General features: G+C 48.5%; 2 protein-coding genes across 2 annotated transcripts; both read left to right on the plus strand.

Moving 5' to 3' along the window:
• The first annotated feature begins 12,596 nt into the window (after nucleotides 1-12,596).
• Nucleotides 12,597-93,111, plus strand: LOC126528134 (FYVE, RhoGEF and PH domain-containing protein 2-like). The gene is made up of 20 exons (XM_050175993.3): nucleotides 12,597-12,845; nucleotides 56,025-56,219; nucleotides 58,413-58,507; nucleotides 60,842-61,329; nucleotides 61,890-62,102; nucleotides 64,548-64,695; nucleotides 65,711-65,946; nucleotides 68,047-68,203; nucleotides 70,774-70,861; nucleotides 71,157-71,207; nucleotides 71,513-71,571; nucleotides 74,670-74,816; nucleotides 75,734-75,918; nucleotides 77,904-77,934; nucleotides 78,711-78,782; nucleotides 79,385-79,522; nucleotides 82,626-82,832; nucleotides 84,298-84,420; nucleotides 85,183-85,343; nucleotides 87,366-93,111. Exons 2-20 carry the CDS (start codon nucleotides 56,051-56,053, stop codon nucleotides 87,412-87,414), a joined length of 2,817 nt encoding a protein of 938 aa, XP_050031950.1. The 5' UTR covers nucleotides 12,597-12,845; nucleotides 56,025-56,050; the 3' UTR covers nucleotides 87,415-93,111.
• Nucleotides 93,112-103,649: 10,538 nt separating this feature from the next.
• On the plus strand, nucleotides 103,650-111,320 carry LOC126528138 (uncharacterized). The gene is made up of 2 exons (XM_050175998.2): nucleotides 103,650-104,288; nucleotides 109,765-111,320. Exons 1-2 carry the CDS (start codon nucleotides 103,989-103,991, stop codon nucleotides 111,052-111,054), a joined length of 1,590 nt encoding a protein of 529 aa, XP_050031955.1. The 5' UTR covers nucleotides 103,650-103,988; the 3' UTR covers nucleotides 111,055-111,320.
• The last annotated feature ends 16,369 nt before the right edge of the window (nucleotides 111,321-127,689 follow it).

The raw sequence follows: 127,689 nt of genomic DNA on the forward strand, positions 1-127,689 counted from the left end.
GGAAACGACTTCAGACAAACACCCACCACAACCCCGTAGCCTATCACCACTACTACACGGACCAATACCCTAATACATGTAACCATTGTAAGAAAAAAGTGGATCTGTTCCATATTATGTGGTCGTGCCCTGCAGAAAATCATACAAATCACTATATTAGTAATACTGAGCAGTGGGAGGCCGTGTTGCTCAGGGCCGACCCTGACCTGCACGCCAAGGTCATCAAGAGAGCTGAAGGAGCCTATCCGGGCCCATGGGCTCGTGGCTGCCTAACCACAAGGTCACCCCTCAATACATTGTTTTCCAATGAAGTCCTTACTCACTCGCTCTCTAGAGACTGCTAACCCACGTTCGAATGGAGGTGGGGCAGTGAGATTGACATTGGCCCCGCCTGCAACACAAGGGAACGCACATTAGGGGGGTTTGGAGTGGCGGCGAAGTATATATATATATACGGAATTAAAGAGTGGCAAGAAGTCACGGAGCCGGGTGAAAACGACCAAGAGTTAGGTTAGAAATATATTAGGTTAGAAATATATTTGCATTGAAACGGCATTGAAGACGTCGCAAACTATGTGAATGGTGAGAGCACTCGCCGCGAAAAAATTCCCAAGACTGTATTCAGTTGTCCAAAGTGCCACTCGTGTGGCAACCACAACAATTGAATAGAAAAACGTTTATTGTATAAGGAAAGGCTCGTGGAAGCAGGGGGGTGGGGCCCTTAGTCCAGCGTTCCACTGGCCTGAGTAGCCCGCCGTGCTTAGTAGAGGAAGTGCCTCTTGGTCCTCCTTTTCCTCGCTGGCGCGCCAGGTCTCCCAATGCTCCGTCGTGAATTTCCGCGCCGGAACATGAGGCTTATTAATTTTCTTAGTGGCCTGAGCTCGCGTTCCTACATAATGTGGGCGAGAGTTGGCTGGCCTCCGCACCACGGACAAGTGTCCACGTATGCTGTGGGGTAGGTGGCATGTTTTAACCGTAGGTGCGGGTACGTATTTGTCCGCAGGCGGCGCCGCTAATACGTTTCCCTTATACCTAACCGAAGGTGGGGCGGGGAGTAGCGCCACAAGAGGAATCAATGCAGATGAGCTTCGGTACAGCCGGTTCTATTGCACAAAAAACCACCGCTTTTAATACCGTAACCTTCCCTAGGCCAGTCGACCAGGGAATCTGAGGACTGTTTAGCAGCAAACCACAATCGTCGAATCCGTTGAGATACCACCCCCGCGCTATCGCAGCGCTCCGCAGTAACCCCGCCTCCGAAGCCCGATGCTATGGAATACGCTGCAGGATAGCAACCTGCGAATCCAAGGTCGCCGTCGCTCTTCGTTATCATTTGACGTTGCTCCCCCCCCCCCCCCCCCATCATTAGCTCAGGCTGTGAGGTAGGAGGGGGGGGGGGGGTTGAGGACTTTTGTGGACCCGTCAGCAGTCGGTGTCCACGCTGCGTTGACGTCTGGCTAGGCACTGATGGATGAGGGGGGGGGGGGGGGGGGGGTTGCCTCGTTTTTATTAACGCCTTTGTGGTGTTGAGACGTAACAGGATGATGATGATGATGATGATGATGATGATGATGATGATCGATATTTTCTTGTGGTCAAACAAAGAGTTCGTTGCAAAGTCATTCGGCTCCTTTGGCGACTTGTTTCACGCTCGAGCTGGCGCGTTCCTTATTTGGTTTAAGATTTATTCGCGCATGCTAAAGCACCATGCCAGAGCCTCCCCGTTTATTCTTGTACGGCTCTCGAAGCGCAGCGAAACACGAAAAAAATAAATAAGAGAAAATACATATTTGGGGGGGGGGGGGGGGAATTGTGCCGTTTACTTCTCACTTTAGAATATTTGAAGTGCCTCGACTGTTTCTATCTTTCTTTTTGTTATCCTCTTGCCTATACAGCACAGCATCTCAACATTCCCGTGGGGCTTCTCTGACGCACGCGCATCGTCGCGGTCGCACCGGAATTAGCCACTCGGGGCCTTGCCGCGCGTATACGCACATTCCGCGGTTCCGCGCGCGCGCGAGAAGGTTTGCCAAGTTTTGGCCCCCCCCAAACGGGAAACCCCGCGGGTGGTGGCAACGACGCTGGGGAGGACCACGAGCCGCGACCACAATAGCGCTGCCTCAACACCAAACGAGGCAGCGCGAACGATGTTCACGGTCCTTCTGCTAGCAAGCTATATCGTCGCGTTGAATAGCGACGGTGAATAATAAGAGCTAGCCAAAAGTGCCGTACTTAAGAATGTAACTCTTTGTCGGACTAGCTTGCTCCCCAGCAAAGCAAACGACGTGCAAATCGCAACGGCAGCGGCGAAATCGTCGAAATCTTAATTGTGGGTCAAGCCCGTCGGATATATATACACCACTCGTCGTAACTGCAGGTGCTCGCACACTGGAATACGGTTGGACAATATCTTTTCGCTACACAATCGGCGACTAACATTCGAGAAAGTTTCCATAGATATGGGCGCGTCTTGCGTCGAGTGATAACTTTGTAGCAGTGGCTAACCGGTGGGAAACAGTGCACGGGAATGAAGAATGACAATGTATACGCGCACCAGTCTAGAGGTCACCGTGCACTCGAGAACCGCTACGACGCGTCCACTGTTTTTGATTTTGGACGGGAACCGTCTTGCCAGCGAATCGTCACTGTTATCGATTGATCGATTCGTCGCTAGGCGCAACGCCCGCCTGCTGCATACATTCCGAATATTCCTCAATTGTGGTCGCAGATTGTGCAGGGAAAAAAAAAGTGTGTTGCTCTCTCAGAATGCGCGCGTCACGCGAATGCTGTTATGCAGCCACGCTCTGTATGAGCTGCAACACGGTGCGCACGACGGAAGGAGTCCCTAAAACTGACGGTGGCGTCTCGACGGGCAAAGAAAAAAAAAATAAAGGAAAAGAAAGAAGAAGAGGAGAAATAAACATCGTTCCAATTACTGGTATTTATTAAACCTTCCTTTTGTGTGTGTCTGTGCGCGTGCGTGCATACGCCGCCACCCTGCAGTCTTGGAGCCCCATTCTATAGCTGTGGGCTCCGCGTTGCAGTTCGTGTCGAATGGGACTTTGGATTCCCGAATGTAAGCCAGCACTAGTACATATTCTGGAATGTACTGGGACACACGTATGAATGGCGGAAGGACTTGGCTCGTGAGACCAAAATGCGATGACTAACGACTCTATGCTTGCCGCTATCGTTGCGCTTTGAGCTTTACTTGCTTCTTTGGACACGCCTTCGGACCAATATTTCATTACTCGCATTACTCGGATTCATTACTCGCAGTTTCAGCACTGTCTTACTCTTCACCGTCTCTACAACGCGGCACCACGAAGCGAGAAATGTTATCCTTGTTAGCAACGTACTCGCCAAACGGGCTTCGTTTCGAAGCTGTGCCTCGACCTGGTGTTGCTGACTGTTTCTGGACCAGAGCTCATGGCCCGAAAGGCTCAGCTTTAAGAGGAAGCTTTAGCTCGGGCCCAACTCCGACGCGGCCTATTCAAATACATGTAAAAACGCAAAAACGGACGGACGGAAAAAACTTTAATGGAAAAAGGACCTGCGAGGTTGCCAGCCCGGGCTCAGGCCACCCGGGCATTGTGTGCGGTGAGGCATAGCCTTTCCACCGCTGCCCGGGCCCGCTGGATAGCCCATAATTGGTCGTTTAGTTCTGAGCTAGTCAGAGCGCTTAGCCATCGCTCCTCGAGAAGGTCCGGTTCTATGTTGTCCTCTACGTATACTGAACTGATCTGTGTGCACTTCCACAAGATGTGTGCCATGTCTGCGTGTTCGTGTTTGCAGAGCTTGCAGCTAGCGTCTGGATATTGTGTTGAATTTATTCTGTTTAAGTGTACTGGGTTTCGGAACGTTCTGGTTTGCAATCTTCTCCAATCTGTTTCTTGAGACCTGTCGAGTTGTTTGTGGGGTTGTGGGTATGCTTCTCTTTGTTTCGTGTAGTGTGTAAGTATGTCGTGGTACGTGACCAGTCTGTCCCTGTCGTCTTTTATCGCTTCTTCGTCGTCGTCGCCTCCTCCGTCTTCTCCATCGCCTCCGCCGCAGTCCTTCCCCCTTCCCCGGGGGTTGCGGGGTGTTGGGCCTTCACTGGCCGTGCCGCGGTGGGTTAGTTTTCGCGCGACTCGGTGGGCCTTCTCGTTGAGGTTGGGAGGGGCACTCATGGTAACTTCTCCCATATGTGCCGGGATCCATTTGAGGTATTTGGGTGTAATTGTGCCGTTCCTAAAGTCTTCTGCTCTGTGGTTCAGGATTTTGGCCGCCTCGGTGGAGACCCAGCCCTTTGTGAAATTCCTAATAGCCGTCTTGGAGTCGCTGATTATTGTTCTGTATTGTTGCCGACCGCTGATTATAGCCAATGCGATTGCCGTTTCTTCCGCTGCCTCCGACGATCTAGTCCTTACGGAGCCCGCAGTCACGGTCTTCCCTTTCGTGCATACGACCGCCATTGCGAAGAGGGAGTTACCTTTGTCAGCGCCGACACCACCATTGTCGTCCCTGTTTCGGGGGTACCGCGCGGCGTCTACGAAGAGCACCCCCTCCCGCGCGCCGTGGTTTTTGAGAATCGTTTTCGTGCGGCATTTCCTTCTCTCGACATTGTGCACGGGGTGCATGTTCTTCGGGATATTTTCCGTGTTAATTGCGGCTCGGACGTCTGGGTGAATCTGCATCTTGGGGCCGTTCATTCCGTGGTAGTTTATGCCGATCTTTTCCATGATTTCTCTGCCCGCCTTGGTTCCGGAGAGTCTTTCGAGTTGCGCTATTCTCTGTGCTTCTGCGATCTCCTCCAGCGTGTTATGCACGCCGAGTTGTAGTAACCTTTCGTTTCTTGTGTATTGGGGGAGACCCAGAGCTGTTCTGTACGCTTTTCTAATGAGCGCGTCGATCCTGTCTTTCTCGGCCTTGTTCCAGTGGACGAATGCCGCCACGTACGCGACGTGGCTGATCGCGAAGGCCTGAACGAGCCGTACGACGTTTCTTTCTTTAATGCCCCTCCTGTTGTTGGAGACTCTCTGTATTAGCCGAATGGCCGCCGTGACTTTCTTTTCCAGGCGTGTTATAGTTTCCGTGTTTGTTCCCCTGGCTTCGATCCAGAGACCCAGGACTCTAATCTTTTGGACCATGGGTATCTCCGTGCCTTTCCTCGTGGTTAATCTGATTCCCCTTTTGTGTAGTTCCGCTACGTCTCTGGGCGGTTTGCCGAACCTCCTGGGGCGGTAGAGCAGCAATTCCGATTTTTCCGGCGAGCATTCAAGTCCGGTGCCCTCTAGATGATTTTCGATTGCCTCCACCGCCCCTTGAAGCCTGTTCTCCATATCGCCCTCGCTTGCGTCTTTCGTGGTCCAAATCGTAATGTCGTCTGCATAAACGGTGTGATTAATGCCTTCTATTCGGTCCAGTTTTTCCGATAGTCCGATCATGACGAGGTTGAAGAGCATCGGTGACACGACGGACCCTTGCGGCGTGCCAGCGCTGCCCATGTCCACCTGGATACTCTCCTCCTCGTCCAGTCTGATTCTGGCTGTTCTTCCCGTAAGGAAATTTCGGATAAAATTATACGTTCGTTCGCCCAGGCCGAGTTGCACGATTCTGTCGAGTATGGCCGTGTGCTTGACCCTGTCGAAGGCCTTCTTTAGATCAAGTCCAAGTATTGCCCTCAAGCCCCGCCCCGTGGTATCTATGACTTGCTCCTTTAGTTGTATCATGGCGTCTTGTGTAGAGAGCCCTCTTCTGAAGCCAATCGTGTTGCTGTGGTACAGGTCGTTTGACTCCAGGTAGCCGTTAACTCTACTCAGGCAAGCGTGCTCCATCACTTTACCAACGCAGGAAGTGAGAGAGATCGGCCGCATGTTCTGTATTTCTAAGGGTTTACCCGGCTTCGGGATGAGGATCACGTCGGACCTCTTCCATTCGTCGGGTATCCTGCCGTTCCGCCAGCACTCGTTGATGTAGTCTGTCAAGCGGCTCGTTGCCTGGTCGTCCAGATTCCGGAGCATCTTGTTGGTCACTTTGTCGGGGCCCGGAGCCGACTTGGTCTTGATGGTCTGCAGGACCGCCTTGATTTCTTGCTGGGAGAAATCTCTGTCGAGGTCTTCGTTGGGAGAGCCCGAGTAGTTCCGGTGTTCAACGGCTGGAGGTCTCTCAAGGTAGAGCTTGACGATTTCATCACCCATTTCACGGATGTTTCCTTTGTACTTGTGTCTGAGCTTGGTCATTTCCGCTTTCGCCGCTGTCTTCGTTCCCGATGGGTCGAGCAGGTGCTTGAGGATCTTCCACGTCTTGCCCGTGTTGATGTTGCCGTCCATGGCGTCGCATACCTCGTCCCAATCCTGATTGCATAACTGGGCACAGTGTGCTTCGATGGTCTTGTTTAGTTCCGCGATTTTGCGCCTTAGATTTCTATTGTGTTTTTGCCCTTGCAGCCGTTTCTGGATGGATTTTTTGGCTTGTACGAGGTGCGCGAGCCTGCTGTCCATCCGCGGAGAGTGACCACCACCGCTGTCGTCGTCTTCATGTTCGCGTCGAGCCTCCCAGTCGTCCCACTCCATCTCGGTCGTGGCCTTTTCTACGTCTCGTAGCAGCTCTCCGTTCCATTCCTCTATGTTTCTTATGGGTCCCTGTTCTTTTTCGTCTCTGATTTTGCGGAATTTGTCCCAGTCTACTAGCCGGAACTTATGTTTTATTCCCTTCGTGACGCGGGCCTCTCCTAGGGCTATGCTGAGTATCCTGTGATCGCTCCCCAGGTCCTCGAAGGTGTTCTCCCAGGTGATTCTCCCGGCTCTCCTGCATAGCGTTAGGTCTGGTGTGGTGTCCCTATGGGGGCCCGCACCCACTCTGGTGTGTGAAGCCGGCTCGTTGAGAAGGGTTAGGCCGGCCTTTTCTATGAGGTCGGCCAGATTTTTTCCCTTCTTGGACGAGTGTCCATATCCCCATTGCGTGTGTGGAGCGTTGAAGTCTCCACCGATGACGAGCCTGTTGTCGCCGGCGATGGTCAACGTTTCGTTTATTAAATCTTCGAAATTGTGTGTTAGGCCCTTTTTGGACGGGCTGCTGTAGACGTTCAGGACGAAAGTGCTGCTCTCCTTCTTGCTGCGTGGCACGACTTCTATGAGGATGTGGCTAATGTCCGTAATGTTTCTCATAATTCTCGGGATCGCGACCAGTCCTTTTTTGACTAATGTGGTCACGACTATGTCCCTCCCCGTCCCTTTTGTGCGTTGTTTGTGGGTGGCGTACCCGGCAATTTTGGCGTGGTCGAATGTTTCCTGGAGAATGATTACGTCGGGCTTTTGTCTTTTTGCGGTCAATTTAATGTGTTGTGTCATTGTTGCTTTTTTGTTTGAGAAGCTGCGGCAGTTCCACTGCCAGATGACGAGTCTTCCCTTTTTGGTGCCCGCCATCTTTACGAGAGCTTCTTCTCCAGCTCTGCGAGCCGCCTGTCGTACTTTAGGGCCTGCGCCTTCCTCTCTGCCTCGCTGTCACTAATGCGCGCCGCCAGCATCTCGAACATTTTCTCCATTTTGTCAGAGAGTTTGTTGAGCATGTCCTCAAGCACGTCAGTTTTTTTTGTGCTAGGTCGGGGTCTCTTGACCTCCTGTACCGAAGCGACCTGTTCGTTGGTCTTGGTCTCCGGGATTTTACGCTTGGCGCCCAGTGGGTGTGCTACATCTGCTAAGATATCCACTTCCTCCTCCATGGCTTCAGTGGATGGGGTGGAGACGGAGGCGAAGGCGGCTGACGGGGGCGACGATTGTGTCTGCATTTTGGTAAGTATTTCATTAAGTGTTTTCTGTAGTTCGTCAATTCTTTTGGCTGATTCGCTGTTTTGTTTTTTTGCCTTTTCTAGCTCCTGTCTGAGTAGCTGGTTTTCCGTTCGATATTCCTTCACGCGTTCCTCTATGTGATCGTACCTGCCCCTATCGTTACTGGTATTGCCGGACCTTCCCGATTCGCGATTGGCCACTACGTCTGACCAGCTCACCTTCGCTGGTGTCGTCTGTTCTTGATTCTTCCCCTTCGTGTCGGGCTTCGTCCCCCTTGAGGTGGATATGGACCCACTCCCGGTCCTGTCCCTGTTCCTGGACCTGGACCTCGAGGTCGGTCGTCCCCGCGCTCCCGGCCTAGACCTGGATCTGGATCTGTCCCTGGACCTCGAGATCGGTCGTCCCCGCGCACCCGGCCTGGACATGGATCTGGATCTGGACCTGGACTTGGATCTGGGTGCGGGAGATGGTTGTCTGTGGTTGCTTTCCCCGCCGTCAGGGTCTTGTGAGCCGGCTACTCGCAAGAGTTCTTCCTCGTTTCTTCTCGCTGTCCATCTTCTTAGTTTTACCATGTACGGCGTCTTGTATTTAGCCCTGCAAGTCCGGTCCGCCGTGGGGTGAGCTTCTCCGCAGAGCTTGCATTTAGGTGTGCATTCGTGGTCTTTGTCCGGGTTTTTGCTACCGCACGCCGGGCACAGCTTGTCGTCCGGTCTGGGGCACACATCGGGTCTGTGCCCGAGCCTGCCGCACTCTTTGCAGAAGTCTATTTGTTTCCGATAGAGGGATACTCTCATCATGATGCTGTTGAAGTGCGCCCACGCGGGGACCCTGTTGCCCTCGTACAGTAGTATCACGGTGGTCGTGCTGCCCAGTCTCTTGGCGTACGCCAGGGAAGGGTTCCTCACGTTCACCAGTGCGTGCAAGAGCTGGTCTTGTGTGTAATTGAGGGGAATATTGCGGATTATCCCCTTGGCCATCTCTTCTGGTGCCGAGACGTACGCGTTGGTCGCGTGTTGCCTCCCGTTGATTGTTAGTTCCTTGATTTTGGCGACTTTAGTCGCCGTCGTCTCGTCAGGTGTGCTTACCACCAAGATGTTTTGCGTGTGGTTGGGGCAGATCGTGATGATTTCGTTGCTGCTCACTCCTGCTTCATTGCGTATCGCCTCGTCTAGGCTGGCGCTGCACGTGTTTCTGATGTTCAGCCCGTCTCTCGGTCTTACGATTATCTTGATGTCGTCTCTAGGTAGCCTGGGCATCTTGCTTGCTCGTAGAATCTTGTTCACTATGCTCTTCCCGCCTTTGCGCGTCGGGCTTCTCCAGCGGGTGCCTTGCTTGTCTGCCTCTTGGGTAGTATTCGCCCGGCCCTTTCTTTTGTGCGTAACTCTGATCCATCCATCCGCGTCGCCGTCCTCGGCTCGGCTCGCGGGATCATTTCTTTCTTCTCTCGACTTGGTATTCAGGGTTTCCCCCACTTCTGCCTCGTCTACCTCCATTTCGGAAGTGCTTCCGAACCTCTGGCTTACACTGCGACACCGTTTTCCGCCCTAGCGGGGGCCGGTAGGCTTCCGCTATAGGCCTAGTCGGCGTTAAGCTTAGCTGTGCTTCTCACTTCGAAAAATCTTCGAAAATGGTCGCTCACCCCGGGTCTCGGTGTCCCTGGGTTCGGGTCGATTTGCTCTATCCGATGGTGGTCGGTTTTCAGGTATTTGACTCGATAATTCAGCGGAAAACATTCATTAAGGCAGAGCCGTCGCGAAGTGCGTCCGCTGCGCTAGCACTTCTTCTTCTTCTCCCGCAAAAACGTTTTTCTGAGATAACCCCTGGACCGACTTTAATAAAATTTGTTGCATTTGAGAGAGAAAGTTAAATTCTAGTGACTGTTGGAAGCGGAATTTTGATTTAGGGCTTGAATTTGGTATGAGGATTTTCAAAAATTCAGACGTTTGAAAAAAATAGAAGCACGAACTTTACAAACTAATAGCTCTGCATCAAGAACAGATATCGCGATTCTGTAAACGGCATCCATTAGACCATTCAAAGCGGACAAATTTGATATGTCAGTTTACATCTTACGTGAATTTGTTACGTTGTTTACGAGGGTTCTGCAAAAGTTCTAATTGCACATTACCCCATTTTTTGAGGTTCATGTGTAGCGTATCAATTTTGCCCGCTTTAGATGTGCTATCAGGTACAATTCACAGAATTGCGATATCATTTTTTGTTGCTGAGTTACGGAGTTGTAAACTTGATAGTTTCGTTTTCTGGAAATTTGCAATTTTCGCCAAATTTTTATAAGAAATCGACGACCTAAATCGAAAATTCGAAACAAACAGTCACTAGATTTTAAGTTTTTCTTTTAAATGCAGCAAACCCCGTCATATTTGGTGCAGTGGTTGCCGAGAAAAACGAATTCTCCTTTTACATGTATTTAGATAGGAGCACCCGAGCTAAAGCTTCCTCTTAAGTGACAATGGTGAAGGTGACTTGCTCAGAACACTGTTCGTAGACTTATTTCTTATCATTTTTTAAAGCTATAGCGTTCAACTACCGTCCGAGGTGCCGAGTCAGGAATGAGAATGTGAAGAAGCGAAGCGATACCCTGATTTTGGAAGCCGCGGCATCACATCTCTAAAAAAGATCAGCTTTGATCACTTTGCTTACTATTCCGTTCTTCGGTGCGCTTTTCGAAGTGACGATGAAGAGACACCCATTTCTACACGTTCGTACAAATTAAGAATTTAGGCTTTGAGCTTTGCGGAAGTTCTTTCAGAAATTTTACCACAGCAAACTTTCAGGCTTAACTAAGTCACCGAAAAGTAACTGAGAAGAAAGCTAGTCTAACATTTAAAAAAAAGGCGGAGATGTTATGCTTATTACTAGAAATCGGTGGATCTCACCATATGTGGGAATCGGTGATAAGCCAAGCTATCTTAGATTTTTCACTGCTAATTAAACAGCATTTACAGCTATGAAATAGGGAAACAACAAGGTGCTATTTACACACACACACATTATATATATAGAACACAGTAGCAATACTGTGAATGACGAAGCTGGCTTTTATTGGGCGAATTTGTGCCCACAAGAAAGCAAGTTACACTCAAATCACAACGATAGCGGCGAACACGGTCGGCGATCGTCGAAAATCTGATCTGCCGGTCAAGCGCGTCGGCTTTTATACACGAGCCATCGAATGTTCCAGAGAAATCGCTGGCACCCGCGTGTCTTCCAGAAAGTACTACCCAATTCGCGTCGCACATACGATCAGATTACGCAGGTTTCAGTGAGAAGAGACAACGGATGGAACCATCGATAACATTCCACAAAGTTCCAATCTCGCAGGCGCGTCTTGCGCTGAGCGATGACCTTAAATTGTTAGTGGGTGAAATGCAGCCCCCGAGAAAAAGTATCTATGGTATAGATAAGTACACGTGTCAGTGCCCCCCTTTTTAAAAGCACCGTCCCGATGCTACAGACAAGAGCGAAATACGACCGTACGCGCATCGTTGTCGAAGCAGCTAGCGTGGCATGTGAACGGTATCCATACATAAGTAAGCCATGCCTGGCCTTATCGCAAAAGGAGTTGGCATTTATAGACAACGTCGGCGCGTACCGTGGGCGATGGTGGTACTATCTCTTAGTCAGATTTCCGCATCTTTTTGTTCTGGTTTTCCATAGAAACTTCTGTATCAAAAGATAAGTTTCAGTCGGCAGCAAGAGTTCGTGCTCGTCTTTTCTGTGTCCCCTATGTCCTGCTTCGCGCTACACCACTTAGCATTTAGCGATCGATCATTCGAAGGAACCAACTAGCCCCTCCAAACATTGTAATCAAATTTGAATATTCTTTTGACCGAGGAAAAATGTTCGGAAGCAACCTTTGCCTTCATAGTAGGCAGCCTTGACTTTATTGTTATTCAAGAAATTCACCTTCTCTTTAAGAGAAAACAGATCTAAAAAAAAGGGGGGGATGCATCTGACATGTTTACGACGCTATGACAGTTTTTTCTGTTTGTTTCATACACTACCGCGTTTTGTGTTTCCCTGAATTTCTTTTTTTTTTCGCTTCTTTCGACATCGAAGATGAGGGTCTTGCAGCACGAGGGTGTCGAGGCGAGCGTCAATGAGTTGGGCGTAACATCCGGCAGCTGCGTTCACATAGGGGAACACCGGTGGTACGACGGGGTTCCCTCAGCCCTCAACCCTTTCACTCGTTATTACGCCTTCCCTTCCGAATCGCCGACGTTTATTTGTTTAAAGGATGCACACCGTTACGCTTTCCTATTTGACTCCCAGAGCATCAGAGATTACGGGAGGGACGTACGGGGCGTAGCGGAATCGGGCGGGGGAAGTGGGGAGGGTTGTACGTTTTGTGCGTACGTATATGTGCTGGCGAAGCGGCTCCCGGGAGTTGCGTTCAGTCGGAGAAGGGGGAGGGGTTCTGGCTTGGTGGAGGTGGTGGTGGCGGTGGGGTTCGTTTGAGGGGTGCGCGTGTGGAGTAACGCTCTTTGCATAACGACTACACCCTCGCCGGCACCACGCGGTGCGCGCGCGCCGGGGAGACGCCGTTTTCTAATCTCGCGCGCGTGCTGCCCGAGATCCCTGGAATCCGTCGGCCCGCATGACGTGGCGGGAGCCCAGCAGCGCGCAGCACATCGCCGGCGGTTGGCAGCGCTGGCGTCGCCGTCGCGGCGTCAGCACCGTCCTGCTCGACCGCGCCGCGTCGAGCACGCCGCCGCTTCCGAGCGATCGATGTCGGTTTCCCCTCCCCCCGCTCGCTCGCCCCGCTCGCCCCAAGCCACTGGCTGTGCGCACCGCGAGCAACAACATTCAGCGATCGCGGCTGGTAGCGGCCCCCGGCTGTGCCGGGCGAACAGACGACACCGCCGCGTCGACGCAGTGGTGGGCCAGTTGCTGCTGTGCGCGCTATGTAGCGAAACCGTTGTTGGGTTGTGAATCTCGCGTGGCGCGTTACCAGGGGTTGCGGAGTGATCGCTACGTGTTTGTGCCCGTGAAACAAAAAGGGAGCACCAGCTGTGTCGACGCGAAGTGGAACACCGCGAGGAACAGCGCCATGAGGTGAGCCGGAGTCGAAGAGCACTGACCCCTCGAGAAATACAGTTCCGTGTTGCGATTGAATGGGCGCTTTCCTGTGATTTCGCTAGCTTCTCTGTGAAGTGCTAATCCGTATCGCTACCGCAAATGCGAAAGGGTCACTCACTGCTTGGGAACCGAACTAGGATGGCAGATAACGCGAGGGAATTTCTAACCAGGAATGTAGTTGCGTTGAGATTGAATGGGAGCGCTCGCATTCGTTCGCCAGGTTGCGTGTGGAGCGCTACTGCGAACGAGTATCGCTGCCTTGAGTGTGATGGGCCATTTCCTGATTGGGAATCGGACTAGACAGAAGAAATCGTGAGACAAGTTGAAGCCAACGATCGCTGGCAGTTTGACTGCGCGGAGCCGAGCTCCCTGCTTGATTGCAAGGGTGTTGGCTTACGTATTGCAACATGCGTGAATGTTGTTGATGCCACTTTGCGGTGAGAATCCCCCTGCGATTCCAGGGTAGACGGAACGCTCGACCTGCACCATAGGGCGCAATATACAGCCGTGGACTCTTGTTCAAGAGAGACATTGTTCTGTTTGAATTAGATTCAATCAAACTACAGAGCTCCGAGCGTATATCCTCGCTTTCGCGTTGCTTATGGTTTCGGTCCCGTACTTCTTACGTTTGATCTTCCTTTTGTAAGCGCAGATGCGAGCCAATCACGGTGTCGCACATGTTATTAGCGAAAGCAGCCGACCAATAGCGTGGTGGTGGATAGTAGCTACACTGGCGATTAAGCCTATCAATTGCTCCGCGTGCGAATATCAAGCGATATCGCTGGCATGTCACCACATGTCCAGCGAATCAATGTCAACTGACGCGGAAAAAACAAAAAAAGCAAAGCAGTACTTACGAACGAAATGCTTTGTGAAATCGGTCCCTGAAGCTCCCGCTGTTAACACTTAAGTATACAGTTTGATTTACCAGTCTCGTTCTGTGCCGAGCTAATGAAACTCAACGCCACAGCTGGAGCCAAGCTAAGTGAATCGCGCAAACAAACAGGGCTTGAACTCACATCAATAAAAAAGAAATGTTCTTCACGCAAAAAAAAATATAGAAAGGAAGAGAATAGTCGAAATAGGGAAAGAAAATTGCGTTTCCTGTCGCCCCAGGCACGCGGCCCGAAATTGACATCAGCGGTTCTGCGTTTCGGGTTCATGGCCGAGGCAGCGAAGCGCTCGGTCCCAAGTTCACTGAGCGCCGGATCTAGGAGGAAACGAATTTGTGAACTTTTGTTTTCTTTTTTCCATTTCTTTTCCTCGGCGCTGGAGCAGTTCGTTCACACTTTGTCCTCGTGGTTGGCTGCATGTGCGTGGGTGGCATTGCGCCGCGCTGCTTATTTGTCGACGTGCAGGTTAATTAACACGGAGGCGACAATTAAGTTTTCTCCTAACTCTATAGCGCCCCCAAACACCCCTGCACGCAAGATTGAAATTCGTGGCGTCTCAGTGAGGGCTTAATAATTGTTTTATTCATTCAGCATTACCACAGGAGGAGGTCTCGTAGTTACAATACTGTCAGCCCTATCAGTATTTACCAACATAGCAATTAACACAGTCTTAGCACCATAGCGATGACAACGAACCAAGCAAGGTCAACATACAGCAAGTGATTATATAGGAAACAATAAATGTCTATAATGTATGTAGTACGCGAGTAATACAAGCAAATATATGCCGTTGAACTTCGTTATACATAAGACGGATCAGATATTAAAATACCTTCGTAATATTTGGTATTCGCGGTAAGCATATATTCGTTCGCTATACATTGATATCGGCGACAAACGTTTTATTTTTACTTCGTTATACCTGATAACCCGTTATATCCGTCTTCGTTATATCGAGGTTATATAGTTATATTAAATACACCCCGATTATTAATAAGAAAAATCTGGAATAATTTTGGAAATAATGAGGTTTTTTTTTTCGTTTCTCGGGGACGCGGTATGCTCGCCACAGGCATAAGATGTAGTGCGGTGGTGACATATTAACCTTTTGTTATATACAGCTCGCTATTTAAATTCTTTAGTGTTGACTTTCCGGAACGAACGTCTCGGTCGCAGATTTGTAGCCGGTCATTGGTCAGGGCTTGCCGATTTAGAAAATTCGCAAGGATGCATGATTCTCAGAAGTTTTGAGAGATACGTCGCTAATAACGGTCACGAACGGTGTTGGTGACCGTTATTGATTCATTGGTGTCCAGTCTGTAATTCTGCACCTCAGTACGCAAGGAACGTTCTATGGGAAAATAATAAGTGCACCACCGATGAAATTCGTCCTTGATATTGTGGAGGGATATTTCGGAACTGTGTCCCTTGCGGCGGTTAATCACTATTAGGGTGACATGGCGTGAGCATTGAATGCAGCTTCGATTCCACATTCGAAAGATGGCCGCCTATGTACAGAGTAACCTAAAATCAGCTTGAGAAATTCAGGCAAATGAAAGCGTCATTCAATCATTCTCACAATCTGACGTCCTACGGCGCGTAAAAATGTGTCCTTTCGAACGAATCACTCGTTCGGTTCTACTATCAATTTCGTAAGAACTGGTTAGTTATACTCTATAATACCCCATAAGCGTATTCGCGCTCTTACTCGTACATAGAAAATGCGCATGTGCACAGATTCGCAGATGCATGTTTCTACGTCGAACATAAGCATACACGCGAGACGCAAGTTCGCATATACTTGCACAAATGCACGCTTTCAAGCCTGATTTTCGGCAACGTGACGCTCAAGAATTTCTATACGGGGGGCGCGGTATCAAAAATCGACGGAGCCGTTTGGCAGGTCGACCACAGATATACATTCCCAGTAATAAGCTGCTTAAGGGCTGCACAGTCGTTTGTCCCTGTTCACTGCGTATAGTCTTACTTGCGAGAAAGACGTCCGTGCCTCCCCCGTCGGCGCAGTACTAATCAAACCATGTCTCACCAACTGGTTCCATATGGAAGCCTGGTTGAACGCATCACGAACACCTATAGATTTCTGCCTGCCACGCTAAATATGCTGCAGTTGAAAGCGGTGACATCTTTAAGTAACACAAGCGAGGCGCGAAGAATTCGCACTACAGACAGAAACAACTACTCTCAGAACAACGTCTGGTTGAGACTAGCAGACGCCATAGCCTCGACCAGACGTCGCTCCGACGCAGCCAGACGTTGCTTAACCAGATGTTGCTTAACCGGACGCTAACGGCTGCGCTGCGTAGCGCGGGAGGCAGTGGCGGTGTTGCTCCAAGGCTTAACTGCCCGAAATGTCATCTGTGGCGCATATTGTATACTTATTGGTTTGTAATCTTTATCGTTCTTTGTTGGCTCTATGTTATTTTTTACCCTTTCTATAGTGATCTTATGTATAGCGTGTTTTGATGTCTGCGTAGTATTTGTTTCACGGAGTGCTGCTGTCGTCCCGAAATTTCTCCACGGGCCATTAACCACTCCAGTATATTAAAGACAGCCGTCTTTCTTTCTTTTTTTCTTCACAGTCTTATAATCTCTATCTCTACATAATGAAAACAAACTTTGCTTTGGATTCATAACGAATGCAGACTTCTGAGTGGCCTGCGAGGCAAGGCTGCAGTGCTCTGAATCTTAAATAAATTTATATAAGCGCACTGCGCGTTTAGGGTCGTACATTCTTAAAGACACCGCTTTATTAGCTGCAATCCGACCTACAGCTTAAATTTCCCTGGGGATTCAGGTGGAGAGGCTGCAAGCATCCGATTCCTTGTACATTTCATTAGCATACGAGATTCCTCACGCGCAACTCTTCATTATTATTCAACCCGACACAACTTCGACAGTTCTCTTAATTGTGGGGAAGGATGTGAGTGGCGGACATAATACTTTAGACGCGGGCGCATTTTTGAGATAGCAAACTTAAGGATTTCTTCGAAAAACCTAAACTCTGCAGCGTCAGGAAACTGGCTCATGCGCTCACCCCCAAGAGTATACAACAACCTTGATGCCGCCACCATCGCAGCAGAGGGCGACGAGGGCACTGTTGCAGTTTTTAAGGGCTACAGAACTGGACAAGCGGCTGTAGTCTGAACAGATGTTCATAGTGCTGCAAGTGCTACTGTGCTGTGCGGTGACAGTGTGCGGCGACAGCGACCAACTACGGTTGTATGTCTGTGCTCCTTTCTTTCTTCATCTCTATTTTGTTATCACTTTACCTCCACCTCCCCTCTCTCCCCAGCGTGGGGTAGCAAACCGGGTCTTCCCCTCTGGTTAACCTCCCTGCCTTTCCCCTTTCCTATGTCTCTCTTGATGCCGCCCCCGCGCGAACACCACACACTGCACACAACTGGAACGCGCGCGACGAGGAGCCTATATATTAAGAGCGTTTTAATATTTTGGCCGATTAGTACATCTCGTATAGAGAACAGCGCGACACAGGAGGGAATGAAGTAACCGCCCAACGGGGAGCGCTGTGTCCCGAGTTATTCTTTTTTTTCTTTTTTCAGTGTCAACTTGTCGCACTGTTTAACGAAGTCGTTTCGCGAGAGGAATCCCCGCTTTCTTCTGGGCACCAGTGGCCCCTAAAAACTTTTTTTTTCTTTGCCGTAGCGTGTTTTACGTGCGCAAACACGCACACGCGCCTTTACTTTCGCTCGACGTCGGATGCACGGCATCCGCCCGTCGCGGCGAGATGCGTGTACGTGCGTGGCAAGTGGGCGGGTTGCGGTTTTTCCGTTGACGTATGCGTAAGTACCCGTCGTTGTGCAGGCGCCCACTGCGCAGTTATTTGCTCCTGCCTGCGCAAAGCGCAAAAGCGCCAAGTGTGCGCGCTTTAACGCTCGGTCGAGCACCGCACCTTTCCGGCGTGGCCTTTGCACCCCGTATCGTCAGCTACCTGAGCTACTGCTGTCAACTCTGCAAATTCTGCAGCGCGCATCTCTCTCTCTCTCTCTTCTTTTTCTTTCTTTTCTTTTTTTTTTTTGTCGCTGCGCGCGAGAATTTGCAGCCCGGCATCTGCGGTTGGGTTGCCTTGCTCGCTTGTTTGACTGACTTATTAGACAGATTTAGTTGCGCGCTCGCTGACGCGCGCTAACTAGCGTTACCGCTAAGCGGTTTCGTGTAAATCACTATATCATATATGCCGGTCTGAGCGGAGCGGACCGGACCGTATATAAACGCTCGGCTAAACACGCTCTATTAATTGACTGACTGAAGGACAGATTGACCGACTGATCGGGCTTTAGCATACCTGCCGAAGTTGAAGCTACAGCCCTCCGCGGCCACTCTGCGGCTATGGCTTTATGCAGCTGACCACGTGATCGCGGGATCGATTACCTCTGTAGGGGCGTGCGAATGTTGGAAACTTTCTAATATAGAATCGAATATTGTCCTATTTCATTCGGTTCTCGAATTAAATAGACACTACTCTAATATAAGAATATTTTTCGAATACCGTACGTCATCGAGTGTACACATTCAAGCGTGAAATTGATGAAAAAAAAAATGCGCTCACTTTCAACCCATCCTCAGTGGACGTACCATACTAAAGCACTCGGCGTCGCTCACAGAACCAGGCTTTCTAGACTAAACACGATCACTCGCAATAATATGTCCTGTAGACACGACATCCGGCAGTGGGTATTGTTTGGTACTGTACATATAAATGCAGCACCTGCATTTTCTCGCTGGAATAAACCAGAATACCTTTAATTGTAACGTGCTTTATATATGCAATAGAGGCAGCATCTGCCGGGGTGATTCGAACTAGATAAAGAGTGCTTTCTTTCTTCTTCTTTTATATTTTTAGCAGAGTGAAACTGCTATTGCCGCAGACGACACATGGCTGGTTTCGGTCGCGGAGGTATATATATCTATATACGGAGATTATACTGGCCCACAGCTTTAGCTTCGTAAAGTTTACTTGAAAATGCATGACCGCGTACGCTCCGAAGTTGGCGAACAATATGCGTAGTTGTTCCTAATGGTCCCTTTGTGCTTTTAATAAAGCACGCTTTATAATGTACCGTGTAATGATATAAACTTTATATTGTTGTGAATATCGGGATGTGAAAGACGGTTGGATATTAATGGTGAGGAGGCAATATAGGAAAAAATATTCATTATTTGATTCGTAATCGATTCGATCTCAACAAGAGTGCTTGTCGCCTGGGCCGTAATTATCGGCCCAGGCGACATCATCCTGTTGGGGGTGGAATGCAATATCGCTTGCGCATCGTGCTTTGAGTTTGTGTTAAAACACCCCATGTTAAAAATTAACCAGGTGCTTGCAACTATAAAGCGTCTCTCATAGCTTGTTCGTTGCGTTGAGACGTCAAACACGAACGAATAAATAAATAAATAAATAAATAAATAAATAAATAAATAAATAAATAAATAAATAAATAAATAAATAAATAAATAAATAAAGCAAGCAAGTAAGCCCAGAGGGACGTCCTTATATATGACTCCCTACGGATAAATGTTCACTGTCACAGGTTCTCTGACCTGACAACGCGAGAGCTTACTAAAAAGGTGTTGCGCGAATTGGAATTTATTACAATGTTACCTCTATTCTATCGCACAGCACACGCGCGCGCGCACAAGCTCGCAAGGAGACGGAAGCGATATTTGCAGAGACCGCTGCATCGCGCGCGGCGCTTTGATTAATTAGGCATTGCGCGTGCGACGCGTGGCGTTCGCATCTCCGTCCTTCGTCTGGCTTTTTTGTCTCCTGTCGCCTTCGCACACAATTGCCTCCCCTTAAGTGCCGCAATTAGTCGCGCACTTCGTGCATGCAGGACGGCGCACGCGCGCTGTACAATCCTCGACCCATACACAAGCAAGATGCCGTCTCGCTGCTCTTCCGAACGCAACCGCAAGTTGCAGCGGCGAAATGTCGGGTTACGAGCTGGCGACGTGCCAGCCCCAGAGGGCGCGCGCTCCGTATGGCTGCAGAAGCAGTTATCGGCGCCAGCCTCACTCCCTAAACCCCACCGGCGGGGAACGCTTCTTTGCAGCCCCTGGTCGTCTTTCGGAGTTCGGTCTCTTTGCGTGCGCGCGTCTCGTAGACGGAGACGATTGAAAAGCATCCAACGCATAAAATGAAAGACAGAAAGAAAGAAAGAAAGTGAGAGAACCATAAAGTTCCGGAATGCGGCGTGTCTCGTGCCCATCGAAGCGAACTGTCAGCGCGTCCGTCAGGATTGAAGCCCCGTGCACTCCCCTCTCACCGATTCAAGTGCAGTGCAGCCGAGGCTGTAGGGATCGAGTGTCAGCCAATCGGAAGGCTGTTTGTTCCAGGGAAGTGAAGAGGAATACTCGCCCATTGCGCGCTACTGATCGTTTTGCAACGCTTCCTTGGCGCCAAGCGTGGGGCGACTAGAGGCGGACAATGGAGGAGCGCTTCCTCTCGTACTCGTTCCTGATTGGTCCGACGCGATCCATAGCTTTACACTGCACTGCACGGCGTTGGTGAGATGGCGTGCAGAGAAGAACGGTAGTCTTCCGGTGCGGGCCGTGGTTTCGAAGCAGACGGCGCGCGGAGACGTTCTTTCCCCGAGGCCGTCTGCCCCCGAGGCGAGTGACCGCCCGATCGAATCATTCAGTCGTCGACTCGGCGCGTGCACAATTTCAGGGCGTCGTCATCGTCGTCGTCGTCAGTGGGACGCGGCGGTGCTGGTGGCCCGCCTATGAACCGCGCCGGGACAGGACGGGGCCGCCCCGGGCGACTAACAGCGAGCGCGACTCATGTCAGCGGGGTGAGCCAATTAAACAGCTCATGTCCGTAAAGGATGCCATAGGAAGGATGACTCTTTTGCACAGCTTCTTCTTTTCTTTTTGTGATCTGCTTTTATAAAGGCAGAGAACCGGACTTAGTAGCTTTAATTCGACCTCTAGATGATTACGAGTAAGAAAGAAAGGGGCAGTTTCGCCCGAATAGCGAAGCATCAAAGTGCCTCAAGCTGCTCGGATGGTTTTCTAAGAATACGCGGGGGCAACATGTTAGCCTGACGCATCGGGCGAGGCAACTACTGCTCTGCCGCAGAAACAGCGCCCTAGTGGCTATTAAGCATCTCACAACGCGCTTGTTAAGGAGTGCCGCCATCGGCGTTGCAGGCGTCGGACCTCAATGGCGCACAAGATGAGTCAAAGAAAACCGTCAGCGTTTTTTAGCTCGAAGTGTGCTGTCCGTCTGACCACTGTGTGCACCATGGTGTCCCGTGCGCACAGCTGCGCAGCAGGAACGCAAATGGGTTTGTGTGCACAACGTTCATGCAATCAGCGGAAGGCAGGACGCTGTCGTCCCAGGGTGCTATTGCGGACGTTGTCGAGTTCCGTCATGTTGTCGAGTTGCCGGCATACTGACAGCCTCTCTGATTGGCTCTTAAATGCAGTGGCCACAGAATTTGAAAACGTGGCTGAATTTGAGAATGTCCAGAATAGCAACCCTGGTTCCACCGCAGATTGAGCATAGCGCGAGGGTCGGTGGCGTCAGCTTTTCCTTCGCATGTGGCGCTACAATGAGCCAACGAAGTTGCTAAAATTGTCGCTAGAACTGTCGAGTGAACTTCGAATAACGTAGACGATTCTGAACAATACATTATGCAGTAACATGCCGTAAAGCATGTACTCAAACGTGTGACGTTCCTATAGCTTATACGCACCGGTTGGAAAAAAGTCAATTTAGCGGCGGAGTGTAGAGGGCTTTGACATCATAAATACTTTTTTACGAAACAAGGATGATGACAGCTGAAATCCTGCGTTTACCTTCGTGGTGTAAAGCTGCGAATCAAACACTGGTCAAGAGGACACGGCTAACCTGTTTTCACAGCGAAGCTGTATGTGGCTAGCCGATTCGTCCGTCCGTCTGTCGGTCGCCTGTACGCCGAAAACTCCTCCGGCGCAGCCCCACGCGCATGCGCGAAAGAGAGAGAGAGAGATAGAGAGGTGCGCGATTGGCCCACTAGATAGCACAAGGGCTGTTTACTCTGATCAATGACGTCACGCTACCTGGCCCAAAATTTTCATTGACAAGGTTGGCGTGATGAAAGCGGTGACGTCAAAAATCACTGTTGCCTACTCGGGAGCATCCCCATTAAATTCTATGGTTGTCGGGCCAGCTAACATGACGCCATGTAGATCGGATTGAAAATGCCTTGTGCTATCTAGGTGGCGTTGGATTAGCTGCGCCAGTAGTGACGTCATTGCTCGCCATCGCAGCCGAGCGCGCGCGTAGCTGTTTCCCTCCGGCTCCGAAATGGGAAGGCCAGGCGTCATACGAGCTCCTGAGGAGCAGGCAGCTTTCGATCAGCAACTCAGTGAGCAGAACCGGGAACGAGATCGTCTACGCCGTGCCGATTCTGCAGCCCGGACACAAGAACAGGCACGTACAGCCGAGCGCAAGCAGCAACTGCGTACCGAGGATCCGGCAGCCTACCAAGCCGTCGTTTAATGAACCGTCGGGATTAACCCCTGTGACAAACCCCGGGGCCGCACGTTTCAGCTTCGCCGGTTAACCATCTGTGCGGAGTGTTTGGGCGGTGATTTTTTTCCTGGCCCAAATGCGCAATAGGTGAGCGTTAGGTCCACGTTATGCCTGCAAGTTTTCTCGTTTCGGTGGTCGCTAAAGAAGGACTAAGTTCTCCGACATGCGCTTGGTCATCGTTTTGACACGGCGAAGATGATTACGTGTCCTTAGTGCACGTAGAATGGAGCGTTCCCGCTGCTCTACCCACGTGAAGGTTCGATGCGGAATTGATTTATTCGAAATCCGTGAGAAACGGAATCGGTGCGTAGAGATTCGCCAGAACAAGCTCTGCGCCGCTCGGATATGTGTTTTAGCATCTGATCTGTGTTATTCAATGGCGATTTCTAAATCCCACCATAAAATTTATTTCAGTAAGCTTTGGTATGTTAATTTACGTCTATGCTTGCGGACGTACACTAGTCGAACGTATTCAGTAAACATCTGCAGAGTTAAGACCCATTCGAATAGATTTTGTAAATAACAGGAAATCATGCATTTTGTGAGTCCAATGAAAACCCTGTTTCCTTTCGCGCAATCAAGCGCAGCGTATGACCTCTGTCAGTGGAGACCACCGTTGCTTCATCCGGGGTGACAAAGCCCACGCCGCACACTTGCAGCCTTTTAGTAATAAAACGCATTCTAGTAAGCCATTTTGGAAACAATTTTTACGTCTTTGAAGTCGCTAAAATGTTGCCAATTGTACTATAACGTGGTTACGAAAAAGTCGACGTTCGGCAAATAGACAAATCTGGCGCTATACAGGCAAACAAGTAGCTAAATCTGGCAAACAAAAAGAAAGCGGGAATGGCAACATTCGTGAGCGCGCGTCACGTGGAATAGAATATGTGATCCAGCAATTTTCTTTTAATATTCTGCAGTTGCAGGTACTCTTCTTGAACTATGCCTTGAGTCTCGCGTACTGGTGAACGAACTAGTATTTGTTCCTGCTGCTTCTCTCTCTTGTAAATATATGTGATAACTGAAACAAACAAACACTTCGACAACTCCCATATCGGCATCTGCTTGCGAAGCGTGATCTGTTCGTCGATGCACAACCGTGCAACGCACGAAGTGTCGAGCAAATGTATATTTCATAGGACGATCTAGAAAAAAGATGTCCGCATCTCACAATCACGCTGAAATGCTATTGCAAAGGGGAGCGCAGAAGCATTGCGGAAAAAAGGAGACCTAGACAGGAAAGGACGCTTTTTCCCGCAACGCTTCTGTGCTGTCCTTTGCAATAATCACGTCGAACCAACTAGCCTATCTAACCAACTAGCCAACTAAAGCAACTAGCCAACTAACCAACTATTCTAACACTGAAATATGTATCGGCACGCGGCATACCGACGTGCGCGCTTTTCGTTGCTGATGATGTATGCTGAGCACGATGGTGATGATGATGATGATGGTGGTTTATCCGCATCCCTTTTGAAAAGAGGCCATGGCCAAATGTCACCTAGCCTGCTTGAACTAAGCAGGTATGCCACACGCGCTTATTGTTCGAGTATTTTGTCAACATCTCAGCCTTTTCTCTCTTCCTTGAAACTTCTGTATCTACCGTTAGCCATGTCTGTAACGGTTCCGGTCCCATCAATCTGTTCTCTGCCTTTTTTTTCCGCCAAAAGACTTTTAACTTCTCTTGCTTATAGTGGCCGCTGACCGGTTATTGCTTCCATCCGCTTCAAATCCGAGCACTTCTGGTTGGTGGACGTTATCTACGGGTCTCACTTGGTGGATGCCTTCGCATTTTCTTAGGATCTGCTGAGTGGTCTCCGCATTTTTGCTGCAGCACACACATGCCTCATCCAGTTGCGAATATTTTCTCCGGTATGTTTTTGCCCATAGGCAACCAGCTATGGCCTCAAAGAGCAAGGCACGCTTCTTTATGCTATCGTGCAGATTTTAGTTTCTAATTTCTTTCTTGCCTTTCTGGTAAATCTTCATTGAAATTTTTTTCCCTTTCCATCCTTTCAACCAACTTAACGTCTCTTCTTGTTTTACTTTCTTTGTGACTCCTAGTTGCTTATTTACACTTTCAATTACTCTGTACTTGGTTGACAACTGTCTTGACCTCTTCCTTCACGGTGTGTCAGCCCATTTCTTTCCATTCATTTGTCTGAGGTCTTCCTTCAAAACTAGTCTTGCTCTGCGCTTCTATGACTTCAAAGGAAGCCCAAGCGACGTCATCTTGCACAGGCTCATTTTTCGTTTTACGGTGGGCCTTCAAAGCCAGTCGGCCCACCACCCTCAGTTTAATCTCCAACCCCGACAGGTTCTATGATTCATAGCACAGAATTACATTACGTTAGTGCTGGCACCATTACCCTTTCGAAATTCGTCGCACTACCTCATATTTACGGCAGCCTCAAAGTGTTCTATGTTTAATTATTACTGCACTTCCATTTCCCTCCCATTTCTAGATTATCTTGATGGATAATTCAGCAGATTTATGTATGTATTCGCTCGAGTGTGTTCACCCAGGTGCTTATATCGCTTGACTATGGACATGACTTGCTGTTGTATTGGTATTCCGTCATTAATCGTCACTTTAGTAAAGACCATAGTTCCCGAATTCTTTGTACGAAACTTAAGGTTAAATTTTGTCGCTGCATTGCCACACATATTTTTTGTGAATATATCGCATTGTACACTAGTCGTGCTACATTATCCACATACACCAGCCCAGCGACCTTCTGTTGCAGTCGTTGTTCATCACTGATGTAAGAAAAAGAAATAGGGCAACATAACGCTACAAACAACTACTTCCCAAAGCACGCTTAACTGTATTCTTGGATAGCCACATAGGTTAGGTCTCCATCATTTTTTTATAACATTAGGTCGTCGTATAGTATTTATAGCTCGTCGTATAATAGAAGTACAGTGTGTAGAAATCCGTAACTCTGTATCAAAAACAGATATCGCACTGTTGTAAAGTGCATCTATTAGAGCATCTAAAGCGGACAAATTCGATATATGAATTTACAGCTTACGAGAATTTGTTAGAATGATTACGAGGGTATTGTAAAACTCCTACTCACATATTAGTGTTATATTTAAGGGATGGGTATATTACATCATATTTGTCTGCATTAGACGTATTATTAAGTAAGGTTTACATAATTATGATATCGCTTTTTTCATGGCTGTGTTACAGAGTTGTAAACTAGATAGCTTTTGAAAAAAAATTAGCGATCTCCAATAATTTGTATTACACAATCAACGACGTAAATATGGAATCCACTTTCAGCTGCCACTACATACAGACTTCTTTCTTTTAAATGCAGGAAACATAATCAAATTTCGGCGTAGTGGTTGTCGAGAAAAAGTGATATCTCCGTCCCCGTGTATTTTACATAGGAGCCCGCCGCACTAATGCTTCCTCTTCGCAGCTTCGCTGTAAAAGAGGGTGCAGAGCATGGTAATGCAGTGTAACTCCCGTCAGCTATCGGTGACATTGAAGTGCTAGTTGTACTCCAGCGTAGCGCGGAGCCACGCCACGCACGGGGAAGTTCCGCTACGTTGTCGAAAAGTGGATGCTCATGTAGTCTAGCGTCTGGAATACGTCCTATCTCACACCGAAGCGAAGCCGCAAGACCGGAATTCACCGCTCGCCAGCTTGGCTGGCCTATACAGTTCACGTACACTCTTAAGCAAAATTACACCCTTTTGCCAGACAATGATAATCGTCATCTGTCTTGTCCGCATTTCCTTTCTCTAACGCGGCGAGCCCGGTACTGCCCAGCAACGAACGGCATGTGCGTTATCGGCATGACATAGCATTCCCGACGGGAAAGTAGCGGCCGCGGTGTTTTCGAGAAAGGAAACGCAAGCAAGGCAGATGACGATTATTGTTGTGTGGCAGAGATACACCCCGAAGGGTGTAACTTTGCCTAAGAGTGTACACGGAAGAGAGCGCGCTGAGCACCGTGTACTTATACTCCGTTCCATACATAGCGGTCAACGCTGTGGAGGCTAGAGAGACTTCTTGCAATGGCTTCGTTCGAACTTGAGTATAGTTGGGTGTTTTTTGACCGCAACAGTGGCTGACTGTTGTTTATATATGGGCTCAGGGTTGAATGAAACAAGTCTTAACCCTTAGAAACAAACACACTGCGTTATATACGGCCGCCAGTGCGTTCTTTGAGATCAGCTTTCATTTTTATTGTCCTTTTCATTCTTTTTATTTGCAACCCGTCGCCGGGAGCATCATGTCCATGCTCGCGCGAGCGAACGCTGTTTGCTCGCAGCGAAGCATGGACGAAGCATTGACAGAACGCGAGGAGTGATAACTTTTCTTGACCGAACTTTTTTTGTAGCTTCCACAGCGTTGACTGCTAGGTGTATATGGAACGGAGAATAGTACACTCTACCCTCTCAAACAAAATTACACCCTTTGGGTCGTATCTTGCCACACAACAATAATCGCCACCTGTCTTGTCCGCATTTCGTTTCCTTAACGCTATGAGCCCGGTACTTCCAAGTCACGAACGGCATGCGCGTTATTAGCTTGATACAGCAGCTCGACAGGAAAGTAGCGAGCGCCGAGTTTTCAAATCGGAAATCAGCTTCCAACAGTCACTAGAATTTAACGTTGTCTCTCAACTGCAACAAATTTCATTAAAATTGGTCGAGTGGCTATCTCAGAAAAGCATTTTTGCGTTTTGAATGTATTTGAATAGGACGCGTTGGAGTTCGGCCCGAGCTAAAGCTTCCTTTTAATTTGTTCTTCATTAGTGGCAAACATTAAAGGCATATAAAGCGACGTTGCATTGAAAACTGTTACCTTAAAGGACGGGAAAGAATCTCGGAGAAGTTCACCTTATTTATATAGATGTTATTGTTGCCTGTAATTCTAATTAAATATCTAGAGAAAAACCTTCACACCAACCAGAGCTAGCACTGAGGCTTGTCGAGATAGCGTATGTTATCAGAGCCAGTTCGCGTAGCTTCATGGACACCGATGCTCTGGAGACAAACGTTGCTGGACTAGGTTCAGTTTTCAAACTCCGGTGACTGCTTGTACCCTCCACCGATTCTCGCATCTCGTGGCGCTGCTGTCGCACTTTGCTTAGGGCTTTAACTTGGCTCGGTCAGCACGGCGCGGAGGGGGCGACGAAGCACTGTCCGTTGTTTATCTGTTTTGGCGCGTTGTATACATGCGTGTTTTGCTGCAGTCTCGGTGCATTTTTGCGACACCCTTGTTCGTTTTAAATGCCGTGTGCGTTTTGAAGAGCTTACGGGCCGTAGCATCCAATTTTATTTGGTGACGCGAATGCATATTTATGCTCGTCCCTGCAGCGAGAACCTACTTTGAATGTGCAAGTCTGCTCGCAAGCGAGCAAAGCTCACGTAGGTTTCAACATTGCACTTGTCTGATGAAAGAAATAGCGCTAGCTTCATTTGTTTTTCATACCGAAATGAAGTGCTGAGAGTGTGTATATACCATACCGTGTGTCCCAGGTAACTTCAGCCAGAGGTTTAAAATATGCGAATGCCGCGTAGCTGGACACAACCAAGGTAATGTTGTTTGCCGTCGCTTGGAGATATTCAAATTATTTTTAATCCACCTAGTTAGGTAAATAATTAAGTTATTGATTAATTATATAGGTAATTTTCATTGAAATTTTTTCATCCATTACTTAATCGAGGAATTCGTTAATTCACTAATTATTTAATTCGTCTAGTTAGGTAATTCATTGCCACCACCAAAGGTCGGGGCTTCAACTCTCACCAACGACCGTGGGTTCGAGTGCCTTAATTAACCATATATTAATTAACTTCGCCTTAATTACCACGACAGTAAGTGGGTTCGACTCCTGCCAATGCTCGTGGGTTCGAGTGTCGTAATGAACTCTATCGTAATTAAACCTGTGTCTTAATTTCTCTCCCTTGATTAACTTCGCCTTAATGAATATCAAAGGTCATGTGTTGGGCTCCCACTAAAGGTCGTGGGTTCGAGTACCTTAACTATATCTTAGAAACTGGGCCTTAATTAACGTCGCCCTGATTGACACCAACGGTCGCGGGTTCGGAAGGTTCCCCCAATGGTCGTGGGTTCGAGTGCCCTAACTGTATTTTAATTAACGGTGCCCAATTAACTTCGCCTAATTGACTCTGCCTTAATCCACGCTGCCTTAATTGGCGTCGTGAACTGCCTCGATTGGTTCGCTTGGGCTCCCGTGATTTTTTGGACCATCGTTTGGTCGCGCTAACATCGCCTCATGAGTGTTACCATGAGTTCGCATTAATAATTAGTTAGTACTAAGCTGCAACAGCTGATTACAACTACTAATCAACTACTTAGAGCTACTCATCAGCAACAGCTGATTAATAGATCGCAGTGGACGGCCGGGGCTGCTGCGGCCCTGGACTAAGGACTCCACAGTGAACTCTGGTGCAGCGCAGCAGCATTTTCACAGCTACGTAAAGTTTTTTAACCAATCTCCTAAACGCGCGAATATACAAACATTTAAAAACGCATCGGTGAAAACACTTGCTGAGTACGTAAGTTGCGAAGTCGGAGGACCCGAGCCCCTTCACCAACGCAGAGCTGCGCCTGCGTAGAGCTACCTGCGGTGTTCCCGCTGTTAGATACGGGACCGTTTCCTGAGCCTACTTCGAGTTCCCAAGACCACATCAAATCGCACCACAGCTAATTAAGGAGCGCAGAAGCACGGATACCACATTCCTGAGGCACGGCACGTGCAAACAAGTTGGCGGATCCCACTTCGTGTGCAGCCGGTGGAGCTATTCACTGCTTGGCTCTTCCCGAAAGTGAAGCGAGAGCCTGGCACTGTGGCGGGTAAAGTGGGTCCCGAAGCAAGACGGCTGTAATGCGCCGTGAAAACCTGGCGGCGTCGCCCCCATCCATTTTTTGTGACGGCGCAATGCAAGTCAGCAAGGCAAGACCGCAGGGAGAAGGAAGCCCTCGGACAAACACCAAGCAGCGACTCTCTTCGCCGGGTGTGACTCCATCGCACGGGCGCCTACCATTGGCCGAAAATGACGTCACGTGAGCGGGCTCTCCCATTGGCCGAACGTGACGTGTCTTCGAGGCACCGAAGGGCTTAAAAGACGCAGACCGAGAGCAGCAAGAGAGCTTTCCTAGAGCATTCCCTTGATTCATCTCTTTCGAGCTTCTTGCCACGGGCCGCAGCGTCCGAGTTGCTGCCGGCCCGTGATGACTCTACGACTGTTAATTGACTCTCACTGTAGATAATGTATATAAACCTCCCAAGTTTTTCATCCCGACGTCCTCCTCAACTCCTACACCGCCTTCTGGCGGCAAATCAAGACACGGGAGCACCCGCGATGTACGGCGCCTACGGAGAGTTCAACAACTGAACCTAGTCTAGTAACGTTGCTTGAGACATAATGGCATGTGGTTATATGTTAGCGACTGTGGACTCGGGACACTTCCTTCAAAACGTGCCATGTACAGTCGCGGACAGAATAAAATGGACCACGGGATCTCCGAAAACGTTCAATTCCCGAGCAACCTGTAGCATGCAGTAACCAGTAAAACTGCCCTCGACAACGTTGTTAGCATATTCTAGTCGAGGTCCAAAATGCAAATACCAGATTGCGTTGTGAGGTTGCGGAGATATTCAGCTTTTTCTTAGATTTCATGGTCCATAATATTCTGTCCGCGACTGTACGTATTCAATGCTTCATACTTTGTCTACGTTATCGTCCTGGTGGAATTGTGCCGCGATTGTGACTCAGTATTCGTGTCGTTTCTTGTTGAAATAAACTTTTTCAAAATGCAAATGGTATATGTAATGTCCATGTTGGCATCTTCAAAGGAACAATACATGATGGTGATGATAGCTTCCATGTTAAGCCTTCCCGGTCCTCACTCCACCACCACAGCTGGATAAAAAAGAGTCACGAGGCCTGCGCGGCACACCCAGCATAGTCACAGCGTAAGCTGAAAGTGCGGCTCCGTAGAAGCTCCATTTTCGCCACCACGCACTGCAGTCTTCGCGGCGGAGCGGAGTCTCTTTGCCTCGTTTTCACGAGAACAATCAGAACTGTCTGACCTGCGTCGACGGCGAGCTGCGTCTTGTGCTGCTCTCTGCACAGTGGTCTGCTGGGCCCGACGTTGCCTGGTTGCAGCCGCGCGAGCAGCTAGCTCTACGATTCGCTTCTTCAGCAGAGGTCCGTACCTTGCGAGGAGGCGCCATAACGTGTACCGAAGAGCAAACACAGGTACCCAGACAACGTGGCGCACGTGTAACATCCCTTGACCCGTGGCATTGCCACACTGATGATGATGATGATGATGATGATGATGATGATGATGAAGGTTTATTGGCATCCCATTTGAAACGGGGTGGTGACAAACAGTCACCTAGCCTGCTTGAGTTAACCAGGTCCAGCTACACCCGCCGTGGTTGCTCAGTGGCTATGGTGTTGGGCTGCTGAGCAGGTGGAGGTCGCGGGGTCGAGCCCCGGTTACGGCGGCCGGATTTCGATGAGGGAGAAATGCGAAAACACCCGTGCACTTAGATTTAGGTGCACGGTAAAGAACCCCAGGTGGTCGAAATCTCCGGAGTCCCCCACTACGGCGTGCCTCATAATCAGAGAGCCGTTTTGGCAGGTAAAACTCCACAATTTAATTTTTTTAGGTCCAGTTACATGTAGCTTGGAAGTGCTACATGCAATTGCTACACGACGTGTCACCTGGTGCAACAATATGCAACTGCAATAGAAAGTGTGCACGTAACGACGCTACGCGGCGCGCCTCTCTCATCGCGTGACAAGTGGCACGCTACGATGCTAGTGAAGATGATGATGATGAAGATTTATTGGCCTCCAATTTGAAACAAAGCGGTGACAAACAGCCACCTAGCCTGCTTGATTTAATCAGGTGTGCCATGCACGTTTTCATTACAACATTATTTATACATATCCACAATCGTCTTTTTCTTCCTCAAGAGAGAGAGATAGAGACAGAGATGAAGAGGAAAGACAGGGAGGTTAACGAGATATTAGTCTCCGGTTTGCTGCCCTACACTGGGGTTGGGAAGTAGGGTTTAGAAATAGGACTCAGAGGAAAGGGTTAAAGAAAAGAAAAATAATGCAGAAACAGAGACACAAACACAAAGGGCGCATCAGTTACAAACGTACACAAAGGCCGGTAGATCGAAAGAAACGCAGTAGCGCTTGCATGACCTTGTTCTGTGACGTTAGGTCCTGCCGATGGTGCAGAATTTATTCTTCCGATTGTGCTTGGTCGTCCAGCTGGTTGAGTTCGTGTCGAAGGTATTCCCTCTGTGGACTGTAGTGGGAGCAGCCCCACAAAATATGGCCAATCGATTCTTCATGGCCGCAGAGGTCACAGGTTGCGGTGTCGGCCATCCCTATGCGGAACGCGTAGGATTTGGTAAAAGCAACGCCCAACCACAGTCGATACAAAAGCGTGGCGTCCCCACGGCGAAGTTTTGATGGCACTCGAAGGCTTAACGTGGGATCAAGGGAGTATAGTATGGGAATTCCTGAAATGTGGCTCATTGCATTGCGACGCGGTGCACTGGCAAGCAAGCAGGCATAGCTTCCGTCAGTTCTAGAAAGTGGTATTGGTACGTGATGGGTCCTCAGTATGGGCTGAACGGGCAGCTTGATCGGCCCGTTCATTGCCGATAATCCCGCAGTGACTTGGAAGCCATTGGGAAGTTATTTCATGGCCTGCATCACACATATGGTGCGTCGTCTCTGTAATCTGAAATACTAGCTGTTCGTGCGGTCGGCGTCGTAGAGGTGACAGTAGAGACTGCAGTGCCGCCTTTGAATTGCAAAAGATTCGTCCACTTGTGTGGCGGTTCATCAACGATGCAATGAAGGGCGGTCAATAGCGCTGCGAGCTCCGCTGCGGTCTATGTTGTCGCGCGAGTCGTCTTAAATTTGACGGTTGTAACATTCGCTGGTATCACGATTGCCGCAGCGGAGCTGTTTGGCAGGACAGATCCATCAGTGTAGATGCGCGTAGAGTCACGGTAGTTCTCGCACAAAAGTAGTAACGTGAGCTGTGATGATAGATCAGTGTTTTTTTCGTGATGCCGGGTATTGTGAGGTTGATTTTGGGCTGAGCGAGGCACCATGGAGGAATAGAAGGCCTCACAGCTGGAGTGAAACGAGCTGACAATGATTCATCATGTGCGGTTATCGCTTGGCTGAAAGAGGTGTAGACTGCTGGGCCAGTTGGTGCTTCATGTAGTGTCGTTGAACGGAAATACGGGTGGGAAGAAACGGAATGGACAGGAGAGACGCTCACTTACAACTGAACTTTAATGAAAGGTTTTCGAGGAAGCGGAGGGCAGCATATGCGCAGTTAAAAGGCTTATGCAAAGCTCAAGCATGATCACACGCAAAAAATACTAACGCCCAAGGAGATATCTAATTTCTTTACACCTCAAGGCAACTGACGGGACACTGGCACACGTGGCAGGTTGTGCGTGTATCTGGCCAGCCTCAATCATTTCTCTCGCCAGTCTGTCATTAGACTTGTTTAAAATGGAGGCATTTCTCAAGAGCGGAGTGCGACCGAGATCTTTGATGTGCGTCTTTAAAGGCTGTTGCGGGTGGTGTGCACCTACCTGCACACATCAAAGATTGCGGCGAAATGCGAAAGTACCCGTGTACTTGGATTTAGGTGCACGTTAAAGAACCCCAGGTGGTCGAAATTTCCGGAGTCGCCCACTACGGCGTGCCTCATAATCAGAAAGTGGTTTTGGCACGTAAAACCCCATAATTGAATTTAATTTTTAAGGATTGCGAATTCGCCGTCTACAATTCGTACATTGCAACAGGTGCCGTAAAGTTTTTAGTTTAAAAGGTAATTGCGCAATTCCGTCGATTTGTCAAATATTAATTTTGATTTCTCGTGCTGATAATGTCCGCCTCATAGGATAATCCAGCTCAAGAAGTAGAATTTTGCTAGAGGTCACGAGTGATTCCTAAAAATTTTGGTAACGATAAAAAATAAAGAGAAGAAAGCACCCCGTATACGTAGAGCATGATATACGAGTATACTAAACGGGGAGATACATTCTAGGTTTTACAGAATTTTTAAAAATTGCCTGTGGCGGACAGCGTAGTTCTAGTCCTTGAGCTGTATTACTTAAAGAGGCGGCGATTGCTAGCACGAGAAATCGAAACACATATTCATGTAATTAACAAAGACGTACTAATTAGCTTCTTAATTACCTTGCCAGAAATATTGTAGTTTACGAATTGTAGCCGCTGAGCTTGCAATACATATCTCCTTGAAATCCGTATTGAAAGCAGCGGCGCAACAATAACGGCAAAGCGAGACAAAGAAGTGCACAGGACAGGCGCTGGTGTAATCCTGAAATGCACTGGTGTAATCCTGCAATGAATTTCAGGATTACACCAGTGTTGAGATATTTCCCAATGCGTGCAACGAAATACATGGGCTTTCCGGTTACCTTTTCGATTCAATGCATAAAATAGCGTTCTGTTAAAGAAAAGTAAGTGGAACAACAACACATTTTTTACGGCGAGTTTGATGGCGTATATCTCCAAACTGGTGTCATTTTGAAAATTCATTTAAAGTCTATACGCTTTGCATGCTCGCTGGTTACAATTTATAAATTGCAATATGTGCCGTAAAGTAAATAATTAGGAAGTTAATTTGCTGAATATGTGCTTCAACTTCTCGTGCAAGCAAAGCCCACATCTCTCAACAATCCATCTCAAGCGTTTGAATTACGTTATCAGCGACAGACGATTTTTAAGTATTCCGTAAGACTTAAAAATTATCAGCTGGTATGATTACGCACGGTATGGCTTATATATATAAGGCTGCGTGTGGTATTTATACAGGGTGTTTCAGCTAACTTGCCGATGCCGATGACGCGGCCAAATGCATGTTGCTCACTTTTGTATGCAGTCTGTCACCCTATATTTTGTATGTTGCCTAATCAGATAACAAGTCAAGATTAATTATCCAACTTCTCAAGCAACGAAGTTAGGCAAAGTATTCCAATTAGAAAGTTGTAGAGCGCTTCGCAAAAGGTCCGGTTAGACAGTTTGTAACTTTCTATCTATTAAGCATTAGTGTTTTTTGAGCTTACTGTGGATGTCCGGGAAATAAAAAAAAAATGCAGACGTGGCATACCCGTTTGTGCGCCGTGACTGCAGCGCTCCCAAACTGTCCGCGCACAAACGATCATAGCATAGCAGGGCGTGCTGCCGCTTAAAAGGCCACATGGCAGTGACGTAGGCGTTGGCTGTGCGATTTATTCCAGCGATGTGCTTCCCTCGCGGCGGTTTATGATTGCGATAAGCAGACGCAGCGGCGGCACACCCGGCTAGATCCTATGTTCGTTTGTGCGCGGAACGCTTGGCAGCAGTGCAGTCACGACGCCCAAGTGGGCATGTCAAGTGGTGTTTCTTTTTTTTGTATTTCGCGGGCATCCTCAGTAAGCTGAAAAGCAAATACTTAATAGATTGAAAGACAGAAACTATTTATTCGCACGTTTTGCTAAACGCTCTACAACTTTCTAACTGGAATTCTTTCGCCTAATTTCGTCGCTCGAGAAGTTGGTTAATTAATCTTGACTAATTATGTAATTCAACAAAATACAAAAAATGGCGCAACACACTACAGACAAAAGTGAGCAACATGCATTTGAACGCGTCGTCTTAGAGTGCGTTGGCATGTTTTTAAACTCTGGCTAAAGTTAGCTGAAACACCTTGTATATATAGACACGGCTACTGACACGAAAGAACAGAGCCCACGTGTGCCACAGGGAGAGGCAAGGTCGATTAACGAGCGCTGCCGGCCTCGATGCAGCCGTGTCGTTTAGACAGGGGTACGTGTTCGGGCTGTTGGCTGCGTTACCGGAAGCGCGGAGAAAGATTGACAAACTTCCGTTCGCGATCGAGGCTAAATAACGACCTACGAGCGGGAGCGTTCTCGTTTCTTTTTCTTTTTTTCTTTGTGTCTTCCTCGTCGATTCGTCGCAATGTCGACGCCGCTGTTCACTGTAGTTGTTAATACGTCTCGGGCCTTTAAAATCTTCTCCGTTTGTCCTCCGGTTCCGGCTTTTACACGGTTGCGAGATACCTTTTCCAGCAAGGTATGAATTCTTAGTATGCACTAAAATTTTGACGTCTGCATAGCTGAACCGAAAGAGAAACCGGATAAGGTGAATAATTAATTTGCGTGACTAAAGCATGGGGTTTTGCGTGGGGTCTCGAAAGTTAAGGGGCAGTTTCTCTGGATTCTCCTGGCAGCTTTACAAGAGCCGAGTAAAACGCCTGTAACGTATAGGAAAGCGTTAATATGCGCAGCGCTAGACTACAAAACTGGAGAATAAACTGCCCTGCGCAGTCTCTTTCTCCAGGCTGCTGTGGGAGGATGAGGCAAGATGCGTTCGTCGCGTGGCGACGCATGGACATGCAAAAAAGCCAAATCAGAAAACAGTAAAACCGAAGAGTCAACTGTTGTGCGCAAGTGGGTGACCTAACAGGGAGCTTGGGGCTCCTGTCTGAATACGCAGGAAAGGAGAAATGGGTTTTCTCGGCAAGCCTTGATCCACATTTGTTGAGGTTTGTAGCATTTAAAACATAGAAGAAATAAAATATCGTGAATTTTAGTAGCGAACGTTTCATTTAGTAGGCCAGTTTTCTAATAAAATATTCTCGAAACTTGCACATTTTCAGAAAGCGAAACTATCAAGTTTCCAACTCTAACTCAGCAATGAAGAAATATATCATAATTCATATGTAAGGTAGCACCCAGGTGTAAGAATTTGGCGAATCCATTGTAAACTAGGTACCTAATTTACGTAAGATATAAACTGATACATCAACTTTGTGAGCTTTGGATGCTCTAACGGATGCATATTACGGAACATGCGATATCTATTGGTGGTGCAGAGCTACTAGTTCGTAAACTTCGCGCTTCTATTCATTTTTCAAGCTTACCAATTTTCGAAATTTTGTTTTAGAACATCGAGGCCCTATCGAAATTCGGCTTCCAACAGTCACTAGTATTTTATTTCTCTATCAATTTCAAAAAATTTCATTAAGAGCGCTCCAAGGGTTATCTCGGAAAAGGATTTCTTATTCCTTTGTCATTATCTTGGGTTGCCACGCAGCATAACATCAGTATGTAAATAAATATAACCATGCAGGCCAATTTCATAGAAATGCTGCAACAGTGACATATAAAACGTGTAGTCCATATTACATCGTTCATTGTCTTCAGCTTGATCGCTGTTAAATGTCACACCTTCAAGTACACTTTCGCGACTCGTCTTTTTCTCAGGGCGCGTCCAAAGTAGTTGGCAGGCGTACGCTGCTGACGCAGGAGCGTTGCACCTCGCACGTTGGACAGTGTCTTCTGCGTTTTACATGTATTTGAATAGGCTGCATCGGACTTGGGACCTTGCTAAAGCTTCCTCTTAACGATGCGATTAAAGTGTCAGTCTCTGTCCGTTCCTTATGTTATGTTAATATTTTTATGTTAGTATTACGTTTCTTGATGCCGTCTGTAGAAGGAGTATAGCCATGGCCACTGCATCGTGACTAAATTCGCCCCCCCCCCCTTTTTTTTAATCATTTCTATGCTTAGTCAACGAGAAACCGTCCCACCGTCGGTCCCGTAAGACGACCGCTTTCGAGATAGTGCCCGCAACAGCGAGTGAATTAACCTTCGTGCTGCCTCTCGCTTCAACGCCAACGAAGCGGCGGTGAACACAGCTCACACGAAGCTATCAGCGCCCGGCGCACTCAGCCACTTTCGCACATCACCTTCAAGGTACGGGCACACGTCCCTTTAAGTAAGCGGCGAGAACACAGCGCGCGAAGCTATCAGTAGTCGGCACTCTTTGTCGGCATCGCAAATGGCATCGTATGGCATCGCCCGCGCGGCGGTGCCATACGAAGCCGCCGCCTGAGTACATTCAGTCACCGTTCATAATGGTTCAACGCGGGTGGACAAGGCGCTAAAGAGCGATCGATAACGGCTTATAATGGTCGGAACGTCATCAGCGCACCTGGTGCCGCCACCTGCAGTACTTTGCTTGCGTCATACATGCTCTTTGCGCCGCCGTCGGCACCAGTTCGTGTGGTCATTGCACTGTCGTTAGTACTGGCCTGATCAAGTTTCACAACGTCGATAATGACACCGAGCTGCGTGGAAACGTACAATTAGTACGACGCTTACGCCTACTTAGACAACTCCCGGAGGAGTTTCCGCGTGAATTTTTAAAATTATGTGACAAAATATGGGGACTAAGTGGGATACCTTCTTTTTTCATTATAGGCGCACTTTATTAAATTTGTTTATTGAGTGATTTCGAATAAATAACATTATTGATTTTAGTGCTTTCTAATCAATTTAATATTAGCACTAACTCATACTTTTGCCCCTGTTTATCACGGCCAACACGGCACGGTCATAATTTTCAGAGAGCACCATATTTTTCTGGCACTACACTTTTCTGGCATCCTTTTTTTGACCGCGCAATCCCACAGTGGAACACCTTGCCTGAATATCCACCGATGATTTATGATGTGAAAGCGTTTGAAAGTGCGTTATTGAACCCTTTTTCTTTGATCTTGTTGTATTTAACTTTTTGCCATAATTGTAATTTGTTTAGGGTTATCACTACTTTTTGTTTCCTTAGACAGGACTTTCTGTCTTTGGGAGGAACCCTTGTAACGTGGGCTCGATTTCGGCTTTCATCGAATAAATTTAAGGAACCATGTTTGTAGCTGTAGAGTCGCGCGTTCCCAGTGACGATTACCTGGTTACCCAAGTTGGCATCGACGAGGCTCATTGAAGACCAGCACAGACCTCGAGTGGCACGTACGCAGTGCTCCAAGCCGGCCTTAGAGTTTCTTCCCCCCCGAATACCCGTACCTACCCGGTCCCGCATCTACAGGCACATAGGGTAGGCGTGAAAGAGGTTACTTGAAGAGCGGCAAGTATGTACACGCGGCCACATGCTCACTGACCCAAGTTGGCTCCGATGGTTGGTTTAGAACCCTGTTCCCCCAGCACAGCAGCCTGATCCGCTTGGCCATTCGATTGTGGACTACCCGGTGCACCCTGGTAGGGCGGGAAAACGGTTAGACATAAACATAGACAGATGTAATAATAGAAACGTAGATACAAACAATGACAACCCCCGAAAGTGCGTGAAGCATTCTAAGAACACTAACGCATTAATAAATAAAGTTAAGGAATTTGAAAGCATATTTAACGCCAGCGAGCAAGGACAGAAGGGAGACGACACCACAGTCACTTCTGTCCTTGTTCGCTGGCGCGAAATATGCTTTACAAGTCAGTTTACCAACACGTCCAACAAATGGCAATGTTGACAGTTCAGGAAAGCCATCTATTAGGCCAGGAGTTTCAACTAGAGTTATGCACAGAGGGTGTCTCGGGGTGTACTAGTGGTACCCAACTGCATATACAGCGCAGTCCGCAACGTTAGGCTTGGAACACGGGCTTTAATGCAAATAGATGGCCGCACAGTCACAATCTCTGTTCTTCAAGAGCAAACGAAAAATGTCTGAAGGGATGGTCAGGGCAGGGCCATACTTTGACTAAAATATACGGCTTCCTGGGTGCCTCGCTGCATCGCGAAACAGTGTCTTGCAGCCGCTTTCACCACCAGGGGCCCCTTCCTGCAGACTGACATCGCTCCCTGGCTGCAATACAGAACACAGGCGGTTTAAACGACGTCGCGATCGATAGTTTAAGAGTCGAAATAAGCGGGGAAAACTGTTGCGGGAGGACATTGGTTCGCACTTTGGTGCAGCGTAATCGAAAAAGCGGGAACTTGTCGAGGTGGCTGCTAGCTTTTGCGATACATAAATCTTTCGATGCCATGTTTCAACGTCAAGATTCGGCTCTCCGTGTTCATGTTTTCTTTCTTTCTTTCTTTCTTTCTTTCTTTCTTTCTTTCTTTCTTTCTTTCTTTCTTTCTTTCTTTCTTTCGTTCGTTCTTTCTTTCGTTCTTCCTTTCGTTCGTTCTTTCTTTCGTTCTTAATCAACTCGGCGCATTCCAAGAGGAGTGGTTTATAGTAAAAGTTTTTAAAATCTATAACTACACATCACCTGAGTTTAGTTATGTTCTGGAGCGGACAGACGCGTCAGACAGTTCGCGCTTGTTAAGAGTGCACTAGAGCAAAATGTTAGGCTAAACTATGTTGGTAGATTGGTTTTCACGAAGAGCTAATCGGGGACTCTTGCCTTGAGTATAGAAATCGATATGCGAGAAAAATGACGTGAAACAAGTGTATAAGAAATAAAATAGCTTTGGGTTTACACTGTGGACGAGTGCGACGCAAATGTAGGCTTTTAAAAAGTCTAAACTGTTTGCTAGAAAATAAGTATTCTTGGACAAAAGTTAGTTTCGGGTTTCGTTCGCTATCTCGAAGTCATTTTCTGGTTCGTTCGATTTGAGTCTAAGTGCACATCAACTCAATGTGCATATATCAGTGGACACGGCGGATGAAGACGCCGTCGACGGCACGATAATGGCAAGACTGCTGACACGTCGAGATCTCACCGCGTTAGAAACCTGGGTGGGACGTCGGGTGCTTCTGTGGACTCTGGCTACTTTGCTTCTGAGAGGAAATTGAGTTTATTGAATGATGTATATGTATCAACTGCTTAGTGCAGGAATTCCTGTTTCAGATGGAAAGTGAGTGAAATAGTACTGAAAGGAATATGCAAAACAAACACGCACATACGTGCACACACACACACGCACGCACAAGAAAGTAACGCACGATAACAATAAACACCACGAACAAATCAAATCCAGGTATCGATGAAATGCTATATTTCGAGCCGGAAACAAGCCCATAACTTCTATCGCACTAAGAAAAAGAAACTGACTCACTTATCATGCAGTGATCATACATTTGTATTTTTAAGGCATATTGTTTGTAGCCATTCGCAAAAGTTTCGGGAACGCGGGTTTCAAGGCAAATGCGAGCCTGTGTGCCTAGGATCCGCAGGCGTTCAAGTTTTTTGCTTATGCCATGTCCCGTAAGCTTTCGTAGCCGACTGTACATACTCAGAAAGCTGTGCATATGCAGGTAAACTCCACTCCTCACTTGTCATGTTTATTGCGTGCAGTCCTTCATGAAGCCGTTTGTGGAATTTTCGGCCCTTGCTTCTTTGCCTGGGTCCTCTCGACGTTTGATGTCGGCATAAATGTTCGGATTGATTTGAAGAAGAAGTTAATCAATCAGTAGCATGCTGCATCAGTGCGTTTTATTCGCCCGGTGTCACTGTCTTCAACGGCTTTCTCAGACGTCTCGATGGCCAGCTAACTTCGGAAAATGATCATCGGATCACGAAGCCAAACAATTTTTATTGAAGATGACACTATGGTATATGTAAACTTTGTAATATTTCATGCAGTCTTCCTAAAGAAATTTGAAATTTGAATCTTTAATATGAGAGGGAAGTAGGAGAGAGAGTTAACCAGGGAGGGAGAAAGCGGAGGCAAGGTGCGGCTGGTTGGTCACCGTTTTTTTACTAACTGTATGCAGGGATATGTTGGAGACGGCTCCGCTAGTCCTTTTAATTCATAAATGAGCTAAAAGCGTGGCATACAAACAATGTAGAAAAAGGCTATAGTGACAAAAGTTCAGAAGTTCCCACACAGATAATAAAAACGTGTTTCTGTGAAGTTCACAAAGTTTAAGTGTTCATAATGAAGTGCAAATGACGTCCGTCGCTGTGAAAAAAAAAACAGCACACACGAACACGAACACACAATAAGCTGGAGAACACAATAACAGAAGCATTACGGAAACACGAATATGTGAATATGCTGAAAAAAAGAATTACTTCTACAGATACCACGTCGCGATCACAGTTACAATAAGAGGATTTAGTAACTTTAAGTTATTCTTTACGCGATTGCGGCACTATGTTGCAGGCTTCCTGACGACCATTGCAGAAGTGGGTTACCTTTATTCTGAATAACGGAGCAAAGCTCTCAAGGCTAATCGGCGAAACAAAATGGGAAGGTTATCGAGCGTGTACGGTTACACGTGACTGACTGGGCGTGTCAACATCTCTCTGCCAGGGGCCTGTGTCTTAACTCTGTACCTGGGTTGCCTGCACACGTACCATTTGTCAGGAGAGAAATAGGCAGCGTCCCCAAAATAACAGCCGTGACGTCAGCGATCGATTCGGCCCACGGCAGTACGACACAGAACATTATTTCCTTCGATATTTAGTTGTATTACTCTGAGGGAAGGGCGGTCGTTTGATGCGAGCTAAAGCCTCGAAAAAAGGAAAAAAAACTGACACCTGGGACGGGAAGGTGTGTTCAGTGCCCCGCCGAAATTCGCACCACACAGAGCTCGAAGCTTCTACAAACTTCCGCCGCCGGAATCCGGGCCGCCAGTCTTTCCGGAAGTCAGCCTCGTGTTGTTTATGTGCGTCATATCTGTTCGTCTTGCACGCACCGCTGTGTGGGCTGCGTGATCAAGCGTGTCTTGAAGACGGCTCCACCGGATGGGACCTAAAGAATACGTGCTGTTTAGAATGGTGTATTCTACGGGTTTCTCGAACGAAGAGCCGTTTCAAATAAAGTTTCATTCATTCATTCATTCATTCATTCATTCATTCATTCATTCATTCATTCGAAGTGCACTTTGACGTCGCTACGAAGGTTGTGTAAGGGGAGTGAGTGAGTAAAGACTTTATTTGAAAACAAGGTATTCACGGATGACCTTGTTGTGTAAGAACAATATTTAGACAGTACCCTAAGCGTTACTGCTAGCATACGCGGACAGCGTTGACGATTACGAAGCCAAACTGACGACTGCTGTGCACCCGCTTTTTGTATTAGCACAGCGTTAAATAAAATTGTAAATTGTCTTCCATGCCTTTTGTAGCACTGCCAGCGGCGTTCTGTAAGGACCAGTCGGATGTGCCACAAGTTGCAAACAGCGTTCACTTCCCGATTGCGTTCCAGAGAAAAACGTCTCAAGCTCGAGCGCGTCCCTCAGCGCACACAGCAGGCACTTATTTTTTTCTCTCTCTCTCTCCTCAGTGTCAGCGAAAGGACCGCGAACTCCGAAGCCCCTCGCTCGGTTCGCCTTCGCAGTCGCACGCATGCCCCGAAGGCCCTGCCGAGAGCCAGCGGTCGAAGTTCCAAGTTTCGTGATCGCCTTCTTCCTCTCATGCGCGCCGTCTAAAAGGTCGCAAGGTCTTCCGCTGTGACCTTAACGGAGAATTATTACGTGCCGACCGAGTACTCGCGGTACGGTGGCGGGAGGGTACCGTCAGTTTAACTCGAGTCCCCTCTTTCGGCCGTCCAACCCTCCCCACTCCGAGGGGGTGGTGTTCCGGGGGGGGGGGGGGGGGGGCGAACCGGTGTTCGGACTCCGGAGACCTTTCCCCCTCGCCTTCGCAGTCCGCTACGCGGGTGTCGCGGACGTGTTCTCGAAGGGGGTGGGGGGGAGGGGGGGAGGAGGCCTTCGCGTCGCCACGCGCCGTGCTCTAAATATACGGCGCGCTTTCTGAGCCAGCGCTGGTCCATTTCGGGCAGCTCGGGCTCCTACGCGACCGCGGTCCGCCGCCGCTGGAGGCGACGCTCGCGCGCGGCGACCGACCGATGACTTGTCGCCCGCCGCACGGGGCGCGGCGTCGGGCTCCGTTCGGCGGCGTCGATGGACGAGCACGACGAGTCGCGCCCTCTCGGCCCGCGGGAGAGTTTGCGAGAGCCGGCGGCTCCCCGCTGCAGGCGCTGTGCCTCGACGTCTTGTGCGCGCCGCCGCTCCGTTCCGAAGGAGTAAACGTGGATTAATAAGCGTCTCCCTGCGTAGCGTCTGACCTGCTGTAGCGGTGAGTGGCCTTATGAGAGAACTTCCTGCCTGCGTAGCGATCGAATTGACGGGGCTTTCACGTTGGGCTCGGCCTGCTAGCGGTGTTACGCTGAGGACCACGAGGTTGGAGGCAATTTGTTTGTTTCCGGGTCTGCGCCCAGGCTTTATTTTGACGGCGTCGAAATGCAAAAAGACAAAGGTTCTTGTATGTGGTCGACGATGAGCCTCGGCATTAGCATGCAGATGCGACGAAAATTCACCGGTAGACCCGAACCGGAATTTCAGTTTGCGCAAGTTGGTTGAATCTCATAATTAAGCGACCCGAAAGCTTCTGTAACGTAAGCGCGTTCTTTTGTACATCAACGTTTGCGGTGGCTGGTCAGCGTTCGCGCATGCAAATGTCTCGTTTCGCCGTACGCTCTTTCCTCCTCGGCTTCGTGCTTTTGCGCTGCTCTCTTTTTTTTTTTTTGATCATGCCTAACCATAACATTCCTGACCTTCCAGCAGAGAAAAAAGTGTTTGTTGTTATTATTTCGAATGAAATGTAGGGTCTGGAACTCGGGCTACAACCCTGCAACAGAGGTTCGGTCTGATCTCAGACGGTGTAAATATTCAGCGCGGGGTATGAGTTCCTCGAGTTGGTCGAGGAGCTTTCAAGTCACGAAAACAACGAAGTGCCAGACAAGCAAGTGCTGAAATGAGGGCTCTCCATTTCGACGTGGGGCCACGTCAGATAATTATTTACACCTCGCTGATATCTTCGCTAACCACGAAAACACAGTGACGAGGGCCGGTATATACTGACATCCACGACGGAGGTCGACTTCGGCCCTAGAATGACTTAGCGGGTATTGCGATTTCGCGCATCTTTTGTGATGCTTCCTGTCCTTCGATCGTGGGTGTACTCGCGCTCGTTCTGCTCGTAACGTGTTTAGAAAGCAGCCGGTTGACCCATCTCGCTTAGCTTAAAACAACACTGACACGTATAATGGAACTTGTGGGAACTCTACTTAATGTTTCTCCCACGCCACAGGATGGCAGTTAGCGAGTGTGAAAGCGAGGAAACGCTTATCAGCTATCTTTAATCTAGGCTACGGAGATAGTCTCGAAGCGCCTGACGCTGCGTCATCGACGTTATCGTGACGACACAATGGAGAGAAAATGTTGCTGACGTATAGCATAACGACAGGGCTAGTCTAGCTAGGTGTGATGACGTTGCTCGCAGTGGAAGAAACAAGAATGCCCAGCGCGTTTGTTTTGACTGCGCTCACGTGTGGGAGGCGCAGCGATCGCTAGAACGGAGAGGAGCAGCGTATTTTGACATCATGACGCAACCACCATCTGGATACTGTTACCGAAGTTCGCTCGTACAAACCAGTAATATGGGAAATTATTTATGGCGCTGTGACATTTGCCAGTATCTTATCCAGCGTCTACAAGGATTGGACCTTCGATTAGCGCAAAATAATTAGAAATCAGAGTTGTCATGTCGGTATGTACTATGAGCGCATTGCTGTATCCACCTAGTCGCTTTAAAAAAAAAAGAGGAAAGAAAATAAGTCTGATGTTGTGGATCTTTGGGCTCGCTGACGTCACAGCACGCTGAATAAAAGATGGTAATGTAATATTCATTCTGGCATTCTAGATTTGTTTGGTATGGTCAAATGGTCAAAAGGTGGCTCAGCCCGTAGAGAACTTATTTGCATCCGCAGCTCGCTCCAGAAATGGGATGTGAAACTCCGAAGCTATCATCACGAAACTGCTGAGTGCCAGCTTGCGCTGTAGTAATCCATGACGGCCTTTTGTTCTACAGGTATTACCTAAGCAGATTCAATGCAAGTTCATCGGCCTCTGAAAACGTTTAGGAAAATATAACGCGCAAAGTTTGCATTGAATTCGTATGATCTGGTCTGTGTGTGATGACTTGAAGCGTGTATATATATATATATATGTTCTCACTTCTTCCTGGCTATCTGTCGGCAATAGTAAAAAACTATGATATTTCCCTTCTATGAGCAGAGCCCTTCATAAGTACCACTGGAAAGTTGTGAGCTTCGTATGTTGGAATGCGCAGCAGTTAATGCCTTAAGTGTGGCGCAAGCGCGATGTAGTATGCTTAATGTTGGTGTAACCATGACCCATCTGTAATGTCTGTCTGTCTGTCTGTCTGTCTGTCTGTCTGTCTGTCTGTCTGTCTGTCTGTCTGTCCGTCCGTCCGTCCGTCCGTCCGTCCGTCCGTCCGTCCGTCCGTCCGTCCGTCCGTCCGTCTGTCTGTCTGTCTGTCTGTCTGTCTGTCTGTCGGTCTGTCTGTCTGTCTGTCTGTCTGTCTGTCTGTCTGTCTGTCTGTCTGTCGGTCTGTCTGTCTGTCTGTCTGTCTGTCTGTCTGTCTGTCTGTCTGTCTGTCTGTCTGCAGATATCTATAGATTAACGGGTCACACTCCACTGCGAACCTGAAGACAACACGAAAGCCTTGACTCGGTCGTGATTTCTGGCACGCGCATTATTGCGCACGTGACCTAACTGGAGCTCGCCGGGAGAGCAAGGCGTGGGCAGGTCCTGGCAGGTCGCCCGCTTCGAACCTCGCCACGTTGTTGTAGGCGGGTTGTCTGCGTCCAGTAATGCTTTGCGGGTTTGTAGTCCATTTGAAGTAACCGGCTGCATAGCTTCTGCGTCGTGAGGTGTTGCAAACAAGGAACCACGTGGTTTCTTTCTTCACCGAGAATTCTGTTCCGAAAGACAACACAGCTGAATGACAAGATTAATCTATGATGAGCCGATGCACACACGTTTTATGCAAACCGCATAAAACTACCACGCCTAGGATAAACTCTTGGATTACGATGCTGGTAACAAAGAGGTTAAGGACATTAGAGGCAGGACTAGGCAGACTGGAAAAGTGCGCCCTTTTATGCGGACACAATATACTTGGCTGTCCCAGACAGGGGCAACATTTCCTAAGGGCTAACATATTTTAGGATAGGTCCTTGTGATACTCGGGGAATTATGCCGTCTTGTATGACGGGGATGTGAATTGCATGTTTAATTAACTACGTGTTTGGATCTTGCACGTGACTCTGTTAGGCGTCCCATTTTGCTCGCGCCCCGACGAGCTACATGAAAAGAAGAGCTTAATTTGCATACCGGAGGCCATGACAAATCAAACTCTAAGCCCGAACGCGTACTTTAGAGCTGTCCATTTTGAAATTTTCCCAGGCAATGACGCTCGTGGTAGAAGGGTACACTGTGACGTAACACGACAGGAAACGTCTGATTTGCGTTCGCTTAGTGATTCATGGAAACATGTAATTTAGAGCATCACTTTCTGCGACTTGCAACGTAGTCCTTATTAAGAAGAGTTTGTTTCGTGGCACTTATATAAATTAATATGCACTAACGGGGGACATACATTTGCTGCTTATTTTCACATTGGCGCACCTTGTACTATTATCATACTTATCATATACGCTTCCCTGTTCCAGAAAATTATTTATCGAAATTTATTCGTTCTTGCAGTAAACCATGATTCTGAAAATAACCTTTTGACAGGACCGTAACGCGTCTTGTGATCGTTACCTGCAGCACCGCACAAGAGTGTGTGCGTGTTTGTGCTTGCGTGTGTTCCTAATTTTATGCCCGTATTTGTGTGTGTTTATGTGCACTTGCGTGCGCATCTGTATGTGTGTGTTCAGCAGCATATGACATGCAATATATTACGAAATATACTCACTTCCAGAGTTGCAGTTGCCGATAAGGAATTGCGCAATGCGCACGTAAGAGCAGCGACACCGAGGTAAAGTCCGGCCACAGCGTTGGTTCTACTATAGCCCCTTCAGGCGCCAATTCATTATGTTCCAATAAATATTTACTTTCCCAATATTTCTTGCGTCTTTAAGATCTGTAAGAGTGTACTGTCGCGGAAGAAATGAGAAATTTCGATTTCTTCGGTGAGCCTTGTTATATTTACAGAATGCGAACTCCGTGCGTGCGCTGTCTACGGGAACGTCACGTATGGGGAGCGCAAATATTTTCCCGTCTCCCATACTTGGAAGGCACCCATCCAGCCACTAGAAATGTAAGCCTGACGAACAACGTGGTCGAGAACAATCAAAGTGAAGCAGGTGCATGGCGACTTCTACTCACACCGAGAGCGAACACCCACATGTCTGTACCTTACGACTCGTTTCACGAGAACGCTTTATACCTCTGATACAGGGGCGAACTAGTCCTTCAAAGTCAACTACTTTCTTTTACACTGAAGGAGCCATTGTTAGAAGGTGTTTCGCCGCTGGTACACAGTGCAGTGCGGTCTCCTTGATATGTTTTCAAAAAAAAAAAAAAAAAAAAAGAACTCAACGCAATGCAGTAAGGTGATCGGCGCTGCTCTACTAAACTGAAACTGATGAAACGTAAACAAAAGGAAGTTAAAAAAAAAAGTCAACTGCGTTCAAATTGGTCACTCCTAACCTTAAGATCACTATTGAAAACGCTAAAATTATTGATGAGCCAGATTGCGTTTCCTGAAGTTTTGTGTCTTTGAAAGGCTGCGTATGCAAGAGGCTGCGTGCCCTCTAGTGCCATAAAGAAGTTCGGATAACAGAGAACGTTCGCCAAAAAGCTCAGTGGCGATTTAGCGGTGAGTGGGAGAGAAATCCGCTAGCATTACGTCGCGCCTCCTTCAGCTCCCGGCATGTACCATGCTTCCTGAACGTGCACGATATGCCGCATCGTAATTAACGTATTTTCGGCAATTCGTTTACTTGCAACCGGCGGAATGTGCAGACCAGGTTGGCCGAGGCAACGGTCAGGGCTCGAGCTTCGCACATACACACACGCACAAACTTGGCCCACACACATACGGCACATACGCAGACACAAGCTCTTCTAAGCTCAGAACGACAGAAAGCTGAGCTAGTTGGTAAGGATTCATTATGCCAAATAGAAGTGAGGCGTGCAGGCAGGACACAAGAGTAGAGAAGTGGACAACACGAACACGGCGTTCGTGTTGTCCACTTCTCCACTCTTGTGTCCTTCGAAGCTCTCCCATTCCCTCGCCCATACACTTCTTTTTTCCACTTTGACATTCCTAATGTTAACACTGCCTTGTCGTGGTATGACAACACTGCCTTGTCGTGTGTCATACCACGCCTTTCCGGTAGATGTCCCTTGGTACAAATTAAGTTAAGTTATGGGGTTTTACGTGCCAAAACCACTTTCTGATTATGAGGCACGCCGGGGTGGAGGACTCCGGAAATTTCGACCACCCGGGGTTCCTTAACGCGCGCCTAAATCTAAGTACACGGGTGTTTTCGCATTTCGCTTGGTACAAATGCCTTTGGAAGGGACATTACATATGTCATTCCAATATACAGCAAAGGTGCCGTCAGAGGATGGCGATGGGGGCTTGCTGGTTGATCACCATGGAATGGCGTGTAGCGTAGCGCCTGGTGTCTTTGCTCCATTTTTTTTTTTGCTTGGGTCCTTGTTTTTTTGTTGCTTTTTTTTTACTGCGCTTCCCTAGGCGATATTTTCATGGTGAAATCAGAGGTGCCTCAAGATGTATGCGGCGCGTTTAGATATCGCTTGTTTTGACGCTCCATCTCGCTCTAGCATGGCGTTCACACTTGTGCACACAGTGTCTCAAATAAGGGTATCAGCCAGTCGAGAGAAGGCGATATTGTGAGTAGGAGTTCCGGCCCTGTAACGCACGGGGAAATACAAGAAATGCAGTTCAAACAACGCTGGTTTTCATGACGCAGTGCTAGCGTGCTCGTTGTGTTGATCCCTCGAATAAACGCTGGCTGCAAGAGTAGGCAAACTGCGTGTTCTTTCCCTATTTTTTTTTTCCTTGCCGGGTTCGGCGATTCTGCGTTTCTTGGCGTAGGAAACGGCCGGCTGGCCCGAGTGCTAGCGTTTGCCTACTATACCGGGTGTTACAGCGAACACTTTCAAACCTTTTTAAAAACCTTTCCTGTGGCAGATAGCATAATTGTAGTCCGTGAGCTGGTCTACTCGAAGAGGAGGACATTACTTGCACACAAATAAATTCAAATGCACAATCGATCAGTTAACGGATATTCACTAATTAAGTCTCTAACTAATCGCCTTACGGCACATATTTCAACTTACAAATTCCAGCCGGGGAAATCGCAAGGGGGATCCAATTGGAACCAATTCTAAAAATGACACGAGTTTCGAGATATCGATTCTCGAACTTTGTGGAGAAATGCATTGGCGTTCCAGTTAGTTTTGTGCTTCAGTCTATAAAACATTTTGGTAAGAAAGTAAGTGGAACGATAGTGCATTTTTACCGCAAATTTTACGGCGAATATCTCGTAAATTATGTCATCCACACAGTTCTTTTCAAGTGGATATGCTTTGCAGTATCACACGCTAGAATGTGTTAATTGCGATATGTACCCCAAGTTATTTAGTTAACAGTACTTATCGAGTAAGGCTTTGATAATTAGTAGATTATGCATTGCAATTTTTTTTTTGTCCAAGTAATGTCCGCCTCTTCGAGTAGACTAGTTCGTGTACTAGAATTGTGGTACCTGCTACAGGCAATTAAAAAAAATTAGTTTGAAAGTGTTCGCTGAAAGTGTTCGCTGAAAGTTTGCTTTCACTACTTCCGGGTAACAGAGGAAAACCGGGGCACAAGCCTGCCCATTGGCAGTTCCTGCGCTCCGAGCCTCGTCCGCGGATGCGGACGGCATGAACGAGGAGGAGAGACACGAGGAACCCTGCGAGACTTATCACGAAATAGCCCACAGGCATCGCTTGAGGCGTCGCGCGCTCCCACCACCGGCCAAGCAACTCGATAAAACGCAAGCGGTCGCGTTTAGGCGACTCCAGACAAACACATACCCACACCCAAAGTACACTAAGAAAATCACAGGGGGCAAGAAAAGCGACCAATGTAGGCTCTGTTCACAAACAGGAACACTCCCACACATAATGTGGGAATGCACCTCGCTCCCGTTCTCTCATCCCCCCGTCAGCAGCGAAACTGACTGGACAGCCTGGCTCAGGTCCGGGGACGTCGACCGACAGCTTGAACTGGTGGCCTGGGCGGAGAAGGCCAAGCAGGCCCAGGGCCTTACTTGAGCCCGATACCTCAGCCACCTCCCCCTTTCCCCTTCCCCCTTTCAGTAAAGTTTAGCACCACCACCTGCTTTTCGCGCGCGGAAAACCCTTGTGCGAGATAGATGCAAATATGTACTCGCGCAGCGTGTGCTGTGCTTAGACCCTGTGTTTCGTTCTGTCAAACTGCGCATGCATTTGGACTGAAGATACATGGTTGAAAAGTGGAGGGTTCAAGCTTTGCAGACCTTGCAGACAACATTACATTGGGTTTGGTCCAGCTGTGCGACATTTGCATATTTTAAAATCTTGTTGCAGGATAGTTGGGGCACCCTGTATAAATACTACATAGGGTGAAACAGAAGTAGGCTATAGCAGTGACATCTTGACAGGCACACCACGCCTACATGCTTGAAAATGGGAGAGAGAAAGAAAACAAACCAAATATAAAAGAAAGGAAATGAAGAAAAGCCACAACGAATTAAAGAAAAGAATAAAAAGAAGACGAGCGTACCCCCTGCATCGCACACAGAATATGAGCACACTAGACGAGAGTCAGGTCACGTGGTTGGGAGGAATTAATAAATAAATTACAAAGTTTTACGTGCCAGAACCACGATAGGATTATGGAGCACGCCGTAGTGGGGGATTCTGGTTAATTTTGACCGCCTGGTGTTGCACCCGACGCATGTTCGCGTGCGTTTTTTTTTTGCATTTTTTTCCCTCATCGAAATTCGTCCGCCGCGGCTGGGATTAGATCCCACGTCATGATAGCGCTTCGTAATTTATTTTGCAGCCAAACGCACTCAGGTTCTCTGGAGATGTTCGGCGCGCAGCTGCCGCGCATGCGCCTTCGATAGCGGGACAGCACGACAACGGCACCGATGGCTTGAATACGCCTTGGGGGGTCGGTATATTTGCTGTCGCACTAATAATTGCCAAGAGGCGGTTGGTTCTGCGGAGAACGTAAGAGAGGGCCACGATGGCCTGCCGTTTTGGGCACGCAATCTGTATTCTGGATGGAGCGACACGTAGGCACGCAGTTCTATTATGCTATCTTGAAAAGCCTCCGTGAGCGCCCTGGTTAGTCAGACGGTTTTCTCTGCATATCTAATCAGCATTACGGAAAACAAAAATACCCAGATAAAATATTTAAGGTTCTTCGCCCTTCCTCCACATTCTTTAAGCCGTCGTCTCCCAACGCTACTATGCGCCTGTAATGTTTGCCACAGATGAAGAACAAGTAAAAGGTTGTGTTTGGGACTCATTTTTTTTTTTGTTGAAAGGAGTGGAACGCAATAGCATTCAAGGGTACCTGACTACTACTACTCGCGCTTCTATTCACTTGCGGCTTATGTAACCGAAATGTTTACCGGGAAACGCTGGCGGCGAACGGTATGCACGAAAGCGAGGTTTCTGTGAGAGACAGTTACGGCACTGCACTTATCTCTTCCATTTCTCTTTAAAAATCGCTTCACACACAGGTTTTTGGTACAAACGCGGCCTCTTGCGCGGGCCGATCCCGGAGGTATAAGTGCACAGCCGCATAAAAAAAAAAAAGAAAAAAAAGAAAAGGAACTCATTTTAAGGTTGTTGTTATTGTTTCGCCCTTTTAGTATTTAAGTTTGAGAATATTTAACATAACAGATATGCGTTGTCGGTGTTTTGTTTCATGATATCTGATGTGGGCTGTCATTATCGAAATTCTGAGCAATAGCTTGGTCAAGAATGTAACGCAAGGTATGAGCAACTTTAGTAATGGAATGATGTGGCAGTATAACCCGCACATACCTCATGTGATATATAGCAAGGCGTGGCATACACGTATACCTAAATATACACAAATATTTTCGCTCACGGACAACTCCACCGACACCGAATTTTCTGCGACGTGGGGCACTTCACATTCTCGCGTTAAAAGAACTCCGGTGTAAATAATTGCCGATGATTATCAAAGTTAGCGATAGGTTACCGGAGTTCCACTGCATTACCAGCAGCGCCAGTTTCTTTTACAGCGAAGCTGTTAAGGCGGTGCAAGGTGGTGCACCAATCCACGGCTCAGCGATAGTTCCCACTGAGTAGCAGAAACAGACCTCGATGGCTATAGGTTTTGCAGGCAGCGTGCTCCGGAAGTGAATGCGGAACCGGAAAGACGTCACGCTTACCATATTTTAGGCACCGCCTATTACACAACCACAGACCACATGTTGAAACACGATTTTACTTTTTTCACAGCGAAGCTCTTTGTGGCTAAGCTTCCGTGCATTTTTCATGTGCACGTGTAAAAACCGTGGGCCGATCCCGAAGATAGTGCAGAAAGGGTCCAAGCGCAACCGTACGTACTCCTGTGCACATTGGGTGGTGGGCCCCGGGGCTCGTAACGCATCCTTGAACTACCCTTGTCACACCTGGGACCCCAAGAGGTCCCAGGCAGAAGGGTAAGAACAGGACAATATTTATTATGCTATTTACAAACACCATGCTCACTGGGTTGGAATACCATGGAGTGAGAAATATAAAAGTGTATACAATAAAATCCGAACAGAATGTCTACAGGAATGTGTTAGTAGCGTTAGTAATCAAAAGCTTAAAACTGTAAAGGTGGTCTACGATCGGATCTCAGGCCAAAAAGCCGACCCGCGTCGGCCATGTCTACATTCGCACCGCCCTCTCTTTGTCGGCGTTCCAAGCGCTTGTGTATATCCTTTCCTTTCCTTCCGCTCTCCCGTGGTGGCAGTCCCGCCGAAACGTCACACGTGTCTAGTTTCCTCCGACTCCTCGGGCCGGCGGTCCCGTCGTCCACGCGAATGACAATAAATGAGTGCGCGTACCTTTCGTCACGATGACCACCGATGGAGACAATGAATGAGTTCGCACGTTTGTTCAAAGCTCCGTGCCACCTCTTTGCCGTGTGCTACACCGCTTCGCTGGTGCTCCACCTTCACAGAGTGGAGTGGCTCATGAATTCATTCGCCATTGGTGAAACGCTCATTCACGTTCACAAGCCCCCCCCCCCCCCCCCCCCCCCCCCCTTCCAACGAACGTCTTACAGGCACGCCATTTTGTCTGTTGACTTGGATTGGCGTTGCTTCAAGCAACACACGCCAACATATGTGCTCCCCTCTCTCGTGCCTCAACGCTCAGGCGCGTCAAATCAAATCTCATAGCCCTCGTTAAGGCCTTCTACACCGTGCTTGTCTTTCGCTTGTCCCGATACCGTTCCCGCGGCAGGCGCACGAAACGCTGGCGTCTCTGATTCGAGCACTGGATGGCCCGATCCTTCCGTGTTTATACATGCGCGCTGCAAATGGGCCATGTTTATAAACGCGCGCTACAGTCGGGCTGGCTCAGCCCGACCAGCTAGAGTTTACATGGACTCAGCAGGCCGATTCCGGTCCGACAAGGCTCCTTGACGCTCTTCCTTGCAGGATCATGGAAACGTACAGTGCATCTGTGAAGTACGAGGCAAACCTGCATGGAGGCACTGTTAGCGGGTGATCAATAACTATACCTCGTTATCTTCTTGTCCATGCTGTGTAACAGCTGACGTCGAAACTTAGCGGCCAGCGATCGCTTTCTTGGTGTAACAGACACAAATCTTCAAAGCGTTGCTTTCGCGGATATGACGCGCCGGAAGCAATTACAGAGCCGAACGCACGTTTCATAGCCGCCGATGTTTTCGACATCTATTGCGTCCTTGAGCCTTGTTAGCCCAAGAGCTCATTACCGTGAATTTTCCGTCATCTTGCCTTCTGGTATACTTACTTTCTAAATTTACTCTTTTTCCATGGGTAACACACAATTGAATGATATACTACAGTAAACCTATTTGTTACCACATTCACTAGCCCTATGGCTGCAGCTCTCTGCGGTAACCTAGTTCGGTTCAGAAACCAAATGCAGTCGGAAAATTTATTGCGGCAGCAGTGACACTGTATTTGGACACTCCAGGGGCACTTCTGCCATCATCGTCGCCGTCGCGGTGATGTTCCGTTTAAAGTTCGAGGGCGATAACGTCGTCGCCGCGCGCCGTATGGTGTATGTGCAAGTGAAAGCGTCCGAGGGTGAGGCGACGATGGCGGCTCAATATCCAGCAGGCAAGGAAGGTAAGCGGGGAGGAAGCGCCCCTTCTTCCGTCGCGCGCAAGGCACCTTGGGGAGGGGAGGGAGGGTGAGGGCGTTCTACTCGGGCGGCTGCTGTGTGTGGCGCGGCCGCGCGGGCCTTATCTTGAAAGCGATCTGCAGTGAGTACAGAGTCTAGGTTCGCCGCGGGCTCAAAGCTTCGTGTGCGCTGCGTTTTCGCCGCCTGCTTCGCGTTGAAACGAGAGGCAGCACGAAAGCTAATTCGCTTGCTGCTGCTGCCGTGCTTCCTCCCTGCAGCGTTTTGACACCGAGCTTCCGCGGTCGTCGAGTGAGATGTGTTCCTATTCGCTTCTGCGCGCTTGACACCATGCTTGTTAATTTAGTTACTAAGCGAATGTTTACAAGTTCGCACGGCCTATAAGACTACTATCCTTACTTTGTATAGATGTCTACTAATTTGCTATCGCAATCGATGCTTCGTCTTTCGGGCTAAACTGCGACTTTTTTTTTAGAGCGCAGCTCTTTGGCGTCCGTTCCTGGGTTTCGCGTCGTCGTCGGCGTTGTCGTCGGCCTCGTAACCAGCTCCGCCCCCCTTTCATCCCCCCAGCGCTAGCAGCGACCGACTGATACCGCTGGATGCCGCTGACGCCGCTAGAGAGTCAAGATAACGTGACTGCATAGAACACCGTCGCCGCCATGCAGAAAGAGGAGGAAAGGGTCCCCCCCCCCCCTGTTCTTGTGTGGCGGATAGGGTGCTCTTCAGTTGCCGACGCGCCGGTTATTTCACGTAGGCCCCGGCACGTCGACGAATACGTGACCACCTTCCCACGGCTAGACCTGGTTCTTAGCGCTGCGGAAGCGAGGGTATCATATTGTTTGTGTCGGCATCGGCGGCGTTGTCCCTGAAACCAACTCCGCAGCTGGGGTTGACTCACTATCGGCGTCAGCGGCATCAGTCAGTCGCTGCTATCTCTTCCCTCCTCCCTTTATCGTGTTGTCCGCTTGCTGCGCGCGCTTCTGCCCCCATCGTTTGCCGCTGGGTGTACACGCCGCCCCCCTCCCCCCTCTTCCTGCGAGTCTCCGGTTGTCAAAGCGCCGGCTCGAACTTAATTCCTTTCTTCGCTCCTCCTCCAATGCAACCCCTGTGCGGTGGCGATCAGAGAGCCAGATCGGTGGGACGTCGTGCACTTCCTGCAACTCGCATTAACCGTCCATCGATCCACACCGATGTTAGTAGTGGGGGACTTTAATGTTGACATAAAGACAAACAGCAATTTCCTAACACTTATGCGGGAGAACATCCCGTTCCTCTCGCTCGTAACGCGTCCCACGGCTGTGACAACCTCGCGAGGCACTTGTATAGATCTCGTCTTTGAGAATCAAGCATTGGTGTACCAAGTCGAACATATATCAGTCTATTTCTCCGACCACAAAGCTTCCTTCATGACTGTCAAGAACTGTTAGTGGAGTCTTTGTTAAAGGAATACGTGTGAAAAATAAACAAAAAAATTCTGTGATAGCGCATACATGTGTTGCTCGATTTCTTTGCCTCAATCTATCGAAAAGGTGAAACAGCTTATTTGCTGCGCTCAAATTTCGCATTAGGAAGTAACGTAATCGTCGGTAATTTTTTTTCATTTCTCGCTCTTGCAGGAAGATCGTGTGTTTCGGTGTTCGCCATGCGGGGTGGGGAGGGGAGCTGCGGTTCTCCGGACGGATCGGCCTCGCGCCGGCTGTCCCGATGGACGCTGCTGCTGCGCCAGCGGTCGTCGCAGTCCGGTAGCTCCGAGTCTGAGACGCCGCCCCGTCGCTGCTCCATAGTGTCCGGAGCCAGCGGACACACATCGGGTGAGTACTGAACGTGCGATTTCCCCCCCACAATTACGGCAAAATATCAGAGTAAGACAGAGAGCTTGCTCTCTCGTTATTGCCTGTCGTTGGGGCAGTATCTTAACCAATATGAACCAACTCACCCGACGCCAACTTTTATTGAAAGGCCCCTCACCAGGTCACATAGCGAATTCTGGCCATACACTGGTAGTTATTACGCGTTTCTAGGGATCGTTTTACCGCAATAATTTTTCAAATTGGTTTAATAACAGCCGAAATAGAAGTATTGCAGTGCGGTGAACCCACGATTTCGGGAGCCGAGCGCGACCGCCAACCTAGCGCCCTCCCCACTTGCCCTCGTCTAGCCTCCGCGAATACACTCGGAGGCATAGACGCGGGCTTTCTCGTGCACTCGCGAAAGCCCGCGAATTCACGCAAAGTGCCTCGCACTTTGCGTGCCGAAACACTGTCATGTAGCACGTATTCTGCAACAGAACGCTTTATCGGGAGTTTTTCACGTCGCTCTACAATTTTCTCATTGACACTTTTCGTTTAATTATAATATTTGAGAAGTTGATTAATTAATTAAGACTAGTTATCTAATTAGGCGTAATGAAAAAATAATCTGACTATCTCCAAGCAACGGCAAACAACATTGCCCTTGTTCTGTCCAACTATGTGGCATTTCTCGCTAAAGTAAGCTGAGACACCCTGTATATAGAGAAAGGTATGGCATATTCAGATGTAAGATTGAGGTTTGCCTCTCTACGTCGTACCTATATATATATATATATATATATATATATATATATATATATATATATATATATATATATATATATATATATATATATATATATATATAGACGACGAACAGGCTTGTAAAGGTGCCGCGCCTGGTTTTAGATTTTCAGTCGGATGAAGTGACACTATTACGAAAGAAAAAAAGAACATAATGAAAACAGTTTGGACACGTAGATGACTGTTTCAATATTATTTCAGGAAGTCGTCGACGGAAAAAAAGAAAAGGTTGCTTAATACCAAAGAAAATCAAAGTCAAGTATTCTTTTTTTTCTGAACCTTTCTCCCCCGAAAGCGCCACCGCCGACGTCATCGCGATGCGACATAATTTCCCTGTATTTTCGCGCATTATGGCTATTGTTGGTGATGAAGAAGGTCAGAAAAGTGGAGGGGTATAGCGTTCTCACTCACTTCCTCACGCAATTTATTAGATTACCCTTAATGAGCCGTAACGTGCAACCACTGCCAAATTACGCCAAAATCTGTCGAGTCACGGATAACTTTTGCGCAAGATTCAAACGCCAGACTTCTTGAGCTTTGGGCTAGGTAGCGCGTATTTATTGTTAATAGAGAGAGAAAAACACAGTGGGTGTTAGCCCGTGTAGACCGGCTGGCTACTCTGTGCCCGGCAAGGGGGTAAAGAGAATTCGAGCAATTTTTGTGAAAATGTAGCGCTAAAGCAACGTGACGCAGCAGAAAAGATGCAGATACACAAGCGCTTTCGTCTGCGTGTCTTTAAAGCAGTGTCCCGCGTTTTAGCGCTGCATTTTGCAAGGATTTAAGGAGCCGTCGAGGCGCGCGTTTCGTGTGTTTGCGTACTTTTTTTTTTTTAAGCCAAAGCTTTACTGGCCGCGAACTTGCGATTTCGCCGTGGCCGTGCTTCGAGGAGGCACATGACGTCACACCGCGTTCCTCGTCGTTGCGTTCGCCTCCGCTCGCTTCGCCAGCTGCGTCGCATGCCTGATAACATGACGGAGGATTGAAAAGGAGAGCTCGCGTGCGCCGCAACCACAGTTGAGGTGGCAGTATGGACGGCGACAATTCTGATAAGCAGGAGGAGGCCTGGAATCGACATCGGAACGAGTTGAAGAGGAAACGAATCGCCCAGGAAACAGACGAACAGCGCACCGAACGACTGGCTAAACGCCCCAACATAGCTAGACAACCAGACTAACCTGAACTTGCAATCAAGATTGACCAAGGCTAACCATGCCTTAGCTTTCGCTACGTATATCCTAGCATAGCCGAGCTAAGCCACTGCCAATTTTCGCATATCGTGGTTTAAGTGCCTGCGGCAATGCTGATATTTATCTTTAGTGTTCCTATGTAGATGCTCTAACAGTTCTCTATATCACCAGCAGCAATTATCTCATCAAACGTGAATTACTAATCATTTCTCTCTCACTTCAGGCGTCTGCGGGAGCGAGGCAGTCCAGCTGGTGGCGTACACGAGGCGAAGCAGCCTGGTCTTGCTCTCCGCCATGGCGGACGGTGCCGGCGTTCAGGTGGGATGCCGTGTTCACGCGCTTACAACCAGCTGCTGCGCGCGATATGCGTGGCAAGTGATAATGTTGAAGAGTCAGTTAGGTTAGATGAAAAGGACGGTCAGCTAGAATACCCTGTAAACACGCAATTTAAAGGTAGCCGGCGCTATTGGCCTGAAATAACGGCAACACCTGTCCTAGCTTTGGACGTTTCGGACACTTTTCGTCAGGACTGAACTAAGCATTCATCGGAGTAAAATTTACGCGGAACCGTAGGTATCGGAGCCAGACGCCGTGTTGATAGCGTGTGTAAGACATTGCTTTCTGCCGAAGTTCAGTACCTATTGTCCCTCTAAAGTTTGAATAAAATTGATGCTACATTCTAACCTGGCTAAATGCTGCCAAAACATTCGAGCTCGCACAGCTTTTGTGATTACTTGAGGTAAATACCGCTGGTTGTCTTACAGTTACGAAGGTTTGCTCTTTTATATATATTGCCCTGTTGAGAGGGTACCTTGAAACTAATGGATAATTGAACTTTTATTACTGAAATGAAAGTAAAAGAAACGATGAGTCACCTTGCAATCGCTGCTGCAACTTCTTTAAACAGAGCAGCAGTAAAAAAGAAACAGTAATATAATATAAGGAGAAAAGGCTCAAGTTCAGAAAATAACTCGGGAGGTAAGCTCGGATGCCTAAACGAGGTCCCGATGCATAGTCCGAGTCCGATACAGATGTAACAATCGCCCACAAGTGTTTAAACGACGCGGATCTGACAGAAAACCTACGTTTGTGCCCTGTTATGGCACGACGCTTCTAATTTGGGTAACAGAAGCTGCAACACACTGAAACTTTGAATTCGAAACTATGCACCCAGGCTTCGCGGGAGTACAGCATCTTCTGAGATCCTGTGTCATATAAAAGTTTTGTTGAATTAATGAACGAACGATGAATAACAACAGCATTATGAGGCAAGCCGTAGTGGGGGACTCCGGGTTCGTTTCGCCCACTAGGGGTCCTTTTAACGTGCACCCAAAATAACTTCACGAGCGTTTTTTGTTTGCCTTTCACCTCCATCGAAATGCCACCGCGCGACCGCTATCGAACCCGCTACCTCGTGCTCTGCTGGACAGCACCATAGCCACAAAGCTACCGCGGTGAGCATGAACCTTTGTTGCCGACTGTACATGTCGAAGGCGAGAAAAAAACAAAGGGAGTTACCTCGAATGACCACTTTCGGGAAAGCACACGATCACATTCGTGAGATTTCGCAAGATTTGACACTCGACAGCGCTCCTCCCTCAGTGCCAAGCATGCCTTGACACTGTGACTCCGACAATTTCGGCGTCGATTCACGCTAGATCTCGCGAAAGTCATCGCTCGAGAATACCGCCCCACGCATCTGCTATACACGGAGCCCCCAAGAATCTGAAGAGTCATACTATACAACGTTGTCATGTGGCCAGGCTCTTAGGGGGTCACGTGTACCAACGTCCAGGCTGCAAATAGTTACAGCATCTTAGCGCAAAATGTGGGACAGACACAAACAAAATACAGTCAAAGGCGAGGGCTTGTGCTGTCGCGTCACTGCGCAAAAAAAGAAACAAAAAAGAAACAAAAAGAAGAAAAGAATAACAATACACCTAAAATTCGCGCGTGCCCAAGAGCGGCATTCATAAAATAAAAAACGGGAGCGTGCAGGCTAGTGGACGATTCTCGATGACAATCATTATTATTATTATTATTATTAATTATTATTATTATTATTATTATTGTTATTATTATTGTTGTTGTTGTTGTTGTACAATGTCAAAATGTACACATGTACAGAGAGGGAAATGAAGGAGAAAGCAAGCTTGCAACTGCTACTGAAAGCGTAATACGCCAGCCTACATACACTGCAAATTTCCTTCTTCCCTCTCCTCTTCCAATCCCCTTTCCCCCTTCCGCAGTGCAGGGTAGCCTACTGAGCTCAGCCTGGTTAACCTCCCCACCTTTCCCTTATGGCTTATCTCGCACTCTCTCCACACACACACACACACACACACACACACACACACACACACACACACACACACACACACACACACACACACACACACACACACACACACACACACACACACACACACACACACACACACACACACACACACACACACACACACACACACACACACACACACACACACGCACACGCACACACACACACACAGGAAAGAAAAAAACGCTCATGGTCAAGCACTAAGTTCGCTATAGGATGCAGGACCAACCAGCCCTGCAGCTAATCCTGAACGGAAGCGGCAAAGTGCCTCGTCTCTTTCGTCGTGTTCTTCCCTATTCGATGATGTCCAGGGCATTGCCAGTGCCGTCGACGCACCGGACGGCGCCGAGGCGACGGAAGCCGCGGCGGCAGGCGGCGCCCCGGCGAGCGAACGCGGTGACGGCGCGCCTTTCGAGCACTTCCTGGAGGAAGCGCGCCTGCGCTGCGCCAGCGCCACCGAGGAGCAGCTGGCCGATTTCGTCAAGAGGAACCGGGACAGCTTCGCGCGTTTGCTGCGCATCGAGTCCTGTCGGTTGCACGGTGCGACCGCCGGCATGGGCGCCGGGGGCGCCCCTGCAGCGGCCTCCTCGTCGGGAGGGGGTCCCAACAGCGACCGCGACTCTGGGGTCTTCACGGAGCCCGAGGGAGCGGCCGCCAACGGCGTCGCCGGCGGCCCCGCCGCGTCGTCGAGCGAGGGCGACCTCAGGGAGGCCCTCGCAAGGACTCCCGAACCGGACGCCCTCTCCATGGGCTCGGCGGACTTGCGCGCGCTCCTCAGGACTTGTCCGTTCTGGGACAGGTGAGTGAGTGAGTGAGTGGATGGGTGCGTTGAATGAGTGAGTGAGTGATTGCTGGTATGTTATTCAGGTGTGGTTCGGGTTTGCTACCCTAAATGGGGCTGGGTGAAAACGTTTTACAGAGATAGGAAATGAGCGGAAGAGAGAAGCCTGCGATTGTTAGAGGTATGCAGAGAAAGGTACTCCTTTACCCAAGGTTGCATCATTCGGTGTGGCATGAGAGTTCACGAGGAAATGAGATCCGGGACCTGAAGGCTCGGGCTGGTCGTTTGCGGTGGTCTAGGCACATAGAGAGACAAGCCATGGCGCTCCTCTCTTCGCCCGAGTCTTTAACAACGTGGTGGACTTGCCTCTTCTCGCGTTCCCGAAAACGTGGGGACCCGGACGTGATCTACGTTTTGCACCACCTTCGTAACCTGCTCATCGTCACTCGGATCCAGTTGATCCTTTCCTGCTAACTACGATCCACTGCGGTCAATGATGCTACTAATGCCTACAGTGTATGACGCTTCGCACAGTTGACCGCTTACGCGGGCGCCGTACTCGTTCCTTTTCATCCCAGGACCAGCGGTGCTTTCCTGAGCGACGCTGTGTCCGAGCCCCAGCTGAGGCCCAAACCCCCACGTCCATTCTCCGAGTTCCCGACGCCGCTGCAGGCCACTGCGTGCAGCGCGACGAGCGCGTTCGGCGGCATTCCCAGCCGAATGAGTTCCTCGTTCCATTTCACCACCACGAGGACGCACTTCGAATACTGCGGGGAGACCAACACATTCAGGTGAGTCATGTCCCACTGCTGAATGAGCCCAGCTTACTCCGGGCTGCTGTGTTGCTTTGCGAACGATTATTGTCAATCGATACAGGAAGTTACATTCACGCTGGTTGCTTAAGCTTTTCTTGTGTCGGTAGGGCCTCGTTAGTGTCGTTAGTGCTGGTTGCTTAAGCTTTTCTTGTGTCGTTAGATGTGCGCTCAGACGGCTTTTTACTTGTGATGATAAGTTATAATTCGGGTTTATCTGGGGTTCGTGGCATTTTTTCTGAAGCCTGTTGCGGGCCATATGTGTAATCACCCTCTCCTCCCTCCAAAAAAAGGTGAAGTTGGGGAAAATAAGAACCGTTGCCGTACAGCGAGTGGTTTACACGTTAAAATAAAATTGGGCACAAACCATCAGAGATTGAGTTGCAGTCAAGCGATAGCTTCCCGGTAGGCCTGCTTAAATATGCTGCTGAGAACACACATCGATTAGCTCTATTATACTCGTGGACAACTTTCTGTGGCTATGAAGGACGCGTGGTTGCTGCACACGTGTTACCTAGCCAGCGTCCTGCAGCGTTTCACAGTGCTTTCGGTTGCTCGGAACAGACACTAAATCGATGCAGCTTCCACGTGCAACGGTTTCCCGTTGCCCCACACGCGGAAGGGCGAAGTCGCAAAATGAGTAAGCGTTTACACTCAGTGGTATGTTCTGTCATATTTAACTGTTGTTAGTAAGGTGTTCATGTTTCTTGTTCCCTAGCCTAAACTAACGCAGACTAAAACGCGGGACTCTCTCGAGAAGCGCTCTCACTTGAGCCCGCCTTGCCTCCATAGCTTTCCTTTCAGAGCTACACAAAGTTTTCCGCGTGTGTAGTTCCTGCGATGAGGTGTGTAGGCGCTGGGACGTTGCACTGCCTCCAGGATCGTCTTGCGTTACAAAACACGGTTGAAAATAAAATGGCCCACCGAGTGACAACCTTCGAGCACACTGTCTCTGAGATCGGCGTAGTTTACGCGGTCAGAGAGCCATACGTGTTAGGCTTTGAGTAGAGCCAAGGGAGGCTTCGGTTTAAGAACTTTGGGTTCATAAGTTGGCCCGTCGTTACCCGATAAGTTACTGTGTGGGAGTTTACTGCTACTTGCACAAATCCCTCACTATCCCCTACGGTAACTAGCAGTGGCAATTGTTTACCTGCTACAACGTTTAATGCGAAGCATTTTTCTCCGAGTTAAATCATTTTTTGGCAGCCGAGCTTATCTCAGCCTCTTCGTGGGTTGGTCGCGGCAATAGTGCAGTCTAAAATTTATTGCCAGCCGGATGACCAGCGCAAGCTGGTCTACCGAGACAAGAGGAAGTCCCGGCACCAAGGCTTCTTGGACTAAGGGAGGCCTTCTCCCGTAGGACTACAACAACAAGGATTACGTAACCGTTCGGTACACAACTGTTACATTACTCATACAACCGCCTTCAACAAATCGTGATTGCTTCGCACACGTAGACGTCAAGTACAGTTGAGTATCTCCGTTTTACAGCGGAGCTCTTATAAGCTACGCTCTGGTGATTTGTGTGCGTAGGCAAGAAAGATGGCGACCACACCAGAGCTAAAAGAGCTGAAGCATAAAGCAAAAGCGTATCGCACCGCCATCGGCACAAAAGAGAGTAGCGGTAGGCTTTGTGCAGCCATATAGTAGTGTACCAAATAGTCTTGTGATAAAAAAAATATCGCAATAAAAAAAGTAAAACCGGAATAAACACTGTTTAGTATGGATTGCGGTTCGACGTCACGGGATCTATAGGCAAGCCACGTAAGCTTATCTCAGTTCCTTTCGACTCGTGCACGGATTAAAGCCAAGCCTCTCGTTCAGGCCGCTCAATGTCGCGACTTCAAGGTCATGTCCAATTGGGATTTCAACATAGACGTGTCTCGGCCTCACGGAAAGTGGTTCGTGGCGTTTCTCTTGGCAAAGATCGGCATTCAATGTTACACAACCATGAGTACGCCCACGACGCGTCATCGGTCGTGTATAGACCTCACATTGGCCAAGAACCTTTCCAGTGTCGCCACAGAGCCACTGACCGTATATCATAGCGACCATAAAGCGATAGTCACCTCGGCGACCAAATAAAAAAGTCCAGAAAGGCAAATAAAAGAAGGTTTAATAAAGAACATTGAGTAGGCAATTTAACAAAACAACAAAAAACTCGTGAAAAAAACTAAATTCATTCTGATGTGTCGTTTATTTTCAATCAACATATTTATTATCAACATATTTATCACCACATATACAGCGGCGCTGGTGATCCAGCTTCACAAAGCGGAATGGCTCTGATTTCTTTCTTTTTTTTTTTTACCGTGGGTAACTGTGTACCCACGGGTAACACGCCTCGAGCAAGCATAGTCTATAGTTCGTCACGTACAGATAGAGAAGCAAAGTAGATGGAACGTCGTTCGCGTCGCCCTTCAGGTTCCGGAACCAGGAGGTGAGCGCGAGCCTTGAGAGCAGCTACGAGAGCTTGTCCGAGAGCGAGGACGAGGAGGAGTCCCCGGATGACGGCGAGCACCACCGCTTGGCCGCGACGACAGCGGCTCGCAGTCCCACCGTGCAGTCAGAGGTGAGCCCACAATGGAGGACACACTTACAAGGCACTGTACGGTGCTTAGGGGGTTCGAATTTCATTTCCTACAAAGGACCGGTATTCATCACGCATAAACATTTTTTTTTCTTCAGAGCCGTAGTTTTGAAATCATAGTAACAACAAGGTATAAATTGCTGACGTTGAGAAATGTCATACCATGAAGTGGCCGAGTGTTCTGGCGCTCGCAGACATAGTTTCGAAATAAAGAGAATGCGTCTTTGCCGGTTCCATTCCAATGCAGGTATGTTATCCCTTCGTCGCGTCGGTAACTCAACTCACGGATTGTTCCTCCGCACTGATGGATGTCACCTTTTGTTTTATTACGTAAATCTCAAATTTATTGAGCGTTTAAGGCAGCGCCTTTATATAGCCGGTCGAATTTTAACCCAAGAGCTTTTCAGAACTATTTGTAATCTGCCTTCCCAACGAATATCTTCGCCAACAAGGTTTGCAGACGCCTATTCTTGTAAGTACATTGGCGTGCGGACTGCTTTGACAATACAGGCCGCCTAAGCGAATGTGAGGATTGAAAGGCGCGATAAGCCATGCCTGCCTGCCCGCCCCACAATGCACTCGGGGTCTGTTACACTTGACAGTCGCTGGTATGGTGGCGTCAACGATCCTTAACCACCTCCTTGACGGCGCGGGTCACGTGACGGCCACGCGAGAACGTGAACCGAAGCTACCTGCTCTTCGGGGCTTTACGATACTAGAATGCGTAATTAGGATTATTTAGCATGGCGTAACCGTATTACTGTCACCGTTCCAACTTCGCGCACTCTGCCTGACTTGCACAGCTCCTACAACCGTTAGCTGGCAGGTGCAAGTTGGCAGTGGCTGACGCTGGCGTCCCGCTACACTCGTGCCGTGTGGTGACCCGTAAGATGATGATGATCGCGTTCGTAACTTCGGAAAACGAATAAACCATAAATGAGCCCCGAAGTGACTGACTGATGACCATAGGCGCACGCGCTTGCGTCTGTGCTACAAGCCCGCAGGGTCGGCGGCGGGTCGTGTGGCGGAGGAGCTGCTCAGCACGGAGCGGACGTACGTCGACGTGCTCCGGCTGCTGGACCAGAGGCTGGCCTTCCGGCTGGACCAGGAGAACCGCGCCCACTCCATGGTGCCGCAGACCACGGTGGCCGCCATCTTCGCGCCGCTCAAGCCACTCTTCCGGCTTCACCACGACTTCCTGTTGCCCAGGCTACAGGAGAGGCTGGACGCCTGGTGAGTGGGCGGGGCTCGTCCGCCATTTTGGATCCGTCTCGACGAGCTGCGACTTGTCGGGCGCTCTTAAGAGGAAGCTTTAGCTCGGGCCCAACTTCGACGCGGCCTATTCAGATACATGTAAAAACGCAAAAACGTTTTTCTGAGATAACCCCTGGACCGATTTTAATGAAATTTGTTGCATTTGAGAGAGAAAGTTAAATCCTAGTGACTGTTGGAAGCGGAATTTTGATTTAGGGCTTGAATTTTGTTAAAAAGATTTTCAAAACTTCAGAAGTTTGAAAAAAATAGAAGCGCGAAGTTTACTAACTAATAGCTCTGCATCAAAAACAGATATCGCGATTCTGTAAACGGCACCCATTAGACCATTCAAAGCGGACAAATTTGATATGTCATTTCACATCTTACGTGAATTTCTTACGTTATTTATGAGGGTTTTGCAAAAGTTGTAATAACGCATTGACACATTTTTTGAGGTTCATGTATAACGTATCAATTTTGTCCGCTTTAGATGTGCTATCAGATACAATTCACAAAATTTCGATATCATTTTTTCTTGCTTGGTTACGGAGTTGTAAACTTGATAGTCTCGTTTTCTGAAAATTTGAGATTTTTGCTAATTTTTTATTAAAAAATGACAACCTAAATCGAAAATTCGAAACCAACAGTCACTAGATTTTAAGTTTTTCTTTTAAATGCAGCAAACCCCGTCAAATTTCGTGCAGTGGTTGCCGAGAAAAACGGATTCTCCTTTTACATGTATTTAGATAGGAGCACCCGAGCTAAAGCTTCCTCTTAAGCCGCCGCGCCCAATTTTCCTTTCCCCGTGGAAGAAGACGAAAACATGTATTTGCGCCAATGCATTGTTCCACACGCATCACAGGCTACAACAACAACAACAACAACAACAACAACAACAACAACAACAACATTGTTCCCTATGGAGTTTAGAGTTACGTTTTTCTCGATATGAAAGAGTGAAGCGGCTGTCATTTTTCCACCGTTGACAAATGGCTGGGCTCAATGCATAGGATTGATTCGGAAACTTGTGGCTGCGTAAGTTTATTTTGTGGTTGAGCACCAAGAGACCACAAGTTAGACGACCTTACAGAGAACTTGGGGCTAAAAAAATGTCAGACGAAGCGCTTGAGTATCGCGAGCCGTAGTTGCGGGAAGGTCGCCTTGTGAGGTAGTGCACAGAGAAACTCAACCAACCTATTTTAGTTCATTGTTCGTATTATGTTCGGCACGTTCTATGCTACAATGTGCTCTAGGCCTAGGCTTTCGTTATGAAGAAAAACTTAGTCTACTTGCCCGTTGATGCGCCGCTTCATAACGTGCAAGCTAAGTTCATAGGTGATTGCCAAGGTGCTGAGGCTACTAAAAGAGCAGAGCAAATCAGTATGCTTGGGATCGGGCTGGAACGGCTGTAGCAGGCTGTAGGGGCTAGAAGTTTGCATTATAAGTGCTACCGTGGTAGAAGCTAATTACGCCGGTACCATCACTGGTACCAGTGTAATTAGTTTCCTGTACTACTAACTAGGTTCTTCTGGGTAATTAGCTTCTACGTCAATACCGTCAATGCCTCGCGGCAGCTCTTATAGATCGATAATTTCTTGCATTCTTAGTAGCTTCAACATACGTATCGCTACTTGCTTCCTCAGGTTAAACTTTCATAGCTTTTGACGTTTGGATGGTCGGTCTTAGTCTACATAAGAGTTGCCGCAATACCAACCTCGCCTTTGATCTGCACTCGTGATTATGGCGGCACCGTTGCATTTTTTAAAAGATTGAATGGTATATGCGATCACCTTTGGCCTCGTGGCGTATTCCTTGCGCCCGAATGTGCTCAGTGGATCTTCTCTGTCTCATTATCATCTTTCTATTCTCTCCTCCTCCAGCATTGTGTGCAGCCAATGGGAAGCTTTTTCGTTTAACTTCCCTACTTTTCTCGCATTGTAATATCCCCCGCTAAATTTCACATACCCAACATCTGGTCGTTGGGGTTTAAGATAGCGTAAACGAGAATGGGGGACCTCGATCGCCACACTATGAGACGCAGCAGGCTGAAGCGAGAGGCCTCGCTCGTGATCTGCGCAGGGACCGTGAACCCCGCATCGGGGACGTGATGAAGGACTTTGCCCCCTTCCTCAAAATGTACGCCGAGTACGTGAAGAACTTCGACCAGTCCGTCCAGCTGCTGGCCTCCTGCTACGCCAAGCACCCGCGCTTCGCGGCCGTCGTTGACGAGATTCACGTGAGTGCGCACGGTATAGACCGTTTCATCGGGCGAGGAGGATAGGGCGCGCGGAGAGCCTTTCCTCCTCTCTGGCTTGGGCGATCCGGCGCGGCGCTGCTTGAAAGTATTGCTGCCGCGTGCTGCGGAACGATTTTGGAATGTTTTAGATCGTACTTTGTGAAATTTATGCCATGTCCGTTCATATAAGGTCGTCAGGGAAGCCTTTCGGTGCGTCGGTAACCACAGTAGGCGGAAATATCTCTTGGGGGTGCAAGAATGTGACGCGTTTTACCAGCCGCGGTGTACGCACATTATCAGTCGCGGTGTGTGTATGTGTTGTGAACTATTTTGCTTATATCGGTTTTAATTCAACATAGAAAACCGGTGTCTCTGTATTAGCAACATGAAATCGTAAATCTGCTCACTATCGAATCGCTTGGTGTAGGGAGTAAAACATAAAGCATAAGAGCGCATGCTCGTGCACGGCCAACCTAAGGCAACCACGAAACATCAAAGCGGCCGGCGCTATCAAATATTTGTGATGCACCGGCATCGTTCTCGCGCATTTCAAGTCTAGTAGTCTTCAAATTACCATATGTCTACGCTAGCCTTCCTGCATGAGGCCGATGGCGCTGCTCAACACAGCGATCACTGCGGTTGGTGAACCAGCACGATACATATGTAAGCTGTGCGCTTCGGCATCGCCTTTTTGGCCTGCATACAGCTATAATATATGAGAGGGATCGCATAAAAAGAATGCGATGCCTATTTTTGAGGACAAAATTTCCGTAATACGTGCGAGTTCGTCGTAGAGAACGGAACGAACACAACCGAAAAAACAATTCCGTTATCATCATCTTTCTCGAAAAAGCAAGAGAACACCGGCTAACGCCGCAACAGGACCTCGCATTGTCACGCCGCACAACGTTTATAAATATATAACCGCTGATGCCGTATGCTTGGACCATGCGGTATATAGAACAAAGATATATATGTAATCCAGCACCTAGCACTGCTTAGGAGGCTCGCGCAGTTCGTAAACAGTCCATTTGCTGGACAAGCTTAATTCAGACTGTAAGGTATGCTGCTATTACTTGCCAAAACTATTTTATTCAGGGGCGGAAACCTCATCCATCGAACCAAGTAGCCACGCGATGTAACCTGCAGCGAACAGTTTGAACGCTTGTCAAAGTATAACATCACAGCTCCTATCGTAGCAGAACGGTACCCACGCTGTTACGATCGTCGCGTATGTTTAATGGCTCCTAAACCGCAGCTTATAAATAGAGGATAATACTGCAATAAGGTCACATTAATGATTGGAACATTCAGAAATACACAATTGATCTCCGAGGCTGATTGTAGGCTCAAATATGCGCGCACACATCGCGCTGCGTGTTCCGTCCACCTCAACGCCAGCAGAAATTCCGGCCATGACGCCTTAAACCACTTCAGCACGTCTTACAGAACCGTTTACCGCGTAGAATATGCGCGCCATACTAAACAAACCGCACGACCGCGAAAACAAGCGCCAGAACCTGCCGCCGAGCGTATACCTGCCATGCAAAAGACCGCTTTCACCCAAGCCAGTATGGCGCTGCTCATAGGCGGCGCCACTGCGTTCACAATATGGCGGCGCCTACGAAAAGGTCTATACTGACGCCGTGTTGGGAGAGTTCCATACGCGTTCCCGATGTCCCGTGTTTCAGTTGCCGCCACGTGTAGTTTCTCTTGGGAGTTCCTCACAGCGGTTTCTAAGCGCGCTTTTCCATAGCTATTTCTTATGAATGCGCCGCCTGATCATAAAGGGTTCACGGTGGCTTTCATGAGCGAGAGAGAGAGAGAGAGAGAGAGAGAGAGAAAGGGAGATGTAACATATTATTCTGAGAAAAGCAGAGGAGTCGGTGGGAAGTGCTTTGTCTCTGGCCCGCTACTTTACTTAAAGTAAGGAAAAGAAGAGAGAGGAAGTGCGGATGACGACGATAGTGTACAGTGAACGGTGTACACGGATGATATACACGCATGTTCAGCGCACGTACATTTCCCAGGCGTCTGTCATGCAGCACTAGAGCCTGCTGTGAGGCCGCACTGTGCTAAAAAAAATGTCAGGAGCGCTCTTGTTGCTCGCGGTGCACTTTGACTGCCTATTCCGTGGACCGGGTTTCTTTCTCCGACGGTTTCCTTGTGCAACCTGCATGTGGACCGCGGTGATAATCTGTACAACATTACAGCGGTAAAATAACTGACCTCCTTCAAGTCACCGTCCCCCCTCCCCCCCCCCCCCCCACCCCTTCCTTGGCCCTCCGTGCTCTGTCAGTCTTTTGTCTGAAAGTGCAGTGCAACTTCTCCGTATAAAGATCATCAGGCTACTCGCATAAATTCCATTCTTTGTGGTCAGGTAGATAACCAAATTTAACTTTCATTTTTTTGTTTGTTTCCGTGCACCGAAAACTCTCCCGTTCGGTTGTACGTCAAGGGGTGCCGGTCGCTCTCACTTTTCCTCCCCATTTACACTTATATCTGCACATGCCTGTTTTTTTTCTCTCATTTTTTTTTTCCGCAACATTTTGCGTCTCTTTGCTCCGTAGGCGACGCCGGAGTGCAAAAGCCTCACAGTGCAGCACCACATGCTCACACCTGTACAGCGAGTGCCCCGGTATCAACTGCTGCTCAAAGGTACGTGCACAGCGCGTTCTCAATGGTCTCGCGGATCGTATTGGGTTCTGCACGTTCTAAGCTATAACGTGTTCTGCGCCTAGGTTTTTGATCTGCAGAAACTCAGTCTACTTGCTGATCTTGCTTAGAGGCGTCATGTCTTTTTTCTTTTCGATTCTGTCCTCGATTGGAGAGCTATCAGAAAGAGAATTTCTATGCGAAATAAGTTAACACGAAGAATGACGTGCGCTTTTGCTGTAGCTAATATGTATGCCTCGGAAATGATAAAATATGCGCTCTCTCTTCTATTTCCTAGAGTACCTGAAGAAACTGCCAGATGGCTCACCCGACAAAGACGACACGGAAAGTAAGTGAACGGAACTAGATACGTGGTTCTGATGCCAAATAGCTGTATTGTGAAGTTCTGAAATGTGCTGTAAGTCTGGAGATACTAAAAAAAGGAAAGAGAGAGACAAAAGGAGTTGTTGTATACGTTGAATTAACGTTGAATTCTTATTGAATTCACGTTGAATTTGTCAAAAGGAGTCTCGTTGTAACCACGAATGCTAATTGACTATACTACAATATAATGGAATATCCTGACATTAATGCAGGTAGCGGTGCTTTCTTTGGAATAGCTGTGCCATCGTTGCCTCCTTTGCTTTCTTCTAGGAGCTTTGGAGCTGGTGTCTAAGGCAGCCGACCACGCCAACCAGGCGATGAAAAAGATTGTAAGCGGGCTCTTGTTTATTATAACCGGTGTCTCTTGCTTATTATAACCGGTGTCTCTTCGTAGCATGGTCTACGCAACACGCGATCGTCCTTCTGCGTACATTTCTCTGTCATTGCAGCCATTTAGGCTGCGTTCTGCATTCCAAGACTATTTGAGTTTCCTTTCACCTCGACGCCGTTTTAGAAACTCATTATTGCAGAATTTCGTAGCGGGACAGTTCTCGTTCTTTTTCCCCGCTAATGTTGCTGTTAGGCTGCAGCTGTAATATCTTACGAGGAACGAAATAAAATAAATAAGAAATCTCAGGAAGTGACAGTATTTTCCGAAACCCTCGGTATTGCCTTGCAAGGACTAGAAGGGATTGATGCAGGAACCCGAGGACGTTGCACATTCGGCAAGTCGGAGCTGTAGGGCTCAGTGAAAGGTGACGTAGCTCTGACGCGTATAACTCTGGCTTCTTTATTTCAATGTTCTGCCTCAGTGAGAAACGTGGCCACGTAGCTCCACGCTACAAGGACGATCTATATCAGCGTTTCGCGCTAGTTCAGAGCATGCGTGTACGTTCAGGAGTTCTGGTGTGCTGAATGGCGAACGACAGCGATGCCCACACAGTCACTCCGATAGTCCACGTTCCAGTAGTTCGCAGAGCTGGAATTGTCTTGTGCCTCTGGTTCGTTGCCTGGGATCTAGGGCAAAAAAAAAAAAAAAAGAAAACAGCCCTTCTGGCAGGCGCTACCACAGTGAGGGATAATGAATCAAGCTGAATGAAAGCACGGGCGCTGAGGCGCTGAAGGTTGAGTCTGAGGGCCAGGCACTCGGTGCAGAAATAGCGCTGGCTGCATCAGCGCGCCCTGGTGTCCGTGGCGGCGATACACGGAGAGATACGCGCTTTGCGGAAGCTTCGTAGAACACAGAGACGGAACATAAAGACGGCATGAGCTCTAATAGCTCAGCGCTAAAATAGCTCAAGGTCGGCACAACAGAGCGTATCTTGCTTCCTGTGTGTATATAAGGAGGGGGGGGGGGGTGCGTACGGATAGCTTGCTGTTTGTCAATGAACGCATGTGTTTCCCCTTCTGGAGTTACTGGAGTCGTTTCAAGACACGTGCAAGTTTTGGAAAAGACGATATTCATAGTGGATGCGATATCTGTTTATGTATGATTGTTCTGCATGCTGTAAAGGATGTGCGTTTACATGCGCAAAGCTAGGTGTGCAACGGCACCACTTCGTCAAGGGAACAAGGAGTAGCCGGCGCCCTATTTGGGGGCGCCAACATATCCTTCAATGACGGCAATGTGTCATTCCATATCGGTAACTGCGCGTTTTGGTGCTAGACGCATCAGCGGTGCAAGTTCCCTGGATACAAGAATGTGCATGAATAGCCGGTATAAGTACGGATCCTGCCTTTACGAGCAAAAAGAATCGCTTCCACTTGCACGCGCACATTTCCTCAAGCGTAACTGGGCACTCCTGAGAGAAAAGCGGCGAAGCAAATGTGCTGAAATTCTTTGAATAATTGCTTGAAGTGCAAAGCCCAGCTTTGGTTAACCAAACAGATCAATTAGTTTCTATTGAATCGCACTAACAAATACCTTATTTGCCTCGTGATGACATGTAAACAAAATAACAATATTACAAGAACCGCATTTTCCTATCCGTTTAAAGCGTATACGAATTTGCACGCTCCTACGTCATACGGGTCGGAGTCTCAATGGTTAGCGGTATGGTTGGACGAGGATTGGATAACGCGCATTTTGTTGCCCTCCGTGTCACGTTCCTTGTGGTACCAGGTGCGGTTATATATCTCTAGTCAAACTGTAACGGCCTTCAGACCACTACCTGCTCTTCACAGGTGGCGCTCTGGCGGAGCAGTTGACGGCAACTTTTGCAAGGCTATGTCCGCCTGTAACAAACATGCCCTTCTCCTCCTCCTCTCTGCAAAATTACATGACACATTTTCTTTGCAATATCAATTTTCTGCAACAACAAAACGCATTTTCTACCCCTGTACGGTCATCGCTATGGTTGCTCTAGTCGTCAAGACATAGGTGCTATGGTTGAAAATATGGAAAATATAGAATTATGATACTCATCGCACACTGTTTTCTGCGGAACTACGTGCCTTTGATAGGCGACCACTATCATTAGGGCCGATCTTAGGACCCTGACTATCCGAGAAATCTCTGGCTGTCAGAAGAGTCTTGCACGCACAATTGGAGGTATCCAAATCTACGCCCCAGAGGAGGCTGCGCCCCCTGGATTAGAACATGCGGATATTAAAGGCTATGCTTTTGGTGGTCGCATGCGGCGGCAGCGGTTGTGGGAACCGGAAACACGTCATAGAATTCGTGATTTGGACACCACAAAAAGGACACCTTTTTGGAGGAACCAGTTTCGCAAGAACGTCACTAAATCTAATCAAGGTACCAGTTATCTCGTTCTCCTTATTATTGTTCTAGTTCTTCTGAAATCGCACTTACGCTTGTGTCTGTGGCCCTCGCCTCCGGGTTCTCGAGTGTTGTGCCTGGAACATGGCACTCAAGAGGGAGGGACCTCAATTAAATGTGCCCAGGAAGACTTATGCTTCGTGAACTTTCAAGAACAATTTGTTTTGTACGCGAAATGCTGTTGCTGTGTGTTTCTTTATTGTTTCTGTTATGATAATCGTTTTGAGCCCACTTGTCGAGTCACTGAATAGGAGCAGCCGGTGTCATCCTACAAACACCAACCTCTCTTTGCGTGCAGTCAAATAAGCTCTCGCCGTGTTTTTTTAACTGTTGTTTCTGTTATGATCGTCGTTTTGAGAAGACTTGTCGAGTCACTGAATAGGAGCAGCCGGTGTCATCCTACAAGCACCAACCTCTCTTTACATACAGTCAAATTAGGAAATAAATCGATCGATCAATCACTTTACCGGTGGAGCGATTTTCTTTTTTGGTGTCTTCAACTTTCCCTAACCAATAAGAAGAGCACCCGTTCGTGCTCGGGCGCCTTTCTGGCAGCTCGCTGTAAGCGCGTTCAGACATTCGACTATACACTCTGTGAGCCCGTCGGGGGACTTGGGTGTAACGACGAACGTGGACGTCTCTCGGCAGGATCAGTTCAAGCAGCTGCTGGAGATCCAGGAGCTGGTGGGCGGCGCCGTCGACCTGGTGAGCCCGACGAGGGAGCTGCTGCGCCAGGGAAAAGTGACGAAGATCAGCGCCCGCTCCGGAGACCACTTCGAGCGGTACCTATTCGTGGTGAGCCAACGTGGTGCGCGGACACGCAACCGCGGGGAGGCACGAGGCCGCGTGAAATGACAGGCATTGAATTTTCAGTCATGAGCTTCCTGCCCACAAGTGCCCACGCGTGCAACGTGTACATGTCGAACCTCCCTAACTGTAACATTCAATGCGAGCTAAAACGGCTTCCGCGTGGTGTCAAGCGTTGTCTTTTTAGAGTTCTTGCGCTGACGGGTCCGGATCTTAATTGGCTTAGTGAACGCACAAAATAAAAAGATAGACAAGTGTTAGCAGAGCTACCATAAACGCCGCCACGAGAAAACGCTAATGGAGAAACAGGATGCCTGCTTACAATACAGTGGTGAACTGTTCCGTGCATCAGCGACAAAGGTCGTGCGAGCCGGGGCACGTGAAGGACAGGAAACGCGATTTCGCTCGTCGTGCAACAACGGCACGTGAACAATAGAATTACTTATTTGGGTTTTATTTATTGTGTATCGTTGTGTTGATGTGGGCAAATCAGTTCTGCGGACGGCCTCGAAGAGAGGCAGGTTCGTGAAAGCGAAATAAACTGACATCCACCAGAGCTGTAGCAGACGAAACAACGATGTAATCTGTGCGTGTGTACTGGGTGGTTGTGTGCCCCGATTTATTCGTTGAGCGCGAAACTGTATGGTATACGACCGTTTTTGGCGCACAGTAATAAACAATTCAATTCGTTCTCAATAAGACGTGCTGCTTATCGCCAACTCACGTTTCATGCCGTTCCAGTGCTGCGTGATCGCGTGTGTCATACCGTCCATAGTCTAATTAGTCTTTTTTTTTTCTTTTCTACGCTTTCTATCTTGCGTATGTCACTGCTATGAAGAATGCATCACCAACTTGCCTACCAGCAAACCATGACTAATTGGTTGTCCCTCTTTGCCCTTGTGCAGTTCACCGACATGGTGCTAGTGTGTAGCGTCGTGGGCAGCGGGGCACGCCTCATTGGTGCCGGTGGGTACCGGGTGCGGGCCAAGCTCGACCTGGACGGCCTCTTGCTGCAGGACGGCGACAACCTCGAGACGCCAAACAGCTTCCACCTGCGGAATGCCGGGCGCTCCATAGAGCTGTGCGCCGTGTACGTCGCAGTTTTTCGTTGTTTTCTTTTTTTTTTTTTAATCGGCCGGTGAATCGCGGGATGGCCTCGGACGTTCCCATTGAAGTACGCGAAGCTCTCGTTATAACGAAGCCACCGGGACAAAGAATTGACTGCGTTGTAAGTGGTTCTCGCGGTGAGAAAGAAGCGAAAACATGTAGAGCAACGACCGGAAAGGAAAGAACATTTTTTTTTACATGTTTTCGCGTCTTTTATCGCGATAGCAGTTATACGGACACCCCAGGAGAATTTTCGCCGTCATCGACGGCGTCGCTGTTGTCGTAGAGCTCCGCACATGTTTACGTATATCTATGCTGCATGTTTATGCACTCCGTATGTTAACGGTAAATTGTTATAATATTCAGCCGCCAAAGTTGCTGAAACTAGGTCTTACGTTCATGACTAAATTACTTCTCAGAATTTTGAGAACGGCGGCCCGCAAACAAATGTCATAAAACACAACTTTCACAGCCGTGGCTTTTATCATAAACCTTGTCAGACTACTAAATATTCAAAGTGCGAAAACTATATCAATGCTCAAACCTGAAAGTGGCGCAATTATATTGGCGCGGCTGTTTACGGGCAGCGTAGCGGCTCCTCAGAAGTGTAGCCACCGAGCTTTCACTTTTCAGTTGTTTCATTGCGATAGCAACTATATGGACACTCCAAGCGCATTAATGCCATCGCCGTCGCCGTGAGGTTCCGTATAAAGTCCAAGGGCGATCACACCTTCGCGGCGCGCCCTACGCTGTATGTGCGAGTGCAAGCGTCCGAGGGGAGACGACGACCGCGGCTCAATCTCGCCCGCCCGAAAGGGACTGAAGCGAAGAGGAAGCTCGCTGTTTTCCGTGGCGCGCGAGACACCCCATGTTGCGAGACACCAGACCGGGGGGGCGTTATACTCCGGCTGCAACTGTGCATATGGAGGCTTCGCGCGGTCGCCCTGCCTTATCTTGAGAGCTATCTGCGTTGAGGGCAGAGTCTATACGTGCATTGGCGGCTAGTAGGTTTGTGTGTGCTGTGTGTTCTCGGCGCTCGCTTTGTGTTGAAGCGATAGACAGCGCGAAGGACACTTCGCTCGCTGCTGCTGCCGCATTTCCTGACGCCAACCTTTTCACAGCGAATGTCTGCGGGCATCGAATGTGATGCGTTCATGTTTGCTCTGCATACTGACACCATGTTTGTTCATTTAGTTAGCAAGCGAATCTTTGGAAGTTGACACGGCCGATAAAAGTGCTATCCTCACTTCGTATAGCTGTCTGCTAATTTGCTGTCGCAATCGATGCTTCGCCTTTCGGGAACTGCTACTTTTTTGTATTTTGACTTCTCAATGTTAGGCTTTCAGAACAACCTGATTTATTTGCTGCTTTTCACAGGTCAAAAGTAGTCTAATCGAGCATATTAAGTTGGTGTCGCGTTTAGAGTAGCGGCTCCATGGCTATTGCATTCTGCTGCCGAGCACACGGTAATGGGGTGGTTCGATTCGCCGCCGCGTTCCGGTGAACATGGAATGCACAAACGCCTGAGGGCTACCGCGCTCTAGGAGCACGTTAAAGAACTCCGGGTGCTCAGATTTATCCGGAGCCCTCCACTTATGTGCTTCTCGTAGTGGCTACGTTGCTTTAGAATGCTAAACAAAATCAATCAATCAATCAATCAATCAATCAATCAATCAATCAATCAATCAATCAATCAATCAATCAATCAATTAGTCTGACACGCTCCCTCATTCAAGATAACGTGTTCTTAGGCTATTTCATTGATACTTGGTGAAGACATTGTTGCGCAAATAAAACAGACGCAGAGAACACAAGCGCCCGTGGTAAGTTACTAGCTGTTTCGTAACCTACATTTATTACTCTTTTCTTTGCTTATGTGGTGATGTAAGCTAAGGCTCTCTTCAGCAGTGCAATTTTCAGCTTCACAACGCCACACTGACTGGTCGCATTGCCCTTTTCCGTGCGCAGGTCACCTGAAGAGAAGCTGGCGTGGATGCAGGTGAGTCTAGCGCCACTGTCAATATGCGAAAACGCCAACGGAGGTTTCATATCTCATCTTTAGGCCTCGGTGTGCATGCCAAAGAACTTCAGGTGGACATAAGCAGTCGCGAATGCTGCACTCACTGCTAAACCTAGAGTTCCGGGGCTCAAGGCGTCCTGGCACTTCAGCACAGACGAGACTGAGCGTTCACTTATTGGAGCTTTTTTCCCTTTAAGCATACACAGCAATAAATATGTGCCACTATGTACCAGCGAAATAGCCAGGGAAAGGGTTCCAAACACGCGTACCTATTACCTTGAAAATTTTTTTCACACACCTGTAACTGTGACCATGTTTAAGTTGTCCCACATACATAAACAAGGTTTTAGTTTTGTGGTACTATGTTGAATACCGTTCCGTTTCATTATGTGAAACGTATTTCCTAATTTTTTTCCGCATATCGCTCGAATTAAGCAGAACGATAATGAGGATGTGGCGCCAAATCTTAATAGTTCACATGAGCAAGACGAGATCCTCTAAGGTCCGCAGCTGCATCATGCTACAGCCAAGTTTGACCCTTCGTAATTACTGTTACCATATTACAGACTTTTAACGCAGGCAGATGAGGGAAGTCGTACCCTGATCTAAGCATTTAATCGCGACTCGCGCCCCATACGGGGCCGTCAATGAATGCGCTGTAGCTTTGTCAAGCAAGCGCTTTAGGGTTGGGAATAGCACACTGTGACATTATAAACCGTTCTCTTAACTGATTTTGCCCGCGTTGTTTATTGCAGACCCTTGCCAAGGCTGCCCACGACCTCAAGCAGCGAAAGAGCTCCTTGAAAGTGTACCATCAAGGTCAAAAGGTGAAGCAGCGCGAAAGCGCAGTTATTCTTGTTCACTTTTTCGGTTGCACAAAGCATAGCTGTCACGAACGAAGAATGTCAATGTCGCCCAAAAAGGGCTCGTAGTACACAGTTATGAAGTTGTGTACGAGGATAATCAGGCAACATTCCTAGAGTTGTCGTAGGGATTTCTTCTTTCACGGCAATATTGGTTTCTTCAAGTCTATTAGGCAGCGCGAAGCCACGTATTTCTATTTTTTTTAATGAAGATAACACAGAATTCATATGACATCCATATAAATTCCGTACCAATTGTACGCAATTGGTGGAATGACGTATGCATCGTATCAGTAGAGGTTCTTCTTCATTATTATTATCATTTTTGCATTTACTGATGGTGCTCTTGGTGCATTTTCTAACGGTTGCCTACGTTCAAAAATATCTCGCATGTTACAAAACGTTACGTGTTACAAGCGACACGGTCGCGTGTTCGCAGTCGCTCGCAGTGGTACGCAGCTATCGACTTGGCGACGCAGTTGCCAAGTCGAAAACAGAATCCTTTAGGAGTGAAATCGATGATTGTATTTCATACACGCTTGTGTACCTGCTCATCGTATTCGCAGAGTCCCGAGGGGGCGGAACTGGGTCAGCGTGCCCCCGTGCTGGTGCGAGCGGACACCGTGTCCAGGTGCATGCGCTGCTCGGCGGGATTCTCCACGTTCGGGCTGCGGTGGAAGCACCACTGCCACGCTTGCGGGATCGTGAGTCGAACCTACACCTTGTACGGCCTGCGTGCACTTGCCCTGCGTACTTTCGAGCGCCTGCAAAAACCTCATTTGGGTACTTAATTTGTTTCTTCGGCGCCCGCATGAAGGAAGGGAATGGAACGACTGGAGAAACGCTGGACGCTCGAAAACGGCGTTTCTCCTGTCTTGTTTTCTTTCCTCTTTTTCCCCAGAAGCGCTTGTCATATTTAACAACGTTGAATTTCAGACTAGCCAAACTGCCCGTATTTTCGTTTACTTGCGCGGAAGTTCAGGCAGGCGTTTCAAAGGGATTATTACGGCAATACTAAAACTGGAAAGGAGTGACAGCATATCAAAAGTACGCTATCAGTGAATCTTGGCTAACTAAAGCAGCACTGCTTTTTTTGAAGTGCAGTATAACAACAACAACAACAACAGCGACAACAACAACAACAACAACAACAACAATAATAATAATAATAATAATAATAATAATAATAATGTGATGAGATTTGTTAATAATTTTTTCCCCGCAAGTTGTGGTGGCGTGACGTTATGTCTCCCCCAGTCACTGAATGTTTCGCGCGTTGCTCCATCTTTCCACCCGCACGTTGACATTCGTTCGGCATATTAGGCATTCTATAGACTTAAGTCCTCAGCATTCTCATTTCCCGGAAGCTGACTACAACGCACAGGAAGTGCCAAGCTCTCTGTGACGTCATGTCATGTCACCCGAGCCGTACGGCGTTAAGCTGTCCATAAAAGCTTGGAAGGTTCGTTGGCGACTGGAAAAACAAAAGGGGTTGGTGGTTACTGACGCAGGAAATACATTAGCTTTACATCTCGGTACCATGGGATCCTTCGTCAAAGCTTGTCCCCCTCTCTCTTTTATACAAACATTTTCATTACATTAACATGTGCTTCAATTGTTTCAAAGTGTGCCGCAAAGAAAAAGTACTGGCACAGGCCTCGAACTTCGTTAGAGCCGGTACTCAACCGCGCTCGTCACAGTCCTGTGGCACTCTGGCTTTGTGCGCGAAGTTTCGGTTTTGATTGGTGTCCGATGACAGTGGCTTGCCGCGCGTCGTTGTAACCGGAAGGCGGAACTTCGGTATTCTGCGATATCTGTGCAATTCGTTCGCAGTCCAGCAAGTTTTACTTGATAGGCAGATGCTTTACAAGTTTTACTTGATAGGCAGATGCTTTAGAGAAGAAAAGAACCAAAACAATATTCGGGAAATCGCGTTTTAGACATCGGTGTTAAAATAGGCTCTATTACTGCAAGTGCAAGTACCATTAGCACATATTTGAACGATAACACGAAAGAACAAACGAACCAGAACACTTCGTAAATGCGGATTACACGGATATGTCTTGTTTTATTTCTTCGTAGCTTATCGCTAAACATTCTGCGACATCTTCCAGGTAACAAATCCTCCACGTGTGGCGGGGTATCGGCGCTGTCCACGAGGCCTAGCGCCTCGTGGACAGCGATTGCATTCAAGGAGTCTCCTAAAAAAAAAATTAATAAAGGGAACTGTCCCGCTGCGATCGCTCAGATATAGCCCGAGAATGATGGTTATTGCCGGGATTTATCTGATCTTCGTGCTTTTGGCTTCGGACGTCCTCTCGAGACTTTGTTTATTACCCTTTATCTGGCGGACGGGTGTGTGTGTGTAGGGGGGGGGGGTGGAGCATTATTGGCCAAACTTTCGAGGCTATCCTATTTTCTTTTTAACTCAGAAGGCAATCACACTCTGGGCACGCGCGTAACCAAAATGGTTAGCTCGCAAAGTCACAAAACCATCTGAAGTCACAAGGACCAAGTTTAGGCAAATCTACGTACACTGGCCATCGTCCCAATGCCGGACGAACCGCCGTGCCAGCAGCTCCCGTAGGCACTAGCGCCAGAACTCCCTGCATGATAATATTTTTGTAGGAAATTCTGTTTGCTTTAGCTCCTTCTTTGTCCCTTGTTTTTGTGCGGTTACATGATGCATTCCAATATCGACCACCAACTAGCCCGCCTATCCCTGTTAAATATGCTTTAGCTCGTTATACGCCCAGCCAAGTGCTGTCCATGGCCGTGCTCGATGCGAACAGCGCATGCGCTGCTACGTTCTAGCACGTCGGTGTCTAGCTGGCTCAGAAGCTATAGCAACATAACTAGGCTGTGCTTGTTTGCCACACGCGCTAGTGAACAGACAAACGAAAAAGCCAAAATGATGAAAAAAGGGAGAACAAAGCTCTGTTTAGTGCATGCATGCAGCCCTTTCGGCGCCTCATTTTTTTGTTGTTGTTGGTAGTGCATTTACGGGCGAACGGACAAGAATAGCGAGGAGAACACAGTGACCCGAAACGTTGATTCCCGTCTCATTCTAGGCTTATGCCCTTGTGCGCGCTGCACGTACTGTCGCCGTCAGACTTAACCCGATCACCGTAGACACGTACTTAGCGGTGTAACTGAAGAGAGCAATTCAAAGAGACGAGTGCCGTTTAGAGCACATATCGGATACTTTAGACGGAAGACATATTAAACTTACGCATTCAGATCATTCAATCGAGAAATCTGCGGCACCTTACGCAGGAGAATAAAAAAATCCGATCATGGAGTGTTCTGGATAAGTGCGACAGAGACTGTATAATTGCAATTTTCCGCCAACCATCCGAACGAATTATGTCATGGGTGAGTTTTCGTAATGGTTTTTCTGCAAATTTCTATTAACGACAGCCGTCACGTGTGCGAATTTCTCGCGCTTTTCCAAATAAGAGTTGCTGGGAACCAACGCTTTCTGTTGCCTCCCTCACACACGCGCGCGCGCGCGCACCTTACTTGAATTTTCACTCGTGCAATTAATTGCTCCATGTTGTTCGCACGCCGGATTTCTACGCCCAGCCTGATAATGATCATTGCATGTGTAAGTGTTCCCACCACCATCCGGAAGGTGCCGCCACCAGCACAGCAGGGAAAACAGACTTAACCTTGTTGCGTATATGTTCTACCATTCACGCGGGGCATACCCGCAAAAGCGTTCCACTTACTGAACGGAACTTTCGAGGAACGAGATCAAGGGTGCCGATCCCACGTGCGGTAGTTCATTGTGTGTCTCTCGCGCAGGTTGCGTGCAGCAAATGCGTGTCGCGCAAGGCCCGCCTGCACTACGACGGGGGTCGCGCGGGCCGCGTGTGCGAGGCCTGCTACGCGGCCATGGTGCCGCTGGGGGACGACGACCAGCAACAGCACTGCCCTCTGCCGGGCTACGAGGAACTGCCCTCACCCGCCGGTCCCGTTCCCCCGTTCCCGCTGCCCCCGGGACAGCAACAGGTATAGTGTCATAATAATAATAATAATCATTCATCATTACAATCATCCTTAATGACCATCGGTTATCTTCCATCCTCATTCCATGCCCTGCCCATGCTCATTTCTTTTTGTTGATTTCAACTACGATGTCATTAACTCGCGTTTGTTCCCTCACCCAATCTGCTCTTTCTTATCCCTTAACGTTACACCCACCATTCTTCCTTCCATTGGTATGGTGTACTAGTACATTATTCTGGTACACGATAGCAACAGGGATGAACGTAAGCATTGGGATTCGTCGAAGCTCAATTTGGGGCTCACTTGTGTTTTCTGTTTTTTTTTTTCGAAGTTCTTGAACTTCTACCACGCGCTTTTCTTTCGTGAAAAGGACTGCAGTTAGCAAGTTTGTGATGGCTAGGAAATGCGAGATTCTTTCATCTGTTACGAAAGTTGTGTCGAAATACAGAACCTGGCGTCATCGGCATCCTTGTGACGTCCCGACACATATAATTTTCTGGCGTCGTCTGCCAATTCCACCAATGCTCGCGTATCACAGCCGTAGCGATCGCAGGAACCGAGCAGGCCACTTTATCGTTACGTCATGACGCATCCAACGTCTCGTTAACGAAACTAAAGCTGGTTCCTGGAAATAAGCAATGCCTAGCAATTTATTTCCCACGTCATTGGCGCTTCCTTGTGCATTTCTGAAGCTACAGAGCGTTTGGACCTGCACTTACCCCAAACGTTGGAAATTCCGAAATGTTATGTCAGTATACTCATTCAGCGTAAAGATGAATTTCACTTTAAAGAGCCGCCAATTCCAACATGAGACGTTAAATGATTCTATATTGCAGTAATGCAAGGCATTAGGTACTCCAGAGAAAGGTAATACAGATTTTGCCCGCCAATTTCTTTCTCTTCTATGCCTTCGTCCTGGTTTCCTAAAAAACAAGAGTTTGGTAACCGTAGCGGCACATAATCTAGAGGGCAACAAATCAGGGGTGCTATTCTGCATGCTGTCAAATCGAGCCACGCTTCCTAATTCGCCATCTTGCCTACTCTGATTGGCCTAGAGCGCTGCTACGGCCTCTCTGATTGGTTCAGAGTGCCGCCATTGCAAAATTTGTCAGTGTTGCGGAATTCGCAATGTCACCATCCAAGGAGCGGAATTTGCAGTTTCTAGAGCGCAGAAGATGCTGCAGATGCAGTATGCAGCATACGTATGCAGTATGCAGCATACGTATGCAGCATACGATGACTCACCAGCGCTCGTTCTTTCGAACCTCTCAGGCGAAACACCGTGATTAGTGAACACAATCAATGTGCTACAATAAAAGTTGCAACCAGGTAATAAAGTTCAATAAGGGCTCATTATCAACCTGTTCCCTTTTCATCGGTAGCCAGGACGTTAATTGCATTTCCAGAGTGTTCTGATGCGGCGTATTCGGTCCTTACCTGCCTGAATTTTCGTTCCTACACTGCGCAGTGTTCGGGCGCCGTGCTCAGCGGCTACCTGCGCCTGAAGACGGGTGGCCGCCGCGCCCACTGGCAAAGGCGCTGGTTCGCCCTGCACCGGGACTTCGTGCTCTACTCCTTCCGTTCGGAACAGGTGTGTGCCTAAGGGCTGAACGCCCCCACTCGACTCTCGTCGAGGGGTGCACAACGCCGCCCCTTTACTAAAGAAGGCACCACAGAGCTTCAACAACAATTTTCCGTCATTCCTAAAATGAGTAATAGCTTGAGAAATGCGCTTTCACGCCGGTACATCCGAGTGTAGACGCCAAGAGCACTTGGTTACAAAGTTTACTGTCGGGAATCGTCATGGTGGTTGTTATTAAAACGCGTTAACCACTTCTTCCTGGAGGTGGCGCTGCCATCGACTTATTTGGCAAACATTAAGGACCGTAGGGAGCGTCCACCTTCCAGAAGCGCTGGGATTGAAAGTTGGTGGTAGCGTTAACTGGGCACTAGTCGGGATGAGTTGTATACATTTAGAGTACTGGCGTAAGAAAAGCCGGAAAGAGATAGACGGAGGCGCGGGTGTGAAAGACATTGGAAATTGTACTATATAGAGATACACGTTTTATTAAAGTAGAGATAGGCGAAATGCGCACTGCGATAGATGTAGTAAAACCCGGTTACCCCAAGAAGGCCGCGTGTCTCTTTGTCGGAGCTGCTCCGTTTGAAAGAGCATGCTCATTGAAATCACCATAGCCGTCATTGAGTAATCTGAAATGTTGGCTTGAGGGACGTTCTACAATGCGGGGATTTGATTTCTAGATCACACTGTGCCGTTGATGTATAATGCTCGACACCTGTCGTTCTGAGAGATTAATCGGCAGCGCCGTTTCTTTTCCGCGTTTGTTCGCAGGACGAGCTTCCGCTGACGTCGGTTCCTGTTCCTGGTCTGGCGGTGGCCGCCGCCGAGAAGGCCGACGGCCTGGAACCCCGCAGCTGCGCGGCCGCCTTCAAGCTCTTCCACCAGCGGAGGGCCTACGTCTTCCAGGCGCAGGACACCCAGGACGCACAGAGGTGCGTATTTACCAGGGCCCGCCTGCCCGATCGGGCCTTTTTCTGTAAGACGTAGTTGGCGGTTCCATCAACTGAATGATGGAGAATGAACACTGACTTTACGATCACAGCTTGGGAGTGCGCGCACTGCTTAGAATGTTTCTTTTGGGGGATAATGGCGAATATTTATTACTGATTAGTTTAGCGGAAATCGGAAATGGTTGGCGACGATTGTATCGCCGGCTTATCTACGAACAATACATTGTACAATGATCGAAGAACGATAACATGAGGCGATGTGAAAGGACACTGCGGCAATAAGGAACTTTTCACAAACATGCCTATACCGACTATATATGTCAGTCAAATACATCCAGAGCCACACATACACACACACACACACACACACAAAAAAAAAACAGGACATGCTAAGCGCCAATACTTGAATTCGATATCACTTTTAATAAACGAGGATATTTGGAGCTGTAAAGCAGATCACATTAATCACGCGTTACTTCATAACACACGCCACCATAGCCACACTGAACCGATAATCGCGCGGGCGGTTCATAGCGGAGAAACATCCGAGGGTTTCAGCCGGTTTGTGTATGCGTATTGACAAGTTTGGAATACTAGTATACTGAATCAGTGAGCAATGGCGCTGGTTGGTCTTCTTGTGACCATCTTTGAGTTCAACCAAAGCGCAGACAAATGTTAATGCAATGACTGACTTCGTTGTACTTTGAATGCCCCATAGCTCTCGGCAGCAGTGCAATAAATGTACAGTGACGCTTTTGTATTTCGTGCTAACGCGCTATGATCGCTATGGGCCTCACAAGATGCAGGTGCCAGTGCTGCTTCCGTAAAGCTTGCGTCGGCTATGTCGGTGGTGTTGCGGTAATGCATAAATGGGAATGAGTATGCGTAGAGGCAAAACCCTCTACTGCTACTTGGACGACAGGTGCAAACCAACATGCATACAGAAACGATCAACAGTGGTATAGAACAAGGAACGTTGCTGTGTAGCTAACATTTAGACAAGGAGGCTCGTCTTGATGAGGACAAGTCACTTTGTCTAAACACCGACTAAAGAGACATCCTTTTGTGGACCGTTGTTTGTCACGTCGTGTCCGTCTTCTTGTGCGCCTCTGTCTGGTTTAAATGCCCGCAGAAATAAAGACAAGACACGATGGCGCTCAACTTGCGTATCCTTATTTCTGTTTGTCGGTGTTCCCTCCGATCATCCAAGCACTGCACAGGGTATGCATAGAGCGTTCACCAGAAAAGTGGTAACTTCGTGCAACGTATGAGCTCCAGTAAAGAGTAGCACCTGGCGTGATTGATTGACTTACCGCTGCAAGAAACCAATAAATAAAATGAATAGCATGAATTAACCAGCGCGCACGTAGATTTGCCCGACGTGCGAGTATTTTGCAACGTGTAAGAGGGGAAATAAGTAGAAGCTCGACAGAAAGCTCGCAGGCCGCACCGATCGCTGGAACTAGAGGAAGAAAATTGCTCTGCCTACGGAGCTACTGAAAGAACATGCGAAGCATATACTTTTCTGCTCCACTGAATTAGATAGCAGAAAGTTAAATGTTCGGTGTCGTCGTGGGGCAATCTGTGATGATACTCGAATCTTCACTTTCTTCACTTTACTCTGCTGGCTCTTTGGGATAGGTCTTTATCTAGTAGTTGCTGCAAGCGAGGCCAAGGCCAGTCAACACTGCCTAAATATAGCACGTGGCCACTCACTCACTCACTCACTCACTCACTCACTCGCTCACTCGCTCACTCGCTCACTCACTCACTCACTCACTCACTCACTCACTCACTCACTCACTCACACACACACACACACACACACGCACACGCACACGCACACACACACACACACACACACACACACACGCACACGCACACACACACACACACACACGCACGCACGCACGCACACTCACACTTTGTTACGTAATGAAGTTAAATGAGTATAACGTACGTAACTCCTTGCCCTTCTTCTTTTCTCTCACCCGGTATTTGCAGGTGGATGGCAGCACTGGAGAGAGCGTCGAAAGCGGAAGAGCCTAGTTAGGCAGCCGCAGAACCAAACGTGGAGCCGAGTACATTAACAAACCACTCACAAGCGCCGGCCACGCAGAGAGCCACGACACCTGCCGGCCGGTGAAGTCGGCCTGTAGCAAAATGAGCGCTCCTTGTCAGTGCCGTTCACCATCCCCAGTGTGTGTTCTAGTCATCGCTCTTCTCGTGAAGTTGTAGATGCATTTGGGGTGTAGTTGATGCGCTGGCACATTCTGAATGCACAGACGACACCGAGCGTCCCACCTGACTAGGCATGTTTGGTTTTTCGACAACTCTCTATCGAAGCATTTTCTACTGTGTATTTCCGACAGCGCTTCGAGAAGCTGCCCTGTTCTGATCTCAGCCAGGCCCCGCGATTATCCGAGCTCACCAGTCTATTAAATGGACTGTAGGAGGATGGCGATTGCCTAGGGTGGACGTTTGTTTGATTTTTTTTTATTGTATCGTGATGGGTTATGACGACAGACCGTCCTTCCGTCGACAAGGTATACATGTGTCATGACTGATTCATTCAAATCGTAATTATTGACTGCGTTGGTTAGTAGACCTTCATACAGCGCGATGCTTAACTACCGTTGTGATTGCGGGTTCAATATAATTTCGGCCTGAATTATCCATCACTTTCCGAGTTGGTCATCTCGTAGTTTATCTTTTTGTTGATCACATGAATGTAGATGTCATTTTTGTTGTAGCAACATAATCAATGCCGGTAATAGGCAACCGATCATTGTTATATAGCACATTTTTCTTGCGACGATAAACCACGTGAGGAAAGTTCGCAGCATTTTGCTATTCATGTTAGATCAGACTAAAGAATTCGAGCCTGGAAATGTTTCCGTTCCATTCTTTTTTCGAGTTGAGCCAGAAAATTGAAGGCATTTAGCGAAACATCTGCGTAGTCGTAGATTCTGCGAGACAGCCACGAGCATTTTCATATTCATATTCTTATTGTTTGGCCCCATTCAAGTGAAACAATATACACTCATCGCCTAGAAAAAAAGAAAACTTCAAATATTTCTTGACGGTTGCTTGGGTTTTAACAAGAGACTGAAGGAAATGGTATACTCCAGCGGCACAACAGGTGCAGATGATGCAGGTTATCTTTACGTTGACCTAGGCTATGATATTAACGCTCTGTTCTTCAATGTTAGTTTATCCGTGAAGTTTGCGTTCTCATATTATGGCAGAGAAAACTTGTGTGTGATCGCCAAGTAGTATCGATTGCGAGAATGCACGTGACGTTGCCGCCCAAAAGTGGTGCAATGAAATAAATGCGGACGAGTGGCTTCCGCAGAACTGAACTACCTCGCACGCGGACAGAAAAATAACCGAAGAAGTCAGGCAAGTAAGGTCCGACTGGCTACCTCCTACTAGGATAAGGGCAAGAGGGTTTGAAAGATAGTAGAGACATAGGACAACGAAAGTTTCAGGCAGGTAAGACCTGACTGGCTACCCCGTACTAGGATAAGGGCAAAAGGGATTTGAAAGATAGTGTAGACATAGGACAAGCGAAAGTTTTCAATAGTATGAATGGGAACGAATTGGCTCGAGACCTGAATCTCGCGAAGCGCGCATGGTTTGTGTAAGGTCAAACACATAATTTTGATGCACTCGGCTGGCTAATAGCGAGAATAAATTAGTTGGGACACTCTGCTGCGAACTTAAGATGATCACGTGCTAATTTTAGATTGTGCGAACGAATCACATTTGTAAAGTATGGTGTTTAGGAGATGGTTGACGGTTACTTCTTTTGACGTGGAATTACGTCCTATCTAACGCCACTTTAGGCTACGAACTTGAGATTAGGTCGCGCATGTCGAGGACAGCTTTTGTTGAACGATACAATTTTATACTTGAAGAACCTTTATACATAAAAAAAGGAAACTTGGAAATCTCTGCATGCAGGCATTAGAAAAGGACACCAGTGTCATAACTGTAGCTTGAATGTTGGATTGTGCCAGTTTCTTAGTCTGAGCGGTCAATGTCTACGGAAGCCGTGCTGGTCACCGTACAGTCCTAGCAGACACCTAGTGAAACGTCTGGAGAAAGGGTGCGTTGCCACATGATGCATTGTTCGATCACGCCCCCTGCCCCATCCCCCTGCACCAGTCGTTTCATGACTGCTCCGCCGGAACATGCTATTGAGCCGATCCGCGAGTGATTCTATCTTGGAGAAATGTCGTGCGTTCAGGATTGACACCGACGTTTTGATTAGAATAATCACGCTTGCTGTGAGCCACTTCTTCGTGTGTGTCATCAGTCTGAAGAGTCACTGGTGGTTTAATGGCACCAGTTTTATCCTATTGCTATTGACAACACTTCGAAGTTGGCCGGCCATGATGTTTGGGCACGATGTCAGTGGTCTTGAGTCAATGAGAAAGCGTCCAGGAAAGTGAAAGCAACGTGTTTATAATAAGGAACTTGCATTTGTCTTGCATTTGTCAGACCCTACACTGGAAACAGCAGCCGCACCGGAACATACGTTCGATGACAACCACTACGTCTGTTCAAAGCTCATTCAAACCATTTGCGTGGCTTCACTCAGAGCTCTACAATCACACCAGTTACTAAACTCCCTATATGTCCCATGTTTTAGATCCCAGACGCAGTGCTTGACGAACAGCTTTGGGTACCCGCTCATTGTCGCGTCGCCTACGGACAGTAAAGCTAACTACAAAGCGCCACTTTTTCGGGAACATCAGCACAATATCTCGGCACACGCTGGAAGCAAAGCCAAACAGACATCTAGTGTTTTTTTCCCTGTCAAGATAAGCAAGTTTGTGCACATTTTAGCATCTGATTGGTGACGACAAGATTCAGTGTTTCGCCCATGGTGCCGTATCAGACGAGACAGGGACGTGCACATTTCGCTTAAAATGTGCATGCTTTTGCACAAGATTTTGTGCGAGATTTTGCGCTTACTGCTGCATTGTCCATGCTCAAATTTCGCTGAAAGTTGGCATTTCGGAGTCTACCTCGTTCAATGTAAAATTGGCACAATTGGTTCCTTGTTTTTAAGGAAAAAAGGGACAGTTATCTTCGTTTATAGGAATGCAAGCTGCTGCCCAAATGGCGCTATCATAAACTTGTGCCGCCGCCTGATGGCAGCTGCAGAAAGCAGCCACAAAGTGCCGCGGGTTCCAGAGGAGCGGGTAGCAGGTGACAACCCTCCGTGAACAGCGGCTTTCTGCGGCTGCCGAAAGGCCGCAGCACAAGTTTGTGCTAGTGCCATCTTAGAAGCAGCTCGCATTCCCATACACGAAGGCAACTTTCCATTTACCCCTTAAATGTCAGTTTAGTAACTGTGCCAAGTGTCACATTGAACGAAGTAGACTCGAAAATGCCATATTTCTGCGATATATGAGCAAGAAGAACGCAGCGGTAAGGGCAAAATGTTAAAAGAAATATTTCGAGTATCTGTATGTATTACCCAAAACATGACATCTATGACTCATCTGCGACTCATGAAGTGTGTTCCTGCGCCTGTCCAACGGCAAAGCATGACCTCCGAGTATGGTTTTCGTTATTCTGCGACAGCCATGGTTGAGGGGTGCGACGTGGACTATTAACCTCTCAAGAAAAAGTGCTCGTGCATGTACGGACGTTTAAGAACGGGTACGATTGAAGTACTCCGATTTCAGCTACGTGACTTTTGAGGAGCGCCGAGCACATAGACACCGGAGTGTCCAGAAGCAAAGCCACTTTGCCCACAGATCCTTGTTGTGACGCTCATCGCACTGCCAATGTGTATTCACTGTGCTCACGTCTCGTTAAGCGAATGTTTTGTGCCCGACTTTTGCGCCCAGAGCGTTCAGTAAGAGTCGATAATGTTGTAGTTGCGCGCTTAAGCTGTCCGATCATATCACGTGGTCCCATGCAGTCTGACTGTGTTTCGTAGTAGGGCCCCATGCTGAAGCGTGATCGTTAGCACTGCACCTGTGTGGTAGAAGCTCCGCAAGCGTGTACCTTTAACTCTTGCGGGGCCAGCTTGGTTGCGAAGAAGAAAAAAAAGCAAATTGTTCTGTGATCACGCGACACTGTTTGCCCGTAGTGCTTGTTTAGCGGCTGGTGAGTTGCTGGAGCGTAGTTGATGTAAATACGCAAAGTTTTCTCTCTCTTTTCATTTGAATTCACGATTGCACAGCTCTGTGGTGTTGTAACATAAGTTGCAAGTGTGCCTCTCCTACTTAAAACCGTCTTGAAGAAGCTCAACTTTTCGTCTTAGTTGTCCGTGGCGTAGGTTACCTTTCAAAGGGTTTGGACAGATAAGAAAGCATATTTAACCACACTGAATGGATGAGGGAGTGCGCCAGTTGAACCGTGCTTAAGCGCAAATTTTCGAATAAGCAGTTTGCTTGGTGAGGCATACCCGACAACGGTCTGCGGCAAGAACTTTGGCCACTGGCGCATAGAACTCGACCTGCCCCACATCGAAGTTTTTGAACATTTGTGGCTTTTGATAGGCCAATAGTGAAAGCCAATTTTCTTTCCTTTAAAGGGACACTTAAAGTATATATTGTTATGCTAGATTGGTGTGGCACTCCTCTAGAATAATACATAATTTAATGTCATCGACGCCGTAAGCTGAGGCTTCGCATTACCAGAATTGGCGCCAAAGAAAATAAAATTGACGAGACCACCTCGAAAGTGCACGCACCAGGCTTCTGATTGTTAACAGAGAAAAATTTCACTGCGCTCGAAAGTAATCAACGTCTCTAAAGAGACTGCTCTTGTAGGCATTTCCGGCATAACAGCGGATAGCATGCGACTAAACACACTGCAGTTCGTGACGTCACACTGTCGTCATCAGAGCTGTAGTTTGGGCGTCAAATTGAGGAATTGCAAGTTCGACCTCCATTCTTGCTTTTTTTCTGTTCGTCTGTAAACATGATAGCCCAATGTGTTACGCAATGATGCTATTCCAGCACTGCATGATAATGCTTGTCTTTAGCATCTCATTAAGCTGCATGGAAAATGGAGAACAGAAGAGGTCGCCCTATTGAGAGGTCCTGCCTACGCACTACGTTTGACCTAATGGTGCCCCTTTGCATGGTGCGGATAAAATGTTTTTATTTCGGATGCGATGAAACGGAGCTGCGAAGAATGAGGAAGGGAAAGTGTTAGAATTGCCCACGAGTGCAACAAAACACGACGACACGCCATTTGAGCCATCGGCTTTAACGCCACCGCGAAACGCGCACTGCAATTTTTCCCTAGTCACTGTGCGATGTAGCTCATCTAAAATGCGCTACAGCGTGAGCGCGAGCCTGAGTGCTGGGTTGTTGACAGTGCCAAATTTCCGGATGCGTCCTGTAGATTTGTTGCTGCTGCACAAAGATGCAACGTTTTGACTCAACCTGCACCATATGCACGATCGAGTAACTTGGATATTTTTCTCTTTTTCAAATGCAATCTGTGGATTGATATTTTTGTTACGACACCACAATGTCTTCTCGCGGACGTGCGCGTTTGCGCAAGTGTTGAGAATGACTGATCTATCTCCTCATGATGGTCTCTCTCTTTTTGTAATTTTGCGCGAGAATTTTTCAATAAGCACTCGATCAGAATTTTGCAGGGAAAAACTGAAAGCACACACTGTATTTATTCCTGTCCCTTTTTATTTTTAAGCCGTGTCACACGTGATACGTGTCACACTTGTGCAAGAATAAAAATGCTGTGCAAAAAAATCGTACATGCCTCTCTGTTTCTCAGCGTGCATAGAAGACCGGGACGTTGGATCTATTGGGACCGCCCTCGAAGAAAACAACGAAGAAATCGTCCTAGCAGGTTTCGAGTATGCCCTTTCTGAGGCTGTTGAAGCAATTTATTGTGCAAAGGAGGAGGTAACAATAAAGGTGCTGTAACCGGGGGTTCAGCACTCAGAGGAACAGCATCTGAAAGATTGATTTCTGCTCCTTCTGTACAATTGAACCAGAAGAGAACATATATACAAAATGCTGTAAGTCGGCTTCCCTACAAGGCTGTTTTCCAACCCAAAACTTCTGACTACATTCCCCATCGATAAGTTCTGTCTTCGATGCAAGAGGTGCAAGTCGTCATAGTTCCGCCATAACGACGAAATATAATATTCATATTCAATACCCTTTTCCACGGAGAATCCCCTCGGAGTAGAGATTGTGGGCTCGGTTGCGGCGTTGGTAAATGCGGGGCTGTTAAACGGGAATAATACTTCGTTTTACAAGTCTGTGGACGGGGAGTTTTTTTTTTTTTTTTTGCTGGCCAAAAGTCCTTGTCGTGTGTGCGTATAATCTATTCTGCAAATGGAGCATCCGTATGGTGGGCTGCCGTTTCATTGATGACTTCAGCTATGACAAAACGTTTACGTAGAATCTCACCAGGGAGTTATCTGAATGATGCGTAAGCATTTCATAGTATACGACATGGCGTTGAGTGGTCGTGCACTGGTGTATTTGGTATAATTGCGAGAACGACCACGAAAGGAATCGTGAAACGGATAAGCGCGGTTGCAACACCGAGCTGTTAAGTTGCACTGATGACGCTTCGATCCGACGCCACGGCTGCTCCACAGTTCTGCATTACTAAAGGTGTGCCCAGCCTAGAGTTTCGTACAATATACTAGAGGGAACTCTGGCGCTGGAGTCGCTCACCCACCATGGGAATGATGGGAAGTACGTGGATTTGCCTGATCTTCGTGCTTGTGGATTCAGACGTTCTTGTGGCTTTGCATGTTAGGCTTTATATGCCTTCATTGTAAATTTCGGAGCGGTCTATACTCTCCGAAATGCAGAACATGCTGTGAACATGCACAATCGCTACTAATTGCAACGATTGAGCTTGTCGAGGTGGCCAGATCGAAAAGTGCCAAGCGTCTCAAGGCAGTGGCATGCCCGCGTTAAATTCATAAGGGCGTTTCACGTCGCTTTTCGATGCATGCGCCCTGTTTGGGTGAGGTGTTTATCCTTACCACCTTTCTAAAGTGAACCCAACGTTTCTACTCACAGTATGAACGCTTCCTTTTCTGCGTGTGACTTTCATTGTGCCCTCCATTCTCTGACTATGCAGAACTGGTGAATGTCTGGTTGAGTTCTACTATAATAAATACCATGAAAGAAAGAAAAAAAAATGCGCCCGTAGCTTAATAGCTTCAGTATCAGGATTTCTGCACTAGAGGTCCTGTGTTCGAATCCTGCCGTCAGACAATTTTAATAATGTTTATTTAATTATTTATTACGCAGTACATTTTTGAAAATGACGAGTTCACAAAGCAGCTTGACGCTAGAAGGACGAATTTTCGGCAAATCCATGTACTTCCCATAACTCCCACGCTGGTACAACCGCTCCCGCTGCAGCTCCCGTAGACACTGGCGCCAGAGTTCTCTGTAGTAATTGTTGTATGAAACTGCCTAGCACGTGCCTGATTGCACATGTCACGTAGTCACAGAGAGGCGCTCGTGCCACTGCTCGCGAGTTCGTCGTCGTTTTCTTCTACAGCTGGCTACGATGCTTAATCAAATGGAGAGGCTGAAAGGATGGTGCGGACGGTGAAGAAGCTGTTTGGCAAAGCATGTGACCCTTATCTGGCATTACTCAGGGATAGGGACACCTCAGGTATAATTGGCTCCTGGAATAGTTCCTCTGGAAGTCTGTTCCGCTCTGTACCCGCCATGGTTGCTCAGTGGCTATGGTGTTGGGCTGCTGAGCACGAGGTCGCGGGATCGAATCCCGGCCGCGGCGGCCGCGTTTCGATGGGGGCGAAATGCGAAAGCACCCGTGTACTTACCTCTAGGTGCACGTTAAAGAACCCCAGGTGGTCGAAATTTCCGGAGTCCTCCACTACGGCGTGCCTCATAATCAGAAAGTGGTTTTGGCACGTTAAGCCCCATAATTTAGTTTTTTGATCCGCTCTGTCGCATACTATGGACACACGCAGAGCACATTGTGAATATGGTCTAAGGGTTAGAACAGACACAACAGTCAGGATAATCATGACGTCCAATTTCTTTCACATTGTCACGTAGTAGCGATGGTGAAGAAAACAGCAGAGCTGCGAATGACGAAACGAGTGCTTTACTGGGCGAACCTGTGCCCTCAAAAACAGGCCACACTCAAAGAACAACGATAGCGGCGAACACAGTCGGCGATCGTCGAAAATCTGAACAGCAGGTCAAGCGCGTCGGCCTTTGTACATGAGCCATCGAAGATTCCAGAGTAATTGCCGGTGCCTGCGTGTGTTTCAGGAAGTACTACCATAGTACTGCGCAATTCGCATCGCACGTAGATGCAGTCAGATTACACAAGGCTCGGTGACAACAGACATCGGATAACATTAAAGAAACTTCGGATACATGTAGGCGCGTCTTGCGTTGAGCGATAGCTTTTGTTAGACGATGAAACGCGGTCATCCGATAAACAAGTACACGTGTCCCCTTTATCCCCCCCCCCCTTTAAAGAGTATCATCCGAATGCTACAAACACGAAAGCGAAAACAAAATTACGCATAATAAATAAACACAGCAATAACAAAATAACAAGGAAGCCAAGTCCCTAAGTTCCTCAGCGGGCCAAGAAAGGCTTAAGGCGCACCACGTGGATGACTTCAGGTCGTGCGCGGCGCCGCTGTGATTGCACAATGCCAGTGCGAGAAATGCGTCGGATGATCTTGTAGGGTCCGAAATAGCGGCGTAACAGTTTCTCGCTAAGTCCTCGTCGGCGTAATGGCACAAACCCAAACACGGTCGCCGGTCTGGTACTCGACTACTCGACGTGGCGTCGTCGAAGATTCACAGTGTCGGCTGTCAATGCTCTGGTGGTTCGTGATACGCAGGTGGGCGAGCTTCTTCGGCGTGCTGGAGATAGGTGGCGAGATCGAGATTCTCTACGTCGGTGACGTGTGGCAGCGTGGCGTCGAGAGTCATTGTAGGGTTGCTGCCGTAAACCAGCTTGAACTGCGGGATATGTGTTGTTCCTTGCACCGTTGTGTTGTAAGCGAAGGTTACTTACTGCAGGACCGCATCCCTCGTCTTGTGTTCGAGGTCGACGTATATTGCAAGCATGTCGGTGAGGGTGTTGTTAAGTCATTCCTTTAGGCCATTGGTCTGCGGTGGTAGGCAGTAGTCCTCCGGTGACTTGTCTGGCTATACTGCAGGATGACTTGAGTAAGCTCAGCTGTAAAAGCCGTTCCTCTGTCAATAACGAAGAATTCTGGCGCACCATGTCGCAGCAGGATGTTTTCTATGAAAAATGTGGTTACTTCCGCTGCACTAGCTTCCTTTTGGCAGGGCTTTTGTTTCGGCGTAGCGGGCAAGGTAGTCGGCGGCCACGACGATCCACTTGTTTCCAGATGTCGACGTCGTTAAGGGTCCTAACAAAACTACTCCGATCTGCTGAAACGGCCGACAAGGAGGCTCGATCGGCTGTAGTAAACCCGCTGGCCTTGTCGGAGGTGTCTTGCGTCGCTGGCAGTCTCGACACGTCTTCACGTAACGGGCGACGTCGGCGGTCAGGTGCGGCCAATAGTACTTGTCTTGTATTCTTGCGAGCCTACGGGAAAACCCTAGGTGTCCGGCTGTCTTATCATCGTGCAGGGCGTGCAGGGCTTATGATCGAAGTGATGCGGGCACAACAAGAAGGTAGTTTGAGCGGGGCTGGCGAAAAGTTCTTCTTCACCAGGCCGTCGTTTCTTGAGAAAAATGAAGACAATACGCGCCTCGGGACAAAGTAGGTCTGGCCTTGCAAGTACTCAGCAAGGCTTCTGAGCTCCGGGTCCACTCGCTGCTGCTCGGCAAAGTCGTCTGCACCTATTTTACCAAAAAAGGCATCCTCGTCTTGGTCATCTAGGGGCAGCTGGCCCACGGGAGCGCGGGACAGGCAGCTGGCATCGGGGTGTTTTCGTCCGGACTTGTAGATTACACTGATGTCATATTCTTGTAGTCTCAGGCTCCACTGCGCCAGGCGTCCTGAGGGTCCTTTAATTTAGCTAGCCAACGCGACGCGTAATGGTCGCTGATGACATTGAAAGGCCTGCCATATAGGTAAGTGCGGAGTTTTCACGAAGCTCAAATAATTGCAAGCCATTCCTTGTCGGTTGTAGAATAATTGCCTACCGGTTTTTACAGCGAACGGCTAGCGTAAGCCATAACCCGTTAAAGTCTGTCCTTTCTCTGGAGGGCGGCACCGAGGCATAGGCTACTCGCGTCAGTGTGGATTTATGTATCGGCGTCCTCGTCGAAGTGCGCAAATACCGGTCGCGACTGCATGTGCCATTTGAGCTTTTGAAATGCATCAGCCTGCGGCGTTTCCCACTTGAACGCGACATCACATTGAGTTAGATGTGTCAGCGGCTCAGCGATGCGTGAAAAGCCCTTGACAAAGAGCCTACAGTAGGCACACATGCCAAGGAATCTACGCACTGCCTTCTTGTCCATGGGCTGCGAGAACTTTGCGACGGTAGCAGTTTTCTGTGGGTTGGGGCGGACTCCAGATATGCTGATGACGTGGCCAAGGAACCGAAGCTCATCGTAATCGAAGGGGCACTTTTCCAGCTTCATATTGAGCCCTGATGACTTGATGACCTCTAGTATTCTCGCAAGCCTCCTAAGGTGATCATCGAAATTTCCAGCGAAGACGACTACGTCATGCAAGTAAACAAGACACGTCTGCCACTTCAATCCCGCGAACACCATGTACATTACGTGCTGGAACGTTGCAGATGCCGAGCACAACCCGAATGGCATGACCTTGAACTAATAGAGGCCGTCTGGCTTGGTGAAGGCGATCTTTTCACAATCCCTATCGTCGAGTTCTATTTGCCAGAAGCCAGTCTTGAGGTCCATCGACGTGAAGTATTTAGCGCTGCAGAGCCGATCCAATGCGTCGTCTATAGTCGGAGGGAATACACGTGCGCTATTTGGTGATCTTGTTCAGTGGAGGATAATCGACGCAGAAACGTAGGGCGCCGGCCTTTTCCTTCACCAAGAATACAGGAGGTGTCCACGGGCTTTTCAGCGGCTGGTTGATGTCGTCGCGCAGTATTTCGTGATCTTGTTGCCTTATAGATTCACGTTTTGCGTCGAAACTAGGTAAGGGCTCTGGCGGAGTGGTCGAGCGAACTCTTGAGTTTTGTGATACTTTGCAACTCGTGCTTGTCAAACCCTCGATGGCGTCGAAAAGCGGCCTTTATATCGTCGGAGCAGACTTTTAAGCTGTTGTTGCTTACTCACCGGAAGACTTGGATGTATGTCGAAGGCTGGTTCCTGAACTTTGACCGCCGACGTAGAGCCGACAGAGTACAAGAGGATAAACGCATTGGTGGTTTCCACAATTTCTTCAGTGTAAGCGATCTTCGTTTCCTTGTTGATGTGCTTGAACTCCAGGCTGAAGTTTGTCAGCATCACTTTCCCTTTTGCTCCGTGCAGTCGAGCTATCCCACTTGCGACCAAATTTCACTTTCGAGCAGTATACGTTGATCGCCCTAGATGACGCCTTCTATACGTGTGCGGGTGTTTCGGTGCCGACAGAAATGACAATGCTGGGGCGAGATGCGATGCTGACTTGGTTTTCAAGTACGCTCAAGGCACTACGAGTGGAAGTCCTCTCCGGCTGAAAAGCTTGGTGTGTGGACAGCGTTATCAACTTCGACTTTATTTCAATGACGGCGCCGTGTTGATTCAGAAAGTTCACGCCGAGAATTACGCCGCTTGAGCACTCTTGAAGGATAACGAAGGTCGCAGTGGAAGTGCGGTCATGAACTAACTCTGGCTGTGCAGCTTCCACTCGGCGTTATAAGGTGTCCTCCAGCTGTTGGGATATGAAGGTCGTCCTATGTAGTCTTGACTTCGACATAGAGGCGAAGGGTCCACTGATGACGGAGTATTCGGCTCCTGTGCCTACTAGAGCAGTGATGATGTGGCCGTCGACAAGCAGGTCGAGGCCGGTGGTTCTTCGTCTCGCATTGCAATTGGGTGATCGCGTCGCATCACCGTTGTATCGCTTTGTTCTGTAGCTGGTACGTCTCGTTGTTAGGTCTTCTTTTGTTGGCGTATCCTTAGCTTCGAGGATTCGTCGGGGATGGCGGTCTGTCATCCCTACGTCGTCGTGATGTATCTTGAAGCATTGTCGTCATCGGCCAGGGCCCGGTAACGACGGGACTGCGGCGTTACCGGGCCCTGGCGCGGAGGGGGAGCATGACTGCGGGCTACGGCCATTACGGCTGCGTAGGTCATCGCTTCCGGCTGCGGACGCGGCGGTTCGGGGATTCCAAGTGACTGCTGAACCTCCTCTCGGACGTTGTCAGCAATGAACGCTACTTGAGACTGCGTCGAAGGGAACACACTGCGCAGTTTTTCGCGTACGACGGTTCTAATGGCTTCTCGGAGCTCGTCGGAGCCTATAGTGCTTGAACTTCGCTCTTCGGCGAAAGCATTTGGCGGTTGTATTGGCGGGTGGGCATTTCCAGCGTCTTCTCAATCGTCGTTGCCTGTGTCAAAAACTCAGCTACGGTGTTCGGGGGCTTGCGGATCAGACCGGTGAAAAGTTCTTGCTTTACCCCCTGTATCAGGAAGCGGACTTTTTTCTTCTTGGACATTTCCGGGTTGGCGTGTTGGAAAAGACAGCTCATCTCTTCCGTGAAGATGGTGATCGACTCATTGGGCAGTTGCCCTCGGGTTTCCAGCAGAGCTTACGCTCGCTGTTTGCGCACAACGCTAGTGATAGTCTGTAGGAAGTCGCGGCGAAATAGGTTCCGCGTTTCTAGGGTGGTTTCTCGATTCTGTAGTAACGTCCTGGTGGCGTCTTCAATGAGAAGAAGACATGGCACAACTTGTCGTCGCTGTTCCAGTTGTTAAACGTAGCGACCCTTACATACGTTTACAGCCAGTTTTCCGGGTCTTCAAACGATGGTCCGTGGAAGTTCGGCGGCTCCTTCGGCTGTTGCAGCACGATGGGTGACACTATCCGGTCTCACGATCTTTCCGGTCGTCTCAAGTAGAAGTCCATCCTCCCTGGGCAGGTATTATAGCCTGCGGCTTGCTCGATAGTCCGGGGCGACGCTTGTGTTGTCTTCGGCGTGTAGGCTTGACGGCGGCGTCCGGTACATGAAGGCTAAAACACCTCCACCAGATGTCACGCAGTAGTTACGCTAAAAACAAAAACAGCAGAACTGCGAATGACGAAACTAACTTTCTATGGGGCGAACCTGAGCCTTCGAAAACAGGCTACACTCAAAGAACAACAATAGCGGTGAACACATTCGGCGATCGTCGAAAATCTGATCAGCAGGCAAAGCGCTGAAACCGTTGGCGTCTAGTACCCCGTGCAAAAAGGATTCTCGACCGCCATGCCTCATCGAAACGAAGTGTGACTTTCTAATTCGCCATGGTGGTCTCGAGTGGATGCCGGTCTGGTGGATGCCCCGCAGTGTTTAAAGGCCCCTTTTGTGTGTGTGCGACTTTAGAGGGACCCTTTCCTCGCTCTGTCAAGCTCTACAGGAGGACTTTCGCGAACCAACGTCGCCTAGAAGAAAGCATCAAGCCACGACGAGCACTTACACCGTCAGCTGGGACAATAAATCAGCCGCCTTTCCTCAACCAGACGCGGGACGCCCTTTCCTTCCTGCGGCTTGTTATCTACGGAGGTGGGACGCCCTTTCCGCGAACCAGCAACACGGAAAAGAGAAGGATAAGCCTCTACTATCCCGGACCTACGGCTTGGTATCTACGGAGGCGGGCACGTGCCGGCTCACTGAAAGTGGGAGACGCCCATCGACAAACCAGGCTCTGTGCCTGTCACGTGACGTCGGCGTGAGCAAGATCCCGCCCACGATTTTAGTGTGTAGTGACTCTTGAAGGAGAGGAAGAGAGAAGTGCAGTGCCGTAACTGTCTCTCAGAGGAGGACACCTCAACAGCACTGCACAGGGAAAGGGGAGTGGGGAGAAAAAAGATCAGGGAGAGAAGGAAAAGAAGGCGGAAAAAAAAAATAACAAGAAGGTTGAAGAAGCAATGCGGGGCTTACAGCCGCGCTCTCAGCTGCATGTCACAACAAAAGTCAAGTACGGCAGGAAGCACTTTCTTGACAATGGAAGGGTGGGCTGCCGGAAAGAGAAGTGCTCCCTCCGTGTCACAGGGCAGTACCACACGACGGTATGATGCAAAGAGCGCAGTGCGCTCAACATCGAAGGCCGGGCAGCGGAGCAGAAGGTGCTCAAGCGTCTCCTCCTCGCCGCAATCCAAGCACGCGGGGCTGCCTTTTCCGTGCAGTCTGTGCATTCTGGCGGCCGTGTTGTAGCAGACGACGCGCAGCAGCGGAGAATGTGCCCACGATTTTAGATATATAGCCTATTTAAAAGGGCTCCCAAATGTATTATTTAACACTTCATTCTCTTCTTATCCATATTTCACCAACCTTTGCATAAACCGTGCAAGTTTCGCACTAGAAATCGTCTCGTCCTTGCCTGGTCGCGATGGTCTACCGGATGCCTGCAGCCCGCCGACAACGCCACGCTACCGAATAGTAACGTCGGTCGAGCTTCGATAAACAGGCGTCGCAACAACTCGGCCGCGGTACGATACGCTACCCTGGAGTACGCAACAGCGCGTCGTCTTCTATACGTGAGTCATCGAAGGTTCCAGAGCAATAATCGCTGGTACCCGCATGTCTTCCAGAAAGTACTACATAATTCTCGTCGCGCACACATGCAGTCAGATTACACGAGGTTCGGTGACAACAGACAGCGGATAGAACCATAGGTAACATTCGAGATACTTCCGATACATGCAGGCGCGTCCTGCGCTGAGCGGTAACATTAACATTTGTTAGACGGTGAAACGCGGTCACCCGATAAACAAGTGCAGGTGTCAATACGTTGCCGTCTTTAAAGGGACACTAAAGTGAAAAATGATTTCTTCTGCATCAGTAAATTACCGTTCTGCAACACCAAAAACACCACTCTTACAACGATAAGAGGTTTGGTAAGCCAGAAAAAGCGCAAGACCGAAATACGGGTGGCGACGCCTACTTGAGTTCCCGCACCTGGGTGCTGTGACGTCTTGGATTTTGATGGCATCTTCTAGGGCCTACTAAATATATATAGTGGTACAGATTGACCACATTGTGTTTTAATGGAACCAAATATTAAACATGGCAAGTTTCGGGAACCTTTATTCAGCCAACGCGGCCCAAATGCGAAAACATACTTTGGAATCCCTGACGTCACGCTGACGTACCGGCGCTGGGGTTTCGGCGCGAAATTCAAATACTGATACTTGGACCTCCACTTTCTCATCCAATAATCAAACTATTTTTTTGAAATGACTGTCTGTATGGTTCTCAAACAATGCTCCGTTAGTCTAAACTGATTTATTGTTTCGCTTTAGTGTCCCTTTAAGCCAGTCTCAGTCGACGTATACAGCAGTGCATCCTGGTATCGGCAGATCCTAAGGGGGACCTGGACACTAGCTGTACCCTTTGTCCATTCTGTGCAAATGATCGTGGCAATAGCTGGCATCCGCCCATTGTTCTTCCACAACCGAACGTGAAACTGAAAAGTGATATCAGCCCGGTAAGCAGAGGAACAGCGCGTCACCAGGTGGATGTAGTGATTCTGTCGAAGGAGCCAAGTATAATACTGCACCAACACACTTCGTTTTACAGGATGCGGACACTAGGTGATTGCATTGAGATAATAAATTTCTCTAGTGAGCTGCCTAAGGTTAGGCCTTCTTATCGAATGTCTGGAAATTATTGAGCAATAAGCTAGCGACTTCATGCCTTTAATTAGCAACTGGTGCCTCAGCGCAGCAGCCGTAGCTCCCCACGGAGGTGAATTACTTGGAACGGTACATCTGCCTATCTCGCTCTAGACCCAAGAATGCATGAATTTATTCCTTATTTCGAACAGAAACGATTTTTATACAACTTCGGATAACGAATAATCGAATGTAAACTATTTGAATCATATCCCAAATTTCTTGCATTCACACACCCCCAATTTACATCCTTTCAATCGCGTCGTCTCCAACATTTCTTACGCTTCTCAACGACGGCCGCAACGCAATGACCACTTCGCGACGAGTTCTGCTCCGTATGCGCCACGCTAGCGACGCCGAAGCCACCAGCGTAAAGAAGCGTCTGACGCCCTTCTCCGGGGATCCGTGACTAGGCGCACCCAGTCTCGGAGGCTCCAAGTTGTTTTTCGCTTGGTTACGCTCCTGTTCGAGAGATGACGCCAGTTACTCGCGCGTTCGCGAGAGTCTCGTTAGCTAGAGAAGGCGCGACAGTTCAGGAACCGTTAAGAGCCAGCAACAGCTGCAACCTGAAGTAAGAGTTCAAACTCGTTCTCCATGTAGGAAATCGAACTTTCAGGTTTCTGTTTATCTGCACTGTTTGCTACAGAGCGTCACTATCGTTGCCATCATCATTATCGTCGATGCCGTCGCCGTGCGCGTGCAGACTGGCCATGAGACCTCGGTTCTAGGAAGAAGCCGTTGCTGTTGCACACCGTGGATCTTCAACCAATCCCTGACTGTGGGTACGCGCCACAACCACCCTAGTGAGCAACAACAACATCTTCAACGACAAGTGGAAACGCCATGCCGAATGTGCGTCGAGGAGTTCTGCGTTGTCTGCGGGACGCAGAGATCGCCGGCGTCAACTGGCGCCCGACGCTGTTCGCCGAGGAGTTCCTGCACCCGCACGCCTGCTGCCTGTGCCAAGTGATCCCCAAGAACACGATCTTGCTGCCGTGTTCTCATGCCCTGTGTGAGACGTGCGAGCGGGGCAGCCTGCGAAAGAACGGCTCCGGAGGCGCTTGCCCGCTGTGCGGGGAGCCGTTTGACGAGGACGAGCGCCAGGTCATCAAGCTTTCCCCGAAGAAGGCCAGCAACCTCAAGGTGATTGTTTAGAAACACGTAGCGCGTTTTATCGCAAGGCCCGTTGCCTCGCCCTCGCGTTGCTTCGCGTGGGCTCGTGACGTTTGTATTACGCAGTTGTCAAAGCGCAGTTGTGAAAAATGACGAGGCTGATCGAGGTGTCTACAAGTATTCACGCCATATTCAGCAGTGTTGCCGTGACAAGCGCGATACCTCGCCGTAGCACATTTGATGGATTTCGATGCGCTGCTTTTGGCCCACGGGTAGACGCTGTTTGTATGCTGCATTACGGCTGGGTTATGTTGTATATGCTGGTTGCTGACTGTTCTCAACATACGCAGCTGTATATTTCGCTTAAAATGTCCGAAAAAAAGATTTGTCCTTACCGCTGCACTGTTCTTTCTCAAACTTAGCAGCAGGATCACAGTTTGGAGCCTACTTTGTTCAGTTCTTTAATGAAAAGAATGTGAAACTGCTTTCGTCGATGGGAAAAATGGCTGCTGCGAACACTGCGCTAGCATAAACTTCTGTCACCTACCTGCAACTGCGGCAGGAACGGTTGCCGCTTGATTCCTGCTCCTCTGATACACAGGTCAACTCCCCCCCCCCCCCCTTTCCCGTCTTTTCGGACGGTTGCTTATTGACGCTGCCCGCAGGAGGCGACAGCAGTTTATGCTACCTAAGGTCCCTCGATAAAAGAAGTTTATAAGGTAGCGACACTTATTGTTCTTTACGCGTCCTCCTGACTCTCGCGCTCACTCTCATTCTTCTACTTTATTCGAGTCTGTAATTGGTAAATTGCTTGCACATGATGTTATAAATGGCTAGAGTTCACATTCAGGGTGTGTTACAATTCTGGCCAGCATTGGAGACAGTCTACGTAGACAGCTAACGAGACGGCCGAGACAGCTTCGAGGCCAAGTAACGGAACGTGTTTCGAGTCGTGTGGAAGTCTTATGGAAGACGCTACCGTGACGTGACGCCATCTCGCGGCGACAAGGAAATGTTGGTACACATAATTTCTGTATTTTATCTCCTTGCGCCTGGAAACCTATAAAAACACGATGTAGCTTACATTAAGCGCGTAGGATAGCGTGTCTACGTTTTCTGTGCGCAGGCAACCTTACTGTTGCCTTTCCAAGCGTCCTGCTCAGCCGCCATCTGTAATGGACAGGAACGTAGCCTGCATCGTTCTTGACTTCGATGCTGTCTTTGTGAAGCTGTCTACTTGGACATCTTTGTGAGAATTGGAACGAGGTTTAAGATGGCCGCTGTCCACTTAGCTGTCTACTTTGTCGTCTACGGCGAGTATCGGCACACAGCCTGAATATAGTGCAGAAGGTTTAAAACTAGTGCGCATGCGGCAGTGATCTGGTCGGAGTTCTGCCAGAAGGAAAGGCGTAGTCGTAGTCAAGACATAGGACGGTGTTTTATGGTGTGCTACGGCAGCTGGCATAAAAGAAAGCACTCGGCGCTATTACAATAAACTGCATGAGAAGTTCCTTCCAGCTCTGGGGAAGCTACTGGCGCCTCGGACAATGAGGAAGGCGAACATATGAAAATGGTTTCGTCTGCGCTTTGTCGCCTGCTACCGACGCCTGTAGCGTCTTACGTGTCCGCAGTGTCCGTCGTTGCGCAATAATACGCAAATGTGGAGGGGTAGCAGGCATACGAATTATATACAACTTGTGCAAGCACCTGCGTTCCCCTACCTCGCTGCCTTCGCTCTGCTAAACGCCGCCTATAAGACAGAGTATACTCCACTGAAGGCAAGTTTGTTTTAGAGCGAAACGGCCGCCTGCATTGTAGCCCCGAAACGGCTGCCAGGCCGTTGGTGAGAACACGCAACCGGATGCAAGCGTCGGTGATAAGTCACACCTACTAATGTTTCGGCGTTGTAATTGTAGGCCGCGTTTACTTGAATGAGGGGGCTCCATTTGATTTGCAGCACACTTTTTCTCAGCAGTTCTTTGAGATTTGCTTAGCCGACAACAGGGGCAAACGTACTTCTGAATGTGAACTCGTGCCGCGTCGTCTGCTCGGCGTCTAGTCGGCGTTTACTCCTCACCCTCATCACGTACCGTACAAGAGCGGCGGAGGAAATAATGATGCAATGAACAAGTAGGCTTTTAAAGCGTTCCGCAGCGTCAACGCATCATCAGCGCTATGGCTGTGGCGCGATCTGCTAGGTTAAAATCAAACCCATTTTATATCTCGGCATCGTCTGTGTAGGCCTAACAGCGTCAGAAAGCTGATCACAACAACAACGACAAAACACACTTAAGGTCCTGCTCTCAGCATGAAGTGAGGCTAAGCGATGGCTGACTTCACCTTCTGTTCCTTGCCATCGGAGTGGAGAGCAAGTAACCAGCGTGAATTTGGATCGAAGCGGGTGCATGCGAGACGCCTTTGCTAGTGGTATAAAATACAACCTTCGCAGTATTCACAGTTAGACTGCATAGATTATGCTTTCTTATATAATATACTTTCTATTAGATAGTAGACAAAAGTTTAATCTGTGTGAAATAATGTTTTTATGAAAGTACAGTTCATGTGAAAGTAAATAAGTATTCCTATTTTTCTCTATGGCCTTATTAGTTTTGAACTTTCTTGGGGTCGCTTCTGTACAGTGACGGAGAGGAGTTTGGAGCTGGAAAAGACTGGAGCTACCTTGAAAATTTGTTTTATCTAGGGACCTTAATGATACTGGCCGTCTCGGCAGCAGCTTGCACCCCCATAAACGATGGCAACTTCGCATTTTCCCCCGTAAAAACCAGGCAATAAACTGTGCGAAGTGCAACAATGAACGATGTAGACTCCTAAATGCAATGTTTCCGCGAAATTAGAGCAGTTCAGCAATAAGGGGAAAACATTTTTTTCGAACATTTTAAGTGAAATATGCACGTCCCTGCACAGTAGCCTTCCGCTTGCCTTTTGTTATATACATATCTTGGTTTCAAGAACGCTCCTATTTCCGTATTTCCAAGCGTATATTCACGCTCCCTGGCACTTTGATGGTCAAGCGCTTGTTTCGAGCTCTTGCTGTGACTGGAACCTCGGCTGCTAGCTCGCTGGAAACGTAGTGCGTGGGATGAAACGCTGGTTGCGGCTGACCGCTCGCGCACCTTAAGGCCAAACTACACATACGCTTGCAGGCGCGTGAAAGATCTCGCCCACTCGCCTCACGCATGCGCAGATGGTGCAGGACAGATCGTACGCGTCGAAGTACGGTCCGAGCCCAGATATCCTCTCCCGACAAATATATACTCCATCTCACAAGTACCTTGCAGGTGGTGGGGCTTCCGAGTTCTCGAGGTCTTGCAGGAACGAGAAGGCCCTAAGCCATTCCCGGAGGCGCACCTCGTCCGGTCTTCCTCCACGGCCTCGTTCTGACGAGTGCACGCAGCAGATCGCCAGATGTAGCAGCCGCCCGCTCGTTGCCATTCCACCGCACAGAGACCATGCGGCACCGCACCACTCAGTTAACAGGAGAGGAAGATTGCAGGTGATGATGATCGTCGCTAGGACGGTACCGCTTCCACTACCGTTGGTAACTGACCTCAAGCGCCCATGATGTTCTTATCGTTGCCGTCGTTGAACTCCTCTTCTTGGGAATCGTCGTCATCGTCGTCTTCGCTGCCGCTGCCGCCGGCTGGCGCCGACGAACCGCCGTCAGAGTTCGAGACTTCGCCTTCCTCGGGCTCGAACGAGGACGACGCGCCGCTCTTGTTCTCGGCTTTGCTACCCGATGAGAGGTTCTTCCGAGCCGTTTTCTTCGACCGCTTGCCGTTTCGTGCCTTGGCGGCTCCCTTACCGTCGACGGTCCAGTTGTCGTCACTCTCCTACGTCTCCGAGTCACTGTGCTGAGTCTCCGAGTCACTGCGCTGGTGCAGTACTGTATCGCGTTGGTGCAGTAACCGCGCCGGCAGGTCCCTTCTCCAACGGTGGCGCCGGGAGCTTCAGCAGCGCGTAGGAGACCGCTCCACCACCGCGTCCCATGCCAGACCTGATGACGGTGACAGAACAGGAGCCGGCGGAAACGCTCCTCAACGAACGCCAGAGCTGCAGCTCGCACCGCGGAGATGGTCACGCACCAGGCCAGGCAGGCGTCGCTACTGACCGCGGAACGGGCGCCACCCGCCTTCCCCACGATCATGGTTCGTCCCGGAACGCAGCCGGGGCCCCGCGTTACGGGCGCCAATGTGGGAACGGCGCGGTCCCTCAGTCCGCTCCAGCAGGCCCCAGTCCTGGCCGGCCGCGTCCAAGAGCGCCCAGTCGAGCCTCGAACCGTCGCCCGCGCTCACGAGTCACTTTGTCCTCCAGTTCTTGGACTGCTTGCTTAAATGTATAATCGAGGATGAGAAAGAAAACAATTAAGTGAAGTTAAGTAGTGTACACGCGTGTTCTCTTGTCACGCTTTGTGCTCGTGAGCTGTCTTCTTCAACGACTGTGGCGGTGATAGTCGCGTCGCTTCAGTAGCAAATACTTACGCATCATTTTGATAACTCCCACGGGAGATCCTGCGTGTAATGTTTTCTTCATATGCGCTCTCAAGTCAGTGTTTCAGCTATCGTCTTTTTTTTACCCGTTCTTTTTCTTATTGTGGGATTTCGAAAGCTGTCATTCCAACTGTGAACAAAATTCTTTCAGCCACCGTCATTTCGCAGACGCACAATTTTGACGACAGTAAAGGGTGGCCAGGTGCCATTCCGATGGGAATAAGTTGGAACATTCCAGCTTCCCTAGTATGCACTTTCCAGGTGAACTCGCACTTCAAACATTGGCGATGTGTCCTCATTATTTATCATGAAAACTGCTACGGTCTCCCCAGTGTACTCATAAGTCCTGAGAGAGAGAGAGAGAGAGAGAGAGAGAGAGAGAGAGAGAGAGAGAGAGAGAGAGAGAGAAATTACAGAAAGGCAGAGAGGTCGGCGTGAGCTATAACTTGCTCTGGCCTGCTACTCTACACTGGGGAAAAGGGACGGGGAGGGAGAGGGCTGATGAATGGTGATGGTATAAGGAAGAGATGTTCGCATAGCTGAATCATTGACAGGATGAAAATGTCTCCATCAGGACGGGTATCTGTCACAGCCATCAGCAATGTCACATGTGCCAGTTGTCATGACGCCGAAGCTAGGACGCTTGATCAACGTTGAGAGAGAATACACATGGCTGCCTGATGACTTCAATTGCTCGCCTTAAGTGACAGTTACGGTGGCCGCGGGGGAAGGACCCCAGCAGCATAATAATATTCCAATGGATGTATCTGGTAATTAGACCGCGATAAACGTATATGCCACGCCTGTTGAACATTCCCTTTATTCCGAGCTTCGAATATCTTGGAAGTAATTTTGCTCTTACCGCTCGATCTGAAGTACCGACTCAATATATCGCTGCCCGTGTAACGTGAACAGTGGGATATGTTTGACGTGACGCCGTCTCACTTTCGAAACAAATTCGAAGCCTCTTATTGTTATCTTCTTTCTCTATTTCGTAGGTGCACTGCTGGAACCATGCCCAAGGCTGCCGCTACGTCGGCGTTCTGTCAGCCGTGCTCGTGCACTACGAGCAAGAGTGCACCTACCACTCGACGCCATGCCTGGGTTGCGGCGAGAGCGTCCTGCACCGAGACTTGCCGAGGCACTACAAGTCCGGCTGCCGTCGCTACAAGCTGCCCGGCAAGTGGAGGCAGGCGGGACAGGGCGACGCAGGCGCCGCGGGCGACGGGAGCGCAGCTATCCCCGCAGAGCCTAAGCCCGTCGTAGACGACGCCCAGCTGTCGGCCCTGCAGAGCCTGATGAACGAGCTGACGCGCCAGATGAGAGAGCTCAGCCAGGCGCTGCAGAAGGCGTCCGGAACCCTGTTGGACACTGAGCTTGGGCTGGACAGCGAGCTGTCCGAAGCTTTGGAGAAACTCTCCGTGGCGTCCGGCGAATCGGCCGACTTCGAGAAGCGCGCACGCCTGTCGTCTCAGTCCTCAGTGGCTTCGGCAGATCTCGCGAGTGGTGGCACTGGTGGCGATAAGCGAGCCGGCACCGGCGCACAGGTGACGCGGGCTGCTCCCGTGGACCAGGCGAGTAGGGAAGACAGTTCCAAAGCCGACGCCAAAGCCAAAGCAGAAGTCAAAGCTGAGGCCAACGTGGAAGCCAAAGCCGAGGCCAAGATTGTGAAGAAGGTCGCGATGCCGTGGGCCTTGGAGGAGAGGCACATCCTCCGCAAGCTGGAGATCGTGGCCAACCACTCGCTCCACTACCTGGAAAGCCTGCACCAGGGAGCCGCTCGTCCGGGAGCTGCGATGACGAGCTACGAGCTCGTTCCCCTGGGATCGAACGACACGATCGACGCGACGCTGTGCGCGATCCCGCGCTGCGGCCGGATGCCTCGCCACGCGGTCTACCGCTTCAGCACCAAGGGCATCGAGGAGCTGTTGAAGCCTGGCGTGTTCGACCTGAAGCTCTCCGGCGCTGCGACGCGTTGGCACCGGCGAGTGCTCTTCTTCACCGTCATCCTCGCCTCGCGCGCGTCGGAACGCAGCTTGGAAGTGTTCGTCAAGTGGGGTCGCACTCTCGACGCTGACCGTCAGCCGCCCCAAATCTTGAAGGTGGCGGTTGTCCACCGCGATTTCCTCAGGTACCGCGCCTTGGAGAGGGGGGACACACTGCCCCTGGATGCCGTTTTTCTTCCCGGATTCCATCTGAAATTCAAAACGAGCTACGCGGATCTGAAGGATGACAATGGCTTCATGCAAGACGGAGAGCTGAAGATCGAATTGGTCATAGGGGACTAGTCCGCCTATTCCACTTATCAGCATCAACTGTACACTCGTCGATCAAGCGATGCACTGTACGCTCGGTTTCCTTTTATCAAAGAACAGCCAGCTCCTTCTTGCAGTCATATTGCCATCGCTGAAATTTTCATGCTCTGAAAGTTAAGTTGCCCCTTTGTGGATTGACCAGAACGTCAACCCTTACTTTAATGCAGCAATGATGGACTCTGCAGCTTTCAATTTTATACCACGTTTTTTTTTTCACTTCAATAAACTTGATAACTTGGCTCGGCTCTCCTCTCTTGGCTGCTGCAGAACGTTTATTCTATGACCACATCGCGCTGATTTCTGCGTGGGCAGCCAATCTGAAGAATAAGCATGGGAAGGGTGTGTAGTTCACTTACTTCCTTTAATTTATGCTTTCTCGATACAGAGGTGTGTACTTGTAGTACTTTGTGCAAGGGAACTGCACAGAACAAAAAAAGAAAAGCCGGCCAGATCGCTTTCAACAAAAGATCAGCCATACATATGTTTTACATGACGAGGGTCTCGAATCCGGCAACATTGATGCCTTCAGGTAGCATGTGTGGGTTTATTGACCGGTTGCGTTCACCCAAAAAGATCGCGTTCTCGTGACTCCTGCGCCAGAAAGGATGTTCAACATCCGCCGCCAAGGTATGTAAGTGGTGGCGCTGTCTAACACTCCCAGGGTTCTACTAGAAAACAAATACCCAAGAAAGTGGAAGGGGAAACGGCGCCGCGGCAGCTCAATTTGTAGAGCATCACAGGCGAAATGCGAAGGTTGTGGTATCGTTGCCCACCTGCGGCAAGTTGTTTTTTCATCCACATTTTTTCCATTAATTTATCGTGTCTTCATTTATTGCACACAAGTAATTTCCCCTATGTTGTCCTTGGTGTCAGTATTTGTTGGCTTCTTATGATATTACTAATAAAAATCGAGCCCCGCGGTTAACCCCCTTTCTGGTATATATAAATATATATATATATATATATATATATATATATATATATATATATACATATATTGAAAACGCTCGTGTAGCATGCTTTTGCTGATAAAATTTCATTTTGGACCAAGATAGTTTAATTTAGACGTATATGGCCGACTTGGAAAGCGATCTTCGCAACGCCGCAGGGCTGGTATTTGCAGTTTTCTTGTTAACAGCCCTTAAACAGTAGCTAAGCGGACGAAGCCTGCGCCTGGTGGTTGTCGCTATGATGCAAGTAACAGCCCGCCGGCTCCGACATTTTTCGGTGCGCCGCTGGCAGCTGCAGGCGCAGTCTTATTTCGGAGGTCATGCCGAGGAGCAAAGCGCTTTGTCAGGCGTCACTTCCGGCGAGCAGTAATGACGGCGTATGTGTTTTTTTTTTTCAGTTTTGGTGTCAACACATCTCGTGGCGCACCGGCTCATATTTCAAACGCCAAATTTTGCGTGGAGACTCCTCTACAATATCTTTAACTAATGAGTCTACGCGGTCGGTAATTTTTTTGCAATTCGCATTTAAAGAACCCTAGGTTATCAAATTTTATGCAGAGGCGTCCACCACGGTGTTCATCGTGTACGTTCGTACAGTTTGGAGAGGTTAAGCGCCACGATTCTACGTCGCGCTTCGATGGGTGCCTATAGTGCTGTGGCATGGTCATCGACCAACTCGATGACGTTGAGGCAGAAACCTGTCTTCTACGTCCCTGATAAGGTGTGTTGCCTACTCGCGACATGTTACCAAGTCGGAGTCAATCATACAAGCTTTACAGTGACCTTGGGGCTCACTTTGATGCCCCTTAGTCCACCACCCCGCTCTAACACAAACACAGACAGACGCACATACACGCACACACACACACACACACACAGAGGTGCTCGCATGTTTGACCAAGACGGTAAATCTCGGCCTAACCCCGAAGTTATAACCCTGACTTCGAGCACTGCTGGACGTCCCAGACCCTTGTACCAATACGAGTGATTGTCTAGCTTGCGTGCCTGCGACTGACACTGGGTGGTTTCCTACCCAACATTGGCAGACAACCGTTGTCAGGGGCCGCTGTTATCAGCGAATGACTGGAGAGTCAACAATACCTTGGTTTCGGCGTGTTGGTTCATCTTGACAGATGGTGGTGGTGGTAACAACTTTATTGAGACTCTGCTCAGTTATGATCTGGCAGGCCCGAGTCCTAGAATGGCCCCTCACGAGGAGCGACCCTTCCGGCCCAGGCAACGAGGGCTTTTTGTACTTTTTCATCCGGCGTTCTGAGCAGCTCTTCCCACGTCTGTTGTGAGGGAGCTGGCAGGAGCGGCCTGGGAGGGGGTAAGCCCTCGCACCCCCAAAGAATGTGATTTTGGGTAGCCAATGTTTGATTTGTGCAGTTTTGACATATTGGGTTCCATTGCCCGTTGGTAATTATGGCTAGCCAATGTGGGCTGGGGAACGATTTAGTTTGGATACGACGCAGGATCGAGGCTTGCGCTCGCGTGAGGCTTGCGTTTGGAGGCGGGTAGATTCGCCTTTTTTGCTTGTAATAGTTTGTTATTTCGTGGTATGTCGTCGGTGCCTCATCCATGGGATCCGAGTCTGAGGGGCACATCTCCCGGTTGATTAGACCTCGGGCAACCCAGTGCGCCTCCTCATGACAGTTTTCATGAAAAAGCGCAAAGACGAAGACAAAAAACCACACATATGACAAGACGGGCGCTGATTTATGCAGGTGATGGCAAGGTCGATTGTAGCCGCTGATGAGATGATAGAGCACATTGCAGAAATAATTTGTTGCAACAATGCCTTGGTTTGGGCGAGTTGATTCATCTTCATAGCTTTCATAAAAAAGTGTTTTATTTTAAAATGAAAACTGTAAAGATAAACCCCATAACATTTTATTGATTGGGAGTATCGGCTTTCAAGGAAGGCGTCACATTCAGAATGCGCGCCTTTCGTTACATAGGTGGCGTCAGACGAACGCTCACACAGCAGGACACGTGACTTCAGCCCCAACGGGGGCAGAAGAAGAAGTTACACGCCAGGCCTGCAGCTATGGGTAAGTCCTAAGTTTACATATCTCAATTTTGCAACATGCGCAACGGATTAGAATCGGTCGTCCGTTACTAAGTGGGCTGTCATCGTTTCTCAGGAAAGTGGCTCTTGGAATTGAGCTCTGCTCTTCTTCGGGCTTTGATTCCGGGGTCATTCGCACAGGGGTATATTCCTTCGGATATAGCTTTTCTACTGAAGCCGTGATTTCATTGTGAATCCTATAGTGTTCATTTGTTTCTTATCTCTTATTGTCATTTATTTGTTTTTGCTGTTATTACAGGTTGACTACTCACGCAAAATATATTTCTGCTCCACTCTCATTCACTTCTTTATCGCGAATATTACTATTTTAAGCCAATCAGTCAAAGGGATTTGTACAAGCCATCAGGCACTTGGCAGATTTCGCATAATGGGTCGTTGCCACTGCCTTTGAAATCGTCATGATCAGAAGAATATTTAGTCTTTTCCTCCCGCCAGGAGTACAAAATATACCCAGTGACCTTCGGTATTTTTTCGGGCGATATTAAGGCAGCGGTTACTATTTTGCTCTGCGACTATAGCAAAACACTACCGCGAGACGGCAAGCAGCACTGGCGCTCACGGTATACGTCAAAGTAAAATCTAAAGAAATCGTCCGTCGATAGGGGATTCCCTGGCATTCACGTCTAATATGAAGCCATCTCTATGGAACCATTACAGCAGCGCCGGTTCAATTGGTCGGCCAAGCTGCGTCGCCTGTTACAGCTTTGCTTATCAGATGGCTGGCCGTTTGCACGCACTTACCGAAAAAAAAAATTAATAAAATTACAGTGGGCGTTACCGAGTAAAGCATGCAATCGATCAAGTACGAAATTGCCATATACATAATTGATTAGAGTAAGTATTATTGCGATAGTAATTATATGGACACTCCAGGTGAATTTCCGCCGTCGGCGTTGTCGTGATGTTCCGTATAAAGTCCAGATGCGATAGCATTGTGGCCGCGTGCCGTATGCTGTAGCCGCGAGTGAAAGCTTGCTAGGGGCGAGCATAGAAGGATGATAGCTTGATGCGGCGGTGTCTTCTCGCGCTCGCAAAGGAGGAAGGCGTGAAAGGTGCGTGCCGTTTTCTCAAGCGCGCAAAGGGGGAAGTGAGGAGATGAGCGCGCGCAAGGAGGGGGTAGGAAAAGGGGGCCGGGCTAGTGCGCATCTCCTACTCCATCCGCGGTGTCAGAGCGTGGCCAGGCATGTCCAATCTTTGAGGCAATTTGCGCTGGATTCGAAGGCTAGCCGACATGGGATAGTTGATGGCTTCTTGTGCGCTGTGTTCTCGTGCGCCTAGTTCACATTGAAGCGAGAGGCAGCACGAAGGAGAATTCGCTCGCCGCTGCTGCCGCTCTTCATCACGTCATCGTTCTGACAGCGAGTGTCCGCGGTCATCGAGTGAGATGTGTGACTGACGTGTGTTCGTGTTTGCCTCTGCGTGCGTGAGAACGTGCTCGTTAATTTAGTTAGTAAGCGAACGTTTACAGCAGTTTATGCGGCTGATAAAACGACTAGCGTTACTTCGTACAGCTCCCTAATAATTCAGCTGTGAGGAGAAACTATGTCTTTTACATTTGATTTGGTCCGTAGAGGTCCGTCTTTGAGGGGCATTTGCCTCTTCAACAGTGAACTACGACCAACCATAGTTACTTCAAAAACAGTGAAGTGAACAAGCAGCAGGGTAACTCTGGCACTGGTCGCCAGGTGTAGACTCGTACGTTAACTGTCTGCCATCCTAAAGTGCCCTTGAAAAATTACTACAGTGAAATGTGGCGCTAGTGACTCCGTGAGCTGTATGCATGACTGTTCAGGCAACAGAGGAGGGGGATGATGGACAGCGGCATGGCTATGTCTTAACTTCGTATTTCTGGCTTCGAACGGCTTTGTGACTTCGAAAATGTACCATTTTAACGAAATATTTTGTTGTCGCGCGTAATCATTGCGAATCGGCGCATTTATTCACAAATGCACCAATTCGCAATGATTATGCGTATGCGCAGAAACGTACTGCTTTCGTGCGTTCAGAAAAAAACTTGAATATTTCCTCAAAATTTTGGTAAAATTCGGCAGGACCCATCTCACGATCAGTGTTGACGGTAATGTGTCTAGCATTGAAATCAATATATCAACACAACGTATTGTTGCCATAGAAACAAGTTATATATGAGGCGTGTACTACAGTGGTACTCCTCTTTCGCGCATCCCTAAGAACAGACGGCGCCATCTGGCGGCGCCGCCGTGAGGCTTGCGCCTGGCCTCCGAAACGTATGGCGGCGCGGTGCGTGCGAACGCTGCGAAAAGCGCCATGCGGCAGCCGGGCACCTCTGTCGTGCCTTTTTTCTAAACGCGCCGCACCATTTAGTGCCAGTACCGCGAACTCCAGGCGTGGCCTCCGAGACGAGAAGCATGGCGCGTCGGTGCTTGCGAAGGCTGAGAGTTGTTCCCTCGTTTTCCGTACACCCAGTGAAACAACCTCAGTGACAGTGGAACTCAGAGATTCGTGCAGGAGCAGCTATACCTAGTGCATCCTTGGCGCAGCTCGTTAAAGTGTTGGCATGAAAGACGTTCATTGAAAAAGCGGCGCCTGCCCAGTGTATTTGGGGCGCTGCCTTCTCAATCGTCGGGTTGCTGTCTCTGAGGAACCAGGGGGAAATAGGCTCAATTCCGCTCAACGTCTGCGAAATTTAAAGGATCCTTTATTTCAATGTAGAGCAGCAAACACATACCGGCACGTACTCACTGAAGTTGGCATCAGTTTATTGAAGACTAGCACAGACCGACTGGCACTTACCGAATGCTCCAAGTCGGTGTCAGAAAGTTACACTGAAGAGCGGTACGTACCCAGTCCCGCTTCTGCAGTGACCCATATACCGCCGGGAAAGAGGATCGTTGATAAGCGGTACATATATACACATTGTCACATTCTCGGTGACTCTAGTTGGTCTGGTGGTTGCTTTTGAACTCTGTTCCCTCGGCACAGCAGCTCTAACCCATGCTCTAACCATTCGACAATGGACTACACAGTAATCCAGATTGGCGGGAAAACAGTTAGATACAAACACACACAGATACACGGATAGCTATAGACCCCGGAAAGTCCGTGATGTACTCTAAGAATGATACATTAAAGATAAAGCTCAGTAAATACCGCCACTAGAACGTTTGCAGTCACAATCGAGAAAAGTAGATAAATTCATGTGCTGTACCAATCGTTCCCTTGATAGCCGACTGATCGCGGCGCCACAGTTCCCTCAAGTGATGTTTACGGGAAAATCTGTGCTCTGCATTTTTCCCCAGCTCGTGTTTCTTAAGTATCAACTACAGAGAGTTTATTTGCAGCGCCACTGAGTCTTAAAATTGGTGATCCGTCAAGATTGCCAAGAAAGATCACAATGCCCGAGGGCTAAGTGTCTTCTGCGCTTTATCGTTTGTTGAGATATCTGGGACTATCTATAACGTGCGCAATAGCGACCCATGCACACCGCGTGTTGTCCTTGGTGTGTGTATGTCCGAAATTGAAATGACGTAAGTGTTGGCTTAAACTTGTGTAACCAAGTGAGCATTCGTAAAATCTCACTCATTAAATGTATCTCGCTTATTTTTCTTTTCTTCGAGCCGGAGAATACGAGGAGGAAGAAGGTGAGTTTGCCCCCTTACTTTTCAGACTTCAACAGCTGCCCGTAAAGCTTGTATATAAAGTTTGCGACTATAATCTTTGCGAATATAATGCGTTAGCTATTGATCTACGTCCAGCAGCTATAGTAGGCGAACCTCGCCCAGTTTTGTGCAAGCTGAGGGCGGACGGACGCGGCCGCCAACTTGAGGGGGAGAGTGTTGAAATATTTTAACGAAAGTGTTACAGTGGCGCCTTCATATGCTCTTGGAACACGAAAGCTTTTTTTCGTTTTTTTTTTAAGGCTAACAACCAATCGAGGATACTGCGGCAATTTTGTGTGCACGAATATGCTTTGTACAGTCACGTCCGGTGTTTTATGACCGCGTTTAACTTGACGTGCATGCGCAGACATCGAGAAATGGCCTCGCATACAGCAGCCCAAGATGGCGGCGCCCATGAAGCGAAAATGAAATTGTCGGCAAGGGCTGTGAAAAGTCGAGTGCTATGGAAAGCAACGATGACATGCGGTACACAGTGGGCCGTTTATTCGAGTGCAAAGACACCCCGATATATATATATATATATATATATATATATATATATATATATATATATATATATATATATATATATATATATATATATATATATATTCATATACGGGACTGTCTCGACTACCAGAAGCAAAAATCAGATGTGAGGAATACACTGACGCCTTACTAGGCAGTTTTAGCGGAGCGTTTAGGGTCCGCTTCGCTCAGATCAGTGCATCCTAACAATTTCGCACGCTGCCGTTCTGTGGGAGCGTTAGTGCGCGGGAGCTCACTGCTCGTGCTGGTAGCGGAACGTAGAACGGGGCTTCAACTCGCTCCGCTGCAGAGCCGATGGAGCGGAGCGCGAAAGTCTGTCAACTCGGCTTCTTCGTCATTCTGCAGCCATGCTGGCTGCTCGAAGTTCACGTTTCTGGTAGAGGCTCTTATCAAGAGACCGAAATCAATGCAGTTATCACTCATTGCCTCGGCACGTGATCTCTAAGTGGGGCGAAGCGTAAGCGTCGCTTAGCTGAACCTGCCCGTTAAGTTGCAGCGCAGAAAGAGAGACATGCACACAGAGTGAGGTATATACACTCTGGCGCAAAAGATTACGCTACGCAGGATTGGCGAAATAAAGATTATCTTGAATTCATCGTTTCAATTTGCAGTAGCTAGTTTTTGCGATGTACATATAGCGATTCGTAAATTGAAAAGCATCGCGCTTAATCAGCGCAAAAAAAAAAAAGACTTTTACCGTGGAGTCTGTGTCCCGTACTATTTCGTTGCTGACTGTGTGCGTGTTTCTCTCTTGGTCCTACTTTCGTGCGCTGTCAAGTTAGTGGTCGCGAACCAATCAGCTCAACAGTCAGTTCTTGCCAGTAAACATTGGCGTTTTCGCTTCGTCGACTTTCGGTTGCTTTTCGGTCTTCGGCACGTGACTTTGCAGACATTACTGCGCAGCGGGAGCCTTAATTTGCATTTCGAACAAGCCCGTTTGTGTTAGAGTTGATCTCAAGTCTGCTGTGCTCTACGGTATCGTCGCTGCATATTGAGCCACTGTGCGCGCTGCAGCCACACCAGCGGGTTTACGGTGTGGAGAGAGATGACACTTCAAAACGCAAACAGCACTGAAGTGCTGTTTCATTGCGGGGACCACGAGGCACTTGTGAAACATGCACTGAAAAGTGCGAGGTTGATCCGGTTGGCAAAGCAACACTGTAAAAATAAAAGTTAACAATCTTGTATTATTTACCAGCGTTATGCCTCGACAGCTAGATTTGTTTGGGTTTTGTGCTCGCTGCTAATCCGCCGTGTTCTTTTTATACAATTGTGAGCTTTGCTTTTGTTGTTGTCTTTTTGACTGCAGTTAGCCGGTCGCAAGGAGTTACCTGCTAGCCTCGTTAAATTTTACGTGATTTTCGTTTATAAAACGAATCGACCCTTTGGGTAGGCATTTAACGACCGTTGCCGGTCCGCTGATGTTTCGTAATTTTTGTTCGTTTTCTCGATGACAGTCACATGTTAAATTGGCTATTTTTACTGCGCTCTTGGCTTGGTTCCGTGTATATCTGTCTTGTCACTGAAGAAACCATCAGTTGACGAGTCAATGCCTGTGCTATTTCATCTTGCTGGGCTCCTGTAGCTAGCGTTGTAACTTTCAGAATGTCGCATTCAGTCAATGCGCCAAGAACAGAGTGACCGTTTCCAGAGCTCGCGTTCTGTATGAAGACGACTGGATTGCCCGTAAATTTCAAGTCTAACAAGATGCGTCCTGTTATTTCTCCTGTTAACAGACGAAACCGAGGAGACCGAGCACAAGAGACGTAAGGACACTATGGCGCGCAATAAGAGCATCGTCCCGCTTCCATAATAAGTTAATGTGCAACCAGTGTTATTGCTAACTGTTCTTCTTCTTTTTATTTTTTTATGTATTCAGCGTCACCGTAAGTAACGCGACGCAGTAGCACCACTTTTGTTGTATTTTTTTTTTGTTCGCGTCGGTATAAAGAAAAGAACGAAGGTGAATTTCGAAAATGAGCTCTGTGAACGTTCGCCGCGCCGACAGTACGAATGAAAAGCAATTGTATTTTCCAACGTGCGAACAGAAACGTTCGGAACTGCTCGACAAAGCTTTCGCGCAGGAACCTCGGGCCGGTTTAAGCGTGAGCCCGGGTGCCCAACGTAACGCATACACATCAGTCAACATATACATTGTGCCACGATTTTGAGCTCTAGTAACGTTCTCCACGCCGAGAGTACGAATGATCAAAAGCAGTTTTCCAACATGCGAACAGAAACGCTCGGAAATGCTCGGCAAAGCTTTCGCGCAGGAAACTCGGGCCGGTTTAAGCGTGAGCCCGGGTGCCCAGCGCAACGCGTACACATCAGTCATCATATATATTGTGCCACGATTTTGAGCTCCAGTAACGTTCGCCACGCCGAGAGTACGAATGATCAAAAGCAGTTTTCCAACATGCGAACAGAAACGCTCGGAACTGCTCGGCAAAGCTTTCGCGCAGGAAACTCGGGCCGGTTTAAGCGTGAACCCAGGTGCCCAGCGTAACGCATACACATCAGTCATCATATACATTGTGCCACGATTTTGAGCTCTAGTAACGTTCGCCACGCCGAGAGTACGAATGATCAAAAGCAGTTTTCCAACATGCGAACAGAAACGTTCGGAACTGCTCGGCAAAGCTTTCGTGCAGGAAACTCGGGCCGGTTTAAGCGTGAGCCCAGGTGCCCAACGTAACGCATGCACATCAGTCATCATATACATTGTGCCACGATTTTGAGCTCTAGTAACGTTCGCCACGCCGAGAGTACGAATGATCAAAAGCAGTTTTCCAACATGCGAACAGAAACGTTCGGAACTGCTCGGCAAAGCTTTCGTGCAGGAAACTCGGGCCGGTTTAAGCGTGAGCCCAGGTGCCCAACGTAACGCATGCACATCAGTCATCATATACATTGTGCCACGATTTTGAGCTCTAGTAACGTTCGCCACGCCGAGAGTACGAATGATCAAAAGCAGTTTTCCAACATGCGAACAGAAACGCTCGGAACTGCTCGGCAAAGCTTTCGCGCAGGAAACTCGGGCCGGTTTAAGCGTGAGCCCAGGTGCCCAGCGTAACGCATACACATCAGTCATCATATACATTGTGCCACGATTTTGAGCTCTAGTAACGTTCGCCACGCCGAGAGTACGAATGATCAAAAGCAGTTTTCCAACATGCGAACAGAAACGCTCGGAACTGCTCGGCAAAGCTTTCGCGCAGGAAACTCGGGCCGGTTTAAGCGTGAGCCCAGGTGCCCAGCGTAACGTATACACATCAGTCAGTGATCGACGTGCCACGACTTTGCAGGGCGGAAGCCGGATCGGGAACGAGCTGGACGTTGCCGCTCGCCGCCGCCGGCCTCGTCGGCGCCGCGATCGTCATCGCCATTCTGCTGCTAGCGTCACCCGGTTGGTCGTTTACTGCCGTGTATGAGCGCGCAGATCTCGCTGTGGTTGCGTGATAAGCGCTTCGCGAGGAAAATTCGATAGTGAAGCGGCCGCGTATGTTGATATAGAGCTGTGATGTAAGTTGTGCACCTAAGATATCGTACCTGTTCCACGTGTGCATATGCGTCGTCCGTACCCGAACAACGGCGGAACTCTGAGTCTAACTTTCACAGGAAAGAGAAATGCATGAAAAGAAAAGAAAATCATGCGGAAGCCATCGAGGATTATTGTAAATGTGAGCGAACAGCCGAAGCGTTCTCGATTTTGATTTATTAAGGGATGATGTGCTCGAATGAAGGCGTATGTTTGTGGCAGTGAGAACATTTGGGTACCGTTTCTTGTTTCGTGGCGTAGTTTCACGGAAAACAGAGTCGTTTAACCAGCACATCTGCCGTGGTAGTATAAGCATCTACACATTATAAGGTAATACGCCATAGAATTCGAGTTACCTCCAGCGGCGCAACCGCTGAAATGAAAGAGGACTGCCAACCACCTCTTCCCGTTACCGCCGAAGCCCTTTCCCGCAGCCGCCACGGTGAGAGAGGGCGACGGGAATGAGAGGTGCCTGTCCTTCATGGGCGCTCCAGCGCCCCATCTAAACCTTCGAAAATTCAGTTATGGGGTTTTACGTGCCAAAACCACTTTCTGATTGCGAGGCACGCCGTATAGCGGGGGACTGCGGAAATTTCGACCACCTGGGGTTCTTTCACGTGCGCGTAAATCCAAGTGCACGGTTGTTCTCGCATTTCGCCCCCGTCGACATGCGGCCGCCGTGGCCGGGATTCGATCCCGCGACCTCGTGCTCAGCAGCGCAACGCCATAGCCACTGAGCAACCACGGCGGGTTCCAGACCTTCAGACGGCGCAGACCTCTCACGCGACAACATCTGTTTCAAGACAGCTGCAATACCTATACAGATCGGTGCCGAACGCGCCTCGCCACTCAGTTGCACGGGAGCCCCGTTGTATCGGCGGTGTGAATGTCCAACGAGTAGCTGCAACCTCGCTTTGAAGGGTAAAGTGATGGGTTGACTGTAAATTGAAAGGTTGACAGTAGGTCAACAATTGAAATCGGGAACGCGTGCTCGCCCGAGGAACGCCAATTTGCTTATATAACTGCCTACTCTTCGGCCTTTACAGTTTTGCAATGTATTACGACTTTCGAGCTTCGAATCCTCTTGAATCAGGCCAGAGACAGGATCTCTTCATTACGCGTACCGTGTAGTCGAGACTAGAAAGAAGAGTGTGTTTGTGTGTGGGGGGCGGTGGTGAAGAAGGAAGATTTTATGCGATCTCATTCAAAGTTTTAATCAGTGCAGCGTCATCGGTCAAATACCAGGAAAGAACAAAGACTCAATCATAAATAAACAATTCAGCAAGTTGAAAAGAAGAGCGAAGGTTGTGCTTAAAAGCGGAGCAGAGTCAAACTAGAGCACGTGTTTTACCGCCTACGAAGTTATACAAAAGTTGAAATGATAACGCGCAAAAGATGTACCGTACTTGTAGTTTTGCATTAAGTTAGGAGAATAGGGGGGAACCGAGGGGATTGACATTGTTCTTTTGTTACACTCATGTGAACAAAACGAGCAACAAAGCAATATATATAGTTAAAGCATAGGGGAAAATATTCGCTATATTTAATTGAAATGTTGAAATAATAAAGGAAAGGGGAAATGGAAAACAAAAGTAGATGAAAAGATTGCGTGCGCGCGCGTGTGTGTGTGTGCGTGCGTGTGTGTGTGTGTGTGTGTGTGTGTGTGTGTGTGTGTGTGTGTGTGTGTGTGTGTGTGTGTGTGTGTGTGTGTGCGTGTGCGTGTGCGTGCGCGCAAGATTACCTCTAGGTGTGTTAGCCAGCGCCACCTCACGACCATGGCAGCGAACGCGTGACTGAAACGCGTGACTCTGCGGTAAAGGCGACCATGAGAAAATTGCGCCATTATCTCATCTACCCTGCTTTTCAAAAGAAATTGTGAACGCACATCGTGAAAAAGAAAAGCCGTTAAGATACATAAGCTCAGAAGCAGGCAACTGACCATTAATCTCTCGCACGCTACCTCACGGCATCGAGGCATGCCAAGCACATCGTCGGGCGATGAACGAGCCCTCATAACCGTGCCATTCCAGACTCCTGGATTACTTGGAGGTCCCTCCCCAGTCTTTGATTATGGGCCTCCTAGACTTACTATCTCTCTACCACATTTTAATCGCATCAATAAACTGAACTGAAACTTTCCCTTCTCGTGGCGCAGGCACGTCCAAGTCCATGGAGCAGCAGGCCGACGAAGCCAGTAGCGGGGGCGGGGGCGCTAATCCTCCGCCGCCGACCCAGAAACCTGCGCCGGTCGCTCCGAAGCCGCCGGTCACCAGTGAGTAGTTGCTGAGTAGTGCTGAGCTCAGTTAGCGGTGAGCTGAGCACTCCGAGGAGCTGCGCCACGCGGAAGTGCGTATACGGCACCCGAGAGGGTTCGACGAGCGGCATTGGTGTCGCAACTACGTCAGAACACTAGTTCGTCACGAAGCCATTCGAAGTGCGGAAGAATTTGCGAGGCTCCTTAAAGGAGTTGTTGCATCAGATTTCCCAATTGTCATTTCTTTTAAGTGAAACGCAGGTCCTCGCTCTCTAACGCCTAAAAAGGAAGCATGTACTGCCGATAGTTAGAAGAGCCTCAGTAAATATAACTATAATGTAGTTATAGTTATATTCTTGCGCACGACTCAGACAAGTTCTTATTCTAATCTATTTCTCCAGAGCTTCCAGTATTTCCCTGGTGCCCTCGCCAGTGTTTCTGGCCAGCGAACGAGTAATGCTAAACAGAGGCCGAGCTACGAACCGCGAGCGAGAGACTAAATTTAACTCCGATTGCTTCATGCGTGGCACAACAGTGGGGACGGGGACGTGCGCGACACATGCATGGTCGAGTAACAGTTTATCTTTTACAAGATGATACCAAAGAAAGGTTCGTGAATAGTCCGGTTAGAAATATATAGCTGATATAATAATATGTTTTCGTTACTTGCAGTTTTGGCAGGTGTCCCACCCAGTCTGACCGATTTTAAATACGTTTCGGGTGAAATTGCTGTTATAAACATACAATGCTATCAAATTTTAGCGTTGAACTTCTTAAACATCTGTTTCCAGGTTACCATTAAAATTACTATCGTTATTCCGGCCATTGCTTTCAGGTATTTATTCAGCCGGTTACGAGAAGCCCTTCGGATAGCCTTGTTCTTCTTGGCATGTCTTATTTTTTTATGCGAACATCTAGTATACAGTTTTAAAAGCCCGTAATTACCTAAGAACTAGTAAGACTAATATCGGCGTGCTGCAGATTGGCTTCTCGCATGTACTGATTCAAATGTATCGAACTTCGGAGCGTGCCTGGTTGCTTCGTTAAATGGTATGAGATGGTCGCATACTGGCACGAATATGTAACACCGTTTGCCCTCGTGTTTTGTACGTTCATAGCACATCTCGATGCGTCATCTCTTTGTCAAGAAATGAGTGAGTGAAAGCTGGTAAAACCGTTACTGTTAAAGTACTTCGAATCAGCATTGACGTTTTTTCGTACAGCTTCCCTGGGACATAAATGTGCGTTTAAATAAAACCGTTAAGGGGCACTCAAATTGCAGTAGTGGCTTAGCGTGCCCGCGTATCAACGTAGTAAGTTAGCTTTGATCCTTTTGTGGCACAGCAGTGCTGCTTCTCTCTCAAGTAGAACAGCTGGCGAATGTCTGCTACAGATGGAGGAAGCAGAACACTGAGAAGATTTGTTATTATTATTATTAATATTATTATTTTCAATGACCTTTATTGTCTCTCTCTCTCTCTCTCCAAAGAGAGATTTCCTCTGCATTTACGCGCGCATTATTCTACTCCTTGATAACGTGCGTGCCACTTCTGCTTCCTTTTGACGTCTTTTCAGCGAGAAAAACAAGTGAGTATATCATCAACTTATTATTTGTCCTGAGATCTAACATTGACCACACATTCTTGACGTATTATTATTTACGATTTAAATTGTCAACAGTGCCATTACAAGGGAAGGCTCGGCCTAGCTTTACGAAAATCATTCCGGACATTCAATTGCATCTCAGTAGAATGCCTACTAAGTACAGCAAAAAGCGCTGGGTTCAGCTTCGAAATGTCGACCACTCGGCGGTCCCAAAGCGTCTGGCGTGGTACCCCTGATTGGAACAATACGCCTGCCACGTTTGGCAAGACATCTAAGGTGTATTCCCATGAGTGTTCTGTGCAGGAAAAAAAAAATCAACAACTGCGCACACTGTGATGGTGCGTTATGCAGTATGCTGTGTATTCGGCACAAGGTCGAGCCCACCGAGATCCTGCGAAGGTTCGGCTCACGAGCGCGAGGTTTTGTGCTGGTGCAGTGGTTTCAGGTGGCCTGCTTGATTTTACAGTGCAGGGCTATCGAGAGTCTCTCAGGTTTGTCAACAGTGCGAGACTACAGAAACTGGTATTGCCGCATCAACGAATGCCGTGGCGGGTTGCACATTTTCCCGACGTTAGGAGCCACTGCTAATTCTAGTTGGGCTTCATCACAGTGCTCGAGCGATTGGTTTAACGTTATCTGTACGTGGCTTGCACGTTACGCGAGTGCCGATATATATTTAGCACCGTTTTTCACATTACGTAGCGCAGCTGGTTAAGGATTGGCTGATGTTATTCGCCCTATAAGCATGCAATGATATTACAAGGGAGGTGCGGAGTTGATGCGGTAGGAGAAGTGTTGTGGCCTAATCAAGAGTACGGAGAAAGGAGCATTCAAGAAGGACAGCAAATCAAGAAGGAACTAAGATCATGAAGCGACAAAACATACTTATATGTAGATGAAAGGAAGAACATGAAGTTTCATAGCAGGTAATGGTAACAGGTAATAGAGAACAAAGATGAGGTCATCATACACCATCAATAATAAATGCCAAGGGGTCCCGTAATGGGTTCCGTTTCACGAGGTGCGTCGACCTGCACAGATACTCTACAGCACAGGGGTGTGTAAGTCCTTGTCATGTATCGCGACACCGCCGCTCTGGCTTGGTGCATAACACATAAATCTTGTGGTCAATGGCGCAATGGGCCGGAAGCAAACATGACCGGTTGTTATGAAGGTTGCTTTCTTGTAGTTTGCATACGGCACAATATAAACCGTTGGTAGCACACATGCTGGGCTCGGTACAATGGTAAGCGTGATGGTAGTCTCTACTACGCTGGTACTGGGAACTGCATCCGTTTATTAAAAATGAATATATCGGACCGCCATCTCATAATATTAGCAACATGATCTTGCAAGCTCCTTCACGAGATAAGGTGTTATATTTCGCAGGGACAAATCTTCTAGCAACATTGTAGGCTTACTTGAACGTCAATACTGTTGTCTTTTTTCGAAGAATCTATAGGTGTTGAGACGAAAATATTTGGTCGTCGTTTTTCAGCAACAGCTACGACGAAAAGTAAGTGACGACCAGAATCACGTGGTCACGGTCATGTCCATCTCTCAGCCGAGTGGCTAGCGCTGCGGCAGGTGAAAATCAGGCACCATCTGTGACCTTTCACGTGAATGTAACGCGTAGAGGACATGAAAACATTGTGCAAGTTCGACACAGCGTTATTATATATTTTTTTTTCGTTTTCTGAGAAGTAGGTGGGTCGGAGAGGGGAATGTTCAGCCGTGGATAGTTCGGCAAACCAGATATTAATTGATTTTTTACTGTAATCATTAAGTTATCATCAAAATAACGTTTCATTTTATTTTTTTCACGCTTGTACTTTCCATGGCTTGAAATAAAGTTTATCGAAATGTTCCAGTTTTAACTGATGTCGAACTGTGCTCGGCCATGACAGGTACAACTTGCATTAACTTGGATGATAGCCAGAGGCAACTGTTTATTGCTTCTCTAGCCTCTAATTTCAACAACC

The sequence above is a fragment of the Dermacentor andersoni genome, chromosome 9, assembly GCF_023375885.2.
Source record: "Dermacentor andersoni chromosome 9, qqDerAnde1_hic_scaffold, whole genome shotgun sequence".
NCBI lineage: Eukaryota > Metazoa > Arthropoda > Arachnida > Ixodida > Ixodidae > Dermacentor > Dermacentor andersoni.

What these genes read in the sequence shown, in the direction of transcription:
- LOC126528138 (XM_050175998.2), top strand. Translation starts at nt 103,989, where the DNA reads ATGCCGAATGTGCGTCGAGGAGTTCTGCGTTGTCTGCGGGACGCAGAG. An exon ending in AGAAGGCCAGCAACCTCAAG is followed by an intron (nt 104,289 to 109,764) that starts GTGATTGTTTAG and finishes TCTATTTCGTAG; the next exon opens with GTGCACTGCTGGAACCATGC.
- LOC126528134 (XM_050175993.3), top strand. Translation starts at nt 56,051, where the DNA reads ATGCGGGGTGGGGAGGGGAGCTGCGGTTCTCCGGACGGATCGGCCTCG. An exon ending in ACCAGGCGATGAAAAAGATT is followed by an intron (nt 71,572 to 74,669) that starts GTAAGCGGGCTC and finishes GTCTCTCGGCAG; the next exon opens with GATCAGTTCAAGCAGCTGCT. An exon ending in TGCCCCCGGGACAGCAACAG is followed by an intron (nt 82,833 to 84,297) that starts GTATAGTGTCAT and finishes TACACTGCGCAG; the next exon opens with TGTTCGGGCGCCGTGCTCAG.